Source organism: Melospiza georgiana, chromosome 6 (genome assembly GCF_028018845.1).
Source record: "Melospiza georgiana isolate bMelGeo1 chromosome 6, bMelGeo1.pri, whole genome shotgun sequence".
Taxonomy (NCBI): domain Eukaryota; kingdom Metazoa; phylum Chordata; class Aves; order Passeriformes; family Passerellidae; genus Melospiza; species Melospiza georgiana.
In genome coordinates this window covers 33,411,876-33,556,054 of record NC_080435.1, presented here as the reverse complement: position 1 = coordinate 33,556,054, position 144,179 = coordinate 33,411,876, and the positions used below count along the sequence as shown (strand labels likewise).

The following is a 144,179-nucleotide window of genomic DNA, read 5'->3' as shown; positions in this document are numbered from 1 at the left end:
TAATACGGATCTAGCCATCAGTTTCTTTGGTGTGGCTTTTTGTACTTTTGTACTTGTGCATTTCCACAGTGTACTGTGCTTAACTATCTCCCCGTGAGTCCTTCTTCCTTCCTCCCAGAAAAAAAAAACCCAAAAAACATTTAATCTCAATTGCTGTTGAACTGGCTGGAGCCTTTCTTTGTCTTTGTCTAGCCTGAAGTATGCTCCAAAGTTTACGCAACAATCCCGGTCCTGCAGCTATTCAGATCAAAGGCTGGAATGTGCTGAGGTTTCTAGCATATGCACCTGTATTTCTTCCTATGGAAACCAAAGTATTGAAAAAATGGAAAGAGGAAGGAAGGGTATTTGTTGTTGAACTCTTATTTGTGAACTGAGTAATGAATTTTATGTGCCTTTTGTGATCATGTATCTGCTAACCCCACCTTTGCTGTTCAACTTAATAATCATGACACAAATTACATATATTTTATGCTCTTTGAAATATAATGAGACTACCATTAAGAGAATGAATACTAGGAAATTTATATTATGGGATCAAGTTACCACTTTGCACCTTGGAAAATATATATACAGGCTTTACATATAAGAAGCCTTCCCTAAAACGTGCTATTAACAGTATCACTTTCAATATTACTAATTGCCTGCCCAGTTCCTTAACCATGTGAGATTTATAAGTTCAGTGTTCTAGTGTATTTTTTCATCTTTTACTCCATCTAAATTTCACTTTTTAAAAGATGTTTGCCGATCGATGGAACAAAGATAACATTTTCTTGTATGATAAAAGTGAATAGGCAGGTATTTATTAATTTTGAGTCACTGTTATGTATTTCTAGATATAATTAAATGGCATAAATTTGTATCCTAAATCTAATGTTTGCATCCTTTTGAATTCTCCTTTACCAGGTATCCAATAAATATATGTATTCTTAACCTGTGAGGAGCAGCACCTTTATAAAACTCTGGCATGAGCCATAGAGTGGATTGTTATATTTTGCAGAGATTCAAATTATACAATGTATGCTAGCAAAAACTGAGTCAGTTAATGAAGCAAACATCCTTCAGTTCCTTGGTTCTTAGCAATTTCTGAACAGCATGTCATAAAAAAAAAGTGTTCTGAATGCCAAAGTAGACCAGTTAAAAGACCTAACATAACAAGGAATACAGATTTCTTGGGATGACGAAATGTGAAGCAGTAAGTTGTGCCTAATCAAAGTCACCAAATGAGCAACATGGGAGTATTAGAATACAAAACTATTCAGTAGACATGGGGAGTTAGTTGTAACAAAAAAAATGCTGTCTTGAAGCACTCAAAGAGGCAAAAAGGTAATGCTAATGTACTGGTTTGTACAAAACTAAATTGTAAATGATTAACTTCAAATTCTACTACAAGGCCGTAATATCTTCCTTTCTTCAGACGTGGGGGCCAGTACTTTATGCATGCAGGTATTCATAGTAATTAATTGTCAATGTACTCACAGAAGAAACCAATGACTTTGGCCTTAATCCCTGACAATGGAAAGTTTCTCTATTTATTATTACTATTCCTCTTTAATTTATAGAAGGAGGGTGTATTTATAGAAGAATGCTAATCAAACTTCCAAATTGTAAACTGCGTCCAAAAAAGATTCTTCTTTTGAACTGAAAAAAAAGTTGTGATTTTTAAATTTAGTACCAGGGTAGGAGAGATTTTATTATTCTGGGTAGCTGTCCCAGAGTATAAAAAAATCTGGTTTTAAATAAGCCTGTAAGGTTTGATGAAGCATGGACTGTGACCACCAGAGACGCTATTGAGAAAAGGTTTCTGTAGTCAGTAGTTAAAATTATTCATACCTGGTAGTTGAGCAGTATATTTCTATTCCCTTCAGACAGTTTAAAAAGAATCTTAATACTGTGTGCTGTTCTTTTCATGTATCAGGTTATGGTTTCTTGAAACAATCAAACAAATAACATCCAAATGTAGAAAGTACATAAATTCAGCTTCAGCCGGCACAGAAAATGGTATCTTGTTCACCATGGCTATGGACACATATAAAACAAAAAAAAAATCTAATGGTTTTTTGTGATCCTGAAGGCTGACCCTTACAGGAGGATGTATTATGTGTGTTGGTTGGATGTTGTAATTACAAGCTGCAGCAGCATCCCAAGAGGCAGTGATAGGTTTCCACATGGCTGTTGCTTCAACATGACATGTTTTAAGATGTGTTCTCTTAAAATAGGAGACAGCTGGGGGGAGAAGGTCATAGTTGCTTAAGTAGGATTTTAAGCAGGCAGCCTCCAAACCAGGCTGCAATAGCTGTAGATCAGGACATCACACTGTTAAAATTAATGACTTTACCAACATCTTGAAAATTATTCTTGGATGTGTAGTGCCCTTAAGATATGTTCTGTATTGCAACCTTCTGTGTTATTGTAAATTTGACTATACAGGATATTTCTCATAGTGAAGGAAGGGAGAGGCGAAAAAGAATTGTTTACTGTAGCCACTTTATACCAGGTTTCCCAAAACATTCCTTCTGAAATCTTTTCAAACATCACACCTGTCTGCTAGGAAACAGAGCAGAGATCCCTTTTACCCCTTCACTATGAATTAGCACAATGGGAATTTAAAAAAAAAAGGTCATGATTTCTTGCTTTAGATTATGATTATTAAAAACAAATTTTCCTTTTTCTTGTGTCATAATTCCTTTGGAATCGACCAATTGTGCAATGAAATTATTTCAGCTGAAAGACATGAGACATTCAGAGCTGTAATAACTTACTTCCAAGACTCAGGCCTTATGATCATAATGAATACTTTATGGTACTTCAAATTGTTCATAATTCCTCAAAGTATTTGAAAAGTCTTGTCATTGTAAACAATATGACAACTTTCCTTGGTTAAAGTTCACAGCAGCTAAACTCCTGCTTAATCCAATTTTCCCTTAAGTTATTAAGCTGCCATTTTAAATGTACATTCAGCAAGAACTGCATTACATAATGTCTCTCTCAGTCTTACAAGTGTAATTATGGGACAACACCTATTCAAAATATGACACAGGAAATTCTGGGGTGTTTTCTCGGACAATATAGCAGACTGGAGAGACAAGTCTTAAAGTTTGTGTGTTTAAGGGTGTGATCTGCATCCCTAGTTACAAATTTAGCATCAAGCGAGATGATGGTTTAATTAGAAGCAGCACGTTGCCTTTGATAAGCAGATGTTCCTTTTATTTAACTGCTGCCCACAAAGTTAGCCCAAATATATTTTTTTTCTTTGCTACAGAATGCTAATTTCTGGACCTTGGTCATTGTGTTACTATAATCAAAACATTCCCAATTAATATGTCTTGTCATAAATGCATTAATTCATCCCTGCTTGTCTCCATAATTTCCTTAGAGCACTGCAGCTAAGAAGCTGAGCTTCTCTGTCAAAGCTGTGTGAGTAACAGTCCAATAAAGCCACACCTAGTTGTCAGTGGACCAGGATTTGGGTAAACATGGGCCAACCCAGCACTCATGTGTCTGGTGACTCGGTAAACAATGAAGCATTCAGAATTTTAGGGTCCTACCTACTGAGCGAATGTGACCCCACCTTGCTATTATTGCTATAACAGCAAGGTAAACAAAAACTCAACACGCAATTCAAAAGAGCTGCCATTGGACCTACTTGAAAATAATTCTGTGCAGTTGCTCGATAGGTTGCTAAGCAAATAAAGGCTCGGCTTTGTTCTACTTTTCTAGCCTCTAGGTAAATAACAAGTGTAGAAAAGCACCCACAAGTTAATAAGCAAATAAAGCTTTTAACTTTTAAAAAATTATCTGTCTTAGATACTGTAGCAGATGTTATCTTGAATGTGTTACTGATTGCACCAGTTTAAGAAGAATGCTTTGTTTTATTCTATCAGGTTATATTTTATCTTTATGTATCTTTGAGAGCTACAAATGTTTAACTTTGAACTTAAGTTGAAAGAATGAGTGGATGTACTCTTAAAAATGGGTATTTATCATTTCTCTATTTTTTCATTTCAGTTCTACTGCTATCTGTGTATAGCCATAACATTTATGTAGCTCAGGATGTTAATACTTCCTAGGGATGGGTATGAACAAATGTCCTGAAACTGTAGTTGGTTGATCACTACCTCAGAGGATTTGGTTCAACATAACTTTTGCTATTGCTGTGTTGCAGATTTTCAAGGCTCAGCATCTAGCACAGCAGTTATGTTTGAATAAGCTCTCTTTCCAATTATAGCTTTAAACCTTCACAAAACTTCCTTGGAAATGCTGCCATCCCTGGTACAAATTCTTCATTCATATTCACGGACAATGCTGATATCTAATGGACAGAAAAATTTCCTCTCAATCACTCCATCCACCCCCAAGTAAGAGCATTCATTTTAATAGTATTTCCTGAAGGTACATAATAGTATTGTTTTGGTTATTTTGTGCTCATGAACAATTAAATATTTATGACCTGATCTTTTCAGCAGCTGAGCACCTCCTTGAAGGTGATGAATGCCATGGCTTTGATCAACATGCTACTTAAAGGTTGCAAAAATTAACTGCTCCTGCAGTCGTGCTTGTTCTCATAGGCCATGCCAGGGAATATAAGAGGTTCTTATTTTGCCTTTATTTCCCCAAAAAAACACACAGATGGAGCCTGAGAGTGAGCTGTTACAAACGAAGAGTTCTATCTGTCCTACATCCTGTATTTATTTACACCAATGGGGCTTCTTGTTTGAAAAAGGGCTGGTAACAGAAGCAGTTCCAAAATCAAATTGTAAGATTTTCCCCATGACTGTAAGGGTTTTTCTTTCATGAGTTCTGTTAACTAACAGTATTAGAAAAGAAATCATACAGGCTGTAGAACCTACTATGGTTCAAAAAAACTACTGGGAGTCTTAGAACTTTAGAACTCATTAGAATCGAACAAATCACAGCTATATGGTAAGTAAACCAATGATCACAATAGCAAATAGCTCGGCTACTGCAAAAAAACTGCCTTTTCATTTCATAAAATTGGATAGAAATGCAAATTAGGCCACAAGTAGTAACATAGTTCAGTTGTAATATATGATACAGTTCCTGCTTTGCATCTGTACAGCTCTACTTTCTCTCAGAAGACTACCCTAGAGCCTTATTTTAAAGAAATGTTGATATTTGATATGTATATATATATATTTATATATTTATGTTTATATTTATATTATTTATTTATTTATTTATTTATACCTTTATATAAGCTCTGAATATAAGCAAGGTTTGTATGGAAGCAGACAATTAAGGAAAAAAGCTCTCAGTGTTGCTTTTCTAAAATTAATTATGAAAACAGAGTAGAGAGTTCTCTATCAATAGGCTGATTCCCACTAGACAGTAGCCTAAGAAGGAGACTCCCTTCCTCTAGTTACAAAAGATAATATGACATCCCAAGCTTGCTGGCAGTTTACCTCTGCATGGAAGAACTCCATCTATGGTCATTTGAAAATGTCCTTCTTAACAGATAGGGATTTTGGCTCAGATAAAGACTGAAAAAGGTGCACAGGTCAAGGGCTGGACTATCTACCTTTACAAGCAGTACATACTAAAGAACGTGTTTAGCAAACAGATCAGTCCTAGGTGCATTGCAGTTGTACTGATTATAAGGGCTTAGGTGAATGTACGGATTTGCAGGTGGTTTGCAGCCACTATATGATTTTTGTCTTTAATTTACCAGCAAGCCTTGGTTCTGTTTTGGAAGGTAACCAACCTATAAAATGTTCAACCTATAATATGCCCATCTAGGCCATATTTTAGCTTCACTTTATGAAATTTTTTTCACTTTTGGCTTCTTTGGCTTTTAGAGACAGGAAAATATTGCTCAATAGGAAGGGTTACTTTTCAGTTGCCAGAATTCCTTTGCAGTTTTAATGGAAAGAAGCAGAACTTTTTGGGGGGAGCCAACATCTCATTTCCATTCCGCTCTCATACAGCCGCTGTTGTATCTGCAGGGCCTGCAGAATGTAACTGCTGCGGCAGGGCGAACAAAGGCGCCATTCAGCATGGAGAGCAGCTTCCCTTCCGCACTGCTCTCTGGCTGCGGCGAGCTTGGCTGGAGCACGCCATCTGACCGACACAGGATTCGCTGCCTGAACAAAACTCCCCAAGGACACCCCTTTGGCATCCTGAATTAGTCCAGTGGGATGAAGACTTCCTTTTCAGCGCTGGCGTGAGTGCCGAAAGACAGCTGTGGCTTGCTTTTGTTTCCCCACTCTTTGCATACAGACGTATTCTTTGGGACCGCACTTCACGAAACTATTGCTCCTTGGAGCTCAGGTGGCTGGTTCCCCTACCCCAACTGCGTTCTGGGGTGGTATGTTGCAAAGTTACAGAAGCTGTGAGAGGACATTGTCTGTAATCTGCCGCCTCTGGAATCCCATCGCAGGGGTCATTTCCTGACTTTTATGCCCCTTGAAAGTTCCCACCCACTGTAACTTTGTAAACTAAGTAAATAAGTGACGTGTTTTCCCATGTTCCTATGTTATGCACATAAAAGAAATTAGCTTACCATTTTGCTTAAGAAAATTAATATAGACGCAGTTGCTGATTTAAATAATCCAACTAGGATTAAGTTATAAACTGAGTGTCTAAAGAGAAAGGAACACCTTATTCATAGTGTTGGTTCATTTTTAGATACCAAACTGATGAAAAGTACAAAAAAAATTGTTAAAGCTTCATATAAAGCTTAACACTTTTTAGCAAGAGCACATAACAACCTTCAGCACATCTGTTTTTTAAAGAGAAAAACCAGGTCACAACTTTCATTTTCAAGCCCTAAATTACACAGTACCCATACCAGATTTGCAAGGCAGGCTTTTCTTCATAGATAAACAGCAGATATGGTTGAGAGAGGCTAAACCACTGTGACTATAAGCACCATTTCAACAGTCACCATTATGAACTGTGTCATTACAACATCAAAAAAACAGTGATTAAAGGGAAAGATAACCAAGCTAGGTTTAGTTGATCAACTTTATTCCTAATGAAATATCATCGAAGCAATGGAGGTTTATGTCCTGGATGATTAAGGCCCAGTACGTCTGCAGTTTCCTTCTACATTCCATGAACAGATATGGCAGAAATCTCCAGTGACTTCAGAGATGTACCCATTATTTAAATCCCTATGATCAGAACAATTGAATGTACAGTACAGTTCTAGTTTGAGGGTTTGCAGGCAAACCTCTCATGTGTGTAGTATGTTGTGTTTCCTTCTTTCTTTCTTAAAGTAAAACTATTTTATTTATAGTCATCTCCATAAAATGTGGACTTCAGTAATGGATGAGTCACAAAGGATCGGTGGTTCAGTTCAGATATACATCCAGAAGTTTAGCAGTTTCCAGAGTTTACCTGATCTCATCCAAACTTCTCTAGCTGGGAAATGAGATGGCAATTTCCTAAAAACAGTCTGTACTATGACTTTGTAGTGCCTCCTTGTTTTATTCAGGACAGCTGTAGTTCAAGAACAGTATTTTGGTGTTTCCAGTTTCAGTTCTGGCTGAAACAGAGAAGTGCCAAGACATAACTTTGCAATAGCTTTCAAAAACTTTTTAAGAGATTAAGGAGTTTTTAAGAGATATGCTCCCTGTTGGTTTGAATTTCATGTTCATTTTATTCTAGATAGGCTGGTCTAGCCCTTTCCGCACAATAATGTCCCTAGTTGTTTTACTGACCAAGTATATTTAGTCCGGCAGCATTTTTCAAAAATAAAGCAATTTGAATTGAATGTGAAAACTAGCTGGCATGTAACTGCACAGAAAGATTCCTGGACTGTTGGCAAGTATTTTTCCCAGCACTTTTTAGCCTAGCTCTAAGATGTTATATACTTAGACTAAGTGACATGGATAGATTTATTAAGAGTGTTGTTACTAAGAGTCATTTACACTACAGTAAATGAGGCAGAGTACTGTTACCTCTTACCTGGCAATATTTTCCTATATTAGGAAGTCCTATAGTAGTGAATAAGGATTTTTGGAACAATTGCATCAGGAGTCCATTCAAAAATTGGAGAATAATCTTGAGCAGTGATGTTGCCTAAAACTTCTGACTTTTGATTTATTTTTATTGTATTTCTTGCATTCACTATAGGGAAATAAATGGTCCTCATCTGCAATTGAAATGGGTTGGTTATTTGCATAAACTTATTTGAGTAATCAGTTTTTAAACCCTTAAGAACCAGCTTCCAGAAGAATAAAGATAAATTGCAGAGAAAGCAGTTGAAGGAAACAACCCATGGATGTGTGACATACTTTGCATTATTTCATTGTAATATTCCTGTTTCCTGTATTTTGACATAAACACATACATAAATGTATTTGGACTTTCATTCCTGAAATACAATTTTTGCAGCCTGCACTTTCAAGTCACACACCTACACTGCTCTTAAGCAGCGATCTCTCACACAAGTATCCAAACAAAATTCATGCATAAAACTTTCTGCTAAAAAAGCCCTGATGATACATACAGCAGCCTCACACTTGTAGGATGTCAGTGAATTGTAGTGGAATTTAATAGAGGCAGAGTTATCCAGCTATACAAGTGCCTGCAAATTTTGTTGCCTGCAAAGCTGTCTGAGTGTTCTGACTTTTCTCCTTCTTCCCTCATACTTTTGAATGATGAATTTTTAGGTGTTTGTACTGAAGAGGTCTAGGAAGGTGAATAGAGTTTGAATGAGAAAAAAAAAGAACTGAAATATATATAAGATTTAAGAAACCAAATGATGCAACCAATATGATGCTACTGTAGTAAAGAATTCTTAAATGGCCTAGGCAGCTGCAAATTGCAAGGAATTGGTCTTCCATATTTCACCAAGGTATAGAGCATAACCTAATGAGAAGTCCATCCATTCTGGTTTATTCTCTTCTGACCCTTCAGATTATCTATTTAATGCTAGTTGTTTACAATATTTGGGGAAAAATTCTTTTGTTAGACATTGAATAAATGAAGGACAGCAGTAATCATGTAAATGTAAGCTTTTGCTGTGTTGTCTACTAATTACTTTTTAAAAATTACTCTAGGACCTTGTACCATCGAAAGGTCTCCAAGTCAGTGACTGACCATCTAACATTTCTTTTAAAAGTGCTAATTAGTTCCAGCTTTTCTATTTCTTCATTTCATCAAAATTCTTGGCCATCAAAAGAAAGTTCCTGGCAAATGTCATCTTGGTCACAAGGCAAGAAATCATGAAATAAAACCAACTTGGCATCTTTGTTAGCCTGGTGAAAACTGTTAAAAAGCAATCAAGAAACAACTTCTTTTGTGTTTTATTAATGATAGGTCTGGCCTGCAGAACTATCGTGGAGTTTCATGTACCTCAGAGCTAGTGAAATACTTTATATCAAAATGTTCTGGGCATTTTTTTAACCTTATAGAAAACAAAGTTGTTATATTCCTTTTTTTTTTTTTTTTCCTTCCCTTTCCCATTAGGAAAAACAAGAAAAAAATATTCTTTCCAGTTGAGTGAATATGAAACTGTATATTCTGGTTTGCTGAACTAATCTGAAATGTTTCATTTGAAGTCAGCACATACTGAAATCAATATCCCTCTGCAGCTGCTTTGCTATACATCTCATATGCATATTCCCTCTTGCAGGCTAGTGTTTCTTGGTCAAACTCTTTTCCAATCAGATGGATGATACTTCATCAAAGACACATGACCTGTTTATGAAGTGAAAGGCTTCAGTTTGGCCATATGAAAATATTTCATTGTGAAAATGCTGAAATTAAGTATTTCCTTATTTCTCCACTGGAATTTTTCAAAATAACACAACACATTAAATAGGAATTTCAGCTCTAGTTTTGCTCTGAGATGAAAGGATGTATTAACAATGTTATTAGTCTCAACCATATGACAGTCTGATTTTCATTCAGATCAGGCATGATTAGAAAGAATTTCCCATCCTACTAATACAAACTAAATTACTTCATTCTGTGGACTTTGGTCTCAAGTTTGCTCAAGAATCCCATAGGTTTCCATGAGGTCTCCAGAACCAGAAGAAGACAGCCTTTGATGTGTTTCTTGCATTAAGGCCTGAGTCTGATCCCACTGAATGGAGTGCATGTTTTGCCCCAGCTTCAATGAGAGAGGATTGTCTTAAATGAATATTTATGGGTAGAAAAGCAAAGCCACTGTGCATGTGTTTATCTCTCAATAAGCCACATCCTGCTGTGATTTTTTGCATATACAAATTATAAATGGCCACTTTGTAATAGAATTAAGTTGTCCAGATTCATGACAAAAGAACATTTAAAGTGGAAGTACTTTTACTCGCTTGTGTTTGAAGTTGATTGCTAACATGGCTTTGATAGGGAGAAGGAGTAGATCACTAAAAACCTGTCTTGTTTTAGGGTCTAGTCCATGTTCTGATCAGAGAAACAGCATTCATTTAGCTATCTTGGATGAGGTGTTTAAAAGTAAAACAAAATATAGAATGTCCATCGATCACAAGCAGTACCTACTGCACTGTTGTTGAGTTGATTTTGGTTTTTTCATTCAGAACAGCTTCTGTGTAGAAACCCAGTAACATCCCTAGCTTTAAATATTTGGGACCTAGTACATCTCACATATAGCTTTTTCCTTCCCTTCCCTTCCCTTCCCTTCCCTTCCCTTCCCTTCCCTTCCCTTCCCTTCCCTTCCCTTCCCTTCCCTTCCCTTCCCTTCCCTTCCCTTCCCTTCCCTTCCCTTCCCTTCCCTTCCCTTCCCTTCCCTTCCCTTCCCTTCCATTCCCTTCCCTTCCCTTCCCTTGTTCTGCAATGATTACCAAACAAGCTATCATGACTTTTTTGAAGATTATCTGCATAAATAGTGCTAGCACTATTTTACTAGTATTGACTACTGCTCTGAATGAACTTCTGGGTATAGGATTGAAATTCTTTCACATGTGCCCCTACTTTCACATATGATAAAAGATTGCTTTCAAAGCACTGTCAGCTTCACTGAAAAGCACTTCATGTTTACCATTATTTGTTCTTGTCAGGTAATTTTCAAGTTCTCCTGAGGCAGAACTTATCCAAGAAGTGGGACTTGAGATTCCATTGTGCATATTATTACCATTCCACAGCAGCAAAATGCTATCTTTTCATTCTTTTTTAACACACCATGGAGACATTTTTCTTGGTTTCAAAGTTACACGTTTCAGTCTAAAACATCTTCTGCTAATTCATGAGAAGACAGAAGTCTGAGTTTAATGAAATCGATTTCAAGTTACCTAAAGCTTCTCAGTACAATCCTGCTGAGTCCCCAGTTTCAGGGCAGAATCTATGGTTCCACAATTTGTTGGCTAAACCATTCCCCCAGAATGATTCCAGCAGAAGGCAATCCCTGCACCACTAAAATAAAGACTTGAGGAGACAAAAGAAAAGGTCTCACAGATGGTAATTTTGATTCTTGTCCCCATTTGATGAAGCAGAGCACAGCTGCACTCATCCAGTGACAATTTCAGCTCAGCCACGTTTTGCCTGCGCTCCATCGATGGGAGTGCACCTCCTTCCCTGGTTGTGTCTGCTGGCTGTGCTCAGCCAGGGTGTGCTGAGAGAAACCTTGGCTGGGAAGGTTCATGTCAGCCTGAGGCAAGCAAGGAGGCAACACAACAAGCAGAAACCACAAAAGGAGAACTCAGCCAGAGCCTGGTTTTTAGTTCTGCATTCTTGGTACCCCATGTTGTTTGTCCTTAACTCTAAAGCTGCCGTGTCAATTGCTTTTGTCTTCTGGTCTTTGTTGCTGGTGATTACTCGATTATACAGGATGAATTATAGAAGCATCTGAAATCTAGTTAAAGATACACTTACTGAAGGGGAAAATGCTGGTGTGATTGCAGATCCTGTACTTTCTGAATAATATTAGCATTTATTTTGACAACAACAAGGGCTGCACTTGTCCAGTGCAAGTACCCATTTATTCCTTGCTATGAAAATATCAAATCAGAATTTTCTTTAGCTTTGTGTTTGTCTACAGTTTCCAAATTTATTTAGACTGTGAAATTCAGACTTTACAAGGAATTGAAGTCTTTATGCATTTCAGTAGCTGCTTTTCGCAGCCAAGTCTATACACCATTCAGGGTTTACCATAATTTCTGCGCAGAAAAAGTATTTAACAGTTGTTAAATACTTGTAAAGTTGTAAAAAAACTTCAAAACTAAAATATCTGTGACAGGTACCCTAACACAGTCTGAATTTTTAGTATCAACATTTAATTAAGGATAAATTTATGAGGCTCTTTTAACTGAACAACTAATTTAACAAGTTGCTGTTAAAAGTTGAAGTAATTTATACTTCCTTAATTTGACATTTCTTTACTACCTGCTCAATTTTTGTTTTTATTTTAAACATTTCCAGCTGTTGTAATTTTAATTTGCATATCCATGGTATGTAAAGTTCACAACTATTCTTTTTTCTGGTGCATCAATGTAGCAGATGTTTTCTCATTTAATAAAGCTTACATGTGTGACTAGATTTAGTTCAGCAGTTCTATAAAGCCAACTCCATTGAGTTGATTACTTATCTCAATGAAGCATGGCTTTAAAATAAACATAATCATGTTCTCCATGGTAACTTACTGAAAAAAAATGGGCAATATTTTCACCTAATGGTGTTCAGAGAGTTTCTGTTACTTGTCTGACTAGCTTTTGCTTTTATCTTTTACCTGTGATGGACAGGTTACTTTGTAGAGTAGGAATAATGTCTACTTTTTTTTCTATATGATTTGTTTAGGAGCAGTTTTAAAAGACACACAAAAAAGAAATTAAAATCCTCAGGTAACTTAAAGCAATGCAATATGTTTATATGACTAAGGCATTTGTAAAAGTTGAAGCTACATGGAGAATGCTGTATCTTCTGTCTAACAAAAAAAACCCAAAAAAACAAAAAACCAGGGTGTATTTTTCCTGTCTGTTTCTTATTAAAATTAAATGCAGCAGTAAATGGTAGCCATGGACTTAGACTCACCTCAAATTCCTTAAGCAGCTTTAGGACAAGTGAAACTCAATGGTTTTGCTATGAGAGATTTGTGAATATTTATTTCTTACCACATGCAGGAGATTTAAAATGAACTACAAATCTAAGTGTTCCGACTGCCATGTTCTCAATGTTTTTCCATGATACTGGCTCTGTTTCTCACACTTCCAGAAACCTTGTTTCTCTTAAGAATATGCAGTAAAGCTGTGTGTTAAAATCAGTCTCTGCCCATTAGCACTCCAGAAACACGAGCCTTTTACAAAAGAGATTATCCCATGCTTGTTCTTACACAGAAAACTGAAGTTGACTTGCTGTTGGTGGTGTTTGAGATAATGGTTAGTGACATTATTTAGGACATGGGAGATGGAGAGCTAATGTCATTCTCAGCCTGAGGGTTTTTTAATCTACCTCTCTCTCCTCTTTGTGGCAATTCTGTAATCATCCACTAACAAAGCAGGGTGGGTGAGATGTGGTGATACTGAATTACCACAGAACAGCCAGACAGGAAGAAAAGGTTATTCTAGTTTCGCTGTGTAAAACTCAACCAAGTTATTTTACAGCACTGAATTGGCTGAATTTATAAGTAAACAGAGACATAAATAAGTCATTTTGTGACTGTTGTGACAGTGTAATAAAACCAGTTTACAATAATTACCTGTTCATATAATTCCCACAAAATATTGATATTATTTAGACATCCAGCAGCTTCATACATTCAGCCTTCATCAACATAACATGACACGTTTAAACATGGCAATTGTTTAAGTATTTTGTTGCATTAAGAGCTGTATAGCATCTGTTTCCCATCAGACATGGTAGTTAGATGAAAAAAGTATTTTATAAAAACTTAAAAATTTGTTTCTTTATGCTTGTGAAATTAGAACAGAATCGTCATCGATGTAAAAGGAAAAGCTTAACAAATTATTTTTTCAAGTAGTTTATGCAGCTATTGTGGCAGTTTGAAGTTAGGCTCTTCTGACTGCTGAATTAGTGAGTCTTCCTTAGCAGCACAGAATGATCCTGCAGTTATTTTCATTTGTAGAGAGCTCTTGTATTCAAAATCTCACCCATTATTTTTATTGTATTAAACAGTCTAGAATATGCTTCTGTCTAAGCACCTTTTTCAGTAATATTCTCTAGTTCTGCCTGTGCCATATATGCAGGAGTATGAAAGGATGGCAATACTCCAAACTGTAATACTTAAAGTGTATTACAATTCCTGCCATAAATTGGAGTATACATAGTCAGTTACCTGAAATTTGTACTGGAGTGGCCTGTGAAATATGATGCAGTGCTGCAAAGTTGTCTTAATTCTTCTTGCACCCTCATGGAGTCCAGCAAATGGAGCATCCAAAGGATTTTTTTATTTTTTGAAGCAGTTATAGCATCCTTAATCTTAGGGATTACCAGCATCTATCTATTTTTGTAGAAGAGCAAGTAATCAAGGTGACTGTCTGTGGAGTACTCTGAATTCTATAATAAAGTGAAATTACAAGTGAAAAACTGTAACAAATACATGGATGTAGAGAGTACTGCTCCCTTTCAACTCAGGGTCACAAACAAATCAGATACCAGTCACAGGCATTATGGTTTTACTGAGTTTTGGACAGCTTCTATACACATTATCAAAAGAAATATCATCTTCATCTGTGTAAGACCTTGATGTTATTTGCCTCACATTCTTCAAAACTTACAAACACAGAAGTACAATAGTAAAAAGATTAAAACCTCACTAGCCAAAAAAAGCTGTCAAAACGTCATGGACAGCTATTTTTTATCAGTCTTATCTGAATCATTGCAACACCCTCAGGCATCAGTTAAAGATCCATGCTCCTTTCTCCTCAGTATTGCACACGCGTTAACTTAAGACTGTACAAAGTTTCTTCCTGTTTTTCCATTTGATATTAATAATTTGAAGGGGATTTTTTTTCTCTCTTTGTTAGATTCATGTAAACAGATCCCAACTTCCGTGAAGTGAATTTCTCTCTAGTAGAAAGAATTAGGTTAAAAGTTCAAGGCTATAAGAGCATCACCACCAACCTGTGGCACAGAGCACTGCTGCTGTATGCAGGGGGACACAGTAAAATTAGTCCACTTGAGACAGAAAAATCCTGAGAATTCTTTTCTTTCCCCTCTAGTTTCAGCTTCTGTTACCTGATCACACACATATTAGAATTGGGGGATTTATGTTGGTTGCTTTCTTTTCCTTTGGGCTAATTATTGTGTCAGAAAGCCTGTCCCAGGCAAGATTTAGTCCAAGTCCTGCCAGTTAGATCCAGGTAATTACTTTGAGAACTAAACTTCAAATTCTGCTTTTTTCCCAGGTAACAGGTAGGTCAGTTTAATTTGTATTTGAGTGTTTCCCTCTAGTTAAAAGGATTCCTGATGGAAACTGGCTTTTGAAATAAATCTGGTCTCTGTAGCAGGCTACATCCTGCTCAGATCATTGTTGAGAAGGGGGAATGAAAGAATATCTGAAAACTCCAGGACATTTAAATGAGGAAAAAATTTTAATGGGCTCTGAAAGAAGTTCAGTATCGTAATACACTTGTAAAAAGGCTGAAAATTGAGTAAATTTTCCTAAGCCTGAGAATTTAATTAAATATGTTGTAGGTTTGAATAGGAAGATATTTCTTGACCTTTCTTCTCCTATGGTGGGAGAAAGAAAGAGCAATATTGACTGATCTCACAGGTGAGCGTTCAAGATGAATAAATACATGTTTATACTAGGCTTTGACTGTGTAAATTGATTTAGTAGAATGAGAATAAGCAAAAGCCATACACAATTTATCGTTCTAGTAGCTTATGTGCTTTTGAAGTTACTATTTGTTACATAAAGTATCAGTTATTGAAATCTCAGATCTTTAAAAAGAAAATTAGGATATTTCAAGCTGGAGTATGACTCAGAACCCTGTCCTTAAGATCCTTTGTGCTGTCTGAAAGATCACAAAACAACAGGGGGAACAGACTTTATATGAGAAGCAACAAAAATGCTGTCAAAAGCTAACATAAACAAATATAAAATACAGAGAAAAATAAATGTGTTTTGCCCTTCTGTATGACTCAGTGATGCATTATGTTTAGTAGTGTCAACCATATGTGTTTAAGGCAAAAATGTGATTGTATTTCAGCTGATACTTTTTCCTTGATTTTACAATATACCTGAATCCTGCACAGCTCTGTATTATTCACTGAGACAAAGGATGACAGCAAATGAATTCAATACATCAATAAATTACAATTCAATAAAATTCTTCCAATATTTTTACTGCTAAAGACTGTAAGAACAAAATAATCAAGCTCCTTTCTGTTTTCCCTGTTTGTCTCTTTGGCCCTGTTTCAAACACTTCATTGTTTTTCTAATGGGGTTAAAGGAGAGCTAGCAGGCAGTGTAGAACACTTTTTACTGTATTTCTCTGAGTCACTATGTATCCTCAGAGATGATGGTATCTGAATTTGTCAGCTTGGTCCCCTCCTTGCATCTGGCATAGTTTCAGTGTCACAAACAGGAACAAAGATTTGTTTAAAACAAAAAGAAGCAAGCAGCAGGGCCCAAAATTATATATGCATATTAAGAATGTGCACAGCTTGGGAAAATAGTCTGTTCTCTCCTACATTCTCCAGTTCATCTATTTCTTAGAAAATCACAGCTATTCAAGTTTACAGTGATCTCTTCATAAGTTGGACATTCAGAGATTTATGGAAAGATGACAAATTTGACAAATAGCACTTACAGCAAGATGAGACCAGCTACTTTTACAGATTTTGCCTTACTAAAAAACAGTGCTGACAGATGTTTCTCGGTATGCAATCATCTAAACAACTAATATGTTATTAGGGCAGATGTAATAAAAGAGGAGTTATTATTTAATCCATTTGTGAATATTTTTGCTACTACAATGGTTTCTGTATTGCCCCTCAGAGATGGCTGTACTGAAGTGATAGATGTAAGTGATAGAAATGAAGTGTCTAAGCTCTTCCAAAAGATGATATAAACATTACTGCAACAAATAAAGAAAATTCTCCAGAATGAATGCCATTTAGAAAAGTGGCTTTCATACTTATTTGTTCAGAAAACAGAACAAAAACAAACTAAAAAACAAACAAAAGAAGACAATAAGTAAGCAACAAATATTCAATAGATTTACTTTTATTCACAAGTAGAATACCGTGCCCTAGAATGGTTCTTTACAAGATTTTTTGCTTTCTTGGTATTTTTAAAACTTTCTTTGATAATTGAAAAGTGAGTTCATATGCTATAACTTTGTACTGATTACAAAGTATTAAAAAAACATTTTCTGGTACAAGGCCTTTACAGAAGGTTGCTTACAAAATATATTATTTACTGATTTAAATTCTATAAAGGAAAGAGTTATTCCCAATAAGGCTTAGGGAGCTTTTGCAATAAAGCCTGATCACATAGTCGAAATCCTAAAATAAATATACAGACAAAGAGGGTAAGAGAATAACAATTGACTATAAAACTTTAAATCTGAACTTTATGATTCAGTGTTTCTCATGCAGTAATTCACTTTAACTTAAATGAGGACACCGTGCCCTTACATGACTGATGCTAATTTGGGTCTCAAACATAGGACACCCCTCATAATGAAGTATGGGTTTGGGTGTGTCAGATATGTGTGTGGCTTCATTTGAAATCAGCTCCACAGCTGAACATTACAGGAAAAGAATATGCTGAAGTTTCTTCCCATATCATAGCAGAGAATGTCACAAATGAGTGACTCATTGCCTGAGCTCTGTTTTCAGTTTCTGGTGTGTTTGGTCATCCTTCTCCTGTGTGGGAAGATGGCATGTCTGGTCTCCTAGGCCCCACTTTATGTGCAGTAGCTGTGACATAGCCAGCTGCAAAGATGAAACAACTGTAAAATATATCTCTTCCCTTTACTTTTCCAGTGGAGCCATGTCAGACAGCTGACAGTGACATTTCATTGGCTGTCTGCTCTTCCACACATGGTCTGTAACACACAGAGTAGTTTCACCTCCACAATGCACTATCCTGTGCTTCCTATGTGGCTCTCAAGGCCCCTAATGTGGCACTTTGGGATGTGGTTTAGTGGTGATCAAGGCAGTGCTGGCTTACCAGTTGGACTTGATGATCTTAAAAGTCTTTTCCAGCCATAATTTATGATTCTAGAGGTTGTAACGAGACAGAGGGATCACCATCCCTGGAAGTGTTCAAAAGGTGCATAGATGTAGCACTTGGGGATGTGGTTTAATGGTGAATACAGCAGTGTTAGTCTAAGTTGGACTTGATGATCTTAGAGGTCTTTTCCAACCATAACCATTCCATGATTCTAATGAAAAGACCTCCATTATCCATGCACATCTGTGACAATCAATATCTCATCTTTTTTTGTTTCTGAAGATGTTTCTGAAGATGTTTCTCATATTTATGTAATTTCAAACAGAAGTATCCTTGATTTAATATGAATAACTAGACTCTTGCTTATAGAGAGGACAGCTGATGCTATTTCTGGGGGAAAAAAAAAGAAAATTAATATTTAGGACCTTTTCAGGACCCTTCACAGTAAATGAAAAACATCAAAATTTACATGATTGTACTGTGGATTTTACAGGCTACATTCTCTCTAGTATCTACATTTGTCAGGGTACAAAAGTCACTGAATTGCATGGAATAAAACCTGAGGCAGAATTTCTGTCCAGACCTTTCAACAAATGTTACTTAACCAGCTTCAGTTTCTAACCAGAGCCCTCACTGTATGGAAGCTACATATAGCTCTTGTGTATCTGCAAATCTTTATTTCGAAAGTCAGTTTCAAGCAAGCCTGCCAAGCCAGAAGATGCAAAGGTTGTCATGTCACCATGGATTCTCATGTACTGCACTACCCACAGTGTAGTATGCCAGGGTGTGGAGGACAAGCTCATTTATGTAGATAGTACTTGTTGGTATTAAATATTCCTCCTAAAATAATAAAAGAAATAAGTGAACACACTGCAGCAATAGAAAGAAATCTGCAGCTGATTTACATACAAAATTGTCATTTGTCATTTGCTTGACAGTCTCCTTACTCTGAATTAGCTCACTCCTTTTATTCCTCTCTTTTTTTCTCTTTAAGTTGTCCTACAAGTTGGCTGAGTGCTTTACTGTGCTAAATTCTGATATTTATGCAAGTGGACTGAGTACTTGCTACACTTCTTTGCACACTAGAAGCTGAACTTCAACACCCCTGTTGACTGTGGAAAAGATGTATGGTGTGTAGACATGGAGGAAGAACAATTATGGGGCTTCCTTGCTATTTATACTTTTTTTCTCTTCCTTTTTCCAGTTTTATGCATCTACTGATTGTTACAATCATATTTCTTCTATGTGATAAAAAATATAATAGCACGCAAAAATGTATTTGACATCTCCTTCAGCACCTCATCTTACAGCCTTACATGTTTCACATCTGTCAAATACTTAAAACAAAGTGCACAGTTCTCATATCCTGTCCTCCCCACAGAGATTTTGTTGATCTCATATGTATACCCATTTCCACTGGACTTCACAAGCATCATGATAGACAGCAGGACAATTTGGAATGTGATGATCTTTCTGGCTTATTCCATTACTTTCTTTTCCTTGATGAGCATTTTAAGAAAGATGCATTTCTTCCTCTGTGCTCACAAAATTCATTATTTCTTTGTATGGAGAAGTTGCCTTGTGTGCTCAATCACTTCCTCTCTATGAGAAATTCATTAGACATAGATACAGTCACTCATGGTATTTCTTAAACTCTGTTGAACATGTATTTCTGACAAATGCTACGTGTTCACTCCAAGGCATGATGCAGTGTTAGTCATCTTTATGTATTCCTACTAAAAATAGTGAACCCCACAGCCAACTATCTCTGTGTTAGTGGGAGCCAGCTCTGTGACTGTGGAAGGGTGACTAACTCCTGGAGCAAACACTCTCCAGAATGCCTCCGCTTACTCAGTTCAGCTAGGACATTTCCTCCACTCTCTACATGATTAATGTTTTAACCATTGTCTTCAACATTAGCTTTGTGTTGGCAATGGTAATGAGAAACATTTAGTCTGAAGCTTTGTTCCAAATTTAAAAGGTGCTCTTTAGCCAGTTAAAGGGGATATCTTTATTGTTTGTACTGCCTCATGTTCCACTTTTGCTAAAGCACATGAGATCAAAGTATGCCCTGAGGCATCTTACACCACTGCTACAGTTTAAAAACTGGCCAATAACTAACAACAATTGATTGCTGTCAGATTTCACCAGGCACCACAGGAGGGGTCAAAGTGATAGCAAATTTTAGTATTTTACAAGAGAATGTGAGACTCTTCCTGCTAGCAGAGAAGAAAACTGTTACAGACCTGGACTAAGCCAGGTCTCTGCAATAATGGTTATAGTTAGCTACAAAGTGTACATTGTCATGCCTCCTAAATGTATATGCATGTTTATATACATTTGTTTGTGCGTAAAATATTTCAATGTCAATATATACATATTATTGATAAATAAAAGGATGTATGGACAAAAGCTGACACGTGTAATTTCCAACTCTTATTTTGGCAAACTACATTCCAAGTCCTAGTTCTGAACTTAGCACTATAGGTCAGTCTTTAACTGAAAAAAAAATTTCAGAAACCAGGCAAACATACGTCAAGCCAAAGTATTAACACCAGTTAGAAAGCAAACACCAGTTTGAACTTCCATCTGGAACCTGAAGCATCGCTGTGCCCACTTCTGGGCCTCTTGCTTCAAGGAAGACACTGAGGTGCTGGGGCATGTCCAGAGAAGGGCAATGAAGCTGGTGAGGGATCTAGAGAGTCAGTCCTATGAGGAGCTTGGATTGTTTAGCCTGGAGAAAAGGAGGCTCAGGGGAGACCTTATTGCTCTCTCCAGCTCCCTGAAAGGAGGTTTTAGTGAAGTGGGAGTCAGCCTCTGCTGAGCGACAGGACAAGATGACAGAGTCTCAAACTGTAGGGGAGGTTCAGGATGAACACCAGGCAGGAAGAAATCCTCCATGAAGGTGGAACCACCATCCCTGGCAGTGTTCAAGAAACAATTGGACATGGCATTTAGCACTGTGGTCCACTCGACAAGTTGGTGACAGGTCAAAGGTTGGACTCACTGATCTTGGTCTTTTCCAACCTAAATGATTCTGTGATTCTGTAATATATAAAAATAATAAGTTCAGAGGAAAAATATTAGAAGTTATCCTATGAAGTTGTTTTGATGAAATGTGGTTAAAAAGATGAAAGGACTGAGATTTCAATCTTTATGTTTAAAGCTAAGTATTTGTTTTACTATTATATTACTGTTTGAAGAAAGGGTGGACATGAGCCAGCAGTGTGTCCTCACAGCCCAGAAGGCCAGCCACATCTCAGGCTGCCCCAAAAGCAGTGTGGCCAGCTGGCCAGGGCAAGGGAGGGGATCCTGAACCCCTACTCTGCCCTTGTAAGAGTGCACAATGTCCTACCTGAAGTGCTGCATCCAGCTCTGGGGTCCTCAGCATAAGAATGATGTGGACCTGTTGGAGACAGTCCAGATGAAGGCCACGAAGATGACCAAGGGCCTGGAGCACCACTCCAGGCTCAGGGAGCTGGGATTGCTCAGCCTGGAGAAGAGAAGACTTCAGGAGACTTTACAGTAACTTCTAGTACCTAATGAGGGATTATAAAAAAAGGAGAGACGTTTTATACAGGCAAATAGTGACAGGGAAAGGGTTTTAAACTTAAAGAGGGGAAATTTAGATTAGGTGTTAGGAAGTAATTCTTTTCTCAGAGGATGGTGAGCACTGGAACAGGTTGCCTGGAGGAATTGTGGGTGCCCCATCCCTGGAAGTGTTTTGTGGCAAGTTGGATGGGGCTCTAAGCAACCAGAAATGGTGGGCGGCATCCTTGCCCATAGCAGGGGGCTTGGAATGAATAAGATGATTTTAAGGGTCCTTCCAACCCACACCATTATCTTGTTCAATGATTCTCTGATTCTGTTTGAAATGAAGGCTTGTCTACTTCCTGAATCTTGGACACTTTCCTTCCAGAATTTAAACAGAGGTGACAAGAAACTATGGTTAGTTAATTTTATTTCAATGCTAGTCATTCTAAAAACAGCCATCTCCACAAGGACCTCAGAAATTAACAATTAATGCTCTTACTGAATGCTCAAAGTAATTATTTTTTATTGTTTCTAAATGTAATTTTTGTCAAGGACACACCACTCTCAACTAGTTTCCTGTCTGCTCTTGACACAGCAGAGATCTAGAACAATATTAGCATGACAAACAGAAATAACATCAAGGGGCATTATATACAAAGCAAATTACTTGCTTTTACCTCACTGACTGCCCAGACTGTCTTAATAAATAGTACCCTGGCTCTGATTCAACTCTCTGCTTGCAGTCCTAAAAATTATGGCACAGACTGTGTTTCAATGTGTGTAGTGAAAAAGAGAGAGATCAGTCCATGCTCAAGGAAAAAAAGTGAAAAAAAGAGAGAGATCAGTCTTTAGCTATCTAAACAGAAATAATCTCATTTCTAATCTGGCCTTGGAAAAGAGGTGCAAAAATATCTCTCAACTAGTGTGTGCAACAGTTTTAAAGTAGTATACTCTAGAGGATCAAATTATTCAGACAGCAGAATGAGAGGCAAAACAAGAGCCAAGGATTTTGAATAAATACTACAGCTGTGGGAAATGAGTTGCAGAAATAAAAGGAGAAGGGACCAGCTAGTTTTGAGGGTAATAAGCATATGAAATCTCAAGGAAACAGAGCAAAACTGAGTCTGATTTATACCCTAAATAACTTCATTGAGTTCATTAGAGTTCCATAGGATACTGAATACATCATCTCAGAAATTGGTTGGTATATGATGGCTGTGAATAAGAGAGAGGGAATTCTGCAGAAACACCAGTCCTTTTGTCTTAAGGCTTTTATATTATACTATTTCAGAAAACTTGGAAAGTGACAGGCCCGGAGCGGTAGCTAGCGCCAACAGTATTGCAGGTGTTCCACAACTCCCCAGCTCCCCCAGCTCGAGTGCTCTGCCTCCATCCGCAATTCCTCTGATGCTCTCAGTTTGGATCACTCTATGCTGTAAATTTTGTGATGAGCAGGGTAGTGCTTTTGTTACGCATACAGATGTGCAGCACTGACTAGAAACAGATCTCAAGATTGTTTCCACTCTAGGCATCTTGGCCTTTTGTCAGAGCTTTTCTGTTTTTCCATGCTTTTCAGTCCTCTGTGTTTGTAAGGTTAAAAATAAAATGGGCTGAGCCATCCAAAAGTGATTCTCCACTAGGGACTGTTTCTGCTTCTGCAATTCTGTTCTGTGCACCCTTCCTTCCTGTTGACTTTGCTGCTTTGGTTCTCCCAAGCTAAGTCTCTTGCTGCCAGGGAAAAGACTTTGTTGCTCTCCCTCAGCCTTTCCTCCCCACCATCCCTATATGTGTTTGGGCATGACTAGGAGATGAGTATTGCTTCATATGGAATCTTGCTTCCTGTCTGTCAGAAAAGAATACATTTCTGTCTGCAGCCAAAAGGTAGAGAAACAAATAGCGAATCCTCATTCGCAAGGAAACTGTGCTTTATTCAAGATACATTGTGCCTGAAAATATACACGCAGCAGCAATGGTGACTTACTGTATCAGACCTCAGTTTCTCTATGTCTGAGCCATCCTTCTGAAGTGCCCCTTTGAAGTTTCACCTGTTTTAATTATTCCCTATGAGCTTTTACAAATTTTTTTTAGCTTTACAGGAGATAAAAGACAGAAACCTGAGATTAAGTCACAGAAGCAGTTGAAAAGTAAGCTATTTAGGTGGGAAGATCTTTCCAAGAAGAACCAGGAATCCAAGATGTTTATCATAAAGGGTAGAAAAACACAGGAGGGAAGCAAACCAGTATTGGGTGCAGTATCCTTCCAAAGCATATCATTGCAGTTACCTATTCTCATGAAATCAAGATTAAATCCATTGAAACAATGAATATACAGAGCTTTTAGGTCCTTACATGCTTAAATGCCGAAATACAGTTTTGAAAACTTCATATTTTTTTACTATGGTTAATTGAAAAAAAAAATTGTGGATATACTTGGAAAGCCAACAGATGGCTCCAAGCCACTGGATTCTTCCACACATCCTGTGACCCTGACCATCTTTAACTACAGGTGTCTTTATAAAGCTTTCTATCATGACTTTGGGAGAAGGCCAAATTATTAATTATTTCTTTTCTTCCTTCCAGGGGCTTCTCTCCCAAAGCTGGATGTGGTCAGTATTTTGGTAGACATTACTAGTTTCTGCAGGAAGGAAGAAGGAGCCTGTATCACACGTATGAAAGATACTCATAAGAGCTTTAGTTTTTTTTTTAGAGCAACAAATATAGGACTTCTTTTGTTATTCTTTCTAATGTTGTCATTTTCAACTATTTTCTATGGAATTGTTCTTAGAGTACATACACATACATACACTGAGGAGGTTCACAGTCCACACATGAGAACTTGTTCATGAACCTCAAAAAAAAGGGGGAAATACTACTCTCACATCTGGCAGTCATTTGTTCATCATAGAACTGTGCATCTGAAAGCATTGCATAATAGATATGCAGGGCCAAAATCATCCTGGGCGTAACAGTACTGACGTCAATTCCCTTACACCACGAAAGAATTTTTTGTGTAGAATGCAAACTGTTTTCATGAAAGAGAGAGATCAGTATGGATTCTTTTTGACTTTCTTTTCTTTAAACAGCTGGCAGTGGGTAGACATTGGCTTGCTGGCCAATTGAAATAAATGAGATGGACCACGAAAAAACAAAAAGGAGAATGGGTATGGAGACTCAATTGGTATTGAGGATTTGAAATGCTATGTGCTGTATGTAAGGGATGCTATTTCAGACTATCTCCAGAATGGTCACTTGATTTATGTACCTATTACAAGCTAGAAGACACAGAGTATGCTCCTGAAATACCTAGGATTTTTTCATAACTAACATGCTTGGATCTCCTAGAAATGTGAATCATTTCCTACTAACAAAGGGTAAAATTTTTAGGTGCACCTATGTGACTTAAAAAGCAGAAGACCTCTTCTGAAAAAGTGCAGGGAAATTTGCAATTGTACTGTCACTTAAATTTTAAATCTCCAAGTTCATTTCCTCTCTTGTTTTCAAGGTGGCTGGTCCTTGGAGCACTCCCTAACTCACAGCGATAAAAACAGGCAGATTCCTTTAGCTGGCACCTGAATTTACCTCCTGGCTTCATCTATTGTGGATTAGGAACAATTCTACTAGCAGAGAAGCAGGAAGGAAAATTGCAGAAAGATCATGAAAAACAGGAAAATTAATGTCTGGAAGCATCGACTGATGGCTGTCAAATTAATATTTCTCTAAGTTTTGTGATGTTGAATTTTGGGTTTGAAATCCAGAGGAGTTTTTGGGTGATCCTTTGTGTCCTAAGAAAGGCACACATTGTACATCTTCCTACAAGCAACAATTCAGATTATCAAAAATATTACCATTGAACCATAAGACATTATAAAGGTTCAGGCTCTGCATATTAAGACATTATAAAGATTTTGAGTCCACATATGCAATAAAATTATATAAACATTTATTAATCACACATCTCTGGAAACCTTAGCTGCAAAATTTCAGGGTACCTTTGTGGCTTCGGTGCAATAAATGGAATCTTTGCTATAAACAGAACTTTACCCTTAGCTCAAAATTGTTTCACAGATTACATATGCTTTTTGCAAGTAATGTCTGTGATTTACTAAATGTATTTGTAATTTGCTAACTGTATTGTCCTGCACAGAGGAAACAGCATGACACAGCTTCCTCCCTTATTCTTCCAAAGGAGTCTTTGGGGTCCTGACCCTGCTCAAAAGGCATTCCTGAACTTCTCTGAACAAAGTCTGCATTTGCTGCTGATACTTACAGTAGGCACAAAACTAAGTAGAGATTGTGCCAGTCATAGCTTAACCTAAAATGCTAAATCAGATCTTTTCAGTTAGGAATATTACCACTTTAAAAAGTTGGTGGTTTGGTTTTTTAAGTTGTACAGCTCTTTTTTAGAGAATTATAATATTAAATGTACCTGCTGAATAACTTCTGTGTGGTTTTTTTAAACTTCTGTTCCTTTACAGTGTTCACTCTTTGATTCTATTTAGTGGGAACAAGGTCAGGATACAGGATACATGATCTGGATACGTACACATTTAAACATACACGTACAAATATTTTAAAAAAATATTCTGGATATATCCTTTATAAATTTTACATTGAAGTGGGGTGTGAATTTATACTTTTCATATTGTTCAGCTAGTTTTCTTCAAGAGAAACTTCACTGAATTAAATTGAACTACACATAAACTAGCTGCTAGAAAGCAGAAGGAAGAATCTGTGTGTGTGTGCATATGCACAGCTTTGAATTAAAACTATTATTATTTCTTCAACTGAGCAATTTCAGACTGAAAAAATCAACATTTGCAACTTCAAACACAAAACATAAAGTAACATCCTTACTCTAGTCACAGTTAACCACATAGTGACTAAATATAGCATCAGCCTGTCTTCAGGATGTGTCCACAATAACAGATTACTCAAAATGTTCTGCTGCTATTCCCTACCTAATATTATGTCTACAACAAAATGTGGAAGTTTAAAATATCTCTGTAATTATGGTAAACAGACAACAATCACTAAAATTGCAGAGTACTGTCCACTGCTCCTAACCTACAGGCTGTATATAGAAAACTAAATTAAACAATTCTGCCTACTGCTACTAGTCAAATGCAGACTGCATTCCAGGTGTTGGTGAAGCACAGTGGAATCATATTTTGAGTGAGATATAAATTCCAATCCTGATTTTTGTTAAGATTTTTAGATGACTTATAATTCTGGACAGCTAATGTACGTTTCCTTACTAACTCTGTTGAGAATTTTCACAGACATTTTAAAATGTAGAAGCCATTAGAAAAACGACACAATTTCCTCTTGCTTCCTTTCTTAGAAATGGGGAAATTACTCAATGTGCAAAAACTTTTATTCAGGTTAACTCAATCATGCAAGCCAAATTCCTCTTGGAGCTGAATGCAGACAGAAGCAGGTATCCTTAAGTGTCTCTCCAGCCGTGTTTTGAGGAAAGCAATCCTTATTTCTGGCCATGGCTCCCAGCCCTCCCTGCCTGCTCCTGCCGGTGCCCTTCTGCTGACGTACAGCAGCCTTGGAGTGAGAACAGGAAGAGGAGAATCAAGGAAGCAGCTGTTCTCTAAATCACAACCCTCTCTGGATTTCTCTTAAAAAATAAATAAATAAATAAATAAATAAAACCCTAATAGAAAGATAAGACCCAGAAGAAGCACAATATTCCTTGAAGCCACCTCTGCAGATGCCACCAAGAAGCTCAGCAGCACGGTGATAAAGAGGGGTGCAAGTGCACACAGCGTTTTTTCTTTACAGACTGAGGTTCTCTTCCCATTTGGTTTGTACAGTCTGCAGGGCTGGATAGCCACAAATTCAGACTCAGTTGTACAAATGGTCTGTTAGAAGCTGCCTTAGTTTGGCTCCAGAAGCTTCCCTTCCATCACCCTGAGTAAAGTCTTCCTAAGTCCGCTTTTAATATTCTCAAAGGTTGTATTTAAGAATAAGCTCTGTCTTTCCTATTCAAATATATATCCATTTTTAATCTGCTTGCTTCCTGCCCTAAATGAGCATGTAGAGGCCAAAATCTAATATCAACACCCTATCAGCTGATTTCTATCCAGACACTTACAAAAAATTTATAGATTGGAATAAAGGTTGTTTTGCAAATTCAAGAAAATATTTCCTTTTATCATTTTAGAAACACCAATTTGCATTGTATATTTCTGAATTCTGATTATCTGTTTCTTAATTACTTCAGATGCTTTTCCAACAAATAGAGCTGTAAGATGTCCTGAATTTTAAAATAGACTTCCTTTTGTTTTTCATATAAAAGATGAATTAGAAAGTTTCTGTAAAAGATACTCTCAAAATACTTGTAAAATAGCCTAAACTCAGAGTAATTTGTTCTGAAATGCTTAGAAACATGACTGAAAACATAATCGATAAATATGGTTCAAGTTTTCTGGCCAGAAACCTGACCTTCTGTTCAGGTTTTGCTTGAAATTTAATCAACAATTAGAGGTTACTAGCAAGAGCTAAGATCATAAAATCATAGAATATCGTGACTTGGAAGAGACCCACCAGGGTCATTGAGTCTAGCCTCTGGTCCTGCACTGGATGCCCCAAGAGTCACACCCTGTGCCTGGGAGCATTGTACAGACACTTGTTGAGCTCTGACAGATTTGATTCTGTGACCACTTCCCTGAGGAGCCTGTTCAGTGCCCAATCACCCTCTGGGTAAAGGACTTTTTCATGCTATCCAATCTAAGTCTCTCCTGACACAGCTTCATGTCATCCCTTGGGTCCTGTCACTGGTCACCAGTGAGAAGAAATCAGTGTCTGCCTCCCCACTTTTCCTCATGAGGAAGTTGTAGACAGCCATGAAGTCTCCCAGAGCCTTTTTGCTCCAGGCTGAGCAAGCCAAGTTGTCCAGATACTCCACACATGCCTTCCTCTCTAGACCCTTCAGCAGCTTCACAGCCCTTCCCCTGGACACTCTCTATGTCCTTACACAACAAAGTAAATGTAAGCATTCCTATATTATTAGAATCGTAAATGACTGTGCTTTTACCTCTTCCTCCATTAAATTGTATCCAAAACTGAGAAGTACATTCATTCACAACTGATGAATTTCCATGCCAATTCCTGAAAGCTTCTAAGACTTAATTCCCTCAGCTGCTATTTCCCTTGTGCTATTTAGAGAAACAAAAAACCAAACCAAACCAAACCAAAACAAACAAACCCCCTCCCAAAAACCCAAGTAAAAAAACTTTACCAAACACCCCCTCCAAAAAAAAAAACACCATTGATGACTCTCTTTCCTTGCTTATAGTTCCTTCCTTTCTTTCTTCCTTTACTGAGGTTGTATTCTGTGTGATCCTCTTGAAAACTAGATACTCAGTCATTCCATAATTTATGTATCAAATCAGATGCAGACTTACTTAGATTAATAGATACTAATATTCCCTAGACTGCCACTTGTTATACTCTTCCACAGTACAGCCACATGGTTCTGAAGTCTTACCTACATTCTTCCATTTTCCCATTCAAATATAGATTTTTTAATAGTCTAATAGCTCTTTGTTAAAGGAACCCAAACCATTGCGTGATTTTATGACTGTGCCTCCTTGTAAAACCTTTACGTTCCTTCAATGAAATAATACATGCATATGACTGATGGAAGTGGCTACATTGCAGTTTTGAAGATAGGGAACAGGTTTTGGTGTGTTGAGGACAAAGTTCGTCACTCATGTATTAGATTTCCAGTGTCTGACATGAAACCATAAAAATGTGGCCACAGCTTACTTGCAACACATTTGTGGACAACATGAAAAATGCATAGACCTCATTGGAGAAGGGAACTGCCACATTCCACCATGACTCAGTTTAAGATGAAACCATGATATGCAGAGAGGGCTGAAATTGGACATTTGCTATCTTGCTGCTGTGGAGTCATTAAAAGTCACCATGGACCTTCAGAAAACTTTTCTCACATTCACTGTGTTTTTAAGCATAGATGCTAATAAATTTCATAATGTAGATGTAAGATGGTGAAAAAACTAGTCTCTCTGTTCTGACATCATTAAAATTGTGGTTTAAATTCCCATTCTGGTAATTTCTGTAGATCTTTTCCCATACATTTTACATGTGGTACTAATATAGGTAGAAAAAAAACTTTCCAACAAGTTTAGTTGGTGACCTTGGATGACACTTTACATTTCATAGTGTGAAAACAGACCTAGTTAATCACTTAAAATATTTGTTTTCTTGATTAAACATTTCATGAATACATGACTTTAATTTTCATTGCAGCTTGGGCTTCTGAATGGACAAGTCACTATTGAAAAAGATCTTAGATGCCTGACTTGGATATTTTTTATCATCCTTTGTTAGCTTTAACATTTAAAAAAAAATGACACACACATTCCTGTAATATTTCATCAAGTTCTGACTAACAGAGAATCAGAAATGTTCTAAAATGTACAATTACAAACAGGCATAAACTCTGAGACATTTTTGTGGTTTCAGAGAAAACTGACTTAAGTACATACGTCTGGAAAGTCCCACCAAGAAGCCACTTCTGTATTTTCAGGAAATTAAGCAAAAAGGCCTGCTGCAATTTTTCTATTGTCATTTGTTTATTTATTTTAAGGCACATAATAAGCAGAAATTTGTGATCGTAGGTGTAGTGTTTGGAGCAAAAAGAACTGTTTTGAAGATAAAAGAGTTGTTTATACAAACAACTATTCTGAAATATTTTGAGACCAATTCTAATGGTCTCATGTTCTGTGACACTGTCAATAGTGGGAGGGTACAAAGCTTTGTAGCTGTGGAATCAAGTCATGATCACAGTCATTGTCTTAAGTGCTTTGTTTTTACTTCCTTTTTCTGGAATGACCCACAGAGACTACTGGACAGATGAAAAGATGGTAGTATATGCCAGAAGATGCCTCTGAAAAGTCTTGATAAAAAGGGTGACTGGAAGAGTAGTATCCTGAGTTATACCCTGAATTGCTACTCTTGAGCATAGGAAGAGCTGTACTAGATCTGAGGGACCCTGTAGCCCCACACCCTGGCCCCAGCACTGGTCAAGAGCAGGGACCTGCAGAAGAGCAAAGAGCAGGAAGACTTAGTTGTCAACATTCCCTGGTATTTGGATGATCCTGATAACCAGCAGTTTGGAATTCAGAAATTTCTTTATATAAGAGCCTTGCATTTGTCTAGCCCCATATTCTAGCACCAAAAATATCTGTGAGTAGATGCATAAAACCCAGTAAAAGTGGATTAAACATATACTTTTCCAGTCTCTTGATTCTTTCAGATTTGAGGACTTCCTAATCCTGATACTATTTGTGCAGTAATCCACCAACAGTTCTCTCTCCCAGTTAGACAACCTTTCCCTAAAATACTGTAAATTGCCATAATCCACAATGTCCTCTGGTAACAGGTTTCACAAGGCTCCTACCCCTTCTGCTTTGAATTTAATTGCCAATAGCTTAATTTGATGGTCATTACTTGCAGCTGATAGAGACTGCAAGAAGTTGGTCCGTGTTAATAAAAGTTAGAAGGATTAAAATTACAGCCAGGGGGATTCTGATGTAGCTCAGAATCACATTTCCCCTTTCCAAAAAGCAAATGTCTTCATCATGCCTACTCTCTGCATTGACAAAAAGGAATTTCTTTTCCTTTTTTGTAGGAAAGCTTACGAGATCAAAGGCTTTTCCAAATCTCTGAGTTTCTGGATTTCAGCAGTACTTTCTGTCTAAATCCCCTGGCAATCCAGAACCCAGGCAAACAGTACTTGAAAGTTTTCACGCATGAGTAAAGAATCCTCTTCCAATCCCGAGAAAACAGATAAGGAAACCTGGAAACCAGACCTTTTGTAATAATACAGGTATCAGACAATTAGAGACTTGCAGCTGCCAAACTGAAGCCTGATCATTCAGGATACTTTGACTCTGTTCCAGATGACCTCAAAGCAATATTGCAAAGCTATGGGACTCAGAGTGAGCCCTAAGCTGCACAATTAGTGATCATGATGAAGGGATCACAAGTTGAAGCCTAAATAGAAAGCATCTGTTTCATATAATTGTTGTGCAATCTTTGCACCCTTGTGCTGAGATATAGGGTAAGTTCTGTAGCACTAACGGAAAATGGAAGGAAACGAGAATATTTTTTCACACTGGCATAGTAAGCACTGTTATTCTGTCATATTTCTGCCCCTGAAAGAGTGATGAGCTCACATAGCTTGTACAATCACAGCACATGCATACTGGGGAATGTCCAGCAGCAGCTAAAGACGCTGTTCCTTTGTTCAGCTGCCTCTTTGGTGTTGTGAAGCACCTGTCTTCTGATAATGCAGCCTTTTCATATTACTACCTTACACTTTGTTTCTGTTTTCTATTTTTAGGACAAGGTCCCCAAATGTCTTACCTTACTAAAGGCAGAGCGTCATATAGAGTAGGCATTTCTGCAAGGGTTTCATTCTGAGAACTGTAAGCAGTGATGTGAATTCACAGAAGAACCATCCTGCCATCCTGTATCCTGACACTCCCCCACTCAGCACAGAGCTGTGTGCAGTGTCACAGCCTCACCCCACACAAGCCTCCAAGCAGACAAGACATGACAGGCGAGCCTGCACACACCACCATGCCCCAGTGGAACACTCGGGCTCCTATGCACAGTGACATGCTGATAAACTCTTAATTAGCTGCTCTTTACGAGTGTCTGCTTCTGCTGCAGATCCTGATTCATTTGCCTCTGCCTAAACTGTGTCTCTATGTGCCAAATATGGATTATATTGCAACTGGTATCCTCCTGTGTGTGCCTATACAAAGGATGATTAGCTGTAAAGCCTTCTGAGAGACATTTTATATGGAAAACTACTTACAGAATATATCATGTTGCACCAGACAGCTGCCTAAATGCTGGAATCAATATCTTGGAATTTATATGCCAAGACTGCCATTCAAAGTTACTTGTAACTGTATCTACTACAGCAAAAACACTATTTGGCAAGTAACATTTTTCTGTCTCCCAGTTGCCCTGGTACTCAACATTAGACCAGCCCACCACGAGGGTGTCATTATGCTTTTCCTCATGTTACCTCTCTCTGTGGTCTACTGTGTCGTCACTCAAAATTTCAGATGTCTGTTTCTAATTGAATGCTTCCTTCTGTGATAATAAAGGTGATTCATATAGTGATGAAATGTCCTAAATATTATATGGTGCTTTTCAGAACGCACCAGACACTTCTGCTTTAATGCAAATTGGTACTATTCTTTCATTATACATGTTTTTATCAAAAGGGGATTAAAAAAGACAGCGAGAACTGCAAATAATATGACCTCTAAAGAGATTTATGCAGAAAAGGTATAAAGATATAAACTTTTTTCTTTGCACTGGAATCAGTGAACGCATTTCTGACACAACTCCTTTTGTGACAATATGTATATTCCATGGTGTCTTCCCTCTTCCAGACACATGACATTCTTTCAGATCATGTTCCTCAGTAAAGATGCTGAACAATATATGCTGTCTTTAAGCAGCAATGAGCACAGTTGAAATCTGTGTTTCTGTTGGAGTCCCTTGTCACTCCCACAATTAAATACAATATGACTGTACTGAGTAGAAGTGACCTCAACTTTTATTTATACTGCTTTTTTTTTTTATTTGCACCTGCTTTTAGATTTCACTCTATTTTAAACTGCTCTGTCATAGGTCATAATTTATATTTCCCCACACTTTCTTTTTAATTTGCATCCCAATCATAGTAAAGCTTGCAAAAAAGAGAACTCTGTAGAGCGAAATAGGGAGAAACTGTCCAGGCTGTTTCACTAGAACAAAAGAATTTTTCCCTCTTCAGATACCAAGAGGCTTTATCTGTGAACCTAATGGGTCACCTTATCTCTAAAAATTCACAAACATGCTGAAGGCCTGATTTCCTGCCACTTTAGGTTTAGCAAAGTAAAACGTGTTACAAAATTATCCCTGTGGCTTGCTACTTAATTTATCTACCCAGTATTCCTCTCAGAACATGAAAGGATGAGTTAAAAATAATATTCTTCCCACCTTGCCACCCACCTACATTGCCCTTTTTTACCTCTCTGAGGCTTTCCTTTGCTGACGGACATGGAAGTGACAGCCGAACTTCCTTAGTTTGGCTGCCAAATCCTCTTTTCTTGTGGGAGTTGGGACACCTGCTAGTAAAGGTACCTGCTGCATGTTCAAATTTGAAGGTCATTGTCTGGCTTTGTGCTACTACTTATGTAGTAAGGTCAGTGCTGATAATACAGGATTCCTGTATTATACCCTAAAAGACACCATTTCCATGTGGCAGTAGTTTCTGATTCACATGTTCACTGAAGTCAGGCTTCCTCTTTTGAGAACTGGAGGAAACTAGATTTGTCATTTGAAATGTCAGCAGCTTTCACGTAGAAAAAAAAAGAAAAAAAAAAAGGACAGGAAGTAAAGCCAGTGATTTGTATTTCTATCATAACACTGGCAAGACCTCTGAAAACAGGAACAAGAACAGGTCCTGGAATATTTTAAGTGTGGTGCCAAATCAGTTCCAACCCGTATCTATTAAAAAGTAGAAGTCAGCAGGAACATAAAACACTGCTGATTTATGTTCCTTAATCTCCTCCCAATGCCATATTGCTCTCATTGTACAGTTGGCTTTACAAGCTCCAGCAAAGGACTGGCATCACCAAGGGCTATGGAAAGCCCTGTGTACACATGTAGAGAAAAGGAATGTCTACTCCTTAAATAACAATCTTATTTCTCTCAGTGTGAGATTGGAAATGGTAACATATCACTGTCAAAATACACTCTAAAAATAAATTAAAAAATCAACTCAGAGCTGTCTTTTATAAACTATTTTACAAGCAACCTTAGGGCATTATTGTCACATGGACAGAAAATCAGTTTTTGTCAGAACAAAGTTAATTACAAAATCTAAAGCAATATTTACATATTCAAAAGCACAGCCACATAACAGCAATGCAAAGAGCCTCTGTGCAGGGGTTTCTGATCTATTGTCCATTAAAATGGGATTATTTGGCCTATTTTCAGAAAATCTACCTTGAATCAGGTCAACAGTCTGGTGACTTTACCCATTATAATCACATTTCAGTGCATTCACCACAAGAGACTGAACACAAGATGACAGACATGAAACTGAAGAATCAATAAAAAAAAAATATGTGGAAAATGTAGTCTGAGAGCGTCACTCAAAAATCCAAGGTGAATGAAATGTGTGTAGATACAGGGGTGCCACGTTTTTGACAAGAATGACAGGTGGGTAAAGGTGTGATTCAAAAGCATTTACTGAACAGAGAATTAATCTCAATATTATAAGCAAATTTGTGCCACAAAGGAAAGTATGAGAGAGACCATATGGCTTTAAGTCAGGAAAATAACAGGTTTGCTGCCTGTAAAAAAAACCAAAAAACTGTCTTACTGAGTTATGTGGTTTTGATGGCAGATTTAGCAAATGATTGGCACAATATAATAGAGTGCAATTTTAAGAACCACAGAATTATCCTGCATTGGTGGTACATGCCTTTATTGTATGCACTGAAGTCTCAGTCTGGCTCTAAATGTTTGTGTGTATCTCTTTTTTATTACTCATTATTCACTTTTTTCACAAAAGGTATTTTGCTTGAAGCAACGTGCAATATATTATTCAATCTATCCACTGGTTTTACTTATTTGGGGGAGAGACTCTAAAAGCAATTTATTTCTCTTTGGAAATGTGAAAAATTAACAGGAAAATTCTGTTAGCTTTTGATAATTTCTTTTTATGGACGTCAAAATGGAAAAAATTCACGTTTGACAAATTTTGTCCCGTTTTGCAGATGAGGTTACATTCCTCCACAACACTTAAAAAAAAAAAATAGGCTGAGGGAAATCACTTATGTGTTTAGTCTAAATATTTTTGATGTATACAGAAGAAAAACTATCTGACTGTATCCTGTTAAATATTCCTGGAAACTGGTGGTGACCTCTTACAAACGGGAAATGAATGGCAGGGGACAGCACGATGCAGTGGCTTCCAGATGTCACACCTCAGCTGCACATAAACGAATTGATGCTGTGTTTTGACTAGGGAACCAGTAAACAACAAGTGCACGAATTCCTTTCCATGGAGAGCATCCACACTGCTCCCTTCTCCAGCAGCAGTTCCCAAGGGGAGCCCATTGGCACGGGTGGGCCTGTGTCAGCTGGCTAAGGGCAGCAGCGTGGGCGGCAGAGGGGGGAAGGAGAGCAGCCAGTGTGCAGAGCTCCCCACCAGCAGCCTCTGTCCCTGTGCTGCCACGCTCCCCTCCCTCCCAACCAGCCCTGCTCTGGCCACAGACCTGAGCAAGTTACACGCGTGAAGTCGCCTTTAATCGCAGCCCTTGCGGCCACAGAGACAGAGCTTGTGATGCATCTTCTCAGCAATTCACCCGAAGGCAGACCAACCAGCTGAGGAAATGAACAACAGCAATTCCCCTCAGAACATTTGCACCCTCTTCCCAGTACTTCCTCATGTTCCTCATTGTGTCTTTTCTTTCTGTTTAAATATATGTATGCGTAATTCAATTCTGTACTACACAGCTTCTTTTGTGATTTTTCCTATCATTTTTCAGTTTTAGCATGATTCTTTCCATATTTCTCAAATGTAGGACTAGAAAACATTAACACAAAAACCAAATCTGAAGTGCTTCCTAGCAGTTTTTGCCTTTCCGTGATGATCTTCAGTCTTCTGTGTAGCTGTGAAGAACCTTTGTCTAGTTTATCAAAATCTCTTTTGACCACTTTTATAAATCTAGTCAGGGTACCAACTCGAGCGCATAACAGCAGTCCTAAGTGCCCCTAAATTACCTTCAGAAAATACCTGAGATGCCTCTCTTCCATTTACATGCCTGATTAAGTGCTTATTTGCTATGCAGAGCAAAGCTCTTGCTTTGAAAGTTCTGTTTACTTAACAATTATCTTTTTGAACTAGAGCAATGCCAGAGGTTTCTACTCTGGTATTTCCAAATCCCTTCTTGGCATGGTTAATCAATCCAAAAGCCTTTTTCTTATTTAAACAGATTTATGGATTTATGAAGGCCACAAATCAAGTTTCTTTACTTGATGTTATAGTTTGAGTAGTCTCTGAATTTCTCATCTGTAATATGAAGACACTGACCTACAGGCCAGCTTAGCAGCTCTGCACTACTCCAGTGAAACAAAACAGTTTTAACTGCTGATAGGCTTTATAGAAAGATAATTCTTTTCACTTTCCTTCTGCAGCTTCAGTGGCTACTGGATGATTGGATTTTCCTTTTCCAAAGACTTGGAATGAACAGCTCTCTGGGAGAAAGCAGGTGTGTTCCTCTCAGATTCATCTCTGCCTGAAATGTGGAGTTTAGGCAGTGGTCCTTTAACTTCCCTGAATTAAAAGTTTTGTCTTTGTTCACTCTTTGTTCTTTTTCAGAATCAGTTCACTTAAAGGAGAACACCTTCGGGTGGGACTGGATGTTATTTTAGCCCCCAAATTCAGTACACAGAAAGAATTTCTTTAGCTATGTTCACAACCCTCTTAAAAGAGGCTCTCTTTGTGATTTCAAGCATGCTTCAGTATTTGCCAATATATAAGGAAAAATATGTATATTTTAATTATTCCAAGAATAGCCTAGTATTAAATAACCATAAATCAGTTGGAGACTGGTTTCAGCTGAGATCACAACTCAAAATTCCAAAACTCGAAACAGAGCCCAATGTTTGAATCTCTTTTATCTAAAGTTATATGAATCCTGCAGGAATGTGGCCACAGCACAACAAAATAGACAGCATCAATTGTTTTCTGTCTCTACTTAGCTGTTTTCAGGGCCTCAGTCTTGTCACTTTATCTTTCTCACACTCAATTTCTCCAGCTATAAAATGGTGTTAAAACTGTACTTTGTAAAGAATTAAAAGATAAACTGGGGAAATGCTTCTGTAGTCCTGGAGTTTTGTTATAGGGATTGTGATCAGAACCCTAAAGATTGCACTGAATATAAGCAAAAGATTTCTATGCCATTCATCACAGACACAAAACCAAAATATTTTTCTGGATATCAAAAGTGACTGGACTGCAGTTGCTGCCCTCCAAGTAATTATCCATTTGTGAGTGACAGACATAGTTACTAGGTGATGTATAGCACAGAGTATTGACCTGAGGGCTTCCAGTAAAATGGACACCCTTGTTCACCTTTAGTCTGTGACCTGGCAAATAAAGGGAAAGTCAGAGGATTTAAAAGGTTTCCACATTTGGTGTGCATGTTGGTAATAATAAGACTGGAATTTTTTAGGGAAAGCATTATTTAACCAAAAAATAGCCCCACTTTTAAAAGACAACATGCATTTCTGGCAAGCACTTCTCAGTACAGCACAGCAATGAATCTTTTACTGCTTTGCACATGCAGGTCATTGCCAATTATGTAAATAGGGTAGATAAGAAACTAGAGAATCTCATATCGGGCAGTGCTCTTTACTAGGATAAATAATTGAACAAATATAGAAATAATCAACCTTGGAAACTTAGGTTTACTTTAAAAAAACATAACACTTTTGCCATAAACGTAGTTAGCCAGCCCTTGCATCATCTTGCCTTACAAATTGGCCACATACTCATGCTGACCTAAATTACTGGTTTGTAATTGGACACAACCTTTGAAAAGTTTCTCATTTGGGACTGAACTTTTTATGACCTGCATAGAAAACTGCTATTTGAGGGAAAAAAAAAAAAAAAAAAGAAGATTGTAATTTGAGCTGATGAGTTTTGCTCATAGGGAGACAGCAATTGATTTGAGAATTTAATTTACATAGAGATCATGCCCAAAAGCATTTTACAAATACAACCATAGAATGTTTTTTGCAAATAAAGAGTTAAATCTGACCCTTAAAAAGCATTTAAAGCAATTTCTGAACATTTTCTTTTGGCTTTCCTGTCCTTTCATGCTTCTATGCATGAGATGCAAAACCAGTCCTTCAGCTGGGATTTCTACGCAAAGGTTAGGTCACCAGCCTAACTGCTGAAATTGGTTAGTTATCCCAACAATATATTTGTGATTTGCTAAATAAAATCATTCTGTGCTGCAGATTTATTTGCCAATGCTGGGCTTATATATGTGGACAACAAATATGAAAGTATGGCTTTTGTTGTAGCCAAACAAACCTGAATTTGAACATGCCCAGTTTAGAAACTGCCAGCTAGATCCAGACGAGCTGACTAGAGATAATATGTGGATTTTGCCTACAAAGCAGGGGCCCAATGGGTCAGACTTACTTCACTTACAACTTTTCTTCAGAATGCTTTCTCAGGATGCTGTAGACAGTCATTAAGATCAAAGATCTGCTCAGCAAAGAAAGTGTGACTCATATAAGCAATAGTTTGCGGAATCATTCATTTTTACAGTTGAAGGGCTTCACTCATTCTTCTTAAGTAGCAATTGCACAAATGCAGCCTAAACTGGGTATAAAATGCTCCTAAATGTGGAGATGTTACTTTGTACTCTCTGCACTCAGTTAGTTCCAGTGCAAATATTACTCACCATAAAGACCAGTGGCAAACAGAACCTGAAGAAGAAAATCCAGGGCACAAAATAATCTATGCTATCACATGCTCTATGGAATAAAACATACAGATTCACTCACACATACACACACAAAAAGGGTTACACTGTTATTTATTTTGCACTGTTATCATGTTGCTTTGTGCCAAAGATTCTACTATTAAGGTTTAGAAATAACATTATGTTTATTTAAAAAAAAAAGAAAATTAAGTTATTTCAAACCAGTTATTAGTGCTAACTTTGCCTTAGAAAGTGCTTGTTTTGAAAAAAAATTGAGCATATTCACTTCATTAATTTTGTGTTAGTAGCATAATATCTGAGTTATAACTGCTTCTGGTAGTCACTATGTAAGTCAGAACTTAGTTCCTTATTTTTAATTGACTTAGAAAATAGAAAGAGTTAAATAATGTTTTGCAGTATCAAAGGATCTTCATAAAAGTTTCATTATTGAAAGTAACTTCTATCTCCACTATGCCTTTTGCATAAAACCCCCAAGGGACTGTACAAATATTTTAAGCTAAATCTTACAACCCTAGCATGAAATACTGATAATAAGTGGGCTCAGGGGTATAGAAAGAGTACTATTAGATATTAGGTTTACTGATCATCATCATGATCAAAAACATCCAGGATGGAGAAAAAAATAATATGAAAAGTACCTTGCATCTGAAAGTCAGCAAGAAAAACACCAAGGAAAGTGCTAAGTCCAGATTGGTTGGATTCAAACTTTCAGACTTGTAACTCCATTCATCTCTGAAACTATTTTCAGTGGAAATCTTTTGTCATAAATGTATGTTTTACATTTGTCTATTTCAGAAATAGTGATAGCAGTGCTATGTACTATTATAGTGGCATGTACTATTATTTCCTTCATGTGCAAAACACCAGTTTCTGGGCACCAAGGAAACCCAAACGTCCATGATCTCAGACCTGAAAAAAATTGGGTTACTGGACAAAAACTAACCTGTACTGAGTTACAGCAGCATGGATGTCCATAGGTTACTGTGATTAAAGCACCACCAAAACTTAGCTTGGTTCTCTGACTTTTGTTGGAGCAAACTACTCTTTCAACTTTTCATTTAGAGCTAAGCCTGCTACCAGAAGCAGCTTCTGTAGGATCTATTTCTTGAACACTTTAAAATGATGTTAAGAGAAGAACTAACACATAAACAACTTGATGCTGTTCTTTAGGAAAGAAGAGTGACTAGGGTGGAGACTCTGACATACATCAGAGTAAGAAAATCTTTTCTCTCTGCATGTCTTTTGGTGCAATGTGATTGTAAAGCTCCATTTTAGGAATACAGAACTGGTAAGGCATTCGTTCATAATACATTCATGTTAACTTATAAAATATAACTGTTTGTACTGTGAAACTCTGAAATTGATTTTTGATTTTGTTTGGATATATTACCAGCCCAAAATTATTTTCATTCATTAATAAAACAAGTTAATATATTTCCATCCTTTAAACAAAACTAAGCACTTCCTGAAACGCTTAGTAACTGTCACAGCACACAAACTCCCTTCATGAGCTTGCCCAAATCTGCCTTAAGGGGGCTTATTTGATCATTGCTATCCCCCTTGTAAAAGCCACAGTCACCACAGCCTCCTCCCTTATGGCAAAGCTGTAGATGCACCTATAGATACATACAGGGACAGCTTTGGCCTCGCACTTGAGGAAGGTAACATCCTTTTTGTATGCAGGGCTCCTGTCAGGTTACTCATTTACAAGTTACTTTACAATATTCTTCTCCATCTTCTATTCTGTATGTGCATATGTGTGTACAGAAAGGCACACATGCATTAAGATGAAAACTGGAAAGAGCATATAAATATCCAGTCCACAAAGGGCTTTCTAAATTTGTAACACTTCACTCTTATCAGTACAACCAATCTTACTGATCTTTGCTAGGAAGCAGAAGTTCCAGGATAATAATATGACACAGAGAGTTGCTCCCTGCCTGCTGAATGAAATGTGGATTTAAAATTTAGGAAATATTTACTGTATATTTTAATATACTCAAATGTATTTAAAGTCCTTTATAGAGCAAGATAATTGTTAATTAAATGATCATGTTTCAGTTCATTTACATGTGTAATATTTGCATGATAAGGTGTTGTGTTATGCGTTTTGTTGACATTCTTATACTCTGCCAGAAAATATGCCACATAGAGTTAATGAAAGAAATTATATGATTTTGCTTGTAATGTTTATTTACTGTATTATCACCATACAATTTAATTATTCTGAGCAGTTGAGACCTGACTGTCATTACGCTCATGCAGAGATAGAGCAAACATTTGGAACTGTAATGGTAATACTCTAACCACTTTGCATGAAATTATAGGCAATATTTAAATTTCTCTCCAAACTTAGAATAATTTCAGCCTGGGAACATACGTTCTACTTCAGGTTTGGGGGGCTTGTTTATTTTCCTTCCTAATAACTAGGGTTATTTCTAAGTCATTTGAGTTCCTTTAAAAATCAGGCTTTTGCATGCTCTTGAATGTCTAATAAACAGTTTTGATTTGGAAATTGAAGCTGGCAATTGATTAGACCGCTCTGGAGCACAGTATAGCTCCACACTGATGAGAGCTACTCATATAGATTTTACTGAAGTAAGGCAGTGCAAATTGCAGCTTATAGACAAGCACCTTTCTTAGAGAGCTAAATGACAGATACTTGCTCTTTCATTGACTTGAACTTTTCTGCAAGCAATAATATAGACGTGGTAAAAATCTGGGCAGTAAAATCATTTGCTTAGATTTTAAATGGCTGGTTTGAGACCTAATCTTGATCTTGTTAAATTTGCTGGTAAAATTCATGTAAACATCAATTGGAGGTTTAATCCTTTTGTGGATTAAAATGTTCTTGCCCATAAGTGGAGATGTTAGCTATTGGTACACCTGAAAAAAAAAACCCCAAAACTGTAAAACAATCATATCTGCCTGAGTCTAAATTAGATGGCTCCTTCAATATTCATACTTGTGGTTCAGCAGAGGGGGAGGTTATCCTTCACAAGGCACACTGCTTTAGACTTACTGAATAATTCACTAAAAAATGAATACTGGAAGAAATGTACTTAATGCTTTACTCAATTCTGAAAGTCTGATCAAAATGTGTGACTGGATCAAGCAGAAGCTTGGCACTAAATCTGATATGCCTTTCCTAAGAGGAAAATGCTCAAAAGATCTGGAGTATTTTGATTGGTAAATTGACAATTGGGATTGCCTGGGGAAGTGGGCAGGGGCAGAAACTGTTTTACTGAACAGATAAGAATTCTGAACACAGCAGGAAACACAATCTACAACGCTTTCCAAAAATGCTGGCACTGATATTAAACATGTATACCTCATTCCACTTGAGTAATAAGAGTATTGTGACTTAAATTTATTTCTCATGGTGAGGAAAAATGCATCCCACTGAGATAAAGCACTAGAATAACAATGAGACAGCCTGGAGGATGAGCTCTGTGCTGTTCACTGTACACCTGGGCTGTAGTGCCTGCCAGCCAGGTCCCATGGCCCCTCCATCCTATGTCCCGCAATCCTGTGCCAAACTGGATCCCAACAAAAAGACTGCTGGAAATGTTGCTATGCTGCATGACTCCCAAGCTGCAGTTCTAGCTGATGAGAGCTAACGGCAATAGTATTAACTATAAAGCACTATTTGAATGCTAAAAGCATGAATTCTAGGTTGTTTTGTACTTCCTGCTCATTTTTCTTTCCCGATCCAAGAGGAACTGCAACAAAGGGTCAGTCTCTGTCTTCCAATATCCTTATTTTATAATCCAAGAGAATCTGTAAAATAGAAAACACTTCTGGCCAGGGGGAAAATATCTCACCCGCATAACTGCAAGGTGCCTTTCCTAGAACTTGCCTGATTCAGTTCCCTAAACATGGCAACTCCTACTTACTTTCCCTGAACAAGCTCAGCACAGTCTCATGCATGTGCCCCATCAGCAGCTCGCTTACCCTGATCCAAGGACACCTGGACCAAAAATGTGGGTTTACTACTGAATCTTTTTCAGGATCAAAAGAAAAATTATGCTGCTTAAAGCCTTCCTTTGGGTGCCACAGGCCACCAGCCAATCTTAGGGCACAGTAAGAAATACCCCATGCTTTCTTGTCCTTCTCTCCATGGACTCTACATCAAGCTACACTTGGATGTGATGGGAAGTACAGCCTCTCCTTGAATACTAAGGAAATGTTGTTATGCAGTAGCCCTTGGTGATTTATTGTTCTATAAAGAAAAATATGGGGAAAGAAGCCATCAAACAGCTCAACCAGGACAACATACTTCAAGCTGCATCTCCCTGTGTTTAGCAGATGACAAAGACATTGAACATCAATAATGAAACCATGTGGACTAAATTTTTTACCCACTCTATTCCCAGTTCCACTTTTTCTTGTGGCAAAGTCTGGTTTTGGCATTGATGTGTTGATCTGTTCCAGTCATCCCTCCCATCCCTTTGATTAAATTAGTTGCATATGTAGATTTGCTTTTGTGTGTTTTCTAATATCAGATAGCATCTAATACTGCATCTCTTTCAAAGGAGAGTAAGAAGAATGGGCAGAAGCTACATTTTACCAGTAGGTTTCCCTACTGTCCTCTCAAAGAATGTAACACTCTTCTCCTCAGACTTCTCTCTTTTTTTGCCTTATCTCCATATATCTTGAAAAGTTCTTTGTGTTTTAATTTCTGTTAGCTCACTCTCCTCTATTGAAAATACAAGTATTTTATTAATAAAATACATAGAAACACAAGCAGATTCCTTAAAATATATTAAAAATAAAATAAAGATTTTAAAAAGCTGAAAAAATCAAATTACATTAAGAAAATAGCAACAGGCAAATGTGATCCCACACCATTTCCTAACTTGTGGTATATGAGGAGGCAGTGATAGATTTCATGCTGTGAGTGTTTTATAACTATACTGAAAAAATAGCATTTTATTGTAGGTTTGTTTCAGACCTCAAAAGCCTAATGATGGTCATGCCAAAATAGCACAACATGGAAGTGGTAAAATAAACCCCAAGCAGATGCTTCATAGGAATATTCTGTGCTGTATGATTGCAGGGTTTTACTAGGGAAGGCTTTCTCATGCAGATAGTCCAATGGATCATTAGTGAACCTGCCAGTCTTAGTGAACATTTCTGTTCTCTGTGATGATATAATTCCTCTTCCTGATCCTTAAAACTTGTTTACTCATGTATTTCTGCATTACAAAACCTGAGAGATTTATATATCATGCTAAATAGACTAGATCACTAATATATTGTAGAGGAAGTCTACTGAAAGTAGAAAATAAATTTTTCAGTGATACCATTAAGAAAATATTACTATTTTGTAGCTTTTTCAGGTGCACTTCTGCAATTTTCACCAATTCTAGTTTCCATGTATGAGTTACCAGACACATGCATTTGGGGAAAAGGATGTGTAGTATACATAGAAGAATGACTCACAGAAGAAAAGGGCAGAAAAAGAAGGGAGAGAAATATCTAAAATGGGAAATGGATGGCAAAAGAGAACACAAAATCAGCAAAGTGTGAAGCCAAATTTGGGACAGTTTTAAAATCTAAAAATAAAGCTTTCAAATAGATACAAATAGGAGTAGAATTAGTCTGATCTTCTACAGGGGATCTCTCCTTAAAATACTATTTGCAGTCAGATTGAAAGGGATTTTATTTTAAATGCTGATTACATTTTGTGAGGTGCAGCCTGAGAACCATGATTTATGTACGGAGACTCCTACGTAATATTAAAGATAAAGAGAATTATTTGAAGCTAGAGAAAAATATTCCAGCTCAGCTCTTCATCACATTGGCTGATTAATATTGAGCCTTTTGTGTATTGCCTGATACCTGCTACTGCTCTTTCCAGCTGGTTATTACCTGCTCAGCTGTAAGAGGAGAGAGCACCATTTCTTTTATCTGGATGGTAGTTATGTGTTAGTAACAATCTTGCTTGGAAAGACCAAGTGATTCATCCAAAATGATGGAATGGGGTGTCCTGATGCAACCGAAGGTGGCACAGAAAGAGCTTCTGAGTCTCTGTGGGTTTTGAGATGAAGTAGGATTTATTCGTGATGGTGCAGCAAAAGAAATGCTCTCAGAACTGTTTCTAAGAATAGCAGGATGACTTCTATAGCAATCCTGTGAGTAATTTGAGAGCAGCATCTATTCTGTGTTTCTGAATCCCATGAGAACATTTGAAACATAAATATATATAATTGTACAACAGCTTTTTTTTTTTATTTATTTAAAATAGCTTGACTTGCATAATAAATTTTCTGCGGTCTACAGTGTTTGAAGAATCCTTGTGTTATTTGGAAAGCAAAAGCATGCACCAAACCTTATTTCTTTACCTTATCTGTGAGCTAATGACAAAAGTCTATGGAAATGTAAGTGGTAAATTTGAAAATGAAAATCTGGGAGCTTTAGCAAGGCAGCTGAACCACAAGAGAATCATTCTCAGAAGATTCATTAAGATGCTGGCCAAGTTTCTTCTATGTGTTTCATTTAATAGAAGAAATCACTATACAGTAGCTAACATATATGATCAGTGAAATACACCCATGGCCAACATAAGAGATAGTAATGGTCTCACAGTTTGAGGTAATCCCAAAGCAAATATCAGCCACTCCCCAATCTTGAAAGCCATTGATTACAACTCTCTTTCTAATGGAAAATCAAATAAAAGCATTGACACTGTTAAAGAAAGGAAAATGCGATGTGGAAAGATTAAAGGACAGACATCCTGATCTAGCTGAACCCATCTGAATGCAGCCAAAACTTTCAGAAGATTAGGAGTGGCAAGAGGCAGCTCCTTTTGCATTCTCAAAGTCTTAAAGGTGTTGGTCCCAAGATCAGACTGCATCAGGACTGCCTTGTATCCAAACCATGAGATCCAGAGAGTTTTTTAGCAAATTATTGCAAAACTATATATTCCCAGTAAGAGTGTCTTTCCTTTGGAGACATCTCTTGCACTTCTTGGTTGACAGAAATCAAAGAGACCATTTCCTGTAATATAGAAGAATATGGTTTCTTTACATGCCATATAGCTGCCATAAGCTTATGTTTCTCAATAATATAATTTTACATTCTCACATAAGGCAGAAATTTGATCCCAAACCTTCTATAAGCCATACAGCAGCATTTCTAAAAGCAAAACTGAAAATGTATAGGTAAACATATGCATATTTGGAAGTTTGCAATATTTTTAGATCAGTAGTAAAGTGAAGCACAGAAAATTCCCCACAATAAGTGCATATGAGTCTTAGAACTTGAAAATATATACAGGAACAATAGGCCATAAACAAAGATTGCCTGAAGGTCCCAGTTAACTGCTACAGTCAATGTGATCTACATAAATGCTAAAGTAATAAAAGATAGCAAAAGCTTATTGCTACATATTGCAATCAATTCTCCACCTCAAAATTCAGCAATATTTTGAAAGTTTATAAGTAGTAAGAAATTTAGCACCAGATCAAGAAAAATGGCCTCCTTGATTCTTTCTATATCTTTGTCCCATTTTGTCTATTCCTGCCCTTTAAAAAATTTTGACAAAAATAATTTATCCTACTAGATCATTAATAATGTGAAGCAAAATTTTTCTGATGGTTTCAGGACATTGGGAACAAAAAAAATAAACAAATGTGCTGAATGACTGTTTTGCTTGACTCCTTCTCATCCCTGCAGATAAACTAACTTTCTTTATCTGTTTTGAACAGTGTTTATAGGAGTGCTTCTCAGATGGTATTTTTATTTTAACAGAGGTAATTACTATGCTGATTCAGGACGGCATATCAGCAAAGAAATGGTATCTCAAGACTTCATTGATGGTAATCTAAAAGACAAGAGTCCAAATAACATGCTCAAAGAGTATTTTTCACTGCATGGCCTTTTGCAGCTCACCAGGAGTCTGTGTCCTTAGCACAGCACATTTCTAGTCAAATGACTGAAAAAAAACATTTATTTGCTTTTACATTAACACTCGCTTTTGCACAATAGGTGGATTTCTGCATAAAATATGTCAGTCAGCTGCTTTCTCCATTAACTTTCAAGAAAGTTTCACTCTTCGATGCTCTCTTGAGGCTTATACTCCTTATTTCCCAAAATGCTTTACCAATCCACTTTTAGCATGCCCACTCTTACTGTTCTAAATTGATGCATAGCCAGTCAAGCTAAATAACAGTTCCCAGCAATCTCAGATACGCAGCATTTTCAGGTACACATTTTCTAGTAACAGCAGGAGAATAATGTGTAGTTAACATATTTGAGTGAAATCAAGAGACCTAGAATCAATTCATGCTCCTACCACAGGGATTCAGTACAGCCTTGGGTAATCACAGCAGAAAAAAACAGATACACAACAGATATCCTCAGGCCTCTGATGAGGGCCTAGGTGTCTCACTCAGTCCAGTCTCCCTAGCCAATTCCAGGCTAGATGGAATGGACAGATAATAGGTGCCTCCCATTTCTGTCTGCAAACAGAACTGGACTTCCACTCCTCATTGGATTATTCTCTACATGCTCATTCAATGGCCAGTGCAATGAAGCCCAGATTTTGAGAACCGTAGACAGCAGCATCAGAGCCTACCAAGTAGGTACAATGCCATGGAAGAAAAATAGCCAGAAATGGGTTTTTTTTAATTTTGAACTGCTTAATTTTTCAAGAACAACTGAGATATAAATTTTCAGAAACAGCTGGAACATCCTCTTCTGAGGATAGGCTGAGGGAGCTGGGCCTGTTCTGCCTCAACAAGAGACAACTGAGAAGCGACCTTGTCCAAAAGGAGGTGGTCAAGAGGATGGAACCAGACTCTTCTCAGGGCTGGCAAGCAATAGGACAAGAGGCAATGGTAAGGAGAAGGGGCAAACTGATGCACAGGAAGTTCCATTTGATTATGAGGAAGAACCTCTTTACTGTGTGAGTGATCGAGCACTGGAACAGGAGTCTTTCTCACTGGAGATAGTCAAGAACAGTCTGGACACAATCCTGTGCCATGTGCTCTAGGATGACATGGATGTTGGACTAGATGACCCACTGTGGCCCCTTCACACCTGACCCATTGTGATTCATGCACATGAAGATATGTGTTCATACATATGGAAGTATATCTGTGCACACTCTTGTGTATGTGTGCATGGCTATACATGAATGAGTGTGTGTGTGTGGGTGTGTGTATGAAAGACATTTTAAAAATGAGGGTACTTCACAAGCATTTAGAAGATTGATTTAGCAATGGAAGAATTCAACCAAAAACCCAGAGCACATTTCCAGCCATGTGTTCCTCATTGTACTTGTCTGCATTTCCATCTAGAATGAATAACTGGAAACACTCTGTCAGAACACCAGATCACAAGAGGAGCAGGATGCTTCTTAACTACCACACATTTCATAAAGGAGAAAAGGCTGTTTGCTGTAAGTGTAAGTCAGATCAGGCTGAAGAGAAGCAATTCTGTCTCTTCCTCCCACACACAGACAATTTACACCTGCACAATTCTGCTGTGCTGAAGCATTTTAATCAATCTCAGAAAATCAAGAATAGAGTTTAAAATTCCCTTCTCAGGGAAGATCAGAGATGTAGGAATGTCATATCATATACGTTGCAGCTGGTGTGTGCACTGGAAATAATTAAAAATAGTTTCTAAAATCTTACTAAATTTTTTCATATATTTGTGAATTGGATTTAAGCATTAAATTAACTGAACACTGTTCTTTGTACAGCAAATACATGCACTTTGTTATTTACAGTGGGAGATTTTTTTTTATCCTTACAGAATGTGGAGGCTAATAGGAAATATGTAAAGCATTACTATTATCCATGATTCATTGACAACAGGGCAGTTTTTGTCCATACTTCTTCAGAAATGGTGTTTCTTACAATAGTGCCAACTAAGAAAAAGAGTCCATTTCTCTAAGCACTATGGAAACAGAATAATCTTAAAACAAGCCATACCTCAAACAGTTTACAACCTAAGGAATGAGAGAAAGCAGATTAGGGTTGTTACTCTTTATGTCTTGCCTTGTATAATGAAACTGTAAAGAATTATATAAATTGTTGCTAGTTCTGATGTAGTTTGTGATTTGCAGATTAAACTGAAACTAAGTATGGCTTCTGCCTTACTGTTCCAAGATACATTTGAATTTCTGGATCTGAATGAACCTGACAACCTTCTTTCTCACAAAGGCTTTTAGTTTTACTTCCACAGTTTTTTAATCAACCTTGGATGAAAGGGGAGACATGCTGAAGGTTTTCTGGTGCCTTCTAATCAGAATTCTAAATCAGATGAGGCATCAAAATCAGATCACACTTCTTTATACTTAATCTGAATATTTGTCCTTAATTGTTCTACAGTTGTTAAAATGCTCTCATATAAACTAGTGAACTGCCTGCAAATGTTAGCAGACTGAGCTAGCAGGGGAAAATTTGATGGACAAAAATAGATTTAAGGCCTTGAATGATAATTCTAATATCTTTGGGGGGCGGGGGGGGAGGGAAATCCTAACCAGTTATCCTGTCTCTATTTCTGTTTACAAAATGCCTCTTCAAATCTCATTTAAAACATATGCAGGAGCAGTGGTCTCCATGCCACCTTACAAACTGCAGATGTGTTTCTCATCCATTGTTGAAAGGAAATCATCAAGCTGCAAAAAGGCAGCAAGTAGAGTTCCTAAAGCACTGTTCTTGGATTAGTTCTATTTGCATCTGGATGGACATAGATGTCACTGAAAACAGCTGTGCTTACAAGATGGACCAAAAAAGCAAAATAATGGCAAGAAAGGGAGATATCACACCAGAAAAACTGGGTAACTTTGAGGACTGGAGTAGGAGAAATTAAATTCAAACACTAAATCCAATTTTAAACTAAGAACAAAAGTTTTACTGTAAAATCCAACCTTTTTGGCTGGAGGACACTCAGGAGGAGAAGGACATGTAAACATCAACTGGATACAAATCTCTTTGAGCTACCAATCTGCTATAACCAAAGAAAAAGAGAGATACATTAATAGGTCACATCAGGGATAGGGAAGGATTAATACCACTAGCATAGAACCCTAGCAATCACCCATATGTACAGTTCTGCACAATTCCATGTTCAAGAAGAATGAATTCAAGCTAAAGTAGTTGCAGAGATGGTATATTCAATTGCTCTGGGAAATGGAGAGCCAGGCATATGAGAAGAAAATTGAAGACTGTGGTCTGGTTCATCTAGAGTATGGGGACAATGGACTAAATATATTAAGGGGGGAAATAACTATTTAAGGTAGCAGACAGTGTTGTCATAAGAACACACAGGTATAATCAGAATAGATTGAATGACCAGATTTAGGTTGGATACTAAAATATTTTCTCTTAATTAGGGAATGAAGAGAGAGACCAGCTTCCCACTAAGTATGAAGGAGAAACACACAGGGTGTTCTAACACAACAGTTTGTTCTAACAAAAACAGCTCAGTACAAGAGAGAAATTATCTAACATAGGTGCTCATGCAAGCAGAGCCACATAAGTTAACTTACTGGTTTTTTGTCCTTATTACTTTATAGAATTCTTTTAGCTATGTATGCAAAGCTTCATTTTTGAATTGATGTTTCAGCAGAGTAATTGAACCCATTAATCCTTTGGGGTTTAACCCCACTAACTAACTAACCCCCATTAACCCCACTGAACTAATAAAAAAAAATACATGGGTTAAAATACTGGAAGTCAACTATTTTTGCCCAAATGATTTATGTGTGCCATGCTGCAGTGTGTAAGATGGGGACTCAGCCATCCAAAAAGGTTGTGATATTATTTTAAGTACAGTGTTTTCCAGGGCTTCCCAAAAGCCAACAGTTTTATTCCTTCCTGCTTGGTATGTTTACCACCCATTGTATAAAATGTTACTATAAAAAGAAATTTGTTAGTTTTATTACTTAAACCCTGGAGAAGTCAAATATTTCTAGAGAGCTGGTGAGCAGGCATTTTACTGACATGCCCATGTAACACTGAAATACACTGAAAAGAACTAATAAATTTTTGGCACATTTGTCCCTAAACCTGTGTGCCTGTGATCTGTTCACTAACATCTGACAGACTACAGACAGCTTCAACATCTTTTCCATTTTTAACTGACTGTGATGTCTCAAAAGAATCAATTTCACCACTGAGAACTAAATTATTCTTGAGCAAGTAGAGAAAACAATTCAACAGTATTTATGGGGTCCAGTCTTTTTCAAGAAGGATTGTGTCCTTTTTTTTCTATAACTCTCTGAGAGTTTTTCTATATCTCTCTGAGATCCAAGACTACCTTTTTATGGTTCACAAGTTGTCGTTGTAATCAACTTGGCTGCAGGCCCAAAGCAAGCTGTGTGACTCAGTGACAGTTGCAATCAGTGCAACCAGGAAAAAGACAAAGAGCCAATACATTTGGAATCCACAGCCATGGATGAAAATGTTTGGAGAGCTTTTCAAGAAGTCTATTGGTTGGAGAGTTTCAGATTAAACTGATGTTTAAAATATTAGAAGTCATTCTAAGGAACATGGACAGCATCTAATGCAGCCATCTATTTTTTTTAAGAGCATTATGTTTCAGATACAGTTGTTTTGTTTTTTTTTTTAATGCCCCACAATAAAATGTTTCAGTGCTGCTGTGCACTACAAGACTATTGTTTAGGAAAGGCTTAGACATGCTTTAATACAGGCAGCAAGTTGCACTATCTTAAAGAGGCCAAGAATGTCATCAACTGTGTATGCATGAGCTTAACTCCTAGAAATATCAGTGAGATTTAAATATGGCCTAGACAGAAAATTAGTTGATTTTATTAGGATCATGTACCATCCCAGAGCCCAATACATCTTCTTGAAAAAGAAAACGTTTCCTATTTGCAATTTGCAGATTGCTTTGAAATAAAAAATGTTACTTCAGTAGAAGGTATCTAAAATTTCTCTTCTTGTAAATAATAAAGTCCCTTGGTATAAATTTATTGAGCAAATTCTTTCACAAGCATTTTGGTAACATTTATGTGATCTGCTTGTGAGAGCAATCAGGAATCCATGCGAACACTGTAGGGAGGAGTTGAATCTAGGGTGAGATACAGACGATGTTAAATAGTTACACCTGTTCTGCACTTTCTGCAAGGAGAGGAAAAATGCACAAGCATATGAGAACAAGTTAAAGATATCCTGAATAGCTCCAACTTATGTAATAGTACTCCCACTTTCTCTGCTAGCAATTCATTGCTTCTTCATGAACAGAAATGTACTTTAAAGTCACCCACAATCACACATATGAATACAGTCCCACTCGCACATTTGTACAGCAATTCCTATAATATTACCTTGTATCAAGTAGCCTAAAAATGAACTTTTAAGGAAGAACACACAATATACATTTTAAATAGCCCTGAGAACTCAGCACATACATCAGTGAGAACTATGACATGTGCCCTTGTCACAAAGAGCCTTTGCTTACATAAAAATTGCCAGATTGGCTCAGATTAGTTGTCCATCGAGTCTTGAATCCTGCTTTTGAAGGTGACAAGTACCAGATGCTTCAGAGGCAGGTGCAAGAAACCCCCATACTGAACACTTATGTAATAGAGACGGTTCTTCCTAAAATCAGGCAGTTGGTGGGTGGCTTGTGCTTCACAGCAGGAGAGTTTATAATGCCGTGAAATGTTTATCTTCGTTATGTAATGTCGATGTGATTACCCATCTATAGTCAGCTTGGGCAAAAAGTGCCACAGGGCTTTTAATAAACACTGCTAATCAAGACCTTGTTTTATTTCTCAACTGAGAGACATCAGAGCAATTGAGGATCAGAGACCCTAGAGTATTATATCCATTTGCCAGACTGATCATCTTTTACAATATAGAAAGTACTCTAAAGTGGAGTTTGTTTGGCCATCTAAAAGGCGAGTGTCTGGCCTAAGCTAGTCATGAAACCAGAAATATATTCCAGTGCTGATAACTAGGAGCAGTGAATTTTTGGGGTTACACACGATGAGCTTGAATTGGGGAAGTAAGCAATAGGACTTTTTCCTTCAAGTCCTCCTTGGAAAAAAAAATGTCTTAGGCACATTAAATTAAAAATAGCCCAGATCTGAAGCAGAGAGAGTACAATTCTAAAATAATATTAATAATCTCCACTACTCTAGATGAAATATAGTTTTTTTTCTAAAATAAAAGGATAAATTTGCTCCAGAGTACAGAAGTAAGAATGGAAACTTGCAGTAAACAAAGTAGGAATGGAAATGTGAAGTATACATACCAAACTCATCTATAGTGGCTGTTTGGTTTTTAAGCAAGTTTGTATTGGTGTTTTAGATTTTTGTTATACTTCTCCAGGTTAAACTTTTCTCCAAGAGGCAACATGCATATGTAATGATCAAAATGAATTTGTTTGATAGCACAATCATGTCCTTAGTTAATTTAGCTCAACTCTATATGGCTTACAGAAATAAGGGCACACAGAGTAGTCATCACATTGGTTTCCAGCACAAGACCATTTGTAGGAAAATAAACAAGTACAGTGCAGAAAATCTCTGGGTTTAACATTCTTTTAAACTAAATTATTTTGATGAAGTGGCAAAAATAAGCATGGTGGAAGAAGATATTGGAGCAACTGGGCACCTATAGTGGTACAAGGCAAGTTCCCCCTCTGCTATCCTGTCACTGTGCAGTCTATTTTCTAAAGCAAAGACTATGTGCAACATTCACTTGCACTTGAGTCAACACTCCATTCAGATCTTGTTTATCCATTCCTGATTTCTTCCTGCTTCTATCAGACCAGAAGAGCTTGAGAGAGTTATATGTTTGCATATCTGAGGGACTCTTAAAAATAGAGTGGATATTTCCATTCTCATTTTTAGAAGTGAGAGAAATCAGGGCGGAATAAGAATTATCCTCCCATGGAAGTCAAGTGATGGAGGAACTTACTTCCTCATGACTGAACATATCAAATGGTAGTGCAAATGCTCCTTGTTCATTTTACTAAAAAAACCAGGTCTGCTTGAACTCCCTGCAGTGGTAAGTTGAAACTTACCCATCTGTGCCCTGAAATTAATTAAAAGTCTGCATAAAACTGACCACAGCATCTCAACTGAAATCTCTTCAACTACATTGCAAGTTCTTGCTCCATCACATCATACCCTGGAAATATTTTAAATGAATTTTTAAATGCCAAAGACTGCACAAAACAGGGTTGCAGGGCTGGGAGGAGAACCAAGACTGCTGATCCTGTGTTCAGTGCATTAGGCCACAGTTTCCCCTAGATAGGGCATTTCTGCATATGGCACAGAAATGTGTCTCCTGTTTCTATTTCATATGGGCTGAAATGACTGCAATTAATCTGTCCGCAGCTGCTGGCCAGCAGGTACCACTGTAATTTCTGAATATATTTGGGGCTTTCCCTTTGGAGGATCCTGAGAACTGATTTTCTAGGTGACTATTGATCCTAACAAGTCAAAAAGCAAAAGAAAAAGAAGAATCACATGAGAGCTTATATTAAATTAAGAACAATATTCTAAGTAAGACTTTAGCATGTTCTTCACAGAATAATTACTTCTTAGCATAACGATTTGTGAACAAAAGAGATTGCAGTGTACTTAAATAGTCAGTTTTCTTCCTTGGATTTACCCAAATTTTTGTACCAAGCCACACTTTAGGTTGGCACAACTCACCACTGCCTCCATAAAAAGCAGTTTTGCACTGTCACCATCTTCTTCCTCCCCTCTCCACGTTATCCATTCTTGTGTAAGCATGTGTCTAGTCATATGGTTAGCTGGAAATACTGAAAGACCAATCAGGGTGGTTTTCCCACACTAGTTTTAATCTAAGTGATCATCCCAGTGAAGTACATTGCCCAACACACAAATATTTGGGCCACCTAAGGTGCCACATAGGGAAGGGAACAGAGTAGGAGGAAGGTGAGGTTGATTGCTTCAGTAGCAATGCTGTCCTAACTGGCCTTACCTTAAAGCATGTAAAATATCACCAAAATCAAACATATACTAATCCCAAAGCACCCTGCAAGCATGCTCCAAAAGGACAGAATAAACTTTCTGAACAACTGATATCACAGACCACCACTGCAACTGCTGTGCACAAATCACATCTGCCACATCAACATCACAAGATGAGTTCCCCATCCTCCCACCTGGGTCTCCATCTTTCCAACACAAAGCAGTAATTTCTATCCAGATTGTTCTGGGTTACTGCAAATCATCAACTGGAATAATTTATGAAACCTTCATATTCTGATGAGTTAGATCCATTTCAAATACATTAGAATTGATAAGGATTTGATCCTAACATTGTATTGTATCTTGCTGGAAAACATTTTTTGAGCCAGTAGCATCAGTAGAACAAATAAGTTTTTCATGCCATGTGCAGTAACAGGATTCCTGTTTAGAACTTAACAAAATCTGATTTTGCTGATATACTAATATAGATTTAATCAGCTAGGTTTAGCTAAATCCTTATTAAGACGTGTAATGACCACCCAGTGTTTTATCTCACACTAGGATTGTGAATGAAAGCTACTGCAGAAGCAATTCCCAAATGACCTCTAATAATTTTCTTCAAAATGGCAGAACATCCATCTAACCTTCTTTTTTTTTTTTTTTTGTAAATGTATCATTAGCATCTGTATACAAACATACATAAGCATCATGGTGTTTTGTGGAGGCAGATTTCAAAACTTTCATATTTAGGACTTAGAGCTATGAATTGGTCACTTAAGTTCTGCAATGACTGACTAATCTGGATTGCATTACTTAACTTCCACTGATCCTATTATGGATTTTAAGATGTGAATGCCATGCAGATCAGAATTATGCAACCTAACCTCCATAATACATCTAAATATAATTCTTCTGCCACAGACTCAAGAGTCCTGCTATACTCCATGGCCACTCCTAACCACCTCTTTCATCAGAGGTGTCACACACGTGAAACTGTTTCAAGGAATGGTGAACCAAAAGACTGGGCCAAATGTTTATGCTTGCTACATGTTTTGCCCATGATGGTATTTGGTGAGTGATCTCTCTGCTGGACCTTATGGCAATGCACAAACCTTCAGTTATGTTTTCTCTCCCCAGTCCAGTGGCAGAGGGGAGTGACAGGGACGCTCTGGTGGGTGCCTGGTGTCCAGCAAGGGTCATCCACTACACTTACACAGATTTCTTGTATGTTATATGGCTTCCTAATAACAAGTATCTCCTTCATTTTGGTTTAGCAGTAACAGTTGCCTCCCCAGTTCTCATTTCAAAAGTGCCACAGCTATGAAAATGCTACAGCAGAGCAATGGCATTGACATATAAATTAGTTTTTGTAAAGGGCGATTTAAGAGGTGTTTGATATAGCAAAACATCAAATGCAACATAAAAATAATGATTTTAACCTCACTTGCCGTTTTCTATACTGAGCATATCTTGTCTCTAGCTAAGGAGTCACCTGTGTACCCACACCAAAAAGTGAGTACATTTCAGCAGCTCTAGTGAATAGAGTAACAGAAGCTTTCCTTTTTAGAGGTAACTTTTCCAAGGCATAGAGAAGGTGGCCAAATTTCAACTCAGAAGACTTAAGTGGTCCAGATTCTAACAACACAAAGCAGAAGCACAGAATTTACAAAGACAAGGCCCCAAAACATGTGGTGGTTGGAACAAAAAGTAGAAATTGTTTGAGGTGTCTGAATGGTGACATAAATGCCTAATTTGCCTCTGCCTTGTTTGCACAGGTAGGACTCACATACTACAGAAACAAACCATTTGCATTGAAAACACTTGTTCACTTAATTCTGCTCAAAAGAATTGGATGTGGAAAGCCCTGAAACCAGCTGCTGCTCAGCAAAATAACACCAGTACTCCAGGACTGTGTTCTTCAAGCTTTCTGACCTGGACAGGAACACAAACAAACAGGATTTCAGAATCAAGACACAAATCAGAGCAGATTTTCTGTCCTCTTTAGGATACTCAGGTGAGGGGAGGGAAACTGCTTGCAAGACCTCTGCATGAGACTGCCTGCAGCAGTTGAAGGACCTACCAACATGTGAAGAAGCAGTGGGTCCTTCTCCCCTCACTGCCTCCACACAGAAAAATAGAAGCCCAGGATGAGTCTCACATTTTTCAGTTGACAACTGAATACACATTTTAATCTTAACAAAGAAACTCATGAAAACTTTAAGAAGACAGAAATTATTTGAAATTATTTGTGGTATATTAAAAACCAGTTCATTTTATTGAATTGCTGCTATGAAAATAATTTTAGTATTAAATATATTTAAAGAATTAGCATGAAACGCGCACACCTAGATTAATGATTTTGACAGCATTGTATCTCATTCTTCAGATGCAGTGAATAGAGCTAGACCACCATCTGACAAAATGAACTATTCTTAAGCTTCCCTGCACAAAATCATGTTAATTGACTTATCTTAATCAAAACAACAACTTACAGAATGTTAAGTATTTCAACTTTAAAGCCAAAAGAAAATGAGAAATAAATTAGCAAGAAGTCACATTATCTTGCCAGTCACAAGACAGGAAGTTCTCTGAAAGGATTCTTATTGCTAAGTAGAATATTATACCCACAGCTAAGTTTTAAACACTTTTCATGTGAAGTGTAAAATTATATAAAAGTGGGTTTGTAAAGTATTTTTAGTATCTGGATGAGGTTGTGGCATGAATAACTTCCATTTTTGAATGTACTCTCCCGAAAAAAGAACAAAATTTACAAAGCAATTGGAAATTTCCCCCCCAAAGCCTCCTGGATAAAGAAGCAAATTTTAATATTGCAGATTTGAGATGTGTGCTGCTTGAAACATGTTAGTGTCTTTATCAGAGAAAGTATGATAACAGTTCACTGTAATTGCACCATTAAGTTTATGGTAGAACCCTTTTATAGAAACATGGAATTTCAATTTCTAGGAACATTGCAACATAAAGTATCTAGAAATGCAACATGCCTTTCCTTGACTTCTAGGTAAGATAAAAACAGATTTTGTTTACAATGCTCTAAGTAACCAAAATAAAAATCTGACTAAAACTATGTTTTAGTTTAGTGAAAATGAATTATTTCCTTAACAAATATGCTTCACAAATGCAATACTGCCCTGCTTCTGGGAATTCAAACAAATGATGCAAGTTTATAGTCTGGCGTTCAGTGATGTGAGGCACTCCAGATTCCCTTGAAATGGTGAGAAGTCCTCCCGATTTCCCATGTTCCTGTCTCTCTCTCTTGGGAAAAAGTCAAACCGGAGTGTGGGAATCAGACACATTATTATTGCCAGCGGAGCTTGCCCCATCCTTTTCAAACAGAAAGAGAGAGGAGGTCATTGCCACTCCTATAGTACCACCAGAGTAGGGGAAAATAATCTCAGCTACAGGAAAAAATGAAATGGGATCACAACTGACAGAGAAGGCTCTTAGAGAGCAGCTGTGAAAAAGTGAGGAAGAACACAGGAAGCCTGGGATAATGGAATGTGTATTGGGAAAGTCTTACAGCAGCAGCAGCAGCACTATGCTTTGGGTTCTCCATGAAGTTTGGACAATGAAATATATCAGTTGGCAAGTATGCATACAAAGACTAAGAAGGAAGAAATAAAAATCCAACCGACAGACAAAACCACAGTATAATCTTTTATTATAACTTAATTTACTTGATGGTCTGACTCATGATTTTTGAGTCCTCCGGGTTTGCAGCTCTGCTCCACTTTTTCATCAGATCAAGCGGCACATTTACAATGTAAGTTCCTGAATAGGGATTTGGTTGCTGCTGCTTCTTGATTTCACTGCTTTACTTAAATCAACTACAAATGCTTCCATGCCAGCATGCATTTAGAAAAAGGGACAACTCGAACTTACACAAACCCTCCCGTGCCGTCACTGCCTCAGAACCTCAGTTACGGAAATAATTACAAAAGGGCTCCGCTTTTCCAGGTCCCCGGAGAGGACACTGGCACAGCATCGCACGGTACGGCCGGGGCGGCGCAGCCCGGGCTGCCGACACCGCTCCCCCGGCTCGCCGGGGCAGCCGCTCCCCGCCAGCGGGACCCGGGGGCTGAGGGCGGGCGCTCCGGGAGCACCCATCGGCCAGGGGGTCCCGCTTCACCAAGTCCCCCGCGCTCTCCAGAGACGGCCGCACTTTCGCGGCTACGTTCACTCCGGCTTTAAAAAGTAGTCAAAGAGTGGGAGCCCAGCCCGCAGGCGGAGACTCCGACGCTCAGCCGCGCCTGCCCCGAGCCCCCAGCCTGAGCCGGGCCCTTCGCCACCGGCGGCCCGCTTCGTCCCCCCACTCTCGGGAGGCCCTCCCCGGCCCGCGGCAGCTGCCCCGGGGGTCTGCGCGGCCCCGCTTCCAGCACGAACCGCCCGGCGCGCCGGGGCCGGCGGGGCCCGGGAGCGGCGGCCCCGCGCCCTCGGAGCAGGAAGGAGCGCGGCAGCGGGCAGCCCGCGTATCCCTCCGCGGCGCCGTGCGTGCGTGTGCGGCGGCTCCCCGGGAAGCGCGTGAGGCAGCGCCAGGGGGAGGGAACTACTTTCAGGAAACTCGAGCGTCGGGCAGCGCCGGGCGCTGCGGGGAGGGCGGCGGCGCGAGCCCGTCCGGTGGCGGGCGCGGGTCAAGGGGATTACTTTCCTCCCCTCGCTCTTCCCTCCTCTCCCGCCTCCTTTCCCCCGTGGTTATTTTGGATCAAGCTGTGGCGGCGGAAGGAGCCTGAAGTCAACGCTTCCGCCCAGTTTTCCTGTGAGGAGGAGGCGGGGGTGGCCGCGAGGAGCCGAGGCGGCGGCGGCCGCTAATGGAGTTGTTGCCGGGGAGGAAGCGCCGCCGCTGAACTTCCCCGCGGGCTTTCTTCCTCCTCTCCTCCTCATCCTGCAGCCGAGAGCTCCTCTCTCGCCCTGGGAGCTCTGCTCCCCCTCCCTCCCCGCGCCTCTCCTCACACAAACAGCCGTGACGCATCCTCGCTCTCCGCCGTCCCCCCCCCTTCCCACCCCCAGGCTGGTTTAAAACGCCTCCCTCCCCCCGTCGCCAGCCTTCTCCTTCGGGCCGGCGCGTCCTCCCTCCGCAGTGCTCGACGTCGCTTTGGAGGGGGTGGGAGATCTTCGTCGAACCTCTCTGCCCCCCTTTTCCCCGTCCCTCCCCGCCTGCCCCGGCCTGTGGCGGCTCCGGTGTCTGGAGGAATTTCTGCCGCCGCCTGCCCCGGCTGTGCGCGGGAGGCGGGCGGGCAGGGAGGGAGGCGGCCGAGCAGCAGCAGCAGGAGGAGGAGGAGGAGGAGAAGAAGGAGGAGGAGGAGGGCAGCAGCGAAGGCGGCTGCAGCGGGAGATGAGCTGCAGCGGGAGGACGGTGCGGTGCAGCTTTTTGCGGCGGGGAGCCCTCCCTTGTCTCCACAACTCTATCCCCCTCTAACCGGGAGCAGCTCGATATCAGAAGATCCGTGGGTTTTGCTTCTGTTTGCTTCACCATCACCACCATCATCATCGTCTCCAAAGACAGGGGAAATACGCTGCACCGCCGGACGTCAGGATTTCGGGTTTCCAGGATAAAGACCGCTCTCCTACTCCTTCCCCCCGCCCCTCTCCCTTACTCACCGCACGGCCCGTGCCCTGGCCGGGGGCGGCAGACCGGGGGTAACAATGGTGAAGTTTCTGGTGAGTTCTGGCTGCGCCCTGGCTGCGTCGGTGCTGCTCCGTGTGCCTGTCGGATCGTGGTGAGGAGAAAATGAGCGAAGAGACGGCGACTTCTAACGAGTAAGTGGCCCCGCTCCCCCTCCCCTCCGCCCCGGGATCGGAATGGGGATGGGGCTCGACGCGTCCCTTCGGCTCCGCGCCCCGCGGGGCCTTTGCCCGCGCACGTACGGGTGCTGTCCTCCCCCTGCGCGGACTGCGCATTTCTGCTCGCGTACATGGAAGCCCAGAAGCTCCCTCTTTGTGAAGGAGCTTGGTTTGGAAGGGCTGCGAGCCGCCGGCCGGAAAAGCTTGGTTTAGGTAAAGCCCGGCAGAAAACGGTGCAGGTAACGATGGTGTCTTGGAGGGGGAGGATGGGTCTGAAATGCCCAGAGAGGTGTCGGCACGTACTACCTCCGAAAAAATCCTGTTACTTGTAGATATTTCACATGGAAACTAGTGTGTGGGAGCTTCATCCTGCAGGAAACTGCTCCTGAATTTTAATTGGATGAGTCAGTCCGTGTAAATACAGCTTAAACCTACCCTAAAGCCCTTTTTTCCCTTTCTTTTTTTTTTTTTTTTTTTTTTTTTTTTTTTTTTAATGAGCACTTGGGACTTTTTCCCCCTTCCCTTCCCCCCTCCCCACCCCCAGAGAGGAAAGGGATAGTTCAAGGATCTCTTAATATTTTTGCTGTGACTGGTTTGGAGGAAATTCAGAGGAGATTGTGTGTCTGTGCGGCTGTATTCCCTTGCATGTAATCAGTCTTTGAAATACATTTGGGTCGGAGGCGGTAAATGTTTGTCAGAAAACATCTGAGTTCTTTATGGCGTTGAAACAGGAATATAAAGTATTTTGAAACTTTTCTTGTGATCGGGAAGTTTAAAGTTGATTGCTGCGGTCTCCGAGCCGCAGCGTTACGATTTGCGATGTCGGTGTTTGCTCGGTCTGATTTTATGAATGATGCGGTGACGGCCGCGGCCATGGCGGTGGGGAGGGAGCGCGGCGCCCATTGTATCTGTAGGTAGCGGTGAGCGGCCGGGGAGCAGCCGAGCTGACAGGCAGGGTGCGGACGGGGTTCCTCCGGCAGGAAAGATGGATTTCCCATTTCACTGCCGCCTTCCGAGCCAAGCCTGCGCACCTTCCCGTGAGCTCCCCGAACGCGGCGTTCGGGTCCCCGGGGAGGCCGCGGGGGCCCCGCGGGGAGCGGAGCCCGTCGGGGCTCGGGCGCTGCCGCCCGCGGCGCTGAGCGGGCCGGGGGGAGCCGCCGCGGCGCCCGCGGGGCCGGGAGCCGGGGCCGCCGCCGCCATGTTTCCTTTTTTTTTGTGAATCGCTCTCATTTGCATACCACAATCTCCATTCATAAAAAAAAAAAAAAATTGCGAAAAAAGAATTGCTGTCACCGCCGCTGACCTGCGGCGGAACCTGCCCTGCGGAGCGCACGAAGCGGCTGCTCCCGGGCTGAGGGCCGGCCTGCGGCCCGCGGCCGGCGGCGGAAGGTCTCCAGGACCTGCTGTATTAATATGTGCTGTTCGCTGCTTGTTGACACAGTTATGTGGGAAATATCAGCTCGGGGAGGTGCTGGGAGCACGTGATCAGCTCCATTCATAAAATACCTGGCTGTCCATTCACAGTGCAGTACAGTGTCTGCATTCAGCAGCCTCGCAGATCAGACCTGCACGGGAAGGGAGAGACAGCCAGGCCGGCAGGTTTATCGGAGAGGGCAGCAGGAAGAGGGCTTATGGCTGCGAGCATGGGAAGTCGCTGTAAAGGGAGATGTGGAGGGACGAGAAAGGCTTATTTTTATGGTTTATGTTTATCCTTTTCCTATAAAGGAGCATGAATTAATCAGTACCTTCTCGCTGTACCATCTTACATTTAAACTAGGAAGAGTTTTATTCATAAAATGTTGAAATATTTTCCCCTTCATGAATAGAGTCAAAAATAGAATACTGAAAATCAAATTCATTATTATGAATGCATTTTCGAGACAGGGTATTAATCCATTTGGAGTAATTTACATTTTATTGATATAGCCTTACATCTGCAAGAGATCAACATGGTGCAGAAAGAAGGCAGTCATACCTAATGAGACATCTGAAAATGTTGCCTATTATAAAATACAGGTGACAGTGAAAACAGCTAAATTGATAGAAATCAACATTGCAATTTATTTTTCTGTCTGTTTACTCTGAGAATTTTACAGCAGATTAGCAATTGTAGTTTCTCCTTAACCTATGCTGTGGCTAAAGAGACCTCTGAAATATCAGAATACCAGGAATGCTTTTAATATGGCATAAATTGTTTAGAGGGCAATGTATTATCTTTGATTTTAAATCTATTGAAATTTAAAAAAACCCACAGTGAAATTTACTGATGAAGAATCCCCAGAACAGGCAGTGTATTTTTCTGATGTAACTGTTTTGTGGTTCCCAGCGTTAAAATGGTGATGTTCATTGCTCATGAGTATGCTTTTTCATTATCTTAACAAATTACACTGAGATGATCTTTAATTATATATCCATGGAGTGGAGGAGGCTTGTTGTTAGTACAGCCTAAGAGAATATGTGGAATATTACTAATCTTTACTTTATACAAGGAAGGAAAGCTCATATACCGTATTTGCTTTGAGTTTTTTCAATGGTGCTATAGGACTAAATGTGTTCTTATATAAATACCTTTACAAAGCACTATAAACGATGCTTTTTCTTAAAAAATACACAAGGGATTTTGTTTGTTTGCTTTTTTTTTACTTCATGTATTTAAATATTAGAAATAAAATAAGAAAAATATTTCTCAGTTGCTTTGCTTTTTTTGACAGCATTTTTGGTGTGGCCAGAGTCATAATTTCTCTCTGGTTGCTTTTGCACATAGCACAAGTGTGTCACTTCAAATGGCTGGGCAATATGATTGAAATTCCAGATGAACTGTTAGTGAAAATAAGACAGATGTACAAATTGAAATTCATATATTAGGAGTTCACTGTGTTTAATTTTATCAGTAGAACTGATGGCATCAATGGCCTTGAGTTCATTAACAGACCTTTCGGCATGTAAGAGTAAATACGGGTACTTTGCAATGCATTTTGTGTCATTGTAGCTACCAGGAATATTCTGGTGATTGAGCATTAGTCTTTGTTTATAAAACTACATTTTACAAAGTTAGATATAAATATTTGTGGTGTCTGGAGTTTGACCTCAGCTAACAATAAACTCTCAGTGGTGGTGAGAAAGATTAATTAAGAAGCTACATTAAGGACTACTGGGTTTCTTCTCGATCATGAACATATGGAAGGCAGCCTTATAACATTGTGATTACTACAGATGAGTCTTCATTGGTGATTTTTACATTGTTCTTGTAATGTTGTTATTGTATTTTTCACTTAGGTATTAGTTAAATGAAAGTATTTCTATACCTCCAGATAATTTTATTCTTTTTCTTCCTCAGTGATGTTTTGCAGTCAGGGTGGTCAGCATCAACACAATATATTCCCAAAGCCAATCAGTTTTTAAATTAAGGAATTAGAATTTTGAACTCATGGGTCAAATTGCTGCTCATGCAACTGAATATAATAATGTTGCAGGAGTCATGTCAGTGAGCACTATTCCAAATTTCTCTTTTGGTAGCAGGTTTTAATTGCTGTCTAGAAATGTGACTGAATTTCCATGTTAGGGAAAGCAGAATGGTTGTTGTGCTGTGTAGCCCTCATTCAGCAGGGGTGAATGATGACAGGCTTAAGATGGAGTCGTAGTTGCTGCAATCGAAAAGTAGCAGCACTGCTTTAGTGCCTTGTTTACTTTCCTCTCTATTGCAGGTGGCCGCTTTTATTTCAGGGAATGCTACTGCTCTCGAATCATGTTTAGAGTTGCTTTTACATATTGTATTTTTTACAGATTCAGACTGTCACATGCTGATTGTTTTACCACATAAATATACTAATTTTCATAGATAATTTAATTAAAGAGCTTGTAAATTAAACACACTACATTCTAATGCTGTGTGCTTAACAACATCAGGTTATGGTGCTGTAAACATCCTCAAGTGCAGATTTGAAAAAGTAAAGGTGAACAAAAATTTTAAATAATGTATTTATTCATGTCTTCCTTTAATATATATGAAAATACTGTTTGTACTTCATTTGTACTTCAGACTTGTATTAAATTTGTCTTACAAGCCTAGATAACTGAAAGCTGAATGTGAAATTGTATCACAGAAAGTAATGCCTATTAATTTGGGCTTATTACTTCTCGGAGGTTTTTAACACTTTTTGGCAGGCTAAATTTCTTTCTGCAGTTCAGGGCATATATAGACTCTGAAATTCTTCATCCCTTAATGAAAGGAATTTGTAAATAGAACTATTTTTTTTTATTTTAAGGAAAGGATTTTCTAACCCAATTGATTATATTAAATCATTGCAATTCTGATATGCTTTCATTTGAGGGAAGGTTGCTTATAGAGTCCTTGGGAGGCTTTTCCAGTCTTATGAAATGTTTCTTGCTGTCTGTTTGGCTTTATATTGTATGACACTATTTTGAAGGTGAAACTGAATTTACATGTTACATAATCTGAGAGTCAGTTGGGGGGGGATGGGTATTTTTACTTTTTTCTTTCAAAAAAAGGTTCACCCTAGCAACAGTCCTTGATTACTGTGATATTGCAGAAAAATGCTTTTGGATGTTTCAGTAACTGGAGCCAGCAATAATGTTTGAATTCAAGAATGCCGAGTGTTTCCCTTTGTTCATTTAAAATGTAATGCTCTTGATGTGTTAAAGTGGCTGTGAGGACATCAGTGTGATTTTTAAAAGTAAAGATGTTTCTTGAAAAGAATATATCCTGACAGGATCAGAAGTCACAGGATTAAAGCTGAGGGCAATCCTGGTACATTTGGGGGTAAATGCTGGCAATTTTGTTTGTTATTTACTCATTCTTGTGTATATCTGGAGAAATTTCGTGTATAGGTGATGATTTAATGGGGTTGTGACAAATACTAGAAATAAAAAATACTCTTCAGAGTATTAGCACAAGTTTAAAAAGGAGACAAAGGAAATAATTTTGTGTTTTTTGGTTTTTGTTCCACTGATTCCAAAAGAGTGACTAGGATATGACATAGAGTGTGTGTTGTCTTAAATGCTGTTGTTCAAATGTTAAATGCTTTCTCCCTTCTGCTCTTCTTCCTCAGTTAGAACATGTCCCACGTTACTCAGAAGAGTATGAAAGATGTCTGGAAGTTGCCATATTGTTCAGGATCCCGGTTTCTGTATGGCTGCTTTAGGAAGGAAATGTCTTTCTCTTTTTCCTGTTCTAGTGTGCAACAACACTTCAGCAAGTAAATTTAAGCTAGCACGGTTATTGAATGGCTAGAATTGATTGCAAACAGAAATTTCATGTTCCCTAAAAATATAAAGTTTGTTCTTCCCTTCTCCCTTGAAAATATTAATATCTCTTTCTGAAAGCGTTTTCCATTGTTTTGTATCTGTTTAATTTTGGGCAACTAACGTGCTACAGAGTTTCCAAATTAAAATTCAATAAGGTGTAAACACATTTGAAACTTTTTTTTATGCTTTTTAATACTTTGTTAGGTGTGTCCCTTATCTTCAGCAATGCTTATTTTTTGGTGAAAGGAAGAGGACTGAATGCTCTTGTGTATTGCCATCTATTTCTAGGTTTAAGACAATAGCAATACATACTTCTGTTGTGCTTGGTTTTCTGTACTCTGTAAGTGAAGATTTTTTTTTTTTGTTAATGCTTAGACTATCCTCTAGTAAAATCTGTTGGCTGTCATTATTCCCTGTGGTTTTTCTCATTCATAAAGTGATAACATTATGTATATAGTAAAATATTTTATGGTGTGTCATACTAGCATAAACACAGTACCTCTCCTACCTGAAAGTTGTAATAAGAATCAATCTATAAGACTGCAGTGGTATTGAACAGCACTTACACTTGCATAAAGTAAGCAGACATTTTAAGTGCCTGTATTTTCTAATATTTTCAAGCTTTATAGTAATGTTCATGCTGGTATCTGTGATATCAATTTGTTTAAAAATATATACTAATTTGTCTATATTCATTGCTTTATTTTAATTTTGTCCTACATAGGAACAAGAAAAAGAAGAAAACCAAGCGACCTACAAGTCTTTAAATATGCTAAGGGACAAAAAATTTGCATTTAAGTGCTCTGAGTGCTAGAATTTGTTTATAAGTGTGGTTCTGATTAAATAACTATTCACTTGCTACACACAGGCCCTAACTCCCAATGCTCCACTTAAGGTGGGGAAAACAGATGATGGTGATGATACTATTATTATTATTACTATTGTTAATTTTGTCCCAGTATAATGACAGTAAATTAATCTATCTGTGAAAGGAAATCACTCACAAGCATTTTTCTCTGTAAGAACTCAATGTCATATGACACTAAATAATTCAAACAGGGAAAACAGGCTGTAGAAACTTCCTCAGTTAGTGTGTTCCATTCTGCACTGCTGTGTGATACCAAACTTCCATTCAGAAGAAGTGTTTTTCATGTGTACACTATGCAAGAATTCACCAAATGTGTATAATTGAAACATCTAAACCATTTTAAAAATTAGGTGATATGGCATCTGTTTCTTCTTCCCCCCTTCCATATGTATTCATACCACTGTTCATAATGTTTTAATTATGTAAGGAAGTCTAATTCTGTTAAAGCAAGTTTAACACTCGCCTGTTCAGAATGCCAGAAGGAATTCTGTGGCCCAAATGCTTGGCTTGAATGGTTTGGTGAGCCAGTTTTTGACAATAACTAGTGCTTACAGACATAGTGACATAGAGTGGTTTGCAAGAGCAGGTGTCATTAAAGTCTACAGAAGAGTTGGGGGTTTTTTGAGTTGTTTTTAAAAACCTCCAGAAAAACAGCAATAAGTGAATAGGCTTTCCCCATGATGATCTGATGACTGTTAACAATCACCCTTTTTCTTTGACTCCTGCTGGTTAGTTGAGATACTGAAGTTTGTCAAAGCAAAAATGAAACTGATTTATTTCAGCTTTAAGTAAAGTCGAATGTTGTCAACAAACGTACGTACCAACAAGATGCATCAAAAATTTAATTAATGAAACAATTACTGAAATCTAGTGCCAAGTTTATTAAAAATTGTTACTGGAACTGACTGTCTTCCCTAAATAACTCCAGAATGGTAAGATGTAGCTGTCAGTGAGGATTCCTGCCAGGAGCTTTTATTCCTTCAGAAATTGTGCAGAACTGTTTTGGTGAAGTGGTATAAACCTTGGGGGCAGAAGAGATTTCTCTCTCCTTAGCCTTTTTTGAAAGGATTAAGTAAGGTTAGTGAAAGGTGGGAGTACTGCGCCTGCTCGGATTTAGGAATTTTTATGTAGCTTCTTAGAAACTTTTTAACCTTTCAGATATGCTAAAGTATTCTGAGCCCTGGGTATTCCTTCCTGTGCATGGTGTGCTTGTTCTGGATCCCAGTACAGCATGTCTTAATATGAGGCCTGTGGTTGAGGCTGATACATGTTGAACATTGAACAGGAATACATTTTTAAAAGGTGTAAAGAAGCTAATTCAGGATTTAGAGATGAGATTTATACATTTAAAATGGGAAATCCTGAGGGGATTTTTAATCTATGTATGGGGCTGACCTTATGTAACAAAGCTGTATGTCTGTAAGCACTAGTTATTGTTGATAATCACTGGTCTTTGCTTGCTTTAGGGCCAACAGTAATTTGGAAGTTTCATATAGCAGGATAGACTTCAGATAGGTATGTTTGTGCTCTCTTCAGGGGGCTGTTAACTATCTCATTACAAGTTCCACTTGTGATTCAAATGATACTGATCTGTGCTACTGATGCAAAATAACTTTGGCATTGCTGTCTCTAATATCAAAAGATTTTTAAGAAGAAATTGGTTGCTGGTACCAATTGTACGTAATGAGCATGCCAAGGGAATGCAAAATTGTAAAATTAAATGTTTGAGAATTTTTGTGTTTGAGAACTGAGAATTTTTTGTGCAAATAAAATCCATGTGGCCAGCATGCATGAATTTTGATGATTTTGGTAATAAGACAGATACACAGTTGTAATCAGGTTGCCTGGGTTCTGCTCTCAAACCTTCAATATTAGGAAATGACCAATTCTCTTTTTTTTCAACCGCTTGTCTAATTTACTTCTTCTGTGCCAGGGAGGAATATTTTGTCTTCTGGTCATGCACGGGTGGTTCTGTGTAATTGAAGACTGCATCTTAGTAAGCATTAAAATTCTATTAATACTAATATTGAAAAATAAAGCGATATTCTGACAGATTTGTTAGGGTTTTTTTGTTTGATTTGTTTCTTGAGTTTGGTCTGATTTTAGTCTTTAATCTTCAGATTTCAACTATGTGAGCATTTCAAATGTTGGTAATATCACTGTAATTGCATCCAGACTTGTAGCATGCTGTTTCTTACATTCTTTCTGCTAATGTGATTTTCTTAATCATTACCTGAAAGGCAGGGTTTTAGTGTTGGGGTTTTTTTCCCCCCAGTTCAGAGCCTCTCTCTAACTTTTTGAGAGGTTTATTTGAGGAATAATACATTTGCCTTGTTGAACGTTATTTTGGTTTGGTTCTTTAAGGCAGTAGTGGTGTCTGCTATGAGGAGTCATGCACACTTGATGCATGCATCTCAATGTGGCAAGTCACAGAGTGGCCGTGACACTGTTATCAATGTATGGGCTTATTTGCTGTGGGGCCACCTAATGTAAGGGGTGCCATTAAGCCTGGGTTTTCTGTGGTGTCCCTCCTGTATCCTACAGGAATGGTGTCATAGTTCAGTACCTTGTAAGCTCAAGGTACTTGGCACTCACATTGACATGAAAGTGCCTGTTGCTTGTCATTTCCTAATGAGTAAAAGAAGAGTAAGTATGTTTTCTATCTGGATCTTTTTTACTGCTTTCTGGAGGCATAGGGTGAGTGGGGAAACTTGCAGGTAAACTGTGTTCATAAGATCTTTTACTATGTTGTGCTTTGTGGTTCCCAAAGAAATTAGTGTGTGTAAATCAGGCCATTATTAATTGCACAGTTGTTTTAATGCATTAAGACCCATAAGTGTCTTGACAGAATCTTTCTTCATCTTCTACTTCTTTTAGCCTCCAGAAAACTTTTTTAATGGATGTGTAACCACTGCTTGAGCAGTCTTGTGAAAATCTCTAGCACAGTACTTTCATGCTTTCTGTTTCTGTACTGAACGGGGCTAGCTTAAAATATCTTATATTGTCTTAGATGTATTCAACTTGACACATCCTCTAGAAGAGCCCCCATATGCACCTTAAAATGTACGTGCTTTGTTACTATGGTGATGCAGAAGAATCGTGCATGTTAACAACCCGAGTTAGGTAATGGAGGATTTGCAGAAATCAGTTAAGCATCTGCCTGGGACATGGCAAACTGAGTCTGTGACCATACCTGCACCCCAGCCTCTGAGCTGCAGGCAGGCTGAGGGAATCTTGTTGTGGGATTACCTGCTTCCCTGCTTTCAGGTTGTCTGAGGGACAAAGATGACTTTTTGCTAATGGTTTTAGAAGGTGAAGTAGTCTTGCCTTGTCAAATACTTTTAAGTACCTTCTGTCGTATACTTAGGGTGTTCTGCGTAGTGTAAAGGAGATGCTTGGGCAAGTGTGTGTTTGTCACTGACACAAACCTCATTTTGCTTTTCCTCAAACTACCTGGGCTGACGATGCATGAATTCACAAGCTTTCATTTCTCAGTCATGGCTGTCAGCAAATCCTGCCCAAGGAGGACACGTCCACATTAATTGCCCTGAAGCAGGGTAGAAAACATGAGCTCTTCTTCATCTGTTAGTTGAATTCTGGATGAAGAACTGGTCTATTCAAGGAAGCTATTCTAGAGCAGGTGAATTTAGAGTGCTGTACTTTAGTATAGTGTAATTTCCTGTGAAGGCCTTTTATTTTCCTTGTTCTGGAGTAAGTTGTGGTTAACTAGGGGAAAACTAATAACCTTACTTGGCTAATTAGTGACGCTTTTTCAGGTTCTCTCTTCTTTCCTTCTCTGCTGTACATTTTAAAAACTATAGGTTTTTTGCATTAATTATTTTGTTTATTTTGTTTCTTTGTGTTTTTTGTTTGTTTCATTACTGCTGAAAGTGATGTATCTTTTCCATGTTTTGAATGTGATGGTTTTGAAGTGTGTGGGTATCTCACCATCCTCATAGATTTTGGCTTGTTTTTAGTAGTTTTAGGAAGCATTTTTAGAGAATATTTCTCTATTAGTGTTCTCATGTAGATTATCCTGAAAAACTTCTCTGGAAAGTAAGCCACTGGTTAGTATCTCTTGGAGATGTTTCACTGGCCCATTAGCATCCTTACAGGTCTTAATACCAGGGTTTTACCCTTGAGCAATGCTAGCAAGAAGTGTCTTTTACCACTCTGGAACAATAAAAACATAACCCAAATAAAAACGTGTTTCTTTTGCTGTAGAAGGGGAGAATGCTTCCCACAGGCTACAAGTTCATCTTCTTTTCATCAGTGAAAGAAGACATTGCAAAAATATTGAAAATCAATGTTGAGTCACTTCTCTGCTACAGAAAATTCAACTTTTTTGATATTTGCCAACTAATTTTTCTGATGTAGAACTGCAGATGTATAGCTCCTTTTCAGAACAAAACCAAAATGTGTGCACTAGACTTGAGGAATAACGAGAAATAAGTTTACCCAGTCTTATTTCAGCTGGTTTTTAGGCCTGAGAGGCTCTTGGCAGATACAGGATTGGCTTTTCTACCATTTGGCAAATCTACGCTGCTTGAGCTTGAGCCCCTCAACTGAAGCTCAAGGATGAAGTAAGAGCTTTTAGTTAAAAATCCTCATGCTCCTTTCAGTATGAGCTTGGACCAACTTAGCATCCCAAATAAAGCATGATGATCCAAATCTCTTCCATGTACTTCAGTAAAAGATCATTTCAGTAGAGAAGTTGTAAGAGAGAACTTCATTGTATTTCACATGGCAAAAGAGGAAGGATCGAGCGACACTTCTCAAGGACAAGAGTGATTTTGGTCAGCTTTTTTGAGATTGCTTCACAGTTTGTTTTAAAGGCAATTACAGTCAGGCAGTGCAGAAATTGTGGTATCCTACAGTAGAAATTAATTGCTTTCTTTTTTTTTTTTCTTTGTTTCTTCACTTATACCTCTGTATTTTACAGTGGAGAAAACATAACTGTCAGTTACTTGGTTAACGTCTGTGATCTAGGTGTATTTGCTGAGAGGATTTTTTTCAGTGTTGTTACTACTTAGCTTCCCTTATTTTGTCTAAAGAGTAAAACAGTACATTTGATTCCTGATGAATTCAGTCTTAATAATTGAAATTAAAGATGCTGTTCAATCTTTTTATCATTAACCAGAAAAATGTGGTTGTATCATGTTTTCAGTAGGATATAACTTCCATTAGCTTTATTTGCATTGAGAAATGGGGTTCTCCAAAAGAGTGATCTTACTTTCCTCTGCAGTGGGCTCTTACTATAACTCAGCAAATGATTTTGTCAGGATGTATTCCTGTTTGTCTTTGGGATTTGTCCTTTGTCAATAACAATGCTGGACAAAAAGCAGGAAAATCTTTTGGTCTAACCTTTTCTTCATGCAATATTCCAGTAGATCACAAGAAGCTCAGACTAATAGTTCTCACAGTTGAAATAGCCAGCTACTATTTGTATTCTTTTCATTTCCCTGACAGTATGATCAGAAATTGCTGTAGCATCTGGCAGTGCAAGTAGGGAGGTTTATGTATTCCTTCTGTCTATCTTTTGAAGATTTGATTTTTTTCCTAATGATAAACTAGATTCATTAACCTTCAGTCTCTCCAGCTCCTTTATGTACCATTTTCTTCACAAAGGAAAATGTTGTGTGTGCTTTATTCATATAGATACTAGACTTGCACTGCAGTTTCTCAGTCTTGGCTAATACCAAGTGAGGTTCTAAGATCCACAGGAGTGAAGTTGAATTCAGTGGTAATCATATTTCTTGAGATTACACAAAATTATTTATCTGTGGCTCTGAAGGGTCTCAAAGTTGTTGCTCCTTTGTAAAAATACACAGAAGAGGGTACTCACAAGCACATCTTCATAGTTGCATGGGTGTTTTTAAGAGATGTATGTAAATGCCCCAGCTCCCAAGCAGTATGAAGATTTGTAATGATATATCTGATATGTGTTGTCAATGGCTTTGTTGTAAAGGTTTCTGATAGCCTGCATTATTTGAAATGCTTAACTCTTCAGGATACGTTTGAAAGTTTGGTTTGGGTTTTTTTCAGACCCTTTCTGATAGCCTGTGAAGTATTTCAGAATAAACTACAGTTGTTTATTTAACAGCCATTTAAAATAGAAATAAAAGAGAATTCCATTATTGCAGTGTTTAATCAACACTGACATATCCAGTTTCACTAAATATAAGAGTACTGGTGCTGTCATTTTGACACACAAAATAACTTTGTTTCTATGTAGTTAATAGTCCCCTCTTAAAGCAACTAAAGCAAATTTACAGTTGAAATCAGTTAATGAGAGAGAGTGGGAGTAGATTTATTTAAAATCTACTGAACTTAAATGCTCACTTGTTTGCTTTTTCATGGTAAAACAGATCTGTGGTTTGAAATGGTTTGGGGAAGTTGTGACAAGGCAGATGATGATTCAGGACTGTTGAAAGACTACAGAGGGGTCAGCTGCAGTTTCTCCTTTCTGGGAGATTGGTAATATCCCTTTGAAAATGTCTGAGAAACTCAATAGAAACGTTGAAGATGTTCAGAGATCCCATTTATATCTGGACAGTATTCCAAGAGCATCACAATTGAATAATGATTAAGTAGTGTATTTTGTTATTTTAACAACTTAATGCTGCTTTACTGAAGATTATCATGCTTTACATAAAAACATAAGAATTTCCATATAGGTTCTGGCAAAAATTTTTGTTGACATCCTTTCTCTATCTTTTCCATTTGCTATGAAATTTGGTTAAATTCCAAATGCATCTATTTCCTCATCAGAAGGTTTGAGCTGAAATATATTATTTCTTTCTGGATTGTTTGGTGGGAAACTTTACCATGTGGTTGTTTGGTAGAGCTTCATTTGACCTTAGGAGAAAGTTAGATTTGGGTGGTTTATCTGCTCTTAATTGAAGTGCTGTGTTTTCAGGCATTTAGAAGTTACTGAAATTGCTATGCCAGCTTATGCAGTTTTAATCTTTTGATGTAACTGGCTGTTCGTGCTTGATGGTAGAACTTGAAATTAGTCTTATCTATATGAAGTATTTCAGTATCTGTGTACTGCCTGGGTATTTCTTTTCTTGAAAACATTTGTCTCACAAGAACCAAGTGAATAAGGTGATGAGGAAAATGGTAAGCATGGTGTTCTAGGGAAGAACTTAGCAGTTCAGTTTTGTTAGGAAATGCATGGAATTAATGGTCATGTCAGTGTCAACTGCCTTCTTTCTGATGAGAAGGTGATGTTTTAGCAGATAGAGAAGGGGGCTGGGAGGTGCTGGTGCTCTTGGGGCGAGATTGCCTGTGCTGCTTTCCTCCAGTCTCTGTTCAGTCAAGGCTCATTCATTAATACTTGGAAACTGGATGGGTTTCTTGTTTGTTTGTTTTGTTGGGTTTTTGTTGTTGGGTTTTGTGTGTGGTTTTTGGTTCTTTGGGGTTTTTTTAAGATCCTAGTTTATGCTAGATACAATTGAGGCACAAACAAAGGATTTTTTGATTAAAAGTTAGGTACTTCAAAATTTGCCTGTGTATTCCACTTAAATGTATGTCTGTCATTTTTGTACACAAAACAAAATATGCTTAATGGAAATCAATTTAATTCAAGGAAATTCTAACTGCTTTTCTGGGCCAAGGTGATACTGACTGCAAATGTGAATTCATAGGGGTTTGAGAGAGCTGCTGAGTGTTTTAAATTACATTTTTTGTGTTGTTGGACTAGAGTTAACAACCGGTCTGGTGTTGCATGCAAGACTTCCTCAACTGTAAAATCTTTTTTCAAGGGTGGTTTATCTGTTAGATGAAAGTATGAAAATAAGGGAAGGAGCACGGAAGGGCAAAAGTAAAGCTGCTGTAAGGGATACCAGTGTCTACAAAATATAGTCATTTCTTTCCCCTAATTAGAACTGGATCTTCTGCCAAGACAGGTCTGCTGTTCCAGCTGGGGCTTGCAGTAGGTGGTATATACCATTCTTCTAATTCTCAATGGCATTGATGGAACCTGAAGCTACTTTTCTTTGCTCCTGACTATCCTTGTTAGAGGTTGACAAGAAAGGCAGTAGAGACAGTAAGACAATGCTGAAAGAAAAAAAAAAAAATAACAAGGAGAGAAATCTGGGCCCTAGTTTTAGGTACGCATCTAGAAATCAGGCAAACTGCTAGCATTAAATTTCTAAAATTATTTCAGATGCCTGTGTTGCTATTTGAGAACTCTTCTTGTAGCAGATTTTTAAGGTTTTTCATTGAAGTATATAGTACAGTGAGCATTAGAGTCCTTTATTAAGGCTGCTTCTCATTTTGAATTACTGCCCTGCTGCCCAGTGCATTGAGTTCTGGAAAAATACCTAGTAAACTCCACAGCCTAATTGATGTTCTGTTTGGCAGTGTTGGAAGCTATAGATAGTTTGTCTAAGAATTGCTTCCAGTCCTACCAGTGGTATCCATGGCACTAGTAAGAAAGCATTTTAAAGCAATTTTTATTGGCTTCACTTGTTAGCTTTCTTGCTACTCTAAAAGAATGCCCAAACACTATTCTGAAACTTTAAAGAAAATGCAAAGAGAAGTTTAAATGTCTCTGTGGGCTATACAGCTGCCACTCTTTATATGAAGAATGACAGGCTTCACCAGAATGTCTGGCTTTTAAAGCAGGAGACCATGATGCTGAAACACATTAGAGCAATGTTATTTATATTCTGCCAAAAGCAATTATCTTGCAAGACTTATAAATATGTGTTAGATTTTATGTGTGTGATAAACTCTACAGACTTCCAGAGAGATCTGTAGGTCTGCTCAGAGTGATGTATTTAAATTTTTGCAGGACTGAAGCCCAAGTGTTTGCATGAAAAGATGTTTCTAGTTGCAAGCATATGCTGATTATTCAGTAGTGTGGCAGGAGTGTTTGGGATTGGTCTGCTATGATTAGGATTGTTAGTATGCCGAGCTAAAGACTTTTATATTTAATAGTATTTGATAAGTGTTGTTTAAAGAAACCTGTCTGGATCCACTGGTATTTCTTTTCAGCAACAACTTCTAAGCTCCCAAGGGCTCTTATCTATCAAGTACCCCTATTTTTAATTTCTGTGAATCCTGTACTTTTTTTTTTTTCTCCATAAAGATATGTTCCTCCTTAGAAGTACCTTCAGTTAGCTACTTCAGGCCCTAAAACTGGCTTTGTTCTATGCTGTCTTTTTGTCACCCTGTGACAGAAAATGAGCTCCACTGTTTGAGAGGAAAGGCCTGTACTTTGGATCTTGGCTACCAAATAGAGCAGCTTTTCTGTTCACCCCACAGCTGTTGTTAATGTTTCATTCTGCAACTGCTAGAGGATGGGCAAGTAACCATCCTCATACGAGACAAAAATATAACTCCATTAGTCAGCTGGCGTGGGTTGTTGAAGCAAAAATGCAGGCAGTATTTTCTCCTGATGGAGAAAAATCCATCACATCCTATTAAAGTTGCCATTAGCTGACTATGGGGCAATGTACATTTCCTGAATTCATGATTGCCTGTTCTCCTTACTTTCATGGCTGTCTACTTTAAAACTTGTAATTTTGTCAAACTATTATAGGATCATGTTACATCTCTGGGATTAATTTTATTTGACATATAATATGTCTGGGAAAAACTCTTAAGAAATAATGATGTTTGATGCTAACCGAACCTCAAATTTCTCACATTATTGTAGTGTGAATTAGAGAACCTCATTCCTAAAGAGGTTCCATGAGATTTCTCAAATCTATATTACCCTATAGGACTTCTAAGATCGAGTATTTAAACTTGTTGCTATTAACAGAGACTTTTAAGTTTCTGTCAAAGATGGGTTTGAGGGGAGGAAGGGGTTGTGATTTTTTTTTTGTTGGGGTTGTTTGGATTTTTATTTTTTACAGCCGTCTTCTGAAGGTTGAAAATGTGATAGGCTAGTGGCATTGCTGACATTCTCTTGCCAGTCAATATTCATTTTAAAGTTTAAGTGAGGGAAAATTATAATCCTTCAATGTTTTTACACTAACATTTGAATCCTTTAAGGATTTTGGATGTTTAATCTTCATAATGTGAAGTTGTGACCTAAGGCAGAACGAAGAAAATAAAAAGGTGCCATCTTTTCCTAGCTGCTTATCAATGAAAAGAAATTTATTTTTCTTTTGTATTGTGGGAGTGTGACACTTTCATCATATCTACAGCAGTGTTTCCATAGAGGATGACTCCCTCTCTGAGGGAAATACATATGTGGTCAGGCTTCTTAGTTTGGTGCTTGGGATTTTGTTGAAATCCCTTATTTCTTTAATTGCTTATGTACTTTTTTTTAATGTAACGGGGACAGAGGGAAATGTACAATCTCTTAAATTGAGAGGGATGAATATTTAACCTTAACTTGAAGATTGAATGTTTTTTTACAATAACACTTCTGGTGTTAGTGTATCAAATGTCATAGATCATTGGTGGCAGGTTACAGGTGCATTAACACCTGAGTTAAAGGCAAACTATTATGCAGTTCCTATGCTGAGTGACCCATGTCTATTTCCACGTTGTGCAGGATATTGATGAAGAAATGATGCTATGGAAAACTGTGGTTTAGTTTTGGTCATTATTGCAATAATGTTTCAATGTAGGCAGATCCTGGATGTATCTCCAGCTACTTGACAGTTCTTTGTCTCTGGTGGTTTTCATGTTTGTTTAGGACAGGAAATCTGCAGCGCCTTCTGCTGCTTCAGTTTTGCTCCCTATTCCCTTAAGTAAAGCAACTTCTTGTTCTCAGTAAGCTGTCTATGTGGTAGTAAAGAATTTAAGAACACAGCAGTGAGCAGAAAAGTTAAATAGGAAAATTAGATTACTGTGTTGTTATACAGACATAATGACTCCACTAGTTGAATTAAGCTAAAAAGTGAAAATGACATAGCTCTAGCTGAGGGAATGTATTTTCTTTCAAGTCACTTGTTGCACGCTCATGTAGGTTGTATACCCTAAAATCTAATGTAAAAAATGTTGACAAAATTTTGTACTAATTTACAGAAGAACTTGGTTGCTGGGCTAAAAGCTGTTGTAAAATGCAATTATTAATTTATTAGATTGAAAATAAAATCTCTGTAAAAATAGTTTTTGACTTCCCAGAAAAGAACATGAGTGGGATCCTATTTCGGTGTATTTGATCAGACAATTCCAATTTTACCAGAGTTAAACACAGGTTTCATGGATGTAAAAGCTGGGCCCTTTTGGGAATCCTATCAGCTCTTCACTGAGAGCAGTGGAATATCTCCTCAGATGTTGCTTCTTGGAGTGATTTTCCTACTGGATTTTTGCAATTTGGTATTCAATAAAACTTTAATACTTTTCCTTCATGAAAGGAAGATCCATTTTCACTATGTTTGATTGGCTGGTTTTGTCTAGCAGCTTCCAGACAGCCATCGAGGTTTCAGAGTCCAATTTTTCTCTCTAGTCTCACTCTCCAGCAGTGAGCTTATCCTCTGCATGCATTGCTCATCAAACAGGCACTGGTTTTTCTTCAATACAGTAATTTTCTTTATGTCAAAGCCTTCCTGCATGCTAAACAATACATCTGAGTCTGATTTTTCTCCAGACCACTTGAAGTTGCATGTAGGCAGCTAGATAGAAGCTGGAGTGTGCTTCTGTGAGTATGGCCAGGGCTGCTCTTACCCTTGAAGTACCATTTTCTGTACTTCCTGCCTGTTCCATTAGGCCCAGATGTAGTAGCTGGTGTGTGTGAGCAGGCACATGGACACTGCTGTCGGCTCTGGCTCTTACCTGCTCCTCTCCAGACTGCCTTGGGAGGAAGCTTGTTGTGCCTCTTACGGACTGAGAGAGATTGCCATATGGTCTGGTGCAGTTCATGGACACAACTGTGATCCAGGAGAGGAAAGGCAAACTCCCAACCCCCCTACTGCTGTTTCAGAAAGGAACAGACAGGAGGAAGTAGGAGTGAGAACAGATTTCTGGATAGATTGGTAGGCAGTGGGGTGAATTCTTAGCACTTCCCACCAGAAGTCTATTCTAATAAGTGTCGGATTTTAACTCTGTGTATGCTGCTGAGGAAGCTGGAATATGAGTATGAAGAGTAAATGCATAAATAGACTTAAAGGGACAATTTCAATTAAAAATCTTTAAAGCGTTTCTTTCAAATCTGAAACAAGGCTGTGGTGCTCTCAGCCTCTCTAGCTGGGTGAAGTTAATCGTGGCTTGATTTTTTTTTTTTTTTGGGTTTTTTTTTTTGTTTGTTTTTGTTTTTGTGGTTTTTTTTTTTTTGTTTTTAACTTCCCTTTTTTTTCAAACTCTCCATTCAGCTGAATGTGTGCACTACTGGCTTCATCTAGAAAACACTGCTGTAGCAGTATCATACCTGAATGAGACTTTCTTAGGGTTCACACCTAGGAAATAGGTGTATAAATAGATGGAGAGTGATTGAAATATGCCAAACGCAACAGAATTTTTTCTCTTGGTTTCTGGGTCCGTTAAAGCAAAGGGGTAATGTTATTTGTTCCCAGAGTATGCAGGAGGAACAAATGGATTTTTATGTTGGAAAAATGACTAGGATATTGGTCATCAGTTTCAGTCTGATTTAAATCTTTAGTGCTTTACTGAGTTAAAGTAGTAAACAGGTAGTCTATTTAGAATTTAAAAACTTATGCAGACTATAGAACAACTTCTGTGACTTTCCTGTGGATAAAAAAAATATTTTATACATACATGTGTCTCTCAAAATGAATATTTTCGATAAGTCTTTAAAAACCTATGCAAACCTATGAAACCTATGCAAACTATGCAAAATGATGAAATATCGTTTTGAGCTGCCAATGAAAGGCATAGTTGACATTCACAGCCTTGGCCCTAGACATAAGGGGCACATGACTGAAGGTAAATTGGGGCACTGATCCATCAGAACCATCTTTTTGGGAGGATGGGTTTTCTGTTTTGGTTGCACAACTAGTTTTCTTTACAGTTGTATACTGATTTAAGTTAACACAAAGGAGGTAGGAGAATTGTACCCCAAGACTGGAGAAGAAAGGGGTAGGAGTTCAGGCTGGATTTAGTTGTAGAGGTTTAGCTGCTTTCCATTATCCCATAAAAGCAAATAATTTTTGCTGCAGACCTACAGATGCTGAATCACTGATAGAGCTCTGCATTTATGGCTGCTCAGTCATCTCCTATGAATAACATCTTGCAATTAATAAGGAATTCAAAAAATGAGAGATCTACGTAGCATTTATGTGCTATGCATAGTACAGTGTACTCCTGTCACATACCCGCTCAATGGAGCAACACCCTTTAATTTGTCTCCTGGAGATGCATCATCTGTCTGTGTCAAAATGCTTACATGAGTGCAAGCTTTTCTTTTGAGTGCCAGTTTACTGGAACCCAGTGTTAAAGTTTCAAATCCCTGGATTCTGTGTTATTTCCTTGCATTCTCAGCAAATGCTGAATAACTTCTTTTAAGAACCAATCCTTATTAAAGGATGAATAGCTGCAAAACTTGTGGAGTTTTCATGTTTGGGACTTTTTTTTTCTTCTTCCTCTTTTGTGGAGAGGAGATTTGTATTTCCTCTCCCTCATGTGCTTGGCATAATAATGCAGGAGCAGGAGCAAGGGGGGCAGGGGGGAAATGTTTACAAGCAACAGCGGTTCATTATGCCAGTAGTACTGTGGTTGGAAAATGCATTTTACTAATAAATTGACTAATCTCAATTTAAAGTGTCTCCTTGACAAGTAGTTAGTTAGCAGCCTGGTCACTTCATCAGTTTTGGTTTTCTTTATTGTGAATAAGTGTTTTGTAGCAGAAAAGGTTCTGTTGCCAAATGAATTTTTCTAAGTTGTTTTTAAAGACTACTTTTTTTATTGTAACAGAAAAGTAATACTTCCTTGAATATTGGTGACTATGCATCAGAGAAAATGAGGTGATGAATCACTTCAGGAAAATCACATTTGTTTGCTGTATATTAAACAGAGACTGCTATAATTCCTTTCCTGTGAAAATATCCAGACTGAATACTCCTAACCCTTCCTGAGAAGGTAGTTTGAATTCAAACTTCTAAATTCATACAGTATGACTACTATCTTTAGTGCTAATTTATTGTAAAATTATTTGTTTATTAGTATAAAAGTTAGGCCATATATGTTGTATCATGTTTTAACGTGCAGAAAGGTAGTACTCATTTCTGTTATATGGCTGGAAATATTAGATTTTGCATGAATTAATGATACACAGATTTAAAGCTACATGCAGGTTATATGTGCTTTTAAATACATCACATCTGCTTGTGATGTATTTTCAATTGTATTTGTTGAAAATTGTTTCTCTCACCACATTAAGGGATGAACTTTTTAGTGTTCAGAAACCCTATTTTCTGTGCTACTAGAGTTAATCCCTTTGCACCTTCTGGAATCAAGGCTGCTTTCCCTTTGTGTATTCAGTCATTACATAAAGGAAGTGGTTTGATTTGTTAGCATATAAACTGGGCTTAACTAACACAAGGAGGGCCAAAACCTCTCTGAGTAAGGATTCAGAGAAAGAACTTTTTTTTTCCATAACTTTTTTTACATGCTTGGTCCTCATAATTTCTCACATATGAAGTCAAAAAAATTGATAATTAGATGTTCTCTTTATGTTTATACTGCAGAAAAAGGTCAAATATGCCAAACTTTTCTGGGTGTTCATATTGTCAATTGTGTCCTAATCTCAAAATACATGTGTAATGTAGATAAGCAGGCAAGCTCCAACTGGGCTGTAATTTACTGATCAAAGCTGGATAATTGTTCTGGATTGAAGATGCTCTTTCTTCTGCATTATTCTTGATTCACATCAGCCTTCCCAATGTTGATCACTGCAGAAGCAGTGGAGAAAGCGAATGTAGAAATAAATGGTCAGGGCAAGAGAAGGATGGAGAGTGCTTCTGGCAACAGTGCCAGATCGCATTACTTGGGAGTGCTTAGAACAATCATTGTAGTGCAGGTATGTGAGTTGCCCTGGATTTATTAGCAGAAGGTAGTGTAGATCTGTCAGTAGCTTTGTGTTCTCTCACAAGTCTCTGTTAAAGTACCTCCTGAGATCATGCTTCAGAGAATAGTTTCAGAAAAGATTAAAAGAAATCTGATTGCTCTGCATTTTCAGCTGTCTCTGCTTACTCATTGGAAATGCTTCTTAAAACCATTCTTTCTACTTCTTCATGATGTTTGCCAGTTTTCCACCTGTTAAAAGTGTTAATATGGTATAGATTTTGATACAATAACTTGTATTTGCTGGAAATTACTTAATATACAACTTAAAATGAAAAATTTCTATCTTAGTCTTGGTTTTTTTAATTTGAACCAATCTAACCAGTTTTTTCCTGACATAAATTTGGCTGCAAGATTTTATAGTGCCCTTTTAGTCCAGTGTATTATAGAAAAAACCCCAGTGTATTATAGAAAGCCATAGCATACCAATTGCATGCCATACAATGATGTGCATTGTGATGATGCTTGTCATTGATGAAGGGCACCTAGTTTTTCCTCATGTCTGCTTCTTGTTTGGGAAAAGGAGACACCGTTTCCTTTCTCTTTCCTACTTCTTCTGCATCCCTTATTTATTTTTCTTCTCCTTCTTTTTTTCCCTCTCCTTCTTTTTTGTTTCTCCACTACTGTTATTTACTTGACAGCAGACAATCTATACAAACCATATTTCCCCCCCCAATCTTTTAATGTCGCTGACTTTTGAAACATCTATTACTTCACTTTGGTTACTTGACTTCTGGCATTTTACCTCCTCTTCTTCCCCTTAAGTAACACTTTACGCAATCCTTTTTGGGTTTTTTTGGTGCTTCCTAAAGAAACAACTGTGTCAGCTGTTTTTTGTTTGGTTTTTAATCATCTTTTTCTGTAGAATACGCAATATTAGGTTTTTACTCAGTCTTCTGTGAAAATGCCTCATATAGATGGTTGTATTGAGTACTGAGCACACAACACTTCCCAGTCAACACAGGGGTGAAGAAAACAAGGATGAGCTACAAGGATGTAGCTACCTAAATCCTAGCTAAAAGTGCAGTGCCAGTTCTAAAATTCTTTTACTCAAATAATCACTTCTCTCTATCAGTATAACTATTTCTAAGAATGTACTGGCTAAAAAACTCTTTTATCCATTCCTCCCGATATTATTGAACTTATAGGGAAATGAATCTGTCTAGAAATTGCTGCATGACTAGAGAAGAGTCTTTCTTCTCTTCCAACTCAGTTTAATTTCTTGATATTTGAACAACCAAATTTAAGAAGCAGAGCCCTCAAAAGCACTATTTTACATCCTGTATGTAAAGCTCATGTGTGATAAATGCATTCCTAATGCTGGGTTTTGAGCAAAATGCACAGAATTCTGTCAGATGAACATGTGTGATGCAGCTGATACTTGAAGCCTAAATTCCTAAACAGTGAATATTTTAGCTCAAAATTTAGAGATTGTTAGCACCACCAAAGTTACTTGTAATATGCTGTTGGTCTTTCAATTTTGCTTTTCAGCATGCATAATAAAATGTTGATTGCTTTTCTTCAACTAATAAAACAGTTAATGACTTCTCCTGCCTTATTTGAATTACTTGGACAGTATCCTTGCAGATAAAAGTACTCAAAATTCATAGTTGGTTACAATAAAGGAAAATTATTTGTAATCCTCACTGTTTTGATAGTAGATCCTGTCCTTAGAGTATAAATATAGAAGATCCTTCTGTTGCTGCAGTAAGAGCGAAGATCTCTAACAAAACACATGGGAACTAATGAAAGAGCCAAATTTAAATCCTTGAGTTTGATCTTCTCCATCTACACCTATTTGTCTGTTATACCAGTTTAATTTCTCCTTATTTTTTTGAATATGTAATGTCTTCAGTCTCTCTAAGCGGAGATATTTAATTTTCTGGTTGTATTTCTTCAATTATGTACCCATGATTCATTTCCAGTACTGTTAAATGCAAAGACACAAATATTTTTGGAATGGCTTCATGTATATCTCATTAATTTAGTGAAGTTTTTTAGTTTTGTACTTTAGCCTATATTTTATAAGGTATTGCACTTTATTTTGTATAATAAAATGGGAAAATGCCATTCAAAACATTTTTACAGTGGATAGCAATCAGGTTTGTCTAGTAAAGCTGTGCAACATTGATGTCAGAGCTGCACCAGAAAAAAAAAATCTGCTTAGCTGTTCCTATGTGACGTTTTTGTCTCATAGATTGACTGCAGCTGAAAGGCTGTTGTTTTGCTCCTTGCTTGGATTCTGCTGTCTAACAACTGTTTTGAGCTTGCATTGCACAATGTTGCGCTTGCTTTCTTGGTACTCTAATCATGAATCTTGTGCAGTTTGACTTAGCTGTCTCCATCGCCTTTTTCAGAATTTCTTCCACAGGTTGAAGTTCCACCCTAATTTATCATAGAATGATTTGCAGTCAAAGGGAGCCCAGAGGTCATCTATGGAAGATTTGGGCAGGGGCATCTTCCACTAGACCAGGTTGCTCAAAGCCCCATCCAAGACAGGCTTGAACACTTCCAGAAATGGAGCATTCATCACTTTTGTGGGAAACCTGTTCCTGTGCCTCACCACACTCACAGTAAAGAACTTCTCCCTAATATCTAAGCCTATCCTTCATCAGTTTAAGGCCATTAGCCTTCTAATGGCATTAATGGTTTTAAAAGTCCAAAAAAGAAACAAGGAGATGTGATTATAACACTAAATTATCTCATCTCATCATTTCTGTTGCAACCCTTTGTTCAGAGTTGTGTTGTTGCCAAAAGAAGGAAAATGTATCTGGTGGATCCCTTTTAAGTTTCTGAATAGACAGCGACTCAGTGATTTTTGTGGCAGTTCTCATGAATATCATTTATAAAGTGTGAGTTTGTTCTTATTTTGGTTTATTACATATTTGGTGAGGAAGGGGAATGCATGTGTACTCCTTACTCTTTTTCTGTGCAGTTGCTTACAAGTTTCTAAACTTCTCTGGAAAAGCAGCAAGTAATGGAACTTATATAATCTTCATTTTGAACTTAGAGGCCTTGCAGTGCCTGATTATTGCTTGTCTCTGTGTTATGTTCATACACAACCCATGTATTCAATACAGGCATCTTTTTGTAGAAACTTGTGAAGAATAATACTTTAGCAGTAATTGGAATGGGGAATGTAGTAAACAAGGCTTAGTTATTTTTTGGGATGTTTTGTTAAAATTCCTGTGTTCTCACCTTAGGGCCTGTGGGTCACCTATTTCTATACTTAGACTGCTAATTATTACTGAGATTATCAAACATAATAATGCAATTACATAATGGCTATGTAAGTTACATTATTCATGTGGATGTATGACAAATATAAAGGGCATACCATTGAAATATTTTGTATAATCTTATTAATATTTTTTTTCTGGTTTGATGCACTATCATAATAGAAGTATTTGCATTTGTCTTTCACGTGTTTATTTCTGTTTACTTCCTCTCTCTGAAATATTCATGGTTTGTTAAAACTACAGAAAAGACTGGTTCAAGCCATGAAATGTGGTGCTTTGTAGCAAGGAAATGGGAACTTCTTATTTTGGTCAGTGAACATACACCTTTAAAAAGGTTCTTTAGTTCACAAGCTTCTTTCTTAAGGCTCATTTGGACTTTCTATTTTACTGTGATGTTGTTAAGCATGTGGCAGTTTGGTTTGTAGTCTTTCTGTTTTGTTAATGCAGACATTAATGATTTGTCAATTTGCATGTTTGAAACTTCCTTTTGGATGTTTACTGGTTTTTTATAATAAAAAAAACAGTATATATATATATAAAAGGAGAAATTTAGCATTAGGGATTTTCTTAGAATATAATTTACTTTGCAAGATGGCTTTGATGTTTTGTGGTTAAAGTCCTTGAAAAGCCACGTCAAGGTGAATGTTAAGACAAGCTTTAGATTTAGCAGTATCAATGAATGATGCTGCAGTTTCAATTCACATGGGTTTCACCACGTGAATGTTTCTTGTATACAATATTCATTAGCAATCTCAGAGCTCAGCAAAGGCTGCTTGAGTATTCTCTTATGTGCGGATATGCTTTATTTGGTTCCAGGTTCTGTCTCCTTTTCTGTGCAGGCTGAGTGGGAAATGCATGCCAGAAATGACCTGTGCCTTTTAGAAATTTCTTTTAATGTGGTAAGAATAAAATTTTGATTTTGTGCTTGCCTACCTAATATCAAGTACTATTTTAGGTGAATAAGCTCAGTAAATCTGATGCTTTTTTCTTCCATAATGAATTTTCTTCCATAATGCAAAAGTTCAAGAGTATGTAGCAGTTCACCCCCTAAGCTCTGTACACCAACAAGCAACTCTGAGCTTCACTGGATGATGCTCATTACAGATGCTGTCTGGCCCAAAGGCTCTGTAGTCCAGGATAACCTGACAGAAATTCAAGCAGGGTAAACGCAGAAAGTCTGTGATGATGTTTTCTGACCTGTTTGTGAAAGTATAACAGCTTTGTCCTTTATTTTTGCTGTATAAATTCTTAGGTGGAGGAAAATAATAGCTATCTGAGCATTTGTGGAGTTCTATTCCTAAATACAACAAGCACTGGGATAAAAAGTACACAGGTGCTTGTTTGAAAATAATATACTTGGTATAGTCTGTTGTACCTTAGGGTAGTTAAAATTGTTTATAAGGAATGTGTTAGTTACCTTCATCTTATTTTAGTGGTCTAGAACTTTATTACAAAATGACTTGTTGATTAATGTATTCACACCTGTTAACAGGGTTTCCAGTCCTGAAATCCATAACCTCAGTGGCTAGATGGCCAGCTTTGACAACGAGAGTGATCTAATTGCACTTGCATACTTCATTCTCGGAATTTGTGAGCAAATAAGACTGGAGGACAATGGCTGTGAGAAGAGAGAATTCTGACCTGTTCAGATATAAATATTACCTAAAATCTTTCCATAGATTGTTACCCTAAATTGTAGTATTCCCAGGAAAATGAAAAGTGCAACTGAATCTGCAAGCTTCACTTTTAAAAAAAAATCTAGACTGGATGGTGTTGTCTGATGAAATTTACTGGTAGTGTCAAGTTGTCTTAGTTTCAGTGGAATCTGCCTTAGGCTGCAGACTTGTGCTTGTTTGCTAGGGAGCTCAAGAAAATGAAAAGCTTGTGTTCCATCGTTTCTTTAGATGTTTCTTTGTTTTTGCAAGGTTGGAAAGAAATGGTAACTTTTCTCACTAAAAACACCCAAACTAAACCTCTTTCTTTTGTTTCGTTTGTGAGCTTTTCCATCTTTCTCTATATGTTTCCATAGTAAGCAAATCAGAATTAATACATGGCATCAGTACCCAATAGCTTGGTAAGAAGTAATGATTTCACAGAATTAAAAGAGGGTACAGACAGTTCTGTGCTATAAATGGAATGAAGAGATTCCTGTGGATCTTCAGAAATTCTGAGGTGAGGAAGAAGTAAAAACTATGAGAATATATGCAGAGAAGGGAAAAAAGGCTAGAATAGCGAGTGGGTATTTCTGGAGTTATGGCTGTCAGCATTTAAAAATGAGGCAAATTTAGGGTTTTCTGAAAGAAAACCCATTAAACCTGGAAGGTACATGAGTACCAGGATCTGACCACTCGAATCATGTTACCCATCTGCCTAAAACTGGATGGAATTTAATTCAGAAGTCCTTGGTAGTGGCAGTCCTCTGTTGTGAACAGGCAGCTGTGGAAGTGATCAAAAAGCATCTTCCATGTCCACCTTATCACATAAACCACTGCAAAGGGAAATTACATATTATATGTTATTTATTTAGTTCTGCTACATGTGTCCAAAACCTGTAGAACCACCTTCAAATGCTACCTTGAGTCTTTTTAATTTTTGTGGGGAAGGGTAGAAAGAAAAATAAATTTGTTTGGGTTTTTTATTTAGTCCTTCAGAAGGAATTTCTTTAAAAGGAGTAGAATCCAAGTATGTGTTTATCTTTAGTGTGATAAATATTTCTTCATTTAACCAACCCTCATAAATGACATACTGAAGTAATAGAAACTAGCTACAATTATCAAAGAAGAGAAAATGCTGGGGAACAGGGCTAAAATGTTTTTCATACAAATGTCAAATAAGTACTTTATATGTCATTTTGATGGGTTTCAAATCTTAACAGCTTCTCTATTCTTCGTATGTTCTTGTGCTTTGCAAAAGAGCTTACAGCTGCAGCCTTTCTTCCTTGCAGCATTGATTACTTTACATGGACATAAATCTTAAATTGTCTGTATTCAAATAGGAACACTATAACCCCATTCCTACTTTTTTTTTAATTATTCTTATATTGTGTCCAAAAGAGCACTTCATGAGAGCAATATAGTATTTTGACACTTGTTCATTTGTGTCTCATTTGCTCTTTTGAATTGTAGGTGCACTGTTAAACAGCTTGTTTTATGAGCCTCTTCTACTAAATAATAATTGTAATAATGTGGTTTTGGCTCTTTCAGGATACCAGTTATCCCTTGCTTTTGTAATACTGGTTCCCATGTAGCTTTTTCCTTTTGCCATTTTGGGTTCAAGCTATTTTGCTTGGTAGCTCAGGTTTCTGTAAATAGAATTTCTTTTTGTTGTTTTGTTTCATTTTATTGGTTTTTGGGGGGTTGTTATTTGAGCAGAAATGTTCCATTCAGTTTTTTTGACAAAATCTGAAGCTCTTCAGTAAATCAGTGTGGTTACCAATATCCTACATGTAACAGCATTTGTCTGTAGTTCCTTCCAGAAATCCATGTCTTTCTTGCTAAGCTCCTCAAAGAAATAAACTTCCTAGGCATTGTAGCCGTGCACATTTGCTGTTTATTGTGAGGAATACCTCTTGCCTCTTTTTAAAGGAGAAAATCTGACAAGTCTTGCATTCTACCAGCGTAAGAGTTTGGTGTATATTCTGATTTGTTGGTATAATTTTGAGAGGAGGTAGGTAACAGACATTTTAAGCAAAGCCTCATTTAGTAGCTGTTATTATAGCAATATCCTCTTCATTAAAAAATCAGAACATACTCTATCATACATTTTCTTGATGTAAATGATGTCTTCTTTAGCACTTGTGCTACATTTGCGTCTCCTTCTGTTTTAGGTAAGTCATTAATATTTTGTGTCAGTGGCACTCATTCTCTAAACCTTTAGTAACAAAGGGTTTATAACATCAGCAGTGTACCGACAAGATCATCTGGTATTGGTGACATTATTTTTCTTTCTATGTTGAGTCAATATTCAAAAAATGCTATCTGCAAGTAAAAGAGACTTTAGCTTAGTGGTCTGACAGTACCTTTTGGTATGTGGACATGCATGTACTCCTGAACACTTCTCTGGCTGGGAATTATAAGGTCTTCTGCTAAGCTACTTTGATAAGAAGAACCATAAAAAGCCAATGTATGCTCTTTTGGTAAGGATACAAACACAAAAGTATATTGCAGCAGAAGTTGGAGGGACTAAAGTATGTGTGTAAAACCAGTCAAAGGTAAAGAGCCTTGATCCATGACCATTTCACATTTGGAGACCAGCCTGGAGCTGTTAGGTGGGTGCCAGCAAAGATAGTGCAATTTCATAGCAGAGTGTGTCATGATTTTTCAGAATGCCTTTTTTTTTTTTCCCTTAGCCTTGTCAGAAGTGTTTAAATAGCAGTTTGCACAGTGACAACTCTTGCTTCAAAGTATCATGAATTCTTCTAAATTAACCCATATATTCATGGATTGTATTTATTAAGTTGTATTTTAGTGAAATTGGTGTGCTTTGAAATATGATACTAAAGAAAAGAAAGAATAATTGAGATTGGATGACATCTCCGATTGCCACCTTCCCTGCTGCTCAAGGAAGGGTCACCTAAATCTGCTCACCTGGGACTGTGTCCAGGTGGATTTTGGAACTCTCCAAGGATGAAGACTCCACAATTTCTCTGGATAACCTGTGTCAGTACTCAGGTACCCTCACAGCAAAGAAGTGATTGCTTATGTTCAAATGGAACTTCCTGTGTTTCAGTCTGTGTTCACTGTCACTGGGCACCACTGAAAGGAGCCTCTGTCTCTCCTCTTTGCACTGTCTATCCTCCCTTGAGCTGTTTGTGTACACTGATACCCACAGGTCTTTTCTTCTTCTGCCTGAGATGTCCCAGCTCTCTCAGCCTAAGATGTCCCAGCTTTCTCAGCCTTCCCTCATATGATGGATGCTTCTGTCTCAATCATTTTTGTTGCACTCTGCTGGACCCGCTCCAGGGTCTGTCTCTTGTGTACTGGAAAGCCCAACACTGGACAGAGCTCTCCAGGTGTGGCCTCAGTAGGGCTGAGTAGAGACAGAGGATCGGCCTCTGTGACCTGCTGGTGTAATTGTTGGCCTCCTTTGTCTCTAGGGCGTGTTTTTGGCTTGTGTTAGGCTTGGTGAAAATGAAACTTTAGGTCCTTTTCTTCAGATCTGCTTTCCAGCTTTGAAAGAAATTTTAATTCTAAATATTTTTACCAAAGCTGAAAGAGTCAGTTTCTCTTATGGTTCAGTTTATAACTCCACTTGCAGATTCAAGTTTCTCGATGGTAATGGTAGTAGCTGTATAGTACTAAAAAAAAAGAATTTGCAATTACAATACAATCACTTTAAGCAACATTTCTGAAATCACTTTTGTTTTTCAGTCCCATATTAAAATAGAAATGTGCAAAATGCAGTGTAAGTAGAAGAATGGCAATGTTTAATATGAATTAGGAGAGAAAAGACTTGCATACTGTTGAAACTAGGTTAAAATATATGTAAAGCAACGAGACGGCTGCTTCCCCACTATCCCCAGCATCTCTTCCCCTTTTTTACAATTGTGTTCCTTCCCCAGCCACCAAAAGCAGGTTTGTTCCTTAGCTGCAGAGCTGAAGGTCCCTCTTGGCCAGTGATGTGCCTCCTGCACTTGCACAATGGTTTAGTCATCCAGTTTATAAGTCAGTTTGGGCCCAAGAGCATTGCAGTGATAGAAACACACAAGGACTGTAGGTCATATCTTTCCTGTCCACTTATGATTTATAACCTTTTGATTTTGCCCCTAATGCTTTCTTAGACTGCTTAATTCACCCCACTTCAGGTTTTGATTTTGGTATCATAATCTTCATTTGATTATAATTTTAGAATGAAACTTCACACAACATATTTATTATGCTGTCTTAAAATTGCTTTGTTTCAGGTTTACTAGCTATAGTACTCAGACACATGCTGTACTCTTCAGTAAGTCTTCACTGCTAGAGGGAAAAAACAGTGTAGATAACCTTTTTTTTTCTCTTTCTCCTTTATTCCAATTTATAATTCCCTTTAATCACATTATAATACCATACTCTTATCTCCTACCTGAGGCGCTCAGTTGTTAGAGAGATCTGTTTCCTCACTTATTAAAAAGTAAAGACATCTTTTATTAAAAAGTAAAAGATCTTGGATTTCAAGTGTCATTGTCCCCAGTCTTACTGAACCTCAGTACTGACTTTAAGAAAGCAGCATGCTCCTTTGTCCAGAATACCATTTCCTTTAAACCTTGCTCTGCCTCAAGAATTTCCAGTGGCCACAACCAAAACCAGGGAGTCTCAGGAAAGGTTGGCAGTACAGTAGCTTTGGACCTGCTGTTGCAATGCTGCCTTCATGCTCCATTTCACACTCTTATGGTAGCTTTGGTAAAAGGCTTTGTAAGAGCAGTGCTCAACTGATTGCTCTGCTTGGCTTTTCTTTTGTTCAGGTATTCCTGGTAGAGCTGCTAACATGCAAGAGTAGGTAAAAACCCTAGGCTGTGTTAGGGAAACACTAGAGCCTTGTCTGCCCTCTTTCCCACTGCTAAGGTACACCAGCAGTTTAACCCTTTGTTCTAAAGTTCCCAAGAGTAGATGGGGCTATAGTCCTTACAGATACAGGACTTCCAAGTGCTTTTGTAGTGCCAATAGTGTGACATGCAGATCCTGTTGTGTTTGCAGAGGATTTTGGAAATGGGAATCATTTATAGGTCTTGCCGCTGCATTCTGGTTAATTGCAAACCAGCTTGTGTTGTTGCTAAAAATAGCTATATTTGTTACCAATTGTGAGTTCCATTCAAATACAAAAAAAAATTTAGAAACAACCACCAACAGAAACATAAAACTAAAAATCTTTTTGTAGACTTTGGCATTTTAACAAGTACAAAATTTGTCCACAAGTATGGTTATATGGATCTACAGGATGGTTATATGGAAAAACTGGCTAGTTTCAATTTAAAAGATTGTTCATTAAATATTACCTTTTGGAGAATGTTATTTTGCACTAATGCAGTGGATTTGATAGTAGTTTCTATAGTTTCTAAAATATTTGAAAGGCTAAATGTTTAAAACATTCATTTGGAATATATGAGAAGCAAATCTAAAGATTGTTAACTAGACCAGACTAAGCATCTCAGTGTAGGACAGGGGGAAAAGCCCCAACACTGACAGAGAACTCTATTGAATGGAAGTAGCTTAAGCCTCTGTCTTTGCTTCTTAGCAGTTCTTGGAAAGAAAATGTATGTGGAGTGTGAACTTCCATTTTAAGAATAAATTAATGTTGTAGGTTTTTCTCATGTAGCCTAAGGGAAGTTCTCCTTAACTGAATTCTTGCTGCAGTTGGGGGATATACAAATAAAAGCTCTAATATTCAGATTTGCAGCCAAATATAGAGTGAAAAACTTAAAAGCTAAATTTGTGGTTCACTTCAATTGAGAATACAAAGACAGTGTTTAGGCTTAACCAGTTGTTACATCCAATTTCTTACTGGTTTAGAGAGTCCTAGTGTCCTCAGTTTCTGTCAGAAGAGGCTCCTCTGAGAGGAATGGGATGAGACTGCCTGTGTATGAAGTGCACAACTGCAGTCTGACCTTAGCTCTGAGTGAAACACAGTGATGGAGACCAGTGAATAAATGATTCAACTTTCAGTAATATTATTCGGCATTGAGATGCAGCCATTTGTGTTTGCAGGTATCGAAATTGTGATAGATGCATACCAGGAAGGATTGGATTTTTCTTTATTATATTTCTCAGCTCTGTTTGAGTATTTTACTGAAAGATGTTGGTAAAGAATGGTGAGCAACGTTGACTGAACATCATTTTAACTGTGAGATATAGAGAGAGGAGGGGCTGTGCTCAGAGGCAGCAAACTAAATACAGCTGCCCACAAGCTAAAAATTTATAGTCTTACAAAATTTTCCATTTTACAAACCGTTATGTACTTAGGCTTTACATGCTTGCAGCAAAATTCTTATATATATATATATGTGTGTGTTTGTGTGTGTGTATATATATGCACACAAGTGAATCATATTTATGAATCATGCATGTGTGTGAGAATGTAACATATTAATTATGCAAAAAAGCCTACCTTTGTTATTTTTGGGATTTTCAGGGGGATGTTGGAAATAAAGCAGTGATCTTTTAAAAGTGCAACAGCTTCATTAATAGTTTTATCTCAAATACTGAAGGAACAACTTTGATCTCTTCTAATGTTTCTTCTTCAGCCCTTAAGTTTGACATCACTGGTGCTAAGTGGCATAAATACTTAAACCCTCAATCAGGAATATGTTGCAAAAAGATAACACCTTATTTTAAGGTAATGAAATGTTCAGTCATCAACTGCTACATTCATCCAGTAAACTGCACTTCAAATGTAGCTTCTTATCATTGGCAAACCATGGGGTTTTCCAAGTGATATAGTGGCAAATTCATAACCAAAACTAAAAGTTTTCATTTAATTTAAAAGAAAAAACTAAGAGCAGAGAAAGAGGGAAGTGACCAAAACCTCTTTTTCCAATACTCTGGAGTTTGGCTTTTAAGTAATGACATGGTAATAATTTGTTTATTTTATAAAAATACTAAATGATGGAAAAATGCTAGATTGAAAAGTTACAGTAATTTTACACATGATACAAATACAGGAGAGAAGCAGCAAGTAGTCACTGCAAATGTGGATCTTAAGTAGTTGTAACTGGTCCTGTTTTCAAACCCCACCATGTGTGTCCTGACCTGCCCTTGCATAGAACAAGTTATATGCATGGGGAGGAGGGATGGATGAAGGGAAGCAGAGTTTCTGGCTAGAAGCCTGCTCTTGTTTAGATTTCAGTGACAGAAGGCCTGACCTCTTTGTGTTTTCTTATTCTCTTTTCTGTGCAATTTCATGGTGGCTGACTGGCTTCATGATTAGTCTAAAATAAATCAGGAGTTGGTTCGTATTCTCTTTCCTGCCCTCTAGCTAGATCATTGAGTGTAAAGTTTTTGGAAGAATATGAATTTTGATTTGTCAATTATGTTCTCTGGTTAAGCCTCTTTACAAAAAATCACGACCTCTGAGAAGTCCTAATAAAGGCACAAAAATATAGAGGAACATTTTTTAGAGGGTGATCTTAAATTGTTTTCTTCTAGGTGATGTTTGTGGAAAGACAGTGCTAATTATTGTGATCTTGGTTGTGGGTTTGTTGGTTTGTTTTGTTTTTAACTTGGCTTAGGTTTTACTAGACATTATGGAAAACTAATGTCTTCTTTTGCTTCTCTTTCAGTAATAGTTATGCACGAGTGCGAGCTGTGGTGATGACCCGGGATGACTCAAGTGGTGGATGGTTACCACTTGGAGGGGGTGGACTAAGCTGTGTCACAGTCTTCAAAGTCATTCCCCAGGAAGAGAATAGCTGTGCTGATTTTCTTATCCATGGAGAACGACTCAGGGATAAAACGGTAACAATTTCTATCTATTTAATAGAGATACTAAAATAGATGATATAAAACTATATGGGGCATAGGTATAGATGCTTGCTTATTATTGCCTCTAAACTACAAAGTAAATTTGTAGTCTCAGTCTAATGCGCTGCTGAACTTCTCTGTATCTGTGATTGTGTACCAAAAGAGCCTGTTATTTGGTTTTGATTCTGCTTTTCTAGAATCAAGCGCATTGATTTTTTTTTTGAACTCTCCATCCATATTGGGAAAAATTTTGCTATTAATTTTTCTTCCAATGAAAGATTAGAGTTAAATCGTGTTCCTATAGCAGTGATACTGCATTTAGGAGTGTTGGAAATGAGAATTCTATTAAGAACATGAAACCAGGTGGAATTGCTCAGTAGTGATTTGGTTAGCTATGGAATATGGCTATGATAAAAAGAAGCCATTTTACATGAGAACAACTTTGTATTGGAAGACAGATGAAGCTGACAGGTCCAAGAATTGACCTGGCTTGATGAACACATAGACAGTATTAATTCATCAGCTACCTTACATAAAATACCAGTAATAAATGTCTCGTAAGAGGCATCATGAATATCAGCCTCGCAAAAGAAAAACTGGTGCAGGATCTCAGCCATTTCTACATGTAGACCTAAGGAAGACAAAATGGGCTTACTAAGGATTGCTTGGTTACTTGTATGGCAAACAGATTTCTGAAAGGGGCTGTGTTTTACTGTGGAAACAAAAAGAAGTAGAGAATGCACAAAAGCTCCATCTTAATGACTTTTTTCAAGAATTTATTATTTTCTGCAAATGAATGTTGACTCCTCTGTAAGCTTAAAAGATAGAATTACTTCCTATACTGTACTGCTGACCCTTTCTCAAGCACACCAGTTTCTCCTCTGAGGCAGGACTGCTGATTTTTCTGCCTTGACTGTGACTATTGTAGGAAGAGAGCATATAAATAGAAATTGTGCTGACTCAGTTGTTTCAGTGGGGCGTAGCGCAATTAGCAGAGTACCCTGTGTTCCCGCACAGCTACGTGCACCTGCAGTTCCTTCCTCACTTTGCAGTAGTTCCCTTTAGAACTTTTTTTAGTCTTGTCAAGGCTCTTTTTGAGAAGCTTAATTGCATTTAGAGATACTTGATAATTTTTTCTTAATTCTTAATACTTGGAATATTCACAGCTTGCCTTAAGAATAATAAAATGCTTCAAAGTAGAGACTGGTTTAATGTCTTGCCTGCATGCATATGAAAATGTCCAGTCATCAGTGTCCTGATCTGTTTGCAGTGTCCTCTCTCCCATTTTCCCTCGGCAAGACTTGTTTTGTTTCCACTTCTGGTAGAAGGTTTTAAATGTTTCTCCTCCTCTTCCTGTCTAAAGTCAAGCTCATGTTAGCTTGAATATTTTTTCCAAACATTTATTGTCTTGAACAGCTTGTTTTGGTTTTGGCTTTTTGGTGTGTGTGTCCCATCCTGTGTCCATCTGTCTTCTTGTACTTAGGCCCCCCAAATGTGACCTAACAAGATTGCAATCTTGCTGTAGTTATGGGAAGTTGCTATTGGAAGTCGGCCTCTCAAAAACACAGGATAAAAGGTAGAAGAAGTGCAGCTAGGACGCACATCTCTCCTGTGTATATTGAATAAAACTCAGGGAACTAACATGTAAATTTAGGGTGTGGAGAAGAACACTGGAGAACCAGTAATTAATTGATAACTGAATGAAGGTCACTGTGTATTCATGTATTTCTACAGATTTCAGTTAATGCAATTATAAGCAACAGCTAATGAGTAATGAATTAACAACCAAGTTGTATGGAATGCAACAAGACCCCACTTGGCACAGAAAGAACAAGATCCTACACTAAGAAATGTGATGACAAAATTAGGTCATGACGCTTATTTAGAAGGGCAGAAGATAGCAGGCGCTGAACAAGAAATTCTGTTGGACACGTCACTGATTCTAAAACTATTCTGATCATTATGCTTTCAATATGGTTAATGGTTTTACATTCATTCTTAGGATATTCCTGTGGATTCACTGTTCAAGCACAAATTTTAACCTTTTCTTTAATGAAGTCAAACAAGTGGGGTTTTAGTCCAAATGGAAGTGACAGGTGACTATTATATTTCATAATAATTATATATATTTATTTTAAAGTAAAGTAAAAGTGGAAGCCACTGTATTTGCTATTGAGTTGAGACCAAATATTTTGATAATCTTCAGATGTTGTGGAAGTGTTATGCTGAATCTACTGTTCCTGTGCACCAACTTCCCTTAAGTCTCATTTTAGAATGCCCTTGGTAAATCTCAATGGCTGTATAATCTTTGAAGTTAGTAGTATGCTGTTTAGTTGGTTGCTCTGCCATTGTATTTGAAAAGACATTACAATTTTTTTTTTTAAAGCTTCCTAAACAGTTTCTAACATTTCAGTTACTCAGGCTTTGAGTACATGTGTCTTCAGGAATGTTTAATTAATAATCTGCTGTAATATCTACAAGTCACTTGGACCATGGTTTCCATTTCACTGAAGCTTTTGCATGGTACACAAAGCTGTTTATGAAAATACTTCTGTGGATTAAAAGAGAAAGTCATTTTTACAAAGCAACTTCCCCACATTCTCTAAAGTCACATTACATGTTGCTGAAATACCTTTCTAATCAAGATTATATCTTGATTTTCTCTAGCCAATAAGTCTCTTCTTTTGTGAAATGGCTTAGCTTTCAGAAAAGGTGCAGAAATTCCCTTAACATGAAAACCTAGAGTGTGGAACTTGGAACACTTTTCTTTGTCATGGGGAAGCATAGGTTTTCAAATATCTTAGGTTAGAAAGTAAATGGAGTTCAGAACTATAGCTTTTACCTAAGATAAATGGGAATCATAATGCCAGTATAACTGTTTAACCACCAATGTGTCAGATTGTGAAAGGTGAAATTTTCTCTAAACCAGCTTGAAATTTATAGATGAGATGTTTGCTGGAGATATTTTCCAGATGCCTATTAAATGGTTATACTGAAGAGGAATTAGCTTTAGTTGCTGCTGCTCCATTCCAGTTTACCAATTGCAGTTCCATTCCAGTTTACCAATCTTTCCATGTATTTTATAGGCTATGAAGGCATTTAGTTATAACAATAGATCTCAGTCTGTTAGTCAGCTGCATAAATTAAATACTCCGGAATCAACATCAAAATATTGAAGATCCTTGTTGGAGAGGGCTCAGCTTGTTTCTTTTTAGACCTGAGGGGCAGGTTGCTGTCAGCCCTTCTATGAATCAGCTTCAGTCTACATGTAAACTTCCATCATTTTTGTGCATACACAGCTATTTAAAACATCTTGTGGCATTCACAAAAAGCATCCTAGTTATCTGAGATGAAAATCAAACTGGTGGCTCCATTGAATTAATTTGAGAGAGAATGCTTCCCACTAGTTTGCACAGGTTGTTTAGATTTGTGTTGGAATGTAAGGGTGTTTCATGAAGACTTTTCCCATAATTACACATTTCCCCCTTTATTATAATCATCTTCCTATATCAGGCTCCAGCCAGTCTGCTTGGAACAATTGCACTCCCTCAGAACCTGGTCAGATCTGCTGTTCTCTCTTTCAATGTGTTCACAGTAGCTCTCTTCTATCTCAATAGCTAAGCACATATTAGGCTCAAACTTTCTAGTTTTTAGGCTTTGGGGAATTTTACCTTCTTGAATGCAAAGTCTAATAGGCTTCTCTGGTTTGTTTTCTTCTCCAGACTTTTCTCCTTTTATTAAAGGAGAGAAAAAAATATTACTAGTATCTTTTAGATCATAAATCAGGAGTAACAAAGTTTAAAATCTTTCCTTTGAATGAAAACTAATTGTGTAAAGGAAGAGACACAAAGCTAAAACTGAATAGAAATACCTTTCTGTTCTAAAAATCTGCTGTTTACAAACTTAATATTTTACTTTTTAAATTGTGTTTGAAGTTTGAGGGAAGTTTGATTCTGATGGGCTATAGTACAACTCAGTACATCATCTTCTTTTTTGAACTGAATGTAAAGTATGAATGGAATAATTGTCAAATGGTTACTGTGACACGGGGTTCATGTACTCTGTAGCATGAATCCACTCAGGTCGTGCTGCTTGTTCCCAGGAGTAAAGCAAAATAGGCATTGAAAAGTGGTGTGTTTGTAAGTTTGTAGGTTTGGGTTGGGAATGAGAAACAGTGAGGCTGTCTATCTTACATGTTCTCTTGTAAGCTTTGAAAGTACAGCTAGAAAACAGTACAATAGTGTCCAGGATCTCAAAATGTGCAATTATTGGGTCTGTTACCAAGATAGAAATTTGTATCAAATGCAAAAGTTTGGGGATTTTTTTTGTTTGTTTGTTTGTTTTCTGAAATAAGCTCTAAATAATGATGTCATATCTTCAATACTCATTTCTATTTAAAAGTATTTGGATTTTAAGTGCTAAAGTAGAAAATTTCTGACTCTGGGGATTGATATTATCCACATAAGCCAGATAGATTTTATTATCTTTAAAAATTTAGTTTTTAGAGGTGAGAAAAGAAACATTAGGCTAACAAGTATTTTTGAGTAGCAATGAATTCATTACTGTTACATTTAATGACATCTAGATATTAAAAGGAGCTTTTAAATAAATAACAGGAGACATAGAGCATAAATAGGGCTCTATATTTGTGCTCTGAGAGTTTAAATTTTGGTCATGTGGATCTGTTTTTCTTCTGTCTTGAGTCTGATGATTCTGCAACATTTTCCATTATGTGCCAAGGTAGATGTTTCATATTTGTATGGAAGTCTTATATTTAAGTCTCCAAATGAAGAAAACCTTCAGAACAGTAACCCATGGGATGTTTTTGGAAATGAAACTTAGTTAAGCTGTAGGCATTTTATTTACAATTTTTCAGGCTTTTGCTGTGCTTATCCCTGGAGATCTTGGGGAAGGTTTGGGAGTGCATATTTTGGATAATGATGTGGAAGAGTATATGATCTTCACCTATGATATGGAGAGTTCTGAACCATAGCAAAGCACACTAAAAATAATTGGAGTTTTGAAATATAACTGCATTGAAAAAGCTTGGTTTCCATTTCCAGGCCTTGGAGAATATGTGTATGAGGATACTCCCTCCCCAGCCCTCATGATAGCTCACATGCTTGAGTATAAGGTAGCCTTTGGCAAAATTAAGTTTTACAATTAAAAAATTCACTATTGTTGCAAAGCATAGAAGTGTTTCAGGGAGAGAAAAATGCTTCTGGGGATGGTTGGTATGTTTTTTAATCTGATCTGCAATTTTTTGTATTTCTGAGTGAACAAATACTATCGAAGTGCTGGATGTTTATAAATTTGTGTCTCACTGCTCATTGAGACTCATAGCTTTTCAGCTTTCTCTCGGGTAGGGCAGGAATCAAGCCTTGCTTAATTTTAATGCAACATATTTTTCCCTTTTCAATGCCTTTTCACTTATATCTTCTGTGTTAAGCAGCTTGTTTTCATACAGGTTTAAATGGGGAAAAAAATCAGTGTCACTCCCTCAAATGTGTTGTTTCCTTGAATCAAGTTGAAAACAATTACAGTGTTGGATGGGATGTTTACTTGTTTTGTTAATCAAAGCTTGTTATATCATATGTGAGGGTTGGAAGTTGGGGGTGAGTGTTGCTTTTTGGGCTGGAGGGAGTTGGTTTGGGAATTTTCTAGTTTGGTTTGTGTGTCTTTGAAAACCCTAACTTCTACTCAGTGGTGAAGTTTTAATCCAGTTTTCATCTCTAGTGGTAACATTTTTACTGGGTATGAATTTTCAGTATGAAGTAATCTGGATTAATCCCTTGGGCACCAGAAAATCATTGTAATGCTATAAAATCAGGCTTGCAGTACTTTTTGTTGATGTTTTGGATGACATGGCACACAAAATAGACTGAAAATAGTTGTTGTTAATGTATTAGAGATTCCCCCTAAAGAGCTCTCAGACCTTGAAAAGGCAGTGGTGTGAGAAGCCTTCCTTTTTAACTGCTCTTTGAAAGAGGAAGCAAGTTTAAAATCATCCAGAGGAACAAAGAACTATTTGATGCACCTTAGAACTGCAGAATAATCCTTTTTTTCTTCCTGCAACAACTTTTCCCACAGACCTACAGCAAACAGATTCCTTTTTATGTTTTCTTGTAAGCGTTTTTACCTACATATTGTTGACCATTTAGGGAGATCTGAGTGGAGAAACAAAAAATTACATTAATGCTAAAGGAGTTTATATGTGCAGATAGATTATTATCCTTTTAGAGGCAGAGGTAAAAGGCAGTAACAGTTGAGAGGAGGTGATTACTGGTGGGTTGTAGGGCGAATAAATAATGAAGTGCAAGAGAAAAAAACCTATTTGCCTGTGTAATAATTAGACAATGAAAGGAGAAGAGGAATGCAAAGAATATGTAGGAATAACCCAAATATATATATATATATATATTTATATATTAATTTGAGGGGTTTTTGCTGTTGTTTGTACTTAAACTAATTTTACCATATTCTGTGAGGAATTCCCTTTTTTTTCTTTTAAAAAGCCACATATGTAACAAAACAAAAAATGAAAAAATTCTAGAAGTACATCAATGAAATGATAGAATATTGAAATTCCTCATTCATCTCTCAGTCAGTGTAGGCCTCCATCATCAAATACCAATACAGAGAGACATATCTTACTGGGAGCTTCATCATACTGCAGTGGGAGCAGATCAATGCATTTCCCTCCATACTTTCCTGTTCACATGTGATTTTTTTTAATCAATAAATGCTTAGTGCAACAATGCTGCTTAAAATAATTTTTACCAGTAAAATAAAAATGCAAATATAGTTTTAAAACCAGTCTATTTAAAGGAGAAATGATAAGGCTTTCCAGTACCTGAAGGGAGCCTGCAAAAAAAGCTGGATAGGGATTATTTAACAGAGAATAGAGTGACAAGACAAGGCAGAATGGCTTTGAATTTAAAGAGGGTGGATTTAAATTAGATACTAGAAAAAAATTCTTTATTGTGAGGGTGTTAAGGCACTGGAACAGGTGACCCAGAAAAGTGGTGAATGCTCCATTCCTGGAAGTGTTCAAGGCCATTTTGGATGGAGCTGTGAGCAACCTGGTCTAGTGGAAGGCGTCCCTGCCCATGTCAGGGGGGTTGGAACTGGACGCCCTTTGAGGTTTCTTTCAACGCAAACCATTTTATGATTCAGTGTGAACACTGTGACTTTGCTTTAGAACTGCATGTACATATATACCTCTAATGATTTTGTAGCCAAATACTTCTGTTCATTATTTGCAGTAACTTTTTTTTATGTACAATACACAAATGTATTTTTGTCTAGGTGCAGGCACTATAAAGATTTTATTAATCTCATTTTTTGTAAAGAATTCTCTTGTATTACTTTCACTTGTCTAGTAGCCTTTCTGAGAGAAATCTGAAAATCTGCCTGAAAGCAGCATGAAGTTAGTCTAGTACTAAAAAATTTTGTAGATCTCAGTGATACAGCAAAATTTGATACCAGCACACATAATACTTTTTTGGGGGATGTGACCTATTTCATTTGCTGAACATCTACCAAGTCTATACTCGTTGTTGCAGCTATGAGATTCTTTTATAGGTATGAGATTTTTGAACAGGAATGTTGACTCAGTAAACAAATTGTGTCTTCAACCCATACTATTTATCAGCAATCGATAGTGAACAATTCATAATGGAAATGAAGTTAAAATTACATCCTTGTAGCAGGAAGAAATTTGAAGAGGGACCTCTATGATGTATGTTTTAGTTCACAAAGAGTACCTTTTGTTCACAAATTCGATATATTCATCATTGATATTTTTTCCTTCTGTTTTCTTTCTGAAAGGTGGTCTTGGAATGCACATTAAAGAAAGACCTTGTTTACAACAAAGTTACTCCTACTTTTTACCACTGGAAGATTGATGACAAAAAGTTTGGCCTCACATTTCAGAGTCCTGCTGATGCAAGAGCATTTGATAGAGGTATTCGGAGAGCAGTAGAGGATATTTCTCAAGGTACATATTTCAGGTGAAAGACTTGGTGGGGGGGATGAATATTGAGTCATTACTAAAAAAGATGTCAAAGCACTTTGTGTAACATTTTCATTGACAGTACTTAAGGATGTGGATTAAACTATATATATCGGGATTTTAATAGGTAATAGTACTTCTGGCATTTCTAAAGTGCCATTCATTCAAGTGTCTTAAATTGTTTCGCAAACACTAATTAGGTAATTTCCTGAAACATCCCTACGTAATAAAGCATTGCCTCTTTCTTTTAGACATGAAGAAATGGAGGAAGCTGGAGTGTAATATTCTCTCACTTGGATCTTAGAAGCTTTTTGCAACTCCTGTGTTCTTGTAGGATAAGCTGGGAAGTTGAATAATTTGTGACCTATTGAGTTCTCTTTTTATCTACACATACTTTCAGTTAATAGTTTTAGTTTTAACTAACAGCTGAGTTAGTAGTAGTTCTGTGTTCAGCATGGTTCTGAGGACAGATTTTTTAGAAACAGAAGAAGAATTTACTCAGATAACAATATGGCCCACTCTGGAATGAAGTTCCAGAGTTTCACTGAATTAGTGGAAACCAGTGAGCAAACTGAAGGCTATCATCAAACCTAGATTCTAAGCTGAAAATATGATAAATGTATTGCTGGATTGAGACAGGGAGGGAAGAGAACATGTGTCTGTTGAATTGAAAGAACATCTCAGGCTTGTAAAAAGTAACTTTAGGGATTTTATGTGTGTTATCCTACTAATGAAGGGAGGAGCATGTTTCTGAGGGGAAATGTTTTTGACATACTCTAATGACTGCTTTGGAAATTTGTTGGTACAATCCATATCCCTTCAAGACAAATATTTAGAGAACATGAGAGTAATTTTTTTCTCTTAGGGTCTCACACTTTCAATTTCTGCCAATTTATAGCAAAATAAAACAGTGTGCATTCCTGCCAACCAAATGATCTGTCTTTAGTTTTCAAAGTGCTACATTAAAAGGAATATACTCCCTTGCTGCTGACTGCTGATGACACTGAAAATGCTTTTATAAGGAAGGTGGGAACAAGAGAGAGGAGTGTGGCTAGGAATACTCAGTATAGAAAATGCAGTGTAGAAATAAATCATGCTTACTAAATCAACTTTAAATGCAGTGATCTATAGGTTAAAACCATAAACAAGAATATTTGTATAATCATCACTGGATGTTGAGAGATGATGTGGATAACTGGAAGCAGTAAGTGGTAAATACGAAGAAAATAACTTTGTCTACTTTTTTTTCTTTACATGAAGGTTATCCACCCTCCCAAAATGATGTTGAAGTGGCAGAAGACTGCTTTCAAGTGAGTAAATTTTTTAATTAATAGTACATTTTTTATTTTACAAATGTACTGAAGAGATTTTGCTCTCATTACTGAGAATAAGCAAAATAAGAGCAATAGCAAAATTCAGTTTAATGAAATAAGTTCTAGAAGAATTATCTAGAAGACTTATAATATTATCTGTCCTAAACAAAGTAGTTATTATTTAATCCATAGGATCATTAAGTATCCTGAGTTTAATTTTTAACTTCAGTATGTGTTCAAGTTATATGTCCTCTTTGATCTTATTGAAAAAGAAATATTCTTCTGGGCAACAAAATAGAGGGATGAAGAATCTTTCTACTTATACATCCTGTTTGTTTCCTTAGATTTCCCTTTGCAGTGATAAAACTCTTTAATTTCAAATGTTTAGAGTTGAAAAGATGCTGAGACAATGGTTGAGAGAATCTGGTCCAAAGAAAGACAGAAGTTCAATTTTTAAAAACACACTGAAAATAAAGTGGTCACTTACTGAGATTCAAGTTTTTATTGATCTTCTTTTTGCACTGTTCAATTTCTGTAGGTCATAATGACCTAAGAGATAAAAATTTATGTCCAACCATGCTTCAGAGCTACAGTACTATATAAGTATACCATATCATATACCATAAGTGTGGTAACACTGATGCATAGCACTGCCTGGCAATATCCAAGAATCATGTAATTAAAAAGCCAGTATAAAAAACCATTATGAATGGATATATAGCTATAGATACACACATGCAGAGTGAATAACTATATTATAAGTGAGGAAGTCCTACTTGTGTCTCTGTATGCTTGTCATTTTTCCCTTCTTATGTATGGTTTTAAGGGAAAGCCGCGTCTTCATTCACACATATATTCAGTTTTCAGAGTGCAGAAATTTAAGTTATTATGAAGATGGCAAAGAAACAAGTTGACTCAGGGGTCTTAGTGACTATTCAGAAAACTGCTAGTGTTGCTAAGTGATTTCTTCTGGGAAGGAGTCTTGCCACTTATGCAATAATAAATCCTGTATCAGTGTAAATAGATCCAGTGTAGAACCTCTAGAACACAAAATCAAGAAAACTAGCAGCTTACTTTGAAGATATGATAGGAGACTGAGAGTCAAGTATTTAGAAAGGATACTGCAATGCAGTGGCAACACAGAAGTCTCCTGATATCTTTTCATTTTATGGCAGAAGAAATGTATTACTTTGTGTAAGTGTTGGCTGCGTAATCACCTGTTGGTTCTATACTTTCAGTGCTTTATTTTAAGGCACTTGAAAGTAAAATTTTTATGAATATTAGATATTTCAGATTTTAAAAAGAGATTATTTTTTTACAGGGTGAAGGAAATATGTGCCAAAGTTAATGCAGTCCTTAATCAGCTCTTAAATGACTTGCTTAAACATGCTTTGTTGCAAGGATTAATTGAACAGTTTCTACAGCCCTAATGAGATTAGAACAAACCAATTACCTCTGATTTTGCTGCCTAGTTATTACATTTCTATATAAGGATGCCAAAATTGAGGAAAATATCTGAGATTCATTATAGTTACAAATTTGTTATTGGCAAAGTGGAGGAAAGTGTATTTACAGCATCTCTTCTATACATGTGAATATCAATACACCACCTATTTACATATGTAAGTATAGGCTTACTTTATATTCCATTTTAAAAAATAAATGTATAAATAAATAAATGTATAAATAAATAAATGTATATATTTTTAAATGTCTGTAAACCAGATTATAATTATTATTATATATTAAAATATATAGATTATATATTATTATTACATTATACATATAATGTATAAATACTCATACACCAGATATATATGTTAAGGTACAAACAATCTTGTGTGGTACAAGCCACTGGCCAAACTATCATTTACATTCTAGACAGGAAAACATACTTAAAGACTTCATCACAGTAGATATTATTTAACTGTGGATTTGTGCTGTGGATAGATGTCCTGTTTTCTAAAAACAAAAAAGCTAGTCAATATGTCTTACCATATCTCTGCACAGCAAAGTAAAATAAGTGATACTAATACTAGAAGGAAGGAAAAAAGAAGAAATGCAGAGAAAACTGAATCCACCCTGGTTTAGCTGTGCTTCATCTAAACTGGGTTTATGTATCAGTAACGAAGCTGCAATTGCAGACTTATGAACATGAGTGCAGAAAAGCTATACCATTTTAGTCACAGGCACCAGGTCTAGTCTTCAAGAACACCTTTGAAATACTAAATAGTCCACATTTTCTTTCAAATTATTAAATCCCCCCCCCTTCCAAGATTGGTACTCTGATAAGAGAAAGTGGATACCCCAGGGTCCTTTTAACTTGATGTGTAAGACCGTCATTCTTTAAAGAGAATGTGTTGAGTATTTGAAGAGTTGTGTTGACTTGTCCCCCCGCTTTTTGCCACTTCTACGTTGTTTAAAAGATTTAATGATTTTTTTGTTTTCCTGTTCATTTTATAAGCTGTTTTCCTAAGTCTCCATTACTATTTTTAAGTGTGTTTTGGAGTATATCTGTGCAAGGGCATTTTGGAGTGTGGATAGAATATTAAATAGTAGTTTTTCTGTACTGTTCTAGTCATCTTACACAGCAGGAATCCTATATGTAATGTGCATTTGAATTATAAATATAGTATTTGGTTTATACATAAATTTCATTAATGGTGGCTTGGTTCTGTTGTTTGCTTTTTTTTTTTTAATGAAGATGATTAGATGATGAAGAAAGCTAAACATGTTTCATAAGTTATTTTACTGGCTGGTTATATTTGGTGCTACAGAGAGCAAATAAAATGATCCAAAGAAGATCAAAAATTATCATCTCAGTGTGAAATCTCAGTGCTTCCTTGTAATATGTATTATCACATTTTATAGAAGTAGTTAGCAGAAATAGTGATTGTCCAAAAGTTGTATGTGCATATCTTAAATGTAAATCTAAAAACTGAACTCGTCTTGTGCCTTCTAGGCTAGCAATTGGCTTGCTATGTTATACTCAGACTCACTGAATTTCTGATTTTTTAATTTACATTTTGTAAATAAAATCTCCTGGAGAAAGCATTCCTTTTGCTGAAGATCAAATTTATCATTTTAAGACATATCTTCCTTATAGTTTTCTTTAACCTCTCTGTTGTTTCCAAATAATATTAAAATCCTAGTATTAAAAGAATATGATCACTTAAGGGTTTTCATGGTTACTTAAATTATTGCAATTATTTTTGGTTGTTTATTTAACTTATTCAATGCAAATTGTTCATATCATCAAATAAGTCCTAGTCTTACCAGACTCATTTCAAACAGAAATACACCAATGAGTTAAGGCAGAACTATCTGACTTCCTTATAATGCTGGTAAATGGAACCTGGAAAAGTAGATGTACTTACATGGAAATGTACATTGGGAATTTGTTCTGTTAGAAAGTTTAGATGGTTTTGGTATAAAACCTTGCATTTTGAATGTAGGAGCAGCTTGTGTAAGTCACTTTGCTGGTTTGTTAAAATACTGGCTCTGGTTATTTTCCTCTACCAAATATAAACTTATTGCTCTAAAATTCACCTAGTTTATCTGAAAAAAACCCCAAAATATATTTTTTTTTCCTTAGAAGTAAATCTAAATGAAATCTAGAGTTCGTACATTGAGAATTATTTTTGTAGGGGTTTTGTGGACTGAAAAATAGAGTAGTTGAGCTTTAATTTCTTTCAGTTTTTGTTGATTCAGCCATATTGGTGTTATTTATAGGCTACCAACACATTTTAACAGTTTGAAGTAATAAGAATTGGATCACTTATACTTTTGAGTTTCTTACTACTGGCAGAAGAAAACTGTAGACTGATAAATTGTAAGCAGAAAATAAAAAGTTTGGCTTGTTCTTTCAGAAGTACACTGGACTTTTGGTTAATAGTAAGGGGGAAAGGCCTGAAACTTACATGCATCTTAAGTGGGTTTGGTGCAGGCAGGGAAGACATTAATTGTTCATATGCTGCTCAGTAAATACACTGTTTTGTGACCTTTTCATAAGGGCCTTCAAGGACCACTCAATTTATTTTGTCTCTAAAAAAATGTTTGCAGAAGTTTTATTTTATAAAAATAACATTATGACTTTTAAGGAAATGTGAAATAATTTACCCTTGATACACTATATTGTTTTATGGATAAGATAATACTACATTGTAAAACAGTAAAGATTAGAAATATTTAGTGCACATAATAAATTGTTTAGGTCCAGTTCTTAGAACTAAAAGTAATACTAATTCATATTATCAATTTCCAATAAATCTATTAATATATTGTGCTAAACCATTTTGATTTATTAAGATTTTTTTATTGGAGTTGTATATAAAAAACAGGAGGAATTTTTTTTTCCTTCACCAGTATTCCTAGCAGCCTCTTTATATGTAGAGTTCTCTATATATCCAGGTGGTAAAGCCTTTGAAGAAAAAGACATGTCAAATATCTTATTTTTTAGTTTAAACTGTATGAAATATTTACAGTAACCTAGGTAATATTTCAGCCTATGTCAGAAACACATACCTGAAAATAATAGAGTTTCTTTGCCAAATATATTGCTCCATCAGTCTCAGATATAGCCAAAGCAGAAGGAAGTCATTCAGATGTTTTTGAAACCTATATCGTTTATTCAGAATTGAAAAATTAAGGAAAAAGCATTAAAACATTTTTTGTGTTGTTAGCATCAAGCAGCAGATTTTCGGGCCTCATGGGAAGTAAATGCAAGAACTGGGATGCAGCGGAAATGTGGTCTCTCATCCATCCTTCTGTGTAATCATTAAACTTACTTAGAGGAGAACATTTTTAACAATGTTTGCAGAACAATGTTGAATTCTCTCCCAGACTTAACTCTGGCAAACTGGGAGAAGTAAGGAGAGAAAATTTGAAGAACAAGAGAAGCTCAGTCTGGTTTTCATTTTCTCTACAGCTGTCATCTGGCTTTGAATTCTGCTGGAGAGCTGCAGCTGGAGTCATTTTATTGCTTTACCCAGCATCCTTTTGCTTGTGCGCACAGAAATGTTTTAGTAGTCTTGGAAAAAAATTCAGAGTATCTCTTAGCAACCATAGGACAGTAATTATTATACCAGCAGCTGAGAGCAAACCAGATTTCCGTTGTGCATTAAAAACTGGCGTAGGTTGCTTTACAGATGATACTGAATAACCTATGCCAGTACTGTACTTTGCAGGCTGTGGTTAAAGAATATTGAATGTGGGCGGTGTAATTGCTTTGGACAGTAGAAAGGGAGAATGTGTGCATCTGTGTTAGTGTGTGATACTCTGTATATTTGTTCTGTATATGTTCTTGTGGAAAACTTTATATGTTTGCTTCTTACTTAAATGCATTTTCAACACAATACCATTTTTGTTTCTAGGGCTTCCTACTTCAGATTGTCAGTGTTTCCATTATAAATGTGGGTTTTCAGATGTTTATGACCTTTTAATAAAACCTCACATTGGAGCAGGAAGTTGTCCAAGGAAAAGGTTTTTGATACTAATTAGCGTGGTTTGACTGTATTAAAACTGCAGTTTAGTTAAAAGCAGAGAGTTCACCATGTTAATCTTGCATTTCTGTAATTCAGCCTAGTGAATATTTATTGGCTAAAGGACTGACATGATTGCTTTTTATTTTAATACCAGAAGTTAGTCTGTGTCCACTTACCTGTACGGTATAGGATGGTAAGCTGAGCACTGTGCTTTCAGAAATGCTGTTTGGCGAGTTCTTGCCTTACAAAAGGTCACATGCTTTTCTCTGTCTGCTGCCACCCTGAAATTTGTCCTTGAAGTCAATTAGTTTGAATTGTGGTATCTGTGTTGGAATTTTCTAAAAGCATTCTTTGATAATTGCTGTGTATAGGGCATGAAGGTTTGCTTTAAGATTAAGGTTTGGGTTTAGTGCATCATGTGGCACTGCTAGTTAGCACAGTCAGAGGTGATCCGTGCCTGTGTCCTTCATTAGATGGAGCCCTCCTTGAGTGCCAAGGGAAGTACTTGTGTCTGCCTGTGTGAGCATGTGCATGTGTCCTTTTTGCTCTATAGTGTAGATAGTTTCTTTTTAAAGAAGAAAGGCGTGAATCACCTGCAGGGACAGGAAATAATGCAGGCTGCTGCAAATCTCACCCAGGGATAAAAACAGGCTTGTGAGTAGTATATGTTTTTTTCCCTGGGAAGGAAGGAGTAGAAGTTTTTGCAGCTTGCTCCCTTCTTCCTAGACCACTCAAGTTTATAATAGCCAGGGGAAGGGGAAAGGGGATGCTTATCACTGTGATTTCTGTAAAATGGCTTCTGGCTCTTAGCTTAAATGCTTGTAGTAATTTTAAACATTGCTCATACCAAAAATGGTTGTTCCTCATTTTGAATACATTTCTTCTGTAGTTTGAGCCACTGTTTTGGAAGCTTTTTATGTTATTGGGCAATCTATCTGCAGGAGTACCTCCTGCTATGCAGATGTTTGCTATAGCACTAATATTTGATGCTTTTTGCTCTTAAAATAAGTATACATATATGAAGTCCAATTCTTTTTAGTCATTCCAGTATTTCTTTTATACTCATTTTCCAACAATGTTTGACCAGAAAATTTAATTTTGACAATAACAGGGTCAATTACTTTGTGGTGGTGTCATGCTTAAGGATCTGCCAATAGTACTTCTTTTTGGTATTTTGCCTGTCTTCAAAAATTTTCGGGGGTACTTTACCCTGATTGAGTGAGCTTTTGACTTTCTTGGCGTGTATGCTCTGTAGTATTAATTATGCTGATCATGAATGAATTACTAAATTTAATGTTTCCCCACATGGGGCTTCTGAAACAATAGATATAAATTTAGTGATGTGATGATTTTTTTCTCCTACAAAATCAGCTACAGACCAGCCAGCTACTTCAAGCTATCTAGATCTCTTAAAACTTGATACATTAGGCTTTTATGTATGTGAGGTACTAATGTAATCCTAGAATAAGTTCCTTAAGTACTTTGATAAGTGAAAACTAATGATTCTGGGTCAATATTTAACCTGCCAAAACTTTAGGTTTGCCTCTGCCTCAGTATTTTTCTGTAGTATTCTTATTCTTTTCCTCTAAATGTTTTCTTGATACATACAAATCCCTGTAATAAAGCTGAAACATTCTCATTGCTGGAAGCTGGATGATGCCAGAATTTTCTCAGTGCTATCCACGATGACAGCCAGTTAACTTTACAGCATCCCTCAATGCAAACAAAACATACAGTATATTTTTGGCAGCTCAATGGAATTTGTATCAAAATGCTGTGCTGTATCCTTAGTATGTCCCAGTCAGTCAAGCTTAAAGAATGAGAACTGTTCATTTTTCAATTCATTTCAGAAACTGGATCATCTTACAAGCCAGTATTCCACCCAAACATACTTCCTGTTCCTTCTTTTAAATAGCACAGGTCCTGCAGCTATCTCATAATGTATTGCTTCATAGTCTCATTTCTGTATCGAGTTGCCTGATAGAACTTTAATTACAAAGTGACTGTCATTCATGTCTAATGCACACTTGGTGCAATTAGATATTTTAATTGAGCCAGTATAGGTTATTTTTTTTTTCTTCCAGCTGATTTTGCTTTTAATTTATTAAAAGATCTGACTAGCTTTTGCCTTATAAAATAGTCTCCAAATTTTTTTTCTCCAATTGTGTTTTTGTAAATACTGGCAGCTTCATGGGTAGTTAGAGAAAACATCTCAGAGACAGGTTAATATCTATTTCCTTAAAGAAGTCTGATTTTGCAACTGTATTTCAATGGCACGTATCTCTAGTGCCCAAGTTGTGTACTGTCTGCAGAGAAATTCTGTATTTATAAAGGCTGATTCAAAATAAAGAAAATACTTGCCTACTTCTAAATGCTTTAAAAAAATGTGCATTTAAGATTACTAGTGTTTATAGATACCTCTAACACATTATATGGAATATTAACACACTTATGTATGCACTGGTTGGATTTGGTGTTGTTTTTATATAAATGCAAAAATCATCTCATGGAAGCTCCTTATGTGTTCTAGACTGCTCAAGAAAATACATCAGGTTCACTAATGAAAGATCACCTTTTTCAACATGAAACTGTAGTAACCAGTGAAACTTACAACAGTGCAAATTTACGGCCTTCAACATTTGAGGATTTCAACACCAGGAGAGCCTGTTTTCCTAGCCAACCTAACCAGGTAAGTATACCAACAAAAGAAGCAATCCTTACTTTGCTTGCTGTATTAATGGCACAGTATGTAGTTTCTGACAAGAAATCACTGCGTTCCAAGTCCATGTACTTTCAACTTCTTGAAATGTTCAATACAAACTTTGCAGCTGAAATATTACAGCATTACTATGACAGAGGTAAAGCTTTGTGAAGGTATTTAGCTCTCGTTGTAGTGCACCAGACTACATGAATAAATATTTAATTTCTTTGAAGTCTGTTTTTGTATTGCAGATTTCAGTATCTGCAGCCTTAAAAAGCTGTTCAGTTTTTTTTCAGAAAATGTTAATTGGACATTAGCTCAATCTTAGTTACATGTATATTAATACTGTTTTGCTTAGAAATATTGAAAAGTATTCAGCCATCGGTACAGCTATATATCACTATACATTTTTCTTTTTTTCTAAAGCTAAAAGAACTGAGTTTTTGTAGACTGTGGAAGTAGTCTTAGTAAGTTGGATTACAATTAATTTGATGGTCTTATGTCTAGAACCAAAGACATAGAAAGCTTTTAGAATATGCTGAATAACAGATGTCAAAGCAGAATGCAAGTTCTGGTAGTTCTGAAGACTTACAAAAATAATTCTACTGCTTATAATAAAACTTTTTAGTATCTTCAGTTATTTTTGCAGAGAAAAATAGGACTATACTTAAGTCTTATATCAGCTACTTTTAATCTGTTTTATTGGGCAAAAGAAGCAAGCAGTGTTATCTGGGGAACTCAGAAGCTTGAAATTACTATTTTTTTATCTTTAATCGTTGATCTACTCCAATTATCTCTTCATGTACATCACCTCGTATTTTTGTTTCTGTTAAGGTACATGTTTACCTTTTGTTTCTGTTAAGACACATATTTTTCTTTCTTCTCGTTTACTTTCAAAGAGAATTGTAAATGTTTTTTAGAATAGAATGGATTGGTGATGAGGTTATTGCAGCTAATGGCTACAGTACTCAGTGATATATGTCCTGTTAGTCTTCTTTGCATTGTAAAGAAAAGTGCAGCAGCTTGAAATGCCTGTATATTTTAAAAGCATGTATAAAACTGACTACTGAAAAAGTAATAATTTAGATGGTGTTAAACTGATTAATCTGTGTCTGTCTGATAGAAATTAAATAGAGATTTCCTTCAAATGACAATGTTAGAATTCAGTTCTTGAAAAGTGAAGTTATGGGAGATTCCATGAAAATTTAAGCAGATATTCTTTTAAATATTTTTCTCCTGTTGTAGCACCTCCTGCCAGCAACAGACACTCTCTGCTTTTTGCATGGTCTTGTGGTACACACATTTGGAACATAGGCAGGTCACCAGAACTTCACATTCTTTATGTGCACACACTGCACTGGTCTGCTAAACTCCATGCATGTGACCAGGTGGCACTACAGATCTTGAGCTAATTCATGGGTTTATTTCAATTTTGTGTAAATAAGTTTGAATATTCTTACTTTAGAGTGTGCTCATAAGTTAAATAGCTCAAGAAGTACATGCTCCAACTAAAGAAATTATTAATGACAATTCAGATTTTACCTGTAATATTTTGACTGTTAGTAAAAACTACTCAAGTCCTTCAGCTTTCCAGCTTCTGATACATGGATGTGTGTTAAACTTAGTACTTTGCAATGATGTAGGCAGCTGCTGGTGTCTTCATACTGAGAAGCTGCAAGATGAGCAAAATCAGGTGTAATTCTTTGAGGAGAGGCAGCAAAGGCTACAGTGCCGAGCAAGTGACTGTGCCTTGTTTAAAGGTGCGCACTTTCAAGTAAGGTGTGATACTTGTGGGTTCAGTTGCACCAACAAAAATTTTCTGTCTGATTTCCAGTTGGCTAATCGTGTTTGGAATCAGATTCTCTGTGAAATTTCAGTTTGCTGTAACATTCGTCCTCCCTTCCTGCTTCAGCTTCACATAGATAACATTTGTACTGAGTTTTAGTTTTGACTGTTTAGAGGACTAAGTGCATTATTTTCATTAAATTTTGCTGCTGTTTTACCTATGTAAATTTGGATTGTGAATTGTTCAAAAGTTTTCATGTACTTCATGCATTCACATAGGTCCCATTTAATACCCAATGAGTAAGCTCTTTTCAGCATTTCTTCAGTTTGCTTATTTTTCAGTATGTTCTGCTCCAAAAATATTTCTTAATATCAGTGCCTTAAAGAATGTAGCAGTGCCTTATTTGTAACGTGCCAGTTAAGCATTTTTAGGTGTTGGACTCAAGACTTGAAAAAAATAAATTAGTTCTATGTATGTGGTGTGTTCTGCTCAAACAAATAAAAAGCCTTCAAAGGCTAAGGAGAGGTCAGATTCTACCATTGTTAGTGTTTGTAGTAATCTTTAATGGCTATTAACTGTCTGGGCAATGGGAAGTTGAGGGGGTGTTTTTGTATTGAGAATTCAGGGTTTTTTCTTCTAAACAATGGGTTTTATTTACTGTCTTAAGTGCATGCATAATATTCTATGTGGACAGCAGGGTAAGGATCCTATATGCCTTGGAATTTAATAACTTTTACGGCTTTTTTTCTTAAATAAATTTATGCTGTAAAATTTTGAAATAAACCCATTAGCCATAGTTAGTTATTTCTGCTAAACAATAGATTATTCCTCTTGTTTGAAATAGGGCTGAGAAGCAGTCTGCTTTTATAAGCAAAGGGGAAGCTTAACTGCTTGTATAGGAGCCTGAGGAAGTATGGAAGAGAAGCAATGTCAGCTGAATAGGGTATAACCTTTCTTCTCCCTGTATCCTTGAAACCTTGTGGAAGTTCAACTATGTGGCTTGGAGCCAAGGAAAAAAAATTTTTCTTGTTAGCATACTCCAGTTGAAAGTCCCCGGGCAAAGCATCTCTAATTACAGTTCTGTACTCATCACACAAGGATTGTTGAGCAGGGAAGTGATGGTTAGAGCAGGCTACAGATATTCTTACATAATCAGAAGATAGCATATTTTAAGAAGCTCTTCCTTCCTCTTTTCCAGCTGCCTTCCCTTTTCCCTTCTCTGTCTCTACCCCAAAATCAGGACATGCAGACTTCAGCACAGTAGGAGTATAGATGCATGCAAAGTGACATAGAAGTGTTTTAACCTAAAACATCTTCAGTAGTTTCACACACTGCAACAGATTAGGAACATGCAGTTCAATTGTTGTACTTGACTATGGAATGGTGACACATTAATTCTCATTAATTTGAGTACTAATAAGATAAACCCTCTCATTTTATTGATGCCAAAGATTATTCCCAAGTAATTCAGGATTCTGGAAGAATTTGTAAGACTAACAGGTTAGAGAGAGGAAGGGTATTCTGTCTTTTCTGAGAAATGGTTTACAGGCTGTGCACTAGACAGAGAAAAAGGCAGAATTTGACTTGAAGCCCACTCATAATCTGGCTCTGATTATAATAGCCCTACAGTGTAGAAAAATAATTGTCTGCCTGGAAGGTGGAAATACTGAGGCATACTGAGACTCATGCTTTTTTGCTGCACTGCCTGCTATTTTCAGGAGCTACTTTTATAAACATGCTAAATTTTCATCCTGTAATTATTTGCACCTTTTCTTGCAAGTCACTTGTAATGTGATTTCAGTCACATTTAGTGGCAATTCACTATCTTACACTTAGATATCTAAGGCCTACAATATTTCAGTTTGGATGATTCTCTTAATTTTGTCATCTTTGTCAACTTTTTCATGTTCCCACACCCTTTTATTGTGAGGGAGAATAAACAAGAATTCTCACCTTATTTCTCTGATGGTTTTGTATGTATTTAGCACATTCCTTACTACTTGCCTTTTGAAGTATAAGGTCTTAAATATTGGTCAGTTCATTACAAGCTGAGAATTTAAAAAGTACTTGGGTCTCTGCCTGCTTGTGTCCTAAACTAATCAATATAAGGACTGTACATTATCTAAGGAGAGACACATTCAGAAGAGGCTGTTATTGAATGTTCTTCATACTGTGAAATCCTTATGTAGAACACAGCCTTGATAATTAGTTACCAGTATTCAGTGCTCTTGTTATGAATTTAAGAGAGTTTGAAGACTTAGAGTAGGAATTAAGGAAAGCTTCTCCTGGATAACACAGTAGTGAATGTCTCCGTTCTCGGCCTGTTGTCTCTGCCTGGTTAGGCTTAGGATGGCCTTGAGGCAGCCCGCGCTCCAAAGGACGAAAGCACTCTTCAGATTTTTCGGTCTTCAACATTGTTTATTAATTCTTATCTACAAAGTTGTCTGCCAGCCTGACAGAGGTCTACCCAGCAAGACAGCCATGGGCACACTGACCTCCCTCTGGGCGGTCGTCTATTTTTATACTAAAAACTACGTATAAGATATTTACCTTTACCTTCCAGTACCTTTTACTTTTATTAACAAGTGCAGATTTAGTGTGAACGAATCCCAAAGTGCCAGCATCACCATCAAAGATGGATGATAAGAAGAAGAGCAGAAGGACAGGGCACGCCCTAATTCCTCCATCTTGCCTCCTAAGAACTCCCCTGTACCAAGATCCCAAAACCTGTGCTTTCACCCTGTGAATAATCAATTCCTTCACCACTTATTACCAAGTGATCCTCTCGTCCTCATATAGGTGGCACATCCCGTGCAGGGTCAAAATCCAACCACCAAGCACTCCTGGCAACATTCCAGGATTTCCGAGCCCCCCCAAGGGTTACCTCAGCAACTCTGGACATCAGGAGTGATGTGCTGAGTTCCCACATGAATATAGCAGGGAGTTAGTCCTAAAGCAGCAGATCATCACATGAAATCAGCACATAAGGCATTATTAGTCTGTGGAATTCGTTTCCACTTTAAGATGTTAATACTCTAATTTTGAGAATAATTCACAGATCTGCATCAAGTTTTATGTGGATACCAAAATACCCAAAGCTCTTACGAGAGACCAAAAAGTCAGGAAAGAATACTGAAGCTCATAGACCTAATACCCTACAGAGGACTCATTATTGTGGGGATATTTGTAAATTTTAGTAGTGAGAAAATAATTTGAATTTTTTATCCTCAGTCAGCAAAAGAAAAAAGTTTTGGTTTTTTAGTTTTCTAATCTAAGTTAACATTGTAAGTGGACATAAATTTGGGACTTCACCATAGTAACTTCTCTTACTTTGCCTTACTTTTCAGGTCCCACTGAAGTCAATCAGACACGTTAGTTTTCAGGATGAAGATGAAATTGTCAGAATAAACCCTCGTGACATTTTGATACGTCGTTATGCAGACTACAGGCATCCTGACATGTGGAAGAATGACCTGGAGAGGGATGATGCGGACTCAAATATACCATTTTCTAAATCAGACAGTAAAAAATCTGACTATTTATACCCATGTGGAGATGGAACTAAGTTGAATTCCCTAAAAGACTCAAAGAGTTCTGTGGTATTTAAAACTCAGCCTTCCTCATCAAAATTTAAAAACTCAAAAAGAAGAAAAGAGGATGGTGAGCGTTCCCGCTGTATATACTGCCAGGAAAGGTTTAATCATGAAGATAATGGCAGAGGAAAATGTCAAGATGCGCCAGATCCTATTAAAAGATGTATCTACCAAGTTAGTTGCATGCTTTGCGCAGAGAGCATGCTGTATCACTGCATGTCAGACTCTGAAGGAGATTTCTCTGATCCTTGCTCGTGTGACACTAGTGATGACAAGTTCTGCTTACGCTGGTTAGCACTGGTGGCGCTCTCGTTCATTGCTCCATGTATGTGCTGCTACCTCCCCTTGAGAGCATGCCATCACTGTGGTGAGGTGTGTGGGTGCTGTGGAGGAAAGCATAAAGCTGCAGGATGAATCAGTCTTGTGCCAAACAGAGCTGAAAAATCTTTGTTTCCAGGAAGCATCTAACTTGGATTTGTGGAAGCTTTTTGGCAAGCTGAAGGGAATCTTCTTTCACGTAAGAGATGCTTGATGTGGAGGAAGCAACGAGACTTGTCAGACCTTGGCATTTTACAAGTGCTAGCCACGCCTAACTATTTGCTTTGAGCACGTGGCATTTGTTGCAAGTTGTGAAGGAGATTTTGCGAAGGAAAGCCTGTTCTTATTACTGGCTATAAAATGAGTATATAAACTATGATTATACTAAAAGGGATTAACTTTTGCCACTTTGTACATTCATGGTTTAGGTGAGGGGGCTCTTTTAAAAGGATTAAAACTTATCTGAGGGGAAATTTTAACTAAAAGTGCACTAGTGACAGTTGATTTAAGATTAAGAAAAGTTAATACTCAGCTCAGCAAATGAGAAATGAAACTGATTTTAAGTGCAACTAAATCACTTATTAATAGTTTTTTGGAAGCAACTTTATGTATAAATAACAAATGTTTATATTTAACTAAATGTGTAAGGTACGAATTATTACTTGTTAAACTTTCCTTCCCTCTGATATAGTAGGTATGGACCATATCTACTGTCACATTCCATGGTAGTATTTTAAATAGTTAATTTAGTTGCATTTTTATTCCAGATGGACAAATTGATATTTTCAGTCCTGGTTCCCTTCAGCTACAGTTTGTGTTGAGTTGTATCCATGCATTCTGATAATCTAAAAACCTTTAAAATATTAATTATTCTAGTCTTGAGTGACCAATATTTTTTTTGTTAAGCACAGATGTAATTGTCTAAAATGTTCTTGTTAGAACATAACATTTATTTTTATATATAAATGACTTTGATTTCAACATAATAGCAAGAAGGACGTTGTTTCTGTTGTTCAACCAGCAAGTTGTTTTCTTTTGGGGTGTCCTCCAAAAATACTTTCTTGCATATTCAAATGTTCATTAAGCAAAAGGTACATTAAGGCAGTTGTAACAAATTGTCACCAGTGTTCTTGTTTATCCTTCTGTTAAACTAGGATCCTGTTCAGCTGTTTATCAAGTACTATGATTAAAACAAAAGATTAATAACAAAAGTGAAATTGTTTTCATTATTTTGAACCACAACTTTTTCTAATTTGAATGGGCAAGAACAAAAGTACTGTGTGTTTTTTTCAAAAAGAACAACAGAAGACTTAGCTTGAGAAATAAATTAAAGCCCAGGCAAAACTGAGTGAACTTCTTAATTGGGGAAATTTGAAGGCAGGGCTGGGGAGGGAGGCTGGAGAGTGCGTGTCTATGTATGTGTATGAGTGCTGGTATATTGTGTATGGTATTTCTTATGGTTTTGTACTTAGTAAGTCTAACTTTCAGGTAAGAATTAATCAATTAACCCACAGAGAATTTTTAAAAGCATTACATGTTGTGCTGTGTTATAAAATAAGAATCATTTACTACTTATTAAAAACATGTAAAACACTGAAAAAGTCATAATTCATTAGCAAACATGCCTGTTTGACATCTTGGCTGGAGTGGGACAGATTGTCTTTAATATACCCTTGTTCTTAAACACAGAACCAAATAAATTCATTTTAAAAATGCATTACTTTTCTGACTTACATGCATTTCTTCAATATATTTTGTGTAATTTTTTTTTGCATGTATCTGGCCCCTTAATTTTCCTTTGTAGCCCAGAAGTAAAATGAGCAAATGTATATAACTATCTGTCTGTAAAATACTTTTTAAAAGAAAACATTTATATTTATATTACAGCTTGACTTGACCACCTTGTGTACATAGATCATCTCAAAGTATTATTTCACATTGAAAAAGATGACAAATATCTTGATAACTATAGAAGTTATGGAAGAGCTTCTAGTTTTGTATTAAGAGTTGATTGGATGGCTGAAGTCCAAGAATATGACACAGTAGCAGCAGTCATGGTTTTTGGGTTTTTACTGTTTATGTATTTGAAAGCTGCTACTCTGGTTGGTTTTCATGCTTCACACATTTTCAGCTAAACTTGGTTGCCTAGAATAGACTGTTAACTTTAAAAACAACTTTCATTAAAAAATGGTGATGTTTTTCTAGTGAATGAGAGAATATTAATATTTGTAAGTGCTAAGTTCCTAATTGAAGGTGGAGAGGTATGAACAACCTAAGAAAAGAACTTGCTGGCTGTATAAGAAAATGCTATATAATCACACTGTATATATACTTCAGAAAGAAATTAGTTTTAGCAATTTCCTCTGAGCACTATACAACATAGTGAAACTCCTGGTCCTGTACTGTATTTTATATGACACATATACTTTAATATTTTTACTAAATGTGTGCATTAATATTTTCACCTTGCATTTAACCACTTTGCTGCTAAACTGTTTTCACCTTTTGCTTTTCTCTTTGAAGACTTGTATCATCTAAAACGGGCTTCTGAATGGGCCCATGCTCGCTTGTTCCTGTTGTGCAGCAAGTGTCAGCCAGCTTGCCTGGTTGGAGAGACCAAACAAATGCAGAGATCCGAGGTTGCATAAGGCTTGGTTTCAGTGGCAGGCACGTGTACATTTTCTCTGGTGCTAGGGATCTCGCCCACTGTTACATTTAGGAGATGAGCAGTGGAAGGCAGTGGAAGTAAACCCATTCCAGAACAGCTTGTTACATCCATACATCTTCTGGTTTTGGTGGCATGTAACATTCATTCCATCTCTTCTGAAATACTTTCTTGGGCATTTGGAAATAGAGAAATTTCTTCTCCGATCCATAATGCTTGCCCTTAACATCCGAGCTGTACTTTGTCGGGCATGTAGTATCAGAGCTTTGTGCTGCTTGGAGGGGACCCGAGCCTTTGGAAGCCGCCACTGAATGTTGAGTCCCTCGCTCGTTGAAAGCCTCGGTTACGGTGAAAGCCTCGGTTACGGTGAAAATCGTTTGCCCTTTGGGAGGGGGGAGCTAAGGGAGCGCGGCGCTCGGGCGCCATCTGCTGGGGAAAGCTCGGCGGCCTCAGGCGCCGCTCTTGGTGACACCGCGGTTAACGGGCTGTCCGTGCACGGCTTAAGGCGCACGGTTAGGGTGTGCTTTAGCCGTGAATTTACACAATACTCATTTGCAGTCTGACTGGGATACTTTAGCTCACCGTGCCTCTTAAGCTGCATTATTAATACTGAAGTAAAAAATCCTTTAGCTATATATTTTGTTAGGTTTAAATTTGTTGTGATGGCCTGTTACAGGAGCATAAGAACCAGGAATGAAATGAAAATTCCTTTGATTGTGTCATTGGGCTTCTAAGAAAAGGGGTTTATGATTATAATTATTTTATGTATTTCCCCTCTTGAAGTTCTTCCCACAGCAAAGGGATGGAGTTTTGATGCTCGTGCTGAGGGAATTTGGTCTTTTGTGATACAAATCAAGTTGTGAGTATGCACAGGTGGGTGTGTGCTCTCACACATGAAATGCAGTAGCTGTGAAGGATACACCAACAGCTGTGTGCATGGTTAAAGCAATATCTAGTGATAATCTACAATTATTATGGTAACTGTTTAGTAAACAGCACAACATCATAAAACTCTTCGAGAGCTTATAGAAGTTTCAGTCTTAACCAATGCAGTTTCCTCTAGAGAAGCAAATGTATTTTAAAGAATTGTGCATGCTGGAATATAACATTCCCATTTTGGATGAGTTCTCCTCAGAATGATATGTTTGTGTATATCTGAAGGGTGATGTTGAACACTTATGTAAATAATGCCCAGGTTTAAATTAGACTTTAAATCTTTTCCAAGCTTATGGCACAATGTGCAACCAGTACAGCTATACATTCATATTAGTAAAATGAAGATCAGGATTGCTGGCTGGCAAAAAAACCCCAAGAACTTTAACAAGATGCCTTATGGTACTATTAGTCCAGCATCTGGGTGGATAAAACTTGTTTACTTTGGTGCATTTACAAATATTAAGAGGGGTTGAGGAGGATGTTGGATTTTCATTTTGGTTTTTTTTCCCCCTGAAAGTTTCCCTTAATTGCAAAAGTTGTGGTTTGTTAAAGAAATCAAAGCATTTGGTGAAAAAGCAGCCTTCATGTTTAAAGCTGTGGTATAAGCTGTACATGGTTTCTCTTCTTTTGCTTGGTGCCATATGCTTTTCACCCTAATGACCTCAAAGTGCCTCATGTGTATATTGTTTCCATTAAACCTCAACTGCTATTTGTGTCTACTAAGTGATGTATAATTTAATTAACTCATCCCATAGGTGTTTGCATAAAGAATATGAATCTAGCTTGTTACTTTGAGTATATAATGTAAATATGTCTTTAAGTTTGTAACTGGTTTGTTACATCATGTCCTTCTAAGTTGCTGAAGTAGATAACACCATAAAAACCGTTTCAATGTTTTTTCCTGTAATTACATGATTAAAACTATATTGAAATGAAAAAATATGTTTTTCCATTCTGTGTTGGTATTGCTCAGAACAGTGCACATGAAATGTTGCAGCTCAAGAACAGAATAAAAAGAAGTAAATACAGGTATTACCTTCAAACTCCAACATCTTTCATTGTAGGAAGCATTTTTAAGAATTGCTGTAATGTTTTAAAGAAAAATGAGCTTATACCAGTTTGCTTTGTATGCACAGCAGTACTTGTTGACATCATGCTGAGGAGGTCAAGATTCCTTTACATAAAACATATATATCTGAATTCCCACTTGACCCCACCACAAAAATGTGTATCTCTGAATATAATTCTAACCTTGTGTAAGTTACAGAATAAGATACACACCAGAAACGGAAGGGAAATGAATCAGTCTATGAAGAAAAATGAACAAGTAGAAATCTGTGAGACTGTAATTTGAAAGTTCAGTGGTCAGGGTTTAGGATAGATTATTTTAAATTGAATTGTATTTGCCTCTAGGTTTTACAAATGCTTTCTTATTTGTTACAGCCAATAAAGTAATTCTTCCTGTTCATTTGATCGGTTGCTAACCTGAAGAATTTTTATTGCCAGGTGTAAATTTTACATGGACTATTAAGTGTAGATACTTGTGCTTTTAATTGATGATGTGAAAATGCACCTCTACCAGAGAAATGAAGCAGACAAATGAATTGAATGACGAATAAGGTGAAGAGCTAGTAGAGAAAACTATAGAACTATGTGAAAAACAAGTATGAGAAAGCAGTTCAGCATTAAATATGGTTTCATATGACTTAGAAACCTAGTGTTACATCTCACACAAATCTACCTTAATGTAATGATTAATGCATAATCTTCTGGCTTTGAACAAGAAAAAAGGATAAGTAAGGGGTACTTGTTCTTTTAATTTTCTTGTTGATTTCTTTTTCTCGCTCTTTTTTCTCTTTTTTTTTCTCTTTTTTTTTTCTTCTTGGCTTGTTTTTTTTTGGTTTGGGGGGTTTGTGGTGGTGGTGGATTTTGTGGGGGTTTTTGTTTCTTATTCCTTTTTTCCGTTATTCTTTTTTTCCTTACAGCTGAGTCAGTTGCTGGAGTTCACAGAGCTGGTGGCCAGTTTCTAAAGACAATTCACAAAAATATCCAAGTCATTTACCAACTAATACTCAGATTTTGTATCACTGTTTCTTGAGTCTTTTGGCTTACTGTTGTGGATCACTATGGGATCCTGTGCCAAAGACTTCAATCTGTAGTATTGTATCATCACTTCCATAATCTGAGAACACTGAGCTGTAATTTAAGAGTTTGGAAACAGACATAACAAGTAAATGAATGGCAATAAAAAATAATCCGCATTTTATACCTTTAATTTGAGAATGGACAGTGTGTATACACACACAATGGGATCTGACTTAATTGTGCTTTGAGTAATGTGTACTGTGAGTCACTAACAATACTTGGTTTTACCTAGAAGGAAAAGGAAAGAAACAGAGAAGTCAGTTCTTCAAGAAACTTGTATCTCTAGATATCCGTGCCCTGACTTGAGGGGTTTGGGAATATTTAAGACTATAATGTCTTTGTCAGAATAAGCTTCTCAGATTAATTGTGATTTCAGCTAAGTGGTGGTTTGGCAGACTCCAGGCACATCTCAGTACCCACCAAATTAAATCCAATGTTTTTAGCAATATGCAATTATCTGTGTCAGTTCGAGATAATGCAGAGGAAAAATTATTTCATGTTTGGCATTCGCTGCTTTTTTATTTTTTAAACCACCAACAAAAACCTCTTCTGCATTCTGATCTTGAGTAATATGAATCAAGGTAAGTAAGCTGACCAAATAATAAATGTTTGAAAGAAACACCCTTCTAAATGTAGACCCAGTACTGATCAATCAAATCTGTTCCTGTGGTAAGTGCTAAAAGTAGCTATAAGAAAGCCTGTTAAGATGATTAAACTTACTGTTGCATGTAAAACTGGCTTTGAGTTAGGGGCTAATCTTCCTTACTCCAATATTGCAACCTGCCAAACCATTCCTGTATGAGCTCTCTCCTTCCAGTACTACATTTGTAGGATACAAATGTATTTACAGCTGACACCTCCTAGCTCTCTGTGTAACTTGCCATTTTGTATCCCATGTAAACAGCAAGTGGTCTAGTGAACCACTTCTTTCAAACTGAAAATATGAAAATATTGTTTCTGTGAAGTAGAAGGGGGTTGTGCAAACATAGTGCCGCTGTCAGCAGTTATCAGTGCCCTTTGCTGGAGCTGGCTGTCTCTTTGTACCTGACAATGTGCTTTGGTGCTTTTCTGTTGTTGCTTTTATTGCCTGTGAGCGAAGTGTTACATTTCCTGTCTTTTCTCCATAACTTGTGCCCTTTTTCTTTCTGTGTGGTCTGAAGTTGTCTTCAGCTTTCTCTGCCAGTATATAAAGTTTTTACAGTCTCTGTGTGCATCTGATGATGATAGCTTCTAATTACTAAATGCCCATTGTAAATAGTATTTAAAAGTTGTATTGCAAGCCTCAAAAGAGTTTGAAATACTACATCACTCTTGAATATAGTAATGCTGAGAAGTTGTCTCCATTAAGTGGGCATTCAGCCACAGACTGACCAATCCAAAAACTGTTTTCCAAGTCTGATATGGTTTTACCTAAGTTTTCTTTTGTCTCTTACCTATTTGCATTTAACTGTTTATAAGATGGACAATGGGCTAGATTCTGCAAAACATTGGGAGACTCTTTTCAAGGGGAGCAAGAAAACTAAAACACTGAAACTCTAAACAACTGTTGGTTTGCTCTCTTGTCCTAAAAATCACATTGGTAATAGAGTTGAATAATTTTAACAGTTGTTAGAACTATGTTGAAACCAACGAGGTGGAACAAATTAGTTTGAGAAGGTTGTCACTGTTGGCCTTCAAGAGTACAAGAGACACTTGAGTCACCAGCTGTGCAGGATCCACTGTTCTTGTTTTCCATGACTCTACAGCTAAGTGTTAAAAATGCTGCTTATGAAGGAGAGAACTCTTTTTCTTTCAGGGCTACTTCTCTCATAAGAATAGTGAGTGACTCTTCCTGCTTCCTTGGGCTTAGTGGTCTTCTGTTAGTTCTTAGAAGCCTGGAAATTGGTGGAGACGTAAGAATGGTGATCCCTGCAAGGCAAAGAGGTACACTGTGGAACAGAGGTGAAATCACCTCCATTGAATCGGGATTAGAGAGGGGGAGAAGAGGAAGAGGAACATCATCTGGGTCCTGCTCACAAAATTATTCTCTTCAGGATGTGTTCACAAGTAATTTCAAACATTCTGAATACAGCTATGCAGCTTCTGACTTCCCCAGCACCTTTGAGCCTTTTTGTGTACCTGAATTAATAAGTAAAGTCTGATAGAGTCAAGGTCCTGGCTCTTCCATAACAGGGAGTGTTTCAGAAATCTGCCAAGTCCTAGTCCAGGACTCTCTACTTGGTGCATGTCTGGGATTTGCACAGATGAATAGCTAATTGACTGGTATTGAAGGCTGACTGCTGTCCAGACATTTCAATTAACAATGCTGTTCTAAAATAGCGGTGCTATCCAGACTTCTGATTAGTCTGTGGCAGACTTGCACAGATTTCTATAAGTTAGCTACATTAGTAAACTTATATTTCTAAAGTCATAGTTCTGAAGGCTTTAGTGCATTTGGAGCTGGTTGATCAAAGAAGTGATGAGTCTCCATCCTCTGAGACATTCAGAATTCACTGAGGCAGGTCCCTGAGTAATCTGTTTAAGCTGACCCTGCTTTGGGCATTTGAGGTTGGACTTAGATGATCTCCAGAATTCACTTACTGCATCAGAAATTCTGTGGTTTTTCAAGAAAATGATGAATTTTGAAGAAGCAAGATAGTTTCAGAATAAGTGATGTGATTTTCTGCCTGCTAAACCTGATCTCTAATTTTGAGGCAAATCCTACCGTTAATGCTTGAATATTTCAAGTTACGATCAAAGAATTGTCATTTTAGTCATGTCATCATTATAACTCAATGTTTTTCACTGTCAATTATTAAAATATGAATATATTTCATGAACAAAGGCTTTTCAATATAAGTAATCGGTATTAGCATGGTATTGAGGTGAGGGGGAAAGCTAAGTGTTAGTAAGCTTAAAACTATTCACAGGTGTTTGCATAAGTACTGAACAGTGGCTTCACATGCTCTTTTGGCACAAAAATGTTTTCACAGAGTTGCTAACTTCAAGATAGTTTAGTTAAAAAAATCAGAACCTCCAAACCTTTTCCAGATTACCAATCTATCTTAAAAGCACCTCTAAATCCTGGCTGGAATCTGGGGCCTGAACAGCCAGGTAAAAATTCCTGTGCACAGTATATTAGGGGGGCACACGCATCTGCTCAGGCTGAAGCATCAGCAGCAGGGTGACACTGGACGTGGGTGAGTATGGGCAGAGCTGGCAGCTAGTCAGTGAATCTGGGACCCTGTTTCTACTACAAAATTTAAACTGTTCTTAGGAGCCAGAGCCAGAGGATGGGTGGGGACTTGAGAAGACTGAGTCATTCCCCTTCATGCCACTACTAAAAAATCAAAGTAATGTCAGTGCACACAAATATTCATCCTGTTTTTAGTTAGACATTTTTGAAAGTGGTTACTAGAATAGATTTTAACTATGTAATTGCCAGTTCACATTTCCTAGTCCCATTTCTCTTTTATGAAGTTTAGAAAAATGAAATATTCTAAAAACTTTGGCCCTTTTTGTGTTTCTGGAAAATTCACAAGTATCTGAACTGCATAGTTTGCTTGTTGCCAATGGAGTCCTGCTAGTTTACCTCCAGCCAGCAGTGAGGTGGTAAGTCTGGCTCATCAGCTTACTCAATAACATGCTGATCGTGACTCAAGTCCTTCCTGCACTATCCTTGATGACTTCATGCTCACTGTAGCTTTTCTCTCCATTAATCTACCACTGTCTCCAAGGTTTCTCTTCCCTTTAGACCAGTCACATCTTTGCTTTCCCCTTAGTCCTCATTTGCTCAGCCTGATACCTCTGAACTGGCTCACATTCATGAATGTGGTGGCAGTTCTCACTACTGAGAGTATTTTCCTCCAATGTTTATTAATTGTAAATATAATTTATTGGTAAAAGATGCTGTGAGGCTTTACAGTAGTGTAAGGAAAGTAGAAGGATTCTGCCCCAAGATCAAATTAAAAATCTACTCCTCCCATAAGGTGGGAAGTAAGCTAAGGGAGGGTGGGAGTGAATATGTTGGTTGTACTTTTCCATGCTATCACTCCTCAGTTTTGCAGTAATATATCTTTGGCTCCAGAGTTAGAGTGTAAGACTCACTTTGACTTCACACCCTGAATGTGTGGCCCAGATGTATCTACTGAAACTCCTTCACTGCAGCAGTTATCTCCATTCCCTCTGAATCTCTTTAACATAAACATTTACATTTAGAGGGAAAAGTAGAGTGAGAACATTAACAGATCTGTATTGTAACAGTTTGTTAGGACAGTTCCAGTTATTATTGGAATAATTTAGAAAATGCTCAACCAGTTGACTTGTACATTTCTAGACAACATAGAATACTTTCTTCCAAACTTACCTTTACAATGTGCTTTGCCCAGAGCAGGTATTCCCAATTGGCTATATATCTGCTGAAGAATGAGACAGAAGTCAGCTTTAAACAAAACCCTGGGGACAGGCTTCAGTTACATCTTGAGTTCAAAGCTGCCTGTACTAGGAAACAGCTTATTTCAAGTCCTTGCTCCCTTCATTTGTATATTTTTTCACTCTTTTCTTAAGGGCTTGCACTTGGGAATCTACTTTTGATCTCCTGAGGAAGATATAGAAGCCTTACCATTCATAAAGCAGGCAATCAAAAGGTTATACATTGGAATCTTTTTGTAGACTTGGACAGAACACCACCTGGCCTTGCTCCCTGATTGATAAAGTAGCATGTACTAACTCAGCAATGGGTTGTATATTAGTGTTGTTTGCCCACAAATGACCTTTAAAAAATGTAGGCTTCCTTATCAGGCTATTGGCTAAAGAACTGTCCCTTGCAAGACATCAAAGTGATACAGATTTATAAATAGACAAACTAGGTCCTGCTATGTGTGTGGACCTCTTCTGGGATTGTTTGCCTTCTAAAAGTTTTGAGTAGGTGAAAAAATCTCACTTTGTGTAATGAATGATTGTACTGTAGAAAAGATCTTTGAGCCTGCCCAGTTTAAAGCTGTGTGTGTGGCAACTGGATGTAAGAACATTTAAATGGAACAGCTCCCACGTGTTGCAAAGGTCATTTAGGAAAGGCTGACATCATTAATGACTCATGTCTGCAAAAACACAGCAACTGACATACTATCACAACATCACTTGAGATGAAAGTCTTGGCTGTCAGAGCATTTGGAGAACACACTGCCAGGACTTGGTGGAACTTTGACATCTGTGATGCAGCCCAAGAGGAATTTCAGGTTACATATTTACATGGATGATTGGATGGCACCTCATCAGCTGCAGTTGCCTTGCAATAATCTTTTCTTCCCTATTTCCACTACATGGTGCTGTAAATGCTTAACTATATCTCTGACTTTGAAGTTCAATTCTACTTGCAGTACTTTCACCAGCTACTGACATGCTTGGATAGTCACTTACTAGACTTCAAACAACTTCTGAAATGTGGCTGGTAGCGACATGCTAATAGAAGTTCCACTGAGTTCTTTTCTTCCTTTTTTGGACAGTAAGCAACTTGTCAATAACACATCTACAGTGACAGTTTTAAAGAAGATCTTGATAGATTGTCAGTTCACTCTTACCTTGATTTCTTACAAAAGTGGAGAAAGCTAGTAAAGAGGTAGGTATCAACAGGTGCTGCTTAGTGTCAGTAGTCATAGTCTAGCTATGTCATTTATAGATATAGATAGATTACAGCTATGTTATTCAAAAGCCTGCCATGTCATCATGTCGATCAGCACAATACCTGAAAACTTACTTTTGTCTTGATACTGACTGTTAAATCACAGCTGACAGTAATTTGTGATGTCAAATCAGGACTGAAGCAAAGATCTTTCCCTAATATGGTTTTTCTTTGTAGTATCCTCCAAGTCAACTATATGTTTGAATATAGGAACTTACAGTGATCATAGATCTCAGGAATTCAGAATATAACATTGCTTAAAATCTTAACTGAACTCATATACAATGTGGTGAATGCCCAGGATTGCTGAGTGGACGGTCTTAGTTTCATCCAAAAACTCATGCTTGCTGAAGACATTTTGTCCATCCAATATGTATGGCAGTGAACAAGCAGCAGGTAATCAGGCAGCTAGATAACATGTAAGCAATGTCCCACAGTGGTTTATTGACAGTCCTCTTCAGGTGAAATAGCTCCAGATGAGTTATTGATGGCTGATGGTACACGTAGTCTAGTGTAAGTTCATTTCAATATTTTCAAGCCATTAGCTGACCAGAATGAGAAAGCTGAGCTGTGGTTTACCTTAGCAGCTTGGTATTCAGCCTTGCTCAACCCTGCATTAGTTCTGCTCATCTGTTTAACTCAAACACAGTAATTTCAGCTCTTCTACCAACATAAATATTGCATGCAGCACTCTGCAGAGGCATGGCATGAAAAGTTTCTTTTCAGCTGAGCAGAGCTTAGTGAACCACAGCATGTCCCAAGGAATGGCAAATACATCCAGCCTGATGCTGAAGCAAATTGTGGTATCTTAAGCAAAATCTCCATAGCCAGGTAAAAAAATTGTGGTGTCTCAAGCAAATTCTCCACAGCCAGGAGATTCTGCTTCTCTCCTACCAGCAAATACATCCTAGAAAAGTGTTTTGGGTTGTTTTATGGTTTTTTCTCTCTTATTCTCAGTCACTTGTTTGCTTGCATACATTGTTCCCTGAGCAGCAAGTTTAGGCTTTTAATGCTGCTTGCTGCCTGTAGCTTTAGAAAAGCACCAGCTTTGTGAATATATGTAGAAGTGCCTCATCTACATGCACACTGCTCTAGAGTTCTTTGGACAGGGTCAAGGACAGCTCTTTAGGAGATCTGTTTTAAGCCTGAATCTTCAGCAGCAAACATCAGGGGAGAACATGATCAGTATCACTTGTAGTCTTGCAGGTTCCTGTGCTGTGACTTGAAGCCCCCTGATGCTTTTTTGTTAATCTGGCAGTGACAGAGTTACACCTCATCTCATCACCATTCACCTCAATGATGAAATAGCCAATCTTGTGCTAAAATGAACAAACCATGACAGTTTTCTTCCAATCATCACCTAGGAGCAAGCAGAAAAAAAATTGCCTAAAAAGGTACTCCTAAAAATGTTTCGGGAAAGAAGGAGCATATAAAAAGGTTTTCTTCAATAATATCACACATAATATCTTCAGCTGTCAGGTTAGAGGGCAATGTACCTTCCGCCTGAGGTCCCAGCAGAGGAAATTGATCAATTCCTTTTGAAATGCTGGAATGTGATTAGTTAGGCTTCCTGATCTTATATTCTTCTTCTCCTCCTTACACCATCTTTTCTTCTTATCTCAGAACTTCCATTGTGACCACACTCACCATTTAGTATTTCCATTATTTCATTACATTAATAAGCACTATCTGCACAGCTTCAAATGCTGCAAAGCTAATCTAGCTTTCCACCACTCCCCTTACACATCCTGACAGGCCAGGTGGGAACCCCTTACCTGCTTCCCATGCCAGCAAACATCCCAAACACCTGATCTTTAGCAGTTAATCTTCATCTTTAGAAGCTGGATTACAACCTGGAGAACAGCCCTGTAAATGTGTGACCCTCCTGTGCATTGGGTTCCAACGACCCTCTTGTGCTCTGGTTTTAGCTCGCCTTCAGACTGGTTGTCCAAATTCCACTTTCCCTCTTTGTTTGGTCCAGTACATCTATTCCAGCTGGTAACAGGCCTCTGAGTTGGTCACTGCTCAATGAATGAACCACATTGATAATGTTTTTGTAAGTTGCATGGAGAAACCCTGTTGTGCTTTTCCTCCCTTACTCCCTCTGCTGTAAGAATCTTGCATAAATTTTAGTGTCACTTAGTCACACATGAATAAGACTCTTTCAGTACCAGGGGAGAAAAAGTCATTGAAAGGCCAGTTACAAAAAAAATTTAATATCCCTTAAATCTAGTAGAAATATATAAATTTTTTAAACTAGATCAGCCCTTTAGCTAGTAGAACTTATTATTTAGGCACTGTTATTGTGCCTTACATTTTGAGTAAAGCAAAACTGCATGGGTTACAATGGAATTATTTATGGAATGAGGAATGTCAACAGAAAAACACACTGAATATTTCAAAAACTGCTTTAACCCATAAGTGGTTAACATTAACATTTGTTTAGTGCCAATGAAGTTAAATTTATGTGGCACGTAATTTAGGAAATTGAGTAGGCAGAGAGCTGGTAGATGCCTTTTTAGTTAAAAAAAAAAAAAAGTTCATTTTCCATTAAACGCTCACACATTTGTCATAGCAACCTTGAAGGTGGCCATAATGCTAAGCAAAATAAACAGTCCTAGCATAATGTTCACTGCAATAACATGTCTCATGAGCTAGTTCAGTACTCCTTTTTATTACCTTATTTTCATTGCTCATTCACTGTGTTGGAGTTCTGTTTTGTGGTTTAATCATTATTACATCATTTTCCTTTCTTAATTTAAAGGTGCTGCCCTTTTCCTGTCATTCCATGACACCTCTTTACTACATGCACGTATCCCTCTTAATATTTATTTTTTTTTTATTTCTTAACAGTGAGTTCTTTACTCTATTAGTTCTCAATAAAGACTAAGAGTTGGGTATTTTTTTACAAATCTAATTAGACTCTGCTCTGTCATTAGGAGGAAAAATACAACAAGAAGGGCAACAGTAAAAGGGCAATACAGTTAAAAAAGTATGACAATACAAAATGCATAGAAAGGTTCTTCAAAGTCTATAATAGTGACATCTGTGCATAACAAAAAGTTCAAATATTTATAGCTTATTCTCATCAATTTCATGAATCATGGACAAAGCACCCAATATTTTGCACAAATTCTGAGTTTAAAGTAGAAAATCTGTTCTCTATTCCAGCAGTCTTTTCTTCTTCTTCTTCCTTTTGGAGATGAAGATATGTAGGTAAAATTGAGCAGAACAACATATTAGAGATTTGCAGCAGATGGAAAATTTCTCTTCTGTGTGTCTTTCCTGTCGTTCCTAATATACTCAGGAAAATCCCCACTGACTCTCCCTGGGGATGGCCAACTGCCAGGGCAGGACTGAACAGGGACAAGGATTCAGGGCTACCAGCTGGTTTTAGCATTTTACCCCTTAACAGCTGATGTATTGAAATAACTAAACAGTTCATTCTTAAGTAACATATACGTACTACATAAGCAGAAAAAATTAAAATACTGTATTGCCCTTTTCCCTTGGTAGAACATGCTAGTTCATCATTCAGGTGAATATTTTAATCAGGTAATCATCCTCATCTGAGAGCTGAAATTTAGTTTATCTCAGATAACTTAGGTAGATAAAGAATACTCACTTTTCAAAAATCCTTCTGAGATTCCCATTTACTCAATTCTGAGTTAATTAATGAAAAATAAGTAGGTTTGTTTTTTTGGAGTTTTTTTTTTTTTGAAGTCTCATATTGTCCATTCTCTGATACTCTCTTCAGGCCTGTGTATAAAGGTATGAAGAAATGGCCTTTGAGACATCTAAAGTACCTCTTATGATATTTAGCCACAGTGCCATTCTCATGGAAAGTGTATCTAAAAATGATGTAAAATCCTCCAGGATTAATGAAGAGCAGAAGGAAACAACAGAATGATCAGAAATCAAATTTGCTGATACATCATAGATATTTGCTTTATAAAATGACAAAGAAAATGTTACAAATTCTTCTCCCAAACCAAAAATATAATCCAAATTAAATGTACTTATTCCCAGGAGCTTTTCCCTGGTGCTGATGCTTCAGCAAGGTTCTTTTCACTTAACTGTCTGCACTGAAATTTGATATCATAGTTATTGCAATAGTTGTGTGGCTTTTCTCTTTTCTCACTAATCCACCTCTCTCTGTGCAATGCTCAGGTACCAGAATAAAAGGGAGGAAATGCCATTAGGCAAAGCTTATTTCCAAAGGTCCATCTGTGTGAGAAAGCTCTGCTTGCAGGAGTGTAGATTGGGTCAATTTTGGATAAAGCATGAAAAATTATTTATGGAATTAGATTTGAGTATATAAGCCCTAACCTTTTCATGCAATGATTTTCTGAAAAAAAATAAGATTAACTAAGAACTGATGGGCTAATGCTGTTTGTATTTGTTTTGTGACGTTAATTAGGTTTACATGATTGTTTGCCATTTACCTCAGACCACAGGATTAACTAAATGCCTTCCTATTGACTCCCTCATCAGAATTTTATCACTGCTTTTTCCAGGCAGTATTATTACATACAACATTTACTTTAATTCCCCTCAAATATTGAATAATTACTGTATTCATTATATAATGCATTTACTCTTAAGAGTCATGAAGTCATGAACTCATTTTAAGGACTGAGAAAAAGAAGCAAATACAAAATTATTATGGGCAAGACATGCTGTCTGCCTCAGCAGTCAGTTTAATGTCTGTCATGGAGAAATGTATTTTCAAGGCCAATTGTGGCACAAGTATTTTTAACTTGCCCTTGCTTACACTGGTTTAAATCTGGAATAACTCACTAAAGTTAGAGAGTAGAAGCCTGGATGAATTCCACAAAGTGAGAAATTATTTTGGCTGCTAGCATATAAAACTAAAGCTGTTAATCTTCCTTTTGATTCTCAAATTGGTCATTTCTATATAAATGTTTACTACAATTGTAGAATCTAGGAAGAAACTTACTTAATATTTTGGTTTGAAAATTTATTTTTTCCAGCTGAAATCTATATTTCAAGAAAATGTCTGATTCTGTCAAGTGCATTAACCTGCCCCCCTTTCTGTACAGCTGTACAGCCTCTACACTTCCCACTGTTACCAAGTGGTTTCCTTTACAATACTTCCAGGAGGTGTTCCCTTGTAATGGACAGCCAACTGCATCTCACAGGGACTGTGAGCCAAATTAGGAGCAAGGACCTTTTTCCTCAGGTGTTTCTGTAGGCACTTGCAGACACATTCAGTTACTTTATCTACTCCACACTAAAAAGCACCTGAAATCACTCAGTGCATAATATTTCACCTGTGAATTTACATTATATATTGGCTGGACATACAGATGCAATCATATCAAACAGCAAGTTGCTGGGCAGCCCCAGGGATCTGGCAGGATTCACAAAACAAAGGTTCCTCATAATTTATCTATGATTCTTGATTTACTAACTAAAATTCTCCAGTAAGGAGGGTGTGTGAATCAGTCCCAGAAGTTCAGCCTGTCTGAGTAACCCCTTGGGCTTCGAGTGCCAGGCTTGGACCCCAGCAGTGCTGGTGTCAGTGCTCCTAAGTGATGGTGATTGTTCCATCCACCAGGCTCTCTGAAAATTTTTTTTAGTGCAATTCTTTCTTTTTTTAAATTATTTTCTTTTATTCTATTCTTTCTATAGAATAAATATTTGCTGTGTCAAAAAGGCACATTTCCAAGGCATGCAGCTAGGTAGGGGTAAGCTTAATTCTAGAAATTTGTCAGTAAAATAAATTTATTCATAACTGATTGCCTGAGAAAGCCTCAGCCTGCAGCCTGATGGCTTGGGGAAGGGACGTGGTGGGGGCTGTGGCTGGGGACACGGAGCAGGGATGGCAGGTGGGGTAGGGTGACACATGATGGGCCGATGGGGCTTGGCAGACAGATGTGGGGGCATGACCTGAGGGGTGGGACCAAAGGCTGCACAGTACAGGTTCAAATTTGGATCTCCCACAATACAGAAAATGAAGAAATAGTGAGTTAGAACATAAAACCTCCATCCTTCTTTTCTTAGTGATTAAGAAACACAATTTGACTGTTACTTAGTACAACAGCAACCCTTGGACCCTTGCCTGTCCCTTGGTATTTCCCGGTGGATAACTAAGCTATATCTTGCTCATATCAGTTTTATGAGCTTTACCCTTCCACACCTAAGACTTTTCATGCTTTATGAAAGATAAGTTGGGGTTTCACATCACTGCATTGCAGCTGGTAGCATGCCAAACCCAGGTGGAAGACTTAGGCCCTGCCATTAATTTGTCTTCAAGAAAACTGATAGAGCTGAAAACTGGCCCAGAAAGTGCTCCAGCATGTTATCTTGACTCCTCCCTTCTGTCCACCATGTTCTTCTTCTTGAAACGCAGCAGTGTCTTGGTGGAATCACCAACTAAACCAACTCCTTCCACCTAAAAATACTTTTTCACTATCTTTATGTTTTAATAGAGAGCAAGGAGCACCAGCTCCATGTTAGAAAGGAGTAGTGAAAGGATCTCTGAGTGCCTACAAGGTGTACTCAAATTGTCTTAAAGGAGCTTTTCCATTGTCACCACTGGGCCATTGACAACTTACATGCTTTGTATGTACTGTGACTTGTAACAGAGAGCTTCCTGTCTTGCAAGATGCCCAACTCTTCATTTAGGAAAAGAAATAGGAAACAGCATACCCTAAAGTTTGGTCATGTCTCAGCACTACTTACTTTTTATTCCTATTTATGCCTGGAAATCTTCTAGGTAGGTTGGTGTCTAAATGGGTGCCTATATTGCGAAAAAATAAAATAAGGATGAGCAAAACCTCCTACAAAAGAAGTCCTAAATAGTACCGATGTGTTAGAGATGTCCCTTAAAGTTCATAACAAATAAGGAGAATTATAATTTGGGAAGGTCAGCATCAGGAGCTAACATAAAATATATTGAAAGTAAATTATAAAATTGATGAATTATACAATTGATAAATTATTGATAAAATGGGGTTTTTAAAGACTGTTAAGGAATATCATTCCCAGATAAGTACCTAAATGGATCTAAATGCAACATGTAGCTCTGTGCATGGGCCTTACAATGAAATTCAGCTGTGAAGCATAATTTGTTTTTCTTGCTACATGATATTTTGCTGCAGAAGCCAGATCTATTGAAGCAAGCCCCTCTATGAACACACCTGAACTCAAAGACGAGTTAGAAAATAAGGGGCAAAACGTCTATTTTCAAGTAAATCTAAGTAGAATTGTGAACAGCTTGAATTGAATATATAGTTTTTCCCCCAGATGTTTTTTCCACTGCACCAAGGGAAGGCTGCATAACAATCACCATCTACAAAACCGTTCTATGTATATACATTGTGTGTGTAGGTACTATACAGAGCACCATGTACTGACATAAAGTGCTGTAATTCTCTTCCTTCCTAAATTATCTTTATTGCAGCTCATAACTGTTTTGAGGTTTTAGTTTTGCTACACCCCACAGCCTGTCTTTGATTTAGATATGTCTTCCAACTCTAATTCACACTGTAAAATGCAAAAGGATCATGAGGCAAATAAAATTATGTTAGGAAGTAATCAGACTAAGGACTTTCTGTGTCTCCAGCCAGCACACCCTGAATGTGATGATTTCTGTGAATAATCTTATCATGTGTATTGTAATAAAAATGTGAATTAAAAAAAATTAACCTTGTATTGGCAGAGAATAAAAAAATGCATTTGCAGAGGCCATAATCTTTCTTTCATTTTCTCAGTCTGAGTAATTTACATCAAATCCCAGCTTGGATTAATTCATCTTTAATCACAGTAGTCAATTTTGCCTGCTCACAGGAAGAAAACCTAGAAAGTAATATATTACATGTATCACTTTATCTGCCTCTCCTGTTAAAGTGAGTTTAAAGGTTTTAGTAGACTGAGAGCTGTTGATTAGGTACCTCTGTCCTCACTTCCCTCAACAAGAGGAAGCAGTTTATTTTGCAGTTTTTATTCTTCTGGCTTCACCACAGTGAAGTTGAATTTCCAGACTGCTTGTGCTGATTTCCTTGCTGTCACCATCCAGACATGAGCTGCTGTGCCTAAAGTGGCTCAGAGAGCAGTAGTCTGCTGATGGGAGATACTGCAGCTATGTGAGAGCTGCAGAGAGCTCTGGGGCATCATCAGTGCTTCTATCAGAGGGTTTTCCCCCCCAGTTTTATAGAACTGAAATGCAGATTCACAGAAAGAAGGTATGAATGACAAAGATGTCTTGGAAATAGAAAGGAAGTACAGTCTTCCTTATTTCTCTGCTCTGTAGTAGAATTATATTTTTTTTTAATATCAAATAAAACAATAAAGGGAGCAAGAAAAACAGATTTTTTCCCCCTCATCTGTGTCATTCAGCCATTACTTATTTGGTGTATGAATTACCAATGCAAATAGTGAGAGGGAGAGGAGTATTTACAGAGTAGCTGGAGGATTTGTGGAAGCGGTCGCGCACACAGGGTGACAGTGCCTTGGTTTCACCCACATTGCTCCCTGTGCTCAGTCCCAGAGCCCCCAGATTTCTGAGGAGCAGCCATATGCTTAGGGAGAGGGGAACTGATGCTGCTCAGACAGGATTTGGGGCTGGTTTTTCTTCTGTGCTCTCAGACAGAGATCTCCTTGAGGACAAGCTGGGCTTAGGTGGCTGCACAATTTCACTGTATTTCCTAAGTGATTTTTGCAAGATCCTTTTCAAAGGCTTGCACAATTCTACTTTCCATAGTTTATAGTCTTATCTTCTGGTTTCTGTCTTAATACTCATGTGAAGGTAAGCTGTTTGTAAAAGTCTGTCATCCAACAGAGATAGTCCTTCCCAGCAAAGCCAATATTTTAAATTATTATAGTAGTACTAAGAGGATACACACAAATCCAGGTTCTTTCTGAAAGAATTGATAAATCTCTGAGCTTCCTGAGCATTCCCCAGAGGCATTTAAAAATTAAAAAATTGTTTGTGGATGACCCTTCTGATTTCATCTCACCAACACTGTGTTGAGATCATCTTAGACTCATGCAATGCAGGCATTTAGGAAAAGGGAGAGGAGACTATTCTTGAAGAGCTACAATGGTGCAAACAATTGCTGTCATTACATGTTACCAGTAAGCTCAGAAAACAGTTAGAACTGTCCTAATAGCATCAGCCATGATATAATCATCTGAAATTGGACCACCAGAAAGGAAAATACAAGCAACAAATACACTGGAAGTCAGATGAAGAATTCAGCACTGTCAGAATGGAATGGGTCTAAACATTTTTTCTGATGGGGAAAAATAGCCATTGGGAAAATGATTGTTGCTATTTGTGAACATCAGGTTGCTAAGTGACATCATGTGATGTTCACCACTTCATCGGCCACCCACAGTTCTCAAGGAATAGCAACAGAGGGGGTGAAAGGGGTGAAAGAAAACCAAAAGGCTGAGTTACTATTAAAAAAAAAAAGGCCTACAGTTCAAGGGAAGGGAAAATAAGCTTTCCAAAAATACCTTATTTCTTTTCTTAGGAGAATCCAATAGAACTATGCTAAGTAAGAACTTTTCACAAAAGCTGTACCTAGGTGAATCATTTGAAAAAGAGAGACTAAGAACCAAAACCTCCCCCAACCTGAAATGTAAGTTAAGGACCTGCTTTTATATATATATATATGTATATGTATGGATGTGTGCACATGTGAGTTTGTATTGAATTTTTCCATGAGAGGAAGACTCCATTCATTAAAGGCCACATCATACTTTTTTCATTTGCTTCTAATGCTGTCAGATTTCTATATTTTGGGCTCAAATACTACACACTCCTTTAATTTACTAATTTTTTTATTATTTCAGCTATGTCACCTCTACATAGATTAGATTATTTAAGCACCATTTCTCTGAACCTTTGTCACTTCCTGTGATTTGAAGTCTCTTGAAGTTTATGAGGGGAACCAGGACAAGGTTGAGATTGAGATGGAGAAGAGAAAAAGTCTGGATCCAACACCCCACAAAAGCATGGGTGAGAAACTGATGAGCGTGGACGTAAAATAGAGAAGACTGAGAAGAAACAACAAACTGCACAATTCATTTATTTCTATTGTCTGTAAGAAAAACTCTGACAGCATAGATTGGTGGTCAGCATCCAAATCCTCATCCCTTCCTGTTTGGGACACTCATATCACTCAGGACTTGAGAAGCACCTTGCATAACACAAGCATGTGTTATGCCTTTCATGCTACTGTATCTTTTTAGCTGGTAATAGTCATGTTTTTAATCTCACCTGTTTTTTTAGACACCTCTCCCATTATGACTTCTTTTTGATGGCTTTTTGACTGCTTTAATCTGGACCATAAACATTCATTTTAACTTTATGATGCTTTGCTTTAACCTTTAATACTAATATATAAAATGATTGAAAAATATAGATACACCCTAAATGTCTTGTTGTAGAGAGGGAAAAGCAAGAATTTAATTCCATGCACACACTTCTTTGTTGACATTTTCATTTGTGCTGCTGAAAAAGAAAAACACAGCGAAAAGGCAAATATGCCCTCAGTTCATTTTCCCATGCTAACAGAGTAGCTTTTTTTCACTGTGGCAAACACACCTTCCAGACAGGGAGTTGCTTTCGGCCTTTAGTGGTTCACTCCCTTCCTGTTTGAGACCAATTATGTCTCATTTGCAATACCATTAGTCAAGGAAGTGGCTATCCTGAGGTCACTTCTCAGCCCACCCTTCCTACATGGCACTGGAATGCCTTTCTTCCAAGGCACCAGGCCGGGAGGCCGGGCCCTCTGTGTGGTGCAGGCTCCTCCAAAAGCACAAGCAATGTCAATCTCTCAGGACTGGCCACAACTGCTGTGAGCTGAAATGCTCCAAACTAATTTGAAAGCTGTGGCTTGAAAAATTATGCTGGCTATTTATTAAAACAGCAAGCATGATCAGACCAAGCCAATTCACTGGTTTAACAGATGGAAGCTTGTTAAAAATCTTTATTCCAATATGTTAAGAATCCAGTTTTGCTATAAATTGTAAAGTATGACTTGTGAGTCAAGCCCCAGTGGAATGGATGCCTCATACTCTGAAAGTCTCAGCCTTACATTTAAGACCCAACATTTGCAACTTTCTGTTTTGATTCAGGGACCTTTTAGATGTAAATCTATTCCCATCATTTAACAATATTTCATGTTTCCTATCTTTTATTTTAACCAGGATAGATTGTCTGATACTTTACATTTTATCAATCAAGGACAGGATGATGATTATTATTTCTTCTATTTATTAAGTTCTGGTCTATTATCTTTACTACTCAGATAACACTGTGCTTTTACACCTGAAGTACAGAGTTTTAAGTGATTTCCCAAGGCTACACTGTGTACATGACTAGCAGAGAAATAATTTTGTCTTACTATACACAGAAGATCTTCCTTTTCCTGGTATCTCAGCAGGGAGTTAATAGGGGAAAAAAAACCACAGCAAATTCACTTGATTGTGGGAAATCTATGGAAAAAAAGAAACAGGTAGTGATAAAAGAGAGTTAAGAGCTGATAGAGGGAGCTGCTGCAAATTTACATCCTCAGTTTCCCCATGGATGTAGTCTGTGCTGCCCTTGTTCACAGGCTTTCCTGGACTGCCCTGCAGCCTTATGGTGTTACTGACACAGGCTGCCAGGACTCAGTAGCACTTTTCTGACCTCAGGGAATCCCTCTCAGGTAACTCACACTCCTGATCACATACCTTCTTTGCCACTTAAATATTCAGCATTTTCTCATTAAATCTGTATTTGCTATAACATCATAAGACTTGTCTCTGTTGTACTTTTTTGAAATGAAAACAGAGTAAGTAGCAATCAGGCACCTATGACTACATCATAAATGAGTATAAAAGCTTAAACTAAAAAGCTTGTGTACATTTATGAGTAAATCAACTTTCAGCCAGAAAACCTAAAAGCAGGAACACTTTGTGCTTGGGTTTCACTCCCATAACTCCAGTTTTGAGCTGAGATTAATGAAGTTACCTTTCAGTGAAACAAGTGAAAGAGACAAGAATGGCTGTAATACACGAAGCTGCTCCCAGTGAAGCCCCACCATTTAACTTCTAAGAAATAATGTCAGTGTAAATCATGATGAATGCTTCACTGAAATGATTCATGCCATATGGTCTGAAGAGCAAAATGGGCACAGTTTATTTTTAAAAGAATAAGAAATAAGAACTTGGAATATTCATTGCTTTGTCCTGCCAGGCTGAACATTTGCTGCAGCAGGGGCCAGACTTACTGCAGGTCTGTCTTTTTTTGCTCACTTAATATGTTGCACTAGTTTGTGCCTTCAATCTCATTCATAATGGAATAATGCCTACAAAATTACAACCAGTACTCTGCAGCCTCTTCTGCAAACAAATGTTCATTGGGCACCTAAGGGCTACATCATCTTCTCACTTTCCCTTAAAAAAAAACCCAAAAAACAACAGAAATTTCACATGTAATTAGTCCTTACAGTATAATTACTATCTTGGTAGCAAGAAGACAATTAAACTGAGTCCCCTGACAGAGGTGAAAGGTGCTGGCAATTCCACGTGTCATTCAGCTTTCCCTTTTGTAAAACTGCTTATGTTTAGTGCCTTTCTTTCTGTATTCTTGTGTATTTATATCTTCTGTGGGAGACTCCACGTAAGCAAAAAGAAATCTAGGTTCTTTAACAGTCATAATGCTTCTCTTGTAATGCACCACTAGGAAAAAAAGAGAAACAAATTATTCACATTTATTTAGTGATGCTGAAAGGTGCAAGCATATCTCACTGAAATATTTAGGCCCCATAGCTACTACCTTAAAGGTAGATGACAAAACTCAGTGACTTCAATGATGTGCAGTTAAGTTTATAACCTTACAAATCTAGACAGCCTTATTCATTTCATTCCAACTCAGGGAGAGTGAAAAGACACCATCTTCTTAGACAAATACTGGAAAAAGGGTACTGGTGGGTATGTTGCAGTCACTGTGCAAGGTGTCAATGGCTGCCTGGTTCAGCCCTCTCCCATCCCTGTGCATAAAGATGTGCCACAAGAAAGTCACTTGAGAGCAGTCCATCTTCAAGGAACTGAACTTTGTATTCTGCAGAATTTATTACTGTGCACAGTTTCTTGAAAGAATTCATTCTGGACTGAAAACTTTGATGTTACTGCTTCAGGTGGCTTAATTTGGTCTGGAAGATGTTAGAAGGGTGATTTCTAAATCAAATATTTATGATGGGATGTCAAGTTCAATTTCAGCAAGACAGCCAGTAAATGGATGGGCAGGATCCTTGTAGCTAGTGGAAATTTGTTCAAGTTCGGTGACATGGATATCACATCATTCACATTCATTGCAAATACTTCATCTGCAAGACTGATGTAATTAAAATATATAGATCAATGTCAACTTGCAGTCTGATTCCACAATGATGTAATGAGGTTCATATTGCCTGGGGTGGCTACTCCTAAATCATCCTTAAAGATAAGAAGAAGTTTATGGAATGATTAAAAGCAACTTAACATTAGCTTTTAAACAAGCAAGCTACACTTGTTTAAATGACAGCAAGTATGAAGAACAGAACCTATTTTTTTAAACAGGATAGAAGAATGATTAGCACCTTTTTACAGATGGAAGCTGAACAGACTGGATTAAGTTAAACTGATGAAAAAATATCTGTGTAAAGAATCTACTTCATTGTAACAAGTAAACTTGTTATTGGTGTATTTTAAGCTTAATATAGGCTTCTTATATCAACCTAAGTACACACTGAGTGCAGAGTGCTGTCTTTTCTCAATCATTTTTAAACTGTGCACATACAGTTCAACATTGCACGTAGGCCAGCTTGGATTAGAGGAAAGCATTTATCACGTAGTACATTCAACTCCTTCTCCACTCCTGTGATTCCCTCTAGTGGTCAATTAATTGTCTGCTAAATGTTTCTTAGTACTGCAAATTACTTGTACCTCTCCTGCATTAAAACGGTGTCTGGCTCCATTCTGTTTGAATTCAAGAGACCTCATTTTTTATTCCTAGGCTGCATATGAGAAGGACAATGCAATGAACCTCTGAAATGTGCAGCTGCACCTGTGGGCAGCTTTATTTTCCCTTCTAGGAGCAGACAGACCGTGCCCACCACGCAGAGCCCAAGGCCATCTCTGCTGGCAGTGAAGACCAGGAGGTGATGGCCCTGCTGCAGCAGTGGGCAGGACCCTTCCCTCCACTCTTGCCCCTGGGCTGTCTGAGAATGCCCACTGCTAGCCTGGCAGCGGGAGCGCTTCTCAGGCTGTTCTGAACAGTGTAACAATTTGTGACTTGTCATATTCATGCAAGTAAATACTTGAGGTTCACCTACCTCAATGGAAAACTGAGTAATGTTTTGGGGTTTTTTAGCAAGATTACAGGCAACTTGTAATTTAGAGATTTCATACGGAGGGGCAGACCTTTCCCCAAAATTCCCATCTTCACCTTGCTGTGCAGAGAGACACAACTGCCATTTTGTATCAGTTCAAGCTGATTCAGGTCAGTGCTGACCCAATGCTGTCTTCATTTTCTAATCTTGGCTGTGCACCTCTATTTCTTCCTTGGGCTAGCACCAAGAGTTACCTGACTGCTGAGGAAGATGGCCAACGGGGAATCCAGGGAAAAGACAAAAACTGAAAAGCTCCGGGCGCTGGTGACCTAGCTAAAGTCTTGTGATTGTCAAGAGACAGTTTGGGAAACTCAAATTTGTCCTCCCTCATAGAGAACATCTCTAGTACACAGAAAAGTAACAATTTTTCAAGAGCACCCTGTGGAATTAAAATGGTGACTGATACACATGCTTGGCTATCATATATATATTTATGTATAAGCAATGCTATCAAAAGGCAGTGGGAGAAATTACTAATTCAG

At 37.5% G+C, this 144,179-nt stretch overlaps 1 protein-coding gene across 1 annotated transcript; it reads left to right on the top strand.

The window, feature by feature from the left end:
- The first annotated feature begins 60,207 nt into the window (after window positions 1-60,207).
- On the top strand, window positions 60,208-121,486 carry SPRED1 (sprouty related EVH1 domain containing 1). The gene is made up of 6 exons (XM_058026005.1): window positions 60,208-60,879; window positions 94,514-94,688; window positions 102,525-102,693; window positions 103,969-104,018; window positions 112,035-112,193; window positions 117,339-121,486. The coding sequence occupies exons 1-6, from the start codon at window positions 60,851-60,853 to the stop codon at window positions 117,996-117,998; spliced, it is 1,242 nt and encodes a 413-aa protein (XP_057881988.1). The 5' UTR covers window positions 60,208-60,850; the 3' UTR covers window positions 117,999-121,486.
- Window positions 121,487-144,179: the final 22,693 nt, after the last annotated feature.

Excerpts from the sequence above, each read along its gene's own strand:
- SPRED1 (XM_058026005.1), top strand. The coding sequence starts at position 60,851 with ATGAGCGAAGAGACGGCGACTTCTAACGA. Across the intron at positions 94,689-102,524 it reads AACGACTCAGGGATAAAACG|GTGGTCTTGGAATGCACATT; the intron begins GTAACAATTTCT and ends TCTTTCTGAAAG. Across the intron at positions 104,019-112,034 it reads TGGCAGAAGACTGCTTTCAA|ACTGCTCAAGAAAATACATC; the intron begins GTGAGTAAATTT and ends TATGTGTTCTAG.